At 41.5% G+C, this 144,179-nt stretch overlaps 1 protein-coding gene across 5 annotated transcripts; it reads left to right on the top strand.

Moving 5' to 3' along the window:
• Nucleotides 1–52,112: 52,112 nt before the first annotated feature.
• NR3C1 (nuclear receptor subfamily 3 group C member 1) lies at nt 52,113–143,860 on the top strand. 5 transcript variants are annotated; one of them, XM_072146121.1, is made up of 9 exons: nt 52,113–52,374; nt 54,422–55,600; nt 110,973–111,136; nt 114,191–114,307; nt 123,269–123,547; nt 125,722–125,866; nt 137,133–137,263; nt 140,845–141,002; nt 141,738–143,860. In XM_072146121.1, exons 2-9 carry the CDS (start codon nt 54,435–54,437, stop codon nt 141,888–141,890), a joined length of 2,313 nt encoding a protein of 770 aa, XP_072002222.1. In that variant the 5' UTR covers nt 52,113–52,374; nt 54,422–54,434; the 3' UTR covers nt 141,891–143,860. The 5 variants fall into 5 exon arrangements, with proteins under 5 accessions (XP_072002222.1, XP_072002223.1, XP_072002221.1 ...); XM_072146122.1 differs by lacking the exon at nt 52,113–52,374 and adding an exon at nt 52,384–52,522; XM_072146120.1 differs by lacking the exon at nt 52,113–52,374 and adding an exon at nt 52,401–52,603.
• Nucleotides 143,861–144,179: the final 319 nt, after the last annotated feature.

Genomic DNA, 144,179 nt, shown 5'->3' with positions numbered 1-144,179 from the left:
CAAAGGGATGCAACATTTTAAATAACAGCTGATTACGTATTACCTCATAGTTTAATGACCCATTTGAATTTGAATTATGCTAATTCTTGAATTATCACTTTGAACTACAGCAAATTTATCATCCTGCATCATAAATTTTAATAAATATCTGTTCTCTCCCTGTATTCATACAGTACTGTATACTTTTAGAAGTTAAAACAGCCAAATACTCAGTGTTAAGCTCATTACATACCCAATAATTCATCATAAAGCATTTGGGTCATGAGTAAGCTAAGAAAATTCCAGCGACACTGTATAAACAGCCTGATTTTCTTCCTTGGGTAATCACTAAAGAATATTTTTTGTAGCTGTCATGAATATTGTCATTCTCAGAAACAAAGGGAATTTATCACATTAATGACTTGCTGGAGACATACTTTCACCGTATCTGTCTGGTATGAGGCTCGTAACGCTGTGACACAATACTGGAGCCTGAATAAGTTGTGTTCATAGAAATGACAGTGAAAAGGGTCCTTCAGCTTCTTCCCAGTGCAAATCCTGACATTTAGTGTGTGTGGACATATTTATCATTGTCATCAAGTGCAGACATACCATTGGATGGGCAGCTGCGCAGTGGATGAGTAGGTAGGGGAACAATCTTCACTTAGATATTAAGCAATTACATTTTCAGATATTTTTAAATAGATTTTATTACCCAATTTGATCTGTTTGGAAGAAACAATCACAGGTTTCCAAAATTTGTATTGGGTCCATGCATAATACTTTCAGCAATTTCTCCCAACAATCAGGTGTAGGAAACCTCTTTGGCCACTCTGGTATTATTCTGCATTAAGGACTAGTGACAAGCAGACCCAAACTTCAATGTTCGGTTCCGCAGAACACAAACTGAGACTTCAGTCAGAAGTCTGGGTTCGGTTCAGCCCCCCACCAACAGAAACACACAGAATCGTTACTGTTGTTAACCTTTAAATGGCAAGAGGAAAGCCACCCAAAGCATGTAATTGCCAACTGCACCATTTTGGCAGAGATCTTGATGCCCCCATTGACATCACAGGGACCGACGATCACAACCAACCACGATTGCTGCCAAAGTGGCAGCGCCGGCAATTACACGCTGTGGGGGGCCATGTAAAGTATAACAACCTGTGTTACCATGGGTGAAGGCACCCATTTAAAGGGGTTGGGTTTTCAGAAATGGGTGTAGTGGATGCAGTCCCTGAATTATATAGAAATATAATGCAAGGACGTCCCATCTGCCAGTGGAAAAGCAATACCGGAACGGTAATAGTTAAAGGGGTTGTCTGGGTGTTATAAAAATTTAGGAGCTGGGCTGGGGAAGGGTTTTTTTTAGGGAAGCATGGTGGCGCAGTGGCTAGCACTACAGCCTTGCAGCGCTGGGTCCTGCAAGTCCCATCCAGGTAAACATCTGCAAGGAGTTTGTATGTTCTCTCCGTGTTTGCGTGGGTTTCTTACGGGTCCCCTGGGTCCTCCAGCTTCCTCCCAAAACATACTGGTAGGTCGACTAGGTTGTGAGCCCCATTGGGGACAGGGAATGATGTGGCAAGTTCTGTGTAACTCTGTGTAGAATCTGTGTGCACTGTATAAATAAAGGAATTATTATTATTAAAAAAAAAACTGTACTCACCTCGCTCCCGATGTCCCATGCCACGGCCTGGGACTTGTATGTTTACTGGGGCACAAAAATCTCTGCTCGGACAACTGATACAGTAAGGGAACAGGGGATGGGTGGGCATGCTAGAATGCCCGGATTTTGTTGGGGAGGAGCTTTTCATGATTCAGATGGACCACGGATGGCTCTAGACTATGAGAGCGACCAGGGATGTCCCCAGCCCAGCTCCTATATTTTTATAACACTCGGGCAACCCTTTAATATAGTTCAGACTGGCCTGTTATATTTTTATATAATGCAGGGACCTCTGTCTACTGCACTATGTGCGATTCCGTGGAACAAGCCACCATTCGGCCCATTTTCATGGGCTGCACACGTACGTGGGCCCTCAGAATGTTGCATATCTGGCATTAAAAGCAACCTATTGGCAGAAATTGACCTAATAAAACACTACCAGTATGTCATCAAGCACCTTCTAGATCATGTCTATTTCATGACCCAGCAGGGCCATTGTCCGGAAAGTTTTCCTTCTTCACTGTAATTGATCGTCCTACATCCAGACACATCACTAACCAGATCTCCTTCATTTTCAGGTGAGGAGAGCTGGATGTCAATGCTGAGCTCTCCGCCTCCATGACTTTATACAACCAATTTACAAATCACTTTAAAGTTGATTTTATGAATGATGCCACTACACTGAGCAATGAAACATGATCTGAAAGGTGTTAACCTGCTTCACAACATACTGGCAATGGTTAATTACATCAATTTCTGATGACAGGTGCCCTTTAAGCACCCCAGCATTTAGTTCAGTTATTCATTTGAATTGAATTGAGCTGCATAAGGCCTTTTGATGAGTGTAACATCTCGAACATGGAAAGTGGAAGTAGTGCTCCTCAGAACAGTGTTGTTGCTTTGTGCTATTGCTGATGTGCTTTGTTCAGCTGACAGGCCAATTTGCATAAGCATTGTCATACGCACCTTTTTATATAATCTAAAATTAATAAAAATTTCCTACAACCCTTATAATTCTGCATATTTCATCCACATATGTTGTATACATGTTATTTTTGAATTTAAAGACGAATAAGTAATTTAGGGAACATTTCATGATGATTTACACCGACAAGCTGTCACCAACCTGTTATGCAGGACTATGACAGAATCACAATGACTATATTCCGACAAAATACAGAAAAAGCATTGCATACAAATGGACTAATGGGACATGGGTAGAGATGGGCGAATCAAAGTTTACGGTGATTCGTGGGATATAATTATTTTTTTCCCTCTTTATTAGCAAATGGCTGCCAGCACAATGTGTTACATGGGGCAGAGAACTCTGGGAAGAAAAAAGGAACACCCTCAATCACATGTGCAGACATGTAAGCCAATCAGCGACCGGCAGGCTTATGTGATGTCAAAGCCATATAAAAACAGACAGCCATTTGCAATTCAGTCATTTCACACTGAATGTGCTGTCTCTAGCATCTAGCTGGTTGTACTCAGTAGCTGATGGAGTGATTTTTGGTCAAAGTCCAGGGTGTCCATTTTGGGGGATCTGTATACCGCAAATTTCAATAGTTTTTTTGTTGCTAAAGTTGATAGAAATCAAGAAATCAGTGTCAAATCTACATAGTTGATTAACCAATATGTCATATAGAAAGGTGGCAAATGGAGCAGGCAGAAGTCGCAGCACAGAAAGGGGACATCGCAGCAGGGGTGACTCTGTGAGGCCAGAACTGCCAGTGTCATCTAGCAGCAGATCAACAACCCAAAGGTTCTCGATTGGTTGACCAGGTCATCCACTTCCTCCCAAATTACATCTGACAACCCCAAACTAGAGTCCGTTCATCAGATACAACCCTTAGTTGGCATGTCCCAGGAGCAGGTTAGCGGCCCTCACCTGTCCTCAACCAGCCCTTGTCCTGTTCATTTCCCTCAGCCAGAGATCTACTAGGTGGTCTGGGTTCAGCACCATTATACAGGGAGGACGAACAGTCAGCAGCTGCTTGGCAGTGAAGAGGTGGGGCAGATATCCGCTGCTTCGTGCAGTAGGCAGGAAAGAAGAGATGGGGAGAGTGGAACGGGAGTTTATGTTGCACTTGCAAGTAGTCAGGCTGTGCATATTGAGACTGTTGAGGAGAATAGCAATGACAGGGAAACACAAATCAATGATGATGTAGCCGATTGCACTTGGGAGCTTCATCATCATTGTCGGGAGAAGAGGGTGTCAGCTTGCGCTTCAGGCAGCAAAGCAGGCAGCAAGTCGCTACTGTGGCCGTGAGTCAGCAGGGTGGCAGCAGTTTGAGGACGGGAGCCAAACGGGCGCAGGGTACAAAACCCGCTTCACAGATCCAAGTAAGCAATGGAACAGGGGCTCAGCGAGTGTTGGCGGTAAAATCATCACCTCGGCGTTTTGGGTTTTTTTTTTCTGTTAAGACACCAGAGGAGCACAGCATATATGTATATGTAGAATCTGCGGGCAGAAAGTGAAGCGTGGCCATAGAGCTAAAGTTGGCACCATGGGCCTGCGTCAACACATGCAGTGTCACCATCTAATGGCCTGGGAGAAACGTGTCTCAGATGTGGTGGTCCAACCTGCCGCCGCAGCAACAACAGCAGCACCTAGTGGCACACATGCCATTTCAGCCAGTCAAGGCTCCAGCATCTTTGTCGAAGGGAGCTGTTTGTCTTTGACATCATCTCCTGGTCCAGATGCTCCTGCTCCTGGCTATGCATGGCGCCAGCATTCGTTGAACGAGGCGATTACAAAGAGACAAATGAATGCGTCCAGCCATCTTAAGGTGAAGAAGCTGACCGTGCTTCTGTACAAATTGTTGGTACTGCAGTCCCTCCCTTTCCAATTCATGGACTCTGCACCCTTCAGAGAACTAGTAGCTTGTGCCGAACCCAGGTGGAGAGTTCCAAGCCGAAATTTCTTTTCCAAAAAGGCAGTACCAGCCCTTCACAATTATGTAGATCAGAAAGTGGGCCAGTCCTTGAGCTTATTGGTTTGTAACATGTCCTTTACGGTCCGCTGGGTGAATGTGCTTCCCGCCAATGTCTGCCTCCTCCTCCTTCTCCACCACCACCTGCCTCCACAAGTCTGCTGCTTCATCATACCACATGTGCAGGGCACAGCGGTATTACGCAGTTCTACACCTGGTTTGTTTGGGCAAAAAAAGTCACACAGGGGAGGAACTGCTCTGCGTCATGCAAGAAGAAATCAATCTGTGGCTTTCTCTGGGGCAACTGCAAATCGGAACCACAGTGACAGACAATGGGAGGAACATGGTGTCCGCGCTGCACCAAGGAGGGATGGTCCATGCGCCCTGCATGGCGCACGTGTTCAATCTGGAAGTCAACAAGTTCCTGAAGTCTTCCACCCATCTGCAAGACATTCTAAAAATGGCAGGCCACATGGGTGATTTCTACATGTATCTGCTTTTAACAGAACAAGTTCTGTCGTCATCTATGGAATCATCTGATGTCAGTGTAAATAGAGAGAACTCTTTGATGTTATAGTGGGATCTTGGCCCTCAGCTCAGTCCTTTCAAGCTGGCACAGACGTTACCTTGTCAGGCTGCATTTCCGCTTCCCTTATTTGGTCAAGTTGGCCCCTGTAAGTGACCATGTAATTGAAGAGTGAAGCGATTCTAAGAGCGGCGGCTTTCATGTGCGTGTCATACTAAAACACAGCATTGTTTTAAGACCAAACCAAGCTCAGTAAGCATATTTGAGCATGACACAACGTTCTACAACACCCTACAGGCTCTCTGCAGCCAGGAAATACCTGTTTTTTAACGTGATTCGTCATGATTCGATTTGAGTTTTGCCAGAAAATTTGGTGAATCGACTTTTTGAAAAATTCTTTAATCATGGGCAGTAGAGTAGAGTCAAGCTAAAATACCCTCCTGTCTTGAATAAATGCAGCCTAGGACCACCACATTAACATAAGTAGCAATCAACAGACTTGTGATGATGTACCTAGACTATGGCTCATCAATTGAGGCAGGGAGGGACAGGAAGCAAGACCCTTCCTTGGACATTTGACTAGAGCTTTCAAATATTAATTTGTGTGTAAAGATAAATCTTCCAGAAGATGGACATCATAGTTTGTGGTTCTAAATCTTCAGTACAGGTAATTCATTTACAATAATAATAATAACAAATAAAAAGGTATACTTCCATCTATTTTAACATATGGCTTTAAGCTTCCGATTAGTACTATTTACTGACAGTACTTCTATTCAATCGTGATCTAATGTGTAAGATAGTCCCCTACTGTATAAGCTATAGAGCTTACAGGGGATATAATAACCCATGATCCCACACAAGATAAGCCACTGCCAATGGTGCCTGGCAGGAGATGGTCTCAATTTCCCTACTGAAATAAAAATGCATTCTCAGCCCAAGCCTGGTGTGCATGTTTATAGAAAAGTTGCGCGAGACAGCTGTCATCTGAAAGGTCAGCCGCATCTCTGATCACATCTCCTTACATGAAAATGTTCAGGATTTTTGCCATTGCTTTCCTGGCATTTATGTTGTTGTACCATACCAAAAAACTCCAGACCTAACTTATAGGGTCACTAGGATATAAATATATTAATATGCTGACCAATTTAGAGTTTAGTAGCCTTAAGAGAATAAACTGTGTCTTCATTTCAGCATGTTTTATCAGTCATGTGACAGGTGAAGAGAAAATCATTTTTATAAAACATATTTTTGCAGCCTTAGCTGTTTTTGAGGTCAAATAGTCTCTATGAACCATTGAATAGAACTCAAATCTCTAAATCAGCTGTTTATGATCTCTAAGTAAAATTCATTCATTACAAAAGAGGAAAACCGCAGTTGACCGAGAGCCTGTACAGATATTTACAGTAGCTGGACATGGAAACACTAGCTTTCTTTGTTACCATTGACTCGACAACATTGGCTTTTTCAGAGCACATGGAACATTGCCCTGAGGGTGATCAACCTGGTTTATGTTTTCATTTCACTATGAAATATGTTAAATGGACAGAAAACTGCTCAACAATTGCAGAGCTTCACCAAACAGGGGCTCATTTATACAATACACATACACTATGGCCGGCTTCACAAGACTTTTTGAGAAGGCCCACAAAAACAGGTCACAGTCATCAACCATTTGGTCCAACTAGAACTTCATTAAAGAAAATCTATCATTAAAATCCATCATTATAAACCAGGGAATCTTAATCATAGATCCAGCCACTGTGACTATGGTGATCTTCTTATATTTGTTATCCATGGCCTCCTTCCTTCTAAAAATCAACTTTTTTAACAGTGTGAACCAGAAGGGCTATTTGGGGGGGGTGGGCATTACCTGTTACACTGTGAAAGAGCACGTCTCCCCTCCTTGTGTGCTTCCATGACACTTTCCCCTCCTTCTGCCTGCTGTAGTCTCATACAGTTGGAGGGGAGGAGTGCTCCTGCACAGTGTAACAGCATGTGAAGCTACAGCACAGAGGTTCAGTTATCACCTGCGTTCAGGATTTCCATTACGCTCTCTGTTTTAGGAGAGTGTAATGGAAACTAAAAAGTCTTCCATTTACCTTTGGTTAACCATTGACTTCCATGTACAGATGGTAACCTTCCATTATGCGTACGTTATTAATAGCTAGAAAAGAAGACGCTGGCTGCTGAACTATTTCTGCAGCAGGAATGGAACCTGCTGAGTGCAGGTGTGAACTGGCCCTTAGGAGCAGGAGTACTGAATCTGCTGCAAATTTTCTTAGGCTCTGTTCAGGTATACATCTCAATGTCAGATGGCACTGGGTTCTGAAGTTGTAGTCCCAAATTGTAATATCAATATAGATTTATGCAAAATGTCATTGATGACTTTGGTCCCACTAGCATCTAAGTTACAACCCCTTTCAAGTGCACAGAAGGATAGAACTTCCTTGTTTTATCCATGTATGAGCCTGTAATAGGGTCTGTGGCCCTGATATGTGTAATAGCATTTTGAATAGCATATCATTAGAGCTGGAATCCCTATTCCAGTGTGTGCACACGAGGAGATTATGAAACATGTAATCCTCATTTTATTATAGGTCTCCTTTCTGTGGTGTCTTTGTCTGCAAGCATGTGTAACATCCCCCACTGGGGCCTAGCCTTTTCTTGGGGCCTGGAGGCAGCCGGGGCCCAGAATTCCAGAGTGGCTAGCGGTTGTGGCCTAGGCACGCTGTGGTCACGGTGCTTAGTAAGGGGACCAGAGTCCCTGGGTAATGGATGGGGGAGCCCGTGATGGTACAGCCGTATTCAGGGACCAGATGGAGGCAATGTTGTGCAAAAGTTACTCACGGTTCTTTATTGGAACAACTACAGGCAACGGGCCAAACAATTTCAGAACAATTACTGGAGGGATTCCGGATTACTGGAGTGGTCATGGCAGAAAGAAGGATGATAAGAGTCAAAGTAAGGAAGCACTGTCTTGTGAGACTACATCCAAACTTTTGAATGTGATCTCTCCTCCACCACACACACATTATTTCTGTTTATCTGAAAACATGGGTGCCCTGTATAAGTAGTAGTCTCAGAAATGACTGTACATGTAGTGTATGTCAAATAAAGAAACAATCATATCATATTTGCCATTCATAATCTCCCATATTGTAGTAGTCTAAAGCATTGCACGCACATTTCATCAGTTTATCTATCAGTTATTGTGGTATACCGGACATTGAGACGACACATCAGTTTTAATTGAAAAACATGTACCTATTCTGTGTGTATTTGACCTCATTTTGCATATCTGATATAAAAAAAATGATGAACTAATAGTTATTGGTTAGTTTACTGAAGGTACCAAGAACATATGTTAAAATTCAAGGAAAGATTCCAGGTGAAATGGATTGACGCAACCCTATAAAAGGAAGCTGAAAGTTTTTTTTCCGTCATTGGAAAGAATCTATAGCTATCCTCCCACTTAGTATTAGAAAATAACAACACTCTTGTTTTCCATACACCACATGGTGCCTGGAGAGGAAAACTGACCTGGACTAAGCAGTTTGTCACAGCCATTATATAAGGGGATTTGGGGATACCGTTATGATGGTAGGAGGAAAACGTGCATTCTCTATCCCTATCTTTCTCTGCAACCCCCTTTTCACCCCCTTCTGTGCTTAGTTCTTTGTAGCATACCTGCCTTCCTGGGATCTATGATGCACAAAGACTGGAGGACTGCTGTCTGCATTATATGCCCCCTATCATTTATCCCACTACCCGCGCACCTTTAATGTGAAATTACCCCTTCCCTCCACTACCCGCCCACTCCTTTTCATATCCTTCTCCCATACTTTAATGTTATTTGTTGTATACTCCTATTGGAAAAATATTGCAAATCATGTTATAACAAGAAAATAGGAAGGATGTCAACACTTGGAGCTAAGTATTTTCAGTGTTAAAGTATAAAATATAGCCATAACTTGTTGTTTCAAGTCCTCTTCTTCTGATAACTACATTTAGAACCTGACTAGAGACAGATGTCTGAGACCCAACGTGGCCAGGATGACTGCACAGCAAGGGAAATCCAGGGGCTTTATGTGCTAAATTGTGAGGCTCTCTACCGTAGGGGCTCTCTTTGACATGATATGAGAGTGAGGGTTTGTTGCATTCCTTTAAATAACTGATACTATTTTTTTGATATTCACAACACTAAAACAGAACACTGGCCCACATTTATCAAAAATAGTGCAAACTGCACTAAGTGCAGTTTGTCTGTGTAATGTGCAGAGGGCGCCAGATTCTTGAATTGTGGTGAACATTCTTCATGAATCTGGCGCCCCCTGAATTCCCCCGACGGAGTGCACCAACTTTTTTTGGTGCACCTGTGACTTGGAGTATGCATGATTAATGTGGCACACGGTTCGACTGTGCACTGGAACGCCCTTTCAGTGCAGAATTTTGTGTTGGGTATAATGTCACAGACACTATATAAATACATGAGCAATCAGTTTGCACTGAAAAGAATGTGCAAAGTCAGACCAAATAGTCAGACCAATAGTTTGCGGGAGAAGAGGCAATGCTAGGTAATTCTCATTTGTTCATATACTTTCTCACATGAGTGAGTTCTTGCCTGTCAGTGGAATAGGATCTAGTTTCATGTTAAGAAGAGGAACAATTAGAGGGGGCAATGGCAGGATATTCTAGGACTGCTTTCCACCTCCTTATATAATTAAAGAATGTAGACTCCTTTTAGTCTTCATTCCATGAATTTTCATCACATTCTTTAAATATGCCCCTTGGGTGCTTTATCCTCGACTGGAGTGCTGGAAAAGGAAAATTCTTTCAATCTTATTGTGATTTTCTTTTCCTGGAAACAAGTCAAAGCATAGACTTCAGATTTCCCTTCCAGAGCATTTATTTTCTTCATGGCTGTAAAAGTTGCCAGCCTTATGGGTTCCCCCTAGTCTAAAATAACAAGGAACTTCTTTAAAAATAAACATATTTTTTATTTAGAACACTGAAAATCTTTAGGCTTCAAGTACTTTTGCTATACTATGGCACAAATCTGCAGCACAACCATAAATTGGCACAGCTCATAAGGAAGTGTATAGTGTGACTCAAAGAAGATCCCAAAACCTTAAAAACACAAAGTAGGACTGCTTCCAAACAAACGTGTGCAGCCTATGAAAACAGGCCCATATGTTGGCCCAATGCCACGGACTGCACAAAGCAGGAGCAAAAGAGCATGGCTGGCACTGTAACAGTTAATACATTGCCGCCGCTGCAGTCCTCCAGACAGACAAAATTGCACGTCCAATGACATTTGTATGGAGCAAACCAACATTGTTGTAATAGCCTTTTTCCCCACTGTATTTTTATAACAAAATACTTTTCTTTAAAGTCAATACAAACAATGGTAGTAAAACGTAGCATTTAAATGGCAAGTTTACAAAATAAAAGAAGAAATTAAAGGTCATCCTCTCACAAATTAAAGGGGTTAATTTGATTGTTATCCTATATTGAGATTAGGGGAATCTGATGTGTGGAGGTTTGGCTGCAGGGAATAGGGTCCTGTTTTCACTCATCAAAGGGGTTGTCCGAGTCTTAAAAAAAAAAAAAATATGTGGCCGGGAGTGGGCTGCCTAAAATAATAAAGATGTACTTACCTTCCGGTGCCCTCCGGTATCCAGCGCTGCTGTCGCTCCGGGCGCCATGTAAACAAACATGTTTGTTTACATGGCGCCCAGACCGGAGCAACAGCAACGCTGGATACGTGAGGGCACCGGAAGGTAAGTACAGCTTTATTGTTTTAGGCAGCCCGCTCCCGTCACATATATTTTTTTTTCAAAACTCGGACAACCCCTTTAATGGAGCAGCAGGTTGAGTGTGCATCCTTCCTCTCCATTCAATACTGAGGGGTGGGTGGTTATTGCCAACACTCCCTTTCACTGTCTATGAGAGAGTTACTGTAATATTAAATGGAGCTTATAAGACGCATGCTTTGTAAAGCTTCGTACATCACCTTTAACTCCCTAATGACCACTTTATCGGGTTTCTACAGTGGCCATTAAAGGGGTTAAAATCTAAATCAATATTGAACCCTCACAATGAACGTTATAAAAAAAGAACAAAAAAAATGTCCCCTAATATTTAATTTTTCATCAAATACCCTCACAAAAAATATCCTAAAATGCGATAAAAAAAAGTTACGCGCCCTAAAATGATACGTTCGAAAAGAACTAAACAAAAACACAACTAACAAACAGGACAATGTGTCACGGGAAAACAAAATTACTTGGATATGTTGAAGCGTTTAGAAGTTATAACCAATTATCGCGACACATGTCCGATTCTAAAAAATTGAGTCTGGTCCTTAAGTTGAAAACAAACGTCGTTGTTATGGGATTAAGCCTGCAGGAACTATCCAAAAATTTGATTGCTTATTAACAATCCCAAATAACTTGGGATCCCACAATGTGATTTAATATGTGTGCCACACATCGCATACTGTATAGAATTACAAATTTTTGTGTGTGTATGACGGTAAGAACTGTCTATTTGTAACTCATACACGCTAAGAGGTCTGATTGGATGATGATAGCCTTTGGTGAAGACATTTGTGCATGTCTTTTTTGTTTTGTCCAGGTTTTGGACTTATTTGATTTATCTGAGAGGATGATATATTAGGCAGCTAAATCTGTGGGTTTCTTGTGTTTTTTTTTTTTTTTTAAAGTCGCTTAAAAGTTGCAAACTCTTCTGCAACCCCCTTTAAACCTTTGCCTATGCAGACTCAGGACTAGACTTTGAGACTTTCTTCTGTTATTTGCGCCAAAATTGCAACTTTTACTGTTATCTGTGCCAAAGTTGCGAATTTTTCATACATCCACATCAGGATTTTAACCCCTTAGTGACCGCCTATACAGATTTCTCCATTGGTCATTAAGGGGCCTTAGTTATCAAATGTGTCTGTAATGAAGCTTTATTGTTAATCCTGGTTCTTATGACAATCCAACATTTTTAAAATCCAATTGTCACAGAGACCAAAAATATTTGTCTGGGTTTACAATTATAAAATATACAATTCCGACTTACATACAAATTTATCTTAAGAACAAACCTACAGAATCTTGTACGTAACCCGGGGACTCCTAAGTATGATAAAGTTATGTGAGTCAGAATATGGCTAAAGTAATAATTTTATAACATATAACATACTGCCACTAGGAAGTACAATTTGTTACACAGAAAATAAGCCTTCATACAGCTCTGTACAGGGAAAATTAAAAGTTATTGATTTTTAAGCGATAAACAGAAAATAAAATGGTAAAAGCTCATCAGTGGCAAGAAAGTTCAAAAATTCTCTGGCATAAGGGTTTGTGGTACCTGAGGCCACATTTACATATGGTATTTTGGTTGTGTTTGGAAATGCAATCGAAAAGCTCCACTCGTGATCACATATTTTGGTAACATTGGGGCAAATTTACTTACCCGGTCCATTCGCGTTCCAGCGGCGGCTTCTCCGCTCTGGATTCGGGTCCGGCCGGGATTTAATAAGGTAGTTCTTCCGCCGTCCACCAGGTGGCGCTGCTGCGCTGAAAGTAAACTCATCGCGCCGGAATGCACCGAGCTGGACCAGGTGAAGGTAAGCGGTCCTTATGCGACACATTTTCGGTTTTTAAATGCGGCGGTTTTTCCGAATACGTCGGGTTTTCGTTCGGCCACGCCCCCCGATTTCCGTCGCGCGCATGCCAGCGCCGATGCGCCACAATCCGATCGCGTGCGCCAAAATCCCGGGGCAATTTAAGTACAAGCGGCGCAAAACGGAAATATTCGGGTAACACGTCGGGAAAACGCGAATCGGGCCCTTAATAAATGACCCCCATTGTGTTTCCAACACGTTAACTGAAAGCGAAGGGAAAGCAAACTTATCTCAACATGCAACAACATCAACATGCAACATTTCAAAATGCAACCAAAATGCCACTATGAACGTGGCCCCAGGGGCGATACAAACACGTCATGGCACCTGAAAACTATTCTGCCCTACAAAAGCTCAATGGCTCCTTCCCTTCCGTGCCGCCATGTGCCCTGACAGTGGGTGACATCCACATATGGGATATCCGCTTACTCGGAAAAAACTGCACAATATATTCCTAGGTGCATTTTCCACTTTTATTCAGTTAATGTGGGTAAATTTTGCAGCCAAATTAATGTATTAATGATAATTATTAGTAAATTCCAAATCAAACCTTCATTTTGTTTGAATTTCTGTAAAACACATATAGGGTTAATAAGCTTTCTACCTGCTGTTTTGAATAGTTTGAGGGGTGAAGTTAATGGAACGGGGTGATATGTTCTCTTAACAGAACTTCCAAAATCCCTATAGAAATGAAATGGCCCATAAAAATAATTGATTCTAAAATATTAAAAATTTTAGAGAAAACTGTTTGATTTTGGGATCTTTCTAGTGTTGTAATAAAACAAAAAGGACACTTATAAAATGATGCCAACACAAAGCTGAGACATGGTAAATGTTAGTTAGTAACTAATTTGGGTAGTAAGACTATCAGTTTGAAAAACAGAACATTTTTAAGTTTGAAAACAGCTATTTATTTCAAAATCTTTACCAAATTCACCTTTTTCATTAATAATTTCAAAAAATATATTAACCAAAATTTCCCACTACCTTGAATTACAAAATGTCACAGAAAAACAAACTCAAAAACACTTGGGTAAGTTAAAGCCTTCTAAAGTTATAACTGGAGAGAGTAACACATGCTGATTTGGAAATATAGGCTTTGGTCATCAAGGCGCAAATGAGCTTGGTCACTAAAGGGTTAAATATATATGAGGAACAACACTGAAAAATTCTGGCACAGCTAACTTTGCCAGGCTAGTGGAAAACTCAAATATGCAAATGCACAAATATAAGAGGAAAATAAAAGAAAAGCCTGAGATAAATGAGCCCCTTTGTCTCCAAAATATAGGACCACATCCTCATCAGTATATGCAGTAGCATCTTCTGTTCATTCTTACATGGGGAACATTGAAAGACAAAATAATGGGTCAAAAGGAAAATCAAGCTAAAAAAACATTTTGCTTTATACTATTTATGAACTGTATATCAGATTTATTTCATCACTTTTATTTATATCCTTTGGTGGTATCATACATATATTCTATAGCACATCACGACACATCATGGTATAGGACACTATTATATTGAAACTGGTTGGTATTCAATAAACAATTCCAGATGTTGGATGGATTCCAGAACACTCAATCTCATAATTTATTGATTTCATCAATTTATTCCTGTTATTGGATCTGAGATGCTATTCAAGTATTAAAATATAGTATTATACACAGTATTTTATGTAACATTATTAGAAGCTTATTTAAATAAAATGGTATTTATGCAGACACAATTTACATAACCAAATATAATCTGCATATTATTTAAACCTGCCCTTTTGGCCCCCCATTGTTTTGTATACATAGCATACTGTTAATTCAAAAAAGAAAGTGCACCTTTATAAAGACAGTATGAGGATAGTGTGTGAGATCAGCATGTGTGTGAGATGTGTTCACCTCATGTCCAGGGGTTTATTTCCCTATACTGCATGCCATGCAACTACATAAGACCGAAACAGTGGTGGGGTGCAAGCAGGGGTGTAACTTGAGGGGATGAGAAGGTGTGGTCGCAGCCTGGCCCAAGAAGCTTAGGGGCCTCATAAGATGTCACTTGCCAATATGAGAAGACTACTACTACAAACCAGTCGGGGGCCTGGCATAGACTTTGCACTGGCCCCATCAGCTTCAAGTTCCGACACTGGATGCAAGTTTACCGGACTGAAGAACCATTGAGGAGTGGTATGAAAAACTGCATCCTCCCTTTTCAATTGTTGCGGATGTCAGTAATAAATGTGGTACAAACTCCAACTAGGCGCTACCACAACTCTTCCATTTTTCTGTCTTGTTGGACATCCGTGACACAAAACTGGCGCAGACACTTTATAAATACATGTGCAATCAGTTTGCTTGTTCTTTTCGGTGCAAAGTCAGGCCGAAACTTTAATAGATGTGCCATTATATGAATAAATAAAATCTTAAACATGTTCAGCAACCCTTGGGCAAGTAGAAAAAGGAAACACAACAATGAAAAAGGGTTGTGGTATTTAGGAGTTAGCACCGTTAGAACCAGATTGTTTTTTATTATGTACTGATATATAAAACCATAGAATTCATTTTCTTGTGACTGTATTTATGACCTTCGTTGACTCTACAGCAGACATAAGCTATGAATAATACTTGCGTATATGATGTTGTTACATGAGAAAGTGTATAGAGCTGTAGCTATATATGTAGACGTTTACATTTCATTGTGTAGAATCTTGTGCTTCTCAAGTTTTGTTCCTTTCCAATTGACATTATAAAATATGATGCAAGAATGCGGGAACTTCCCAATGATTAAAGCGTGTAATTTGAAATTCTCCTGGGGCAATTATGGGAAATTCTAAATTCTCCACAGCGATGCCTGTTACTACCAGAACAATCCAATACCACACCACTGTTCAGGCAATAACCTGAAATTAGGCAACTACTGTTTAAGTCAATCCTATTCCTTTAAGTAACTATGGCATATAGCTATTCTGTATAGTGAAATTTGTCCACAAAATCTACCCCTCACCAATGATAGAGAATCCCTGGCTCTGTGCACATTACTGATTTAATACTTATCTGGATTCCATCATTTAAATCACGACTATTATCCAAGATTAGAACAGGACTGGGAAATATCTTTCATTTCTGTTTCTGTTAAATCTAAGTTGAGACTGATCGCTGTGACCAAATGTTATATTTACACATTTCTTTTAGCAATGAGTATTTGGGATGTTCTAGTTGTCATGTCACACATACATCTCCTCCCCCTATGACTCCTATTTATGATGTGGCACTTTTCCATTGGCAATGAGTATTTGGGATGCTCTAGTTGTCATGAGACACATTGATCTCCTCCCCCTATGACTCCTATTTATGATGTGGCACTTTTCCATTGGCAATGAGTATTTGGGATGCTCTAGTTGTCATGTCACACATACATCTTCTCCCCCTATGACTCCTATTTATGATGTGGCACTTTCTATTAACAATAAGTATTTTGGATGTTCTAGTTGTCATGAGACACATTGATCTCCTCCCCCTATGACTCATATTTATGATGTGGAACTTTTCCATTGGCAATGAGTATTTGGGATGCTCTAGTTCTCATGTCACACATACATCTCCTCCCCCTATGACTCCTATTTATGATGTGGCACTTTTCCATTGGCAATGAGTATCTGGGATGTTCTAGTTGTCATGTCACACATACATCTCCTCCCCCTATGACACCTATTTATGATGTGGCACGTTTCTATTAACAATGAGTATTTTGGATGTTCTAGTTGTCATGAGACACATTGATCTCCTCCCCCTATGACTCATATTTATGATGTGGCACTTTTCCATTGGCAATGAGTATTTGGGATATAATAGTAGTGCCCAATCTGTCAACTTCACTTTAACTATTCCCCTTTTATTAAGGATAAGGGCATAAATACAGGACCATGGCCACTTACCCAGTCCCTTGATGACGCCGGTTCCCCTGTAAAAATTGAGGGGAACTGGATTTGAGTGTTGGAAGTGTTGGAAGGAAGGAGGCTATGGATGTTAAATGTAAGATGATTACCACAGTCATGGTGCCTAGATACACGAGTAAGTGCCCCTGGCTTATCATGCTAGATTTCTATGGTAGATTTCCCGTAAAAGCTTTGTGTTACCAATATTTGTTTTGACCAAATAACGAAATATATATTTTTTAATTTTGTTTTTATTTATTTATTTTTTTTCATCCCATCCATGATTATCTTGTAATAGAATTTAGTGATACTACAGAGCAGCATCATGGATATAGGCAGCAATGGAGAGCTTAATAGGCTTGGTCTGTCCACGTAGAAAATGTGGTATCAGGTATTGTCAGTAGTGGGTGTAATGATGGTGTATTGTATTGAAGTGTTATATTCTCTAGTAATGCTTTCTGTCTTGTTTGTAATGTAAATGATGTGACTGTACAGAAATCCACAGCAGAATTGGAAATTCTTAGTCTATTATTAAGCCTGAGAATTGTAGGATATAGTACTCTTTATCTGTCTGCTGTGTACAGATTGCTTACTGATACTGTTTTCTGATACATAGAAGAAAAAGGGAGGGGATAATAGGCCATCTATGCATATTCGGCCTAGTTTCTCTGGCAAACTCTGGGTCTCTTGGCTGTTTTTGCGGGCCGAGTGTCAACAATATTCTTCTGAGTACTAAGGCTGAAAAAATGTGCCGTATGTCTTATGTCACCCATATTTCCACATCCACAAATAAAACTGGAGGCTGGCAAATAATGTCACTCGCTTGTCCCAAACCCAAGGAAAGTCACACAGTTTTGCTACCTAGCAACTATTCTGCACATACATACCATTAATATATTACCACCGTGTTTCAACTTTGTTTTCTGCAGATTCACTGACTTCTATGGAACTAATGGACCCACAAACACAGCCAAAAATAGGACACGCTCTGAGGTTTCCCTCAGTGGCTCTAGTCTCAGATATTGTGCTGAGGAATTCTCAGCTCTGTGCATGAGCCCATAGCAATATATGGAGCCGTGAGAAAGCCACAAAATAACGGACATATCACCTAAGGAAAATCAGGAACTGATCTTCTTTTAGCTTCTTACACCCTGGTTTTAATTAAAAAAAAAAGTATTTAAAAATATTTACAAATGAGCCTGAGGGGCACCCAGCTCCATAGGAGTTAATGGACCCTGGAGCCCCTCGGGCTCATTTGCATAATTGTTAAACACCTTTTTTCTTAAAAACAAAGGCATAAGAAGCTAAAAGAACAGCAGATCCTGCCAGAGGGGGCACACACCAGTATGTCAGTGTGCTTAGCTTACAATCCTTCATCTGGTGATATATGTCCTTTAAAATGCTCACTACAGGCAGTCCCTGGGTTATGTACAAGATAGGTTCTTTAGGTTTGTTCTTAAATTGAATTTGTATGTAAGCTGTATATTTTATACTTGTAAGTCCCTGTGACAATTGGATTTTGAAAATTTTGTGCAGTCATGGGAACAAGGATTATGAATAAAACTTCATTACAGACACCTTACACCTGATCATTGCAGCCTGGGGCTAAAGTAAAATACCCAGAGAGCTTCACCAGATGTCACAGTGGCCTGAGAGGTCCGTCTGTAATTAGGGGGTCATCTGTGTCCTGTGTCTTTAAGTCAAGGGGTATACAACCTATATCATTAGAGACCCCCCAGAACAGACACTAATATAAGAGACTCATCAGTGCAGGCTCTAATAAATGAGACCCCTTCAGAATGGCCACTAATACTGGAGAACCCCCAGAGCAGGAACTAATACTGGAGATCCCCAGAGCAGGCACTTTTACAGGAGACCCCACAGAGCAGGCACTGATGCTGGAGACCCCCCAGAGCAGGAACTAATAATGGAGAGCCCCCCAGAACAGGCACTAATACACGAGATCCCCCCAGAGCAGGGACTAATACAGGGAGACCCCCAGAGCAGGCACTTATACAGGAGACTCCTCAGAGCAGGCACTGATACTGGAGAGCCCCCATAGCAGGCACTAATACTGGAGATCCCCCCAGAGCAGGCGCTAATACAAAGACCCCCCCCCCCCCCCCAGGGCAGCCACTAACACTGGAGACCCCCCAGAGCATGCACTAATACTGGAGACCCCCCCCCCCCCAGGGCAGGCATTAATACTGGAGAAAAAAATCCTAACCTCTCCAGGTCCCTCTTCTCCTTCCTGCTTCTGATTCTGGTTATATGTGTCGGCATTAGGGCCAAGGGAAGTGTAGCGTCCAGAGCAGGGAAGGAGCCGAGAGGTGAGAACACATGTCCTCACTGCTTAGGTCCCCTCTCACCTCTTAACACTGGCACCTACAGCCAGCATCAGGAGCAGAGCAGAGCAGGAGGTAATGTGAGGGGTTAGCACTTGTCTTACATGCTCATCGCTGCCCAGTCTCCTGCGGCAGCGCTCATTGGTATCTGTGGTAAGCAGTGTTCGGGCTGCCCCCTGAGGCTCTGCGGGCCATATGTTGTGCAACCCTGCTTTAAAGGTTACATTACGCCTAAATCATACAGTGGGTTGGAGTATGTGTTCCAGATTTCAGGCAAATCTATTTGATGTTTTCTCTTTAAGAGGCTGTTTTATGTGAAAAAAATGGCAATGCTTAGTAAGTACTTTGTGGTTGAACCACTTCAAACCCTCACAGCCTTTCAAGCATTGTTTGTGTGGGCAAGAACTTTTCCCTAAGAAGTACCTCATAGGAAAACTATTTGTTTATCACCAATAGTATCTACTCAGTTGTATAGCAACCGCTAGTGGATATCTGACACACTAGAAATCTCAAATATCTACAAATCTTTAGCATACCCGTATCACGTACTAAACTGTTTTCAAGCATGAAGTTGTCATTGCATTTGAAGCAAAACTATTCATGTTGATTAGATCAGACGGATTAAAATTATAGTGATATCAGGATCAGAAAATTTATAGGATATCCTTTGTATGGGCCATCAATAATCAATCCTGCGGTTATGATTCTCTGTGAATCCACTATAAGAAGAAACTGCAGTGCCATTTAATTAGGCTAGGAAAAGTCCCAAACTATACGCTGAGTGTACACATAGATTTGGAGGCAGAGGTATCCGTTTTGCCTCTGTCTGCACAGTATACGTTGTCGTTGTATCCCTCCCCAAGCCTCCGCTGAGGAAGGCCCCCAGTGATGTCACTGACCATATAAGGACCTGGACATCGGCAGTAGCCAGTGGCCTAACTTGAATCTGCAGGGCCCCAGTGCCCCAGGCCTACTGACTACAATGTATGTTTTATAGTACTAGTCTTCTCATATGGGAAATTGACACCTCACGGGCCCCTAAGCCTCCTGGGCCCAGTTGCGATCGCACCCTCTGCACCCCCTCAAGTTACGCCATAACATGCTTCTACCAATGTTCTCTCCTTCCACCTCAAGAGGGATGGGTAGTAAATGGACAACTTATCCTACTTTATGTGCATACAGTGAAATATGTCTTTGCCCTCTGATAATGGGACACATTGGGAATCTGCCCGACGTATCCTTACAAGGAAGGACAGAAAACCAATGTAAAGGTTTGATCCGGTCACACATCCGCATGAATGAGCCCTTCCTCTGTGTCTCCTATAAACGGCCTATAAGACTCATTTTTATTATCATAATCATAATCAGAGATGATAATGCATCATCAGATTGGCAGTTACAGAAGCAGCCATGCTACTAACCATTAATATCCTAGATATGCCATTGATATCTAATCTTTGAATATCGTTTTAATTGTCTTTATAAATAAGAAAGTATAAGATATCTGTCATGAAATGCATGTTCTAGGTGCACTGATGTGAAGATTTCCTGTAGCCTGCACATCAGTTAGGCACATACTATAGATTGTCAGCCATTAAGTAGGTTCTATACCATTAGACTCTGGCTCTGATTTCATCCTCACTTTACCTTCCAGCATCCTGCTGTAATGAGAGAAGAAAGCCTGCTAAAGAGAACATCCACAATAACCTGAATCCCTCCTATTCCCTTCCGCTCAAAGGAAAATAAAGAACACCTGCTACAAGTGCATTTGCTAAGTGAATAGATAGTGGTACTTTTCTTTTAACCTCCATTCTCCTCTAGAATAGCACTTTATTACACATTTTCTTAAAATGAGGAGGATGTGATTGTTGATAGAAAATGGCAGCTAATGGCTGTCAGTGTTTCAAAGGTTAGTAGTTGTATAGGATTAGAAGAAACTGGATGTGTTTCTTTCAAAAACAGCACAACCATTGTTTATAGGTAATGGGGGTTATTTATCAGTAGCATTCCTGGGCTTTGTTGGCACAAAAATGTAGTCACATTGAGGTTTTTGGATACTTTCCAATGCTAAAAAATGAATATGGCCTAAACATAATTAATAATTATTTAATAATTCTTTTTATTTACGCAGTGCTGCACAGAGCTTGCCAAATCAGTCGCTGTCCCCAATGGGGCTCACAATCTAATCAACCTAACAGTATGTTTTGGAGTGTGGGAGGAAACCGGAGGACCTGGAGGAAACCCATGTAGAACTATTGCTAGTGCAACACTGTGAAAAGCCAGATTCATGACTTGAGACTTTTGCAAAAAGTCTCATAAAAAATCTCACTCCAGTCCCCTGCTAGTCTATGTGCTGACACTTTTTATGCATTTTGAAACTTTTTGGGGACTTTTCTAAAAAATAATCCCAGACAGAAAATAGAACATAAAAACATTTATGAAAGGGCTAAAGTCACTTTTAGAGCGGAGCTCCAAAAATAGACATGGAACTGTCCCATGGAGCTGGTCAAATGATAGCAGACAGCACTAAAGTAAGTAGTAGAAATGCTGAATCACTTGATGAACATTAAGGGTTTATTATTAAGATAGTAAAGGCACATGGGTAACTTATGTAAAAGAAAGGCCAACCCCTTTAAAAGAATGGATGGTCATAGAATGCTTCTTATAATGACTGGTGAAAAATTGGCGGGTGTGAGGGTGATATTAAATGTCATATAAAACAAATGATGAACACAGTAAAGTATGCTCTCATTCACCAAAACTGCTGATGGCAAAATCGTAGGCAAATTTCTCAATGGCCTTTAGATTAACCTAAATGCAGATATGAGTTGCTAAACATCTATATTTTTATGTGTCATTACTGGATGAATAGGGTGTGTAGTAATTACAGTTGCTTAATTGATACTGTGGGCGTTGACTGAGAAGGAGAATGAGACACTCACAGTATGAATTTTGTAGATATATAGAGATAGTTTACTGTACCATGATGTAATTGGAATGGAATTACATGGAATTAATAGTGTCACAAAACAGGAAACCTTCCGCACATTGCGGATTGAACACTTAACTGAGATTTTACCCATTTCTTCCTTGGATTAATTAGTGTTAATGCAGTTGTGTACTAATCTTAGGAAATCCTGCCACTTAGAGCAGCTTCAGAATATGGTGTAAGGATGGGGGGGGGCAGCAAGTAACAACACAGGTTTATCTCTGCAAGTGGCTGCAAGAACAGGCCTGCTTAATTTTTGGGGAACTACACTTCAGCAACTGATGACATGGTCAAGTCTGCAATCTTTGTTACTGCTCCCTTTTAGCACTTCTGTTTTGTTTCAACTCTCAGCCGCCAGACTTCATTCTCCATTCCCTGTATTCCACCCTTATATTGATTTTCGATTTTTTGGCAAAATAATTTAGCAAGAAATACGTGTTTCTAGTTGTACCTGTTTTCATTTCTCTAAAATGTTGCTGAATTTTTTGCTTCTACTCCACACCTTTGCCACTTTTAAATTTTCCTACCATACAACTTATTTATCACTAGAATGCAGATCAGCAAGTCTGATTATGACCACTGGCATGGGAAATACTTAGGAATCGGTTGCGCAAAGAGAATTGGAACTTTTTTAGCAGTTCCTACCACTTTATAAGACAGATTTAACAAGCAGTCCAAGTCACTATTATAAAGGTGACGTGCAAAAGAACTCTCCCGAATAGTGCATACAAAACACAAGATAAAATCCCTAATTTAGAATTTTGGAAAACTGTCTAGCATGGTAGGTAGGTCATACCATTTAAAACCTGCACATGCCGTTTAATGGCTACATGCACTAGACTAAAATAGATTTTTTTAAAACAGGGTTTATCCAGACACCTCACTATTTGTTACAGTGGCACTTTTGACCAAATTAGGCTCATGGCAATTGAACAAACTCCAGATGGGTCACTCAAATTTAAAGCTTTGCAATCTTCGTTAGCTCTATAGAGATGAACAAGGAAGCACAGACATTTGCGGTCCAGCTGCTCCGCTCATCTCGGGGAGTGACAAGGGGTCCGACAGGTACAATGGACCCCATCAAACCCCCAGTTCTCGTGATGTGGGCTTTCATCACTGAGACCCCCAACAATCAGCAAGTTAAGCCCTATTCTGTTGTGGAGAAGGTCTAACTTGTTTGGTGGGAAAACCCAAGGGATTCCTCCTGTAATTTTAAATTGCAGAGAGTGGCACTGGATGGCCGTTAAATCAGTATAGATTCCAACACTATGCAAGTGGCAACATAATGCCATGTGTCTACGAACTATTCAACTATTAACTTTGTAGTTATTAATTATGCAGCTACTCGTAATAAGACCATGTTTTGCATTTATTTATAATTTTCTAATTTTTTTAATCTATTTAATTATGGATTATTCATTTGACACACATGAATCTATTTACATGCTCCCTGATACTTGACAGGATAGTTTGCCTTTCCTTTTTTATTTGTTCCAGGCTTCCATAGCCAGTAGTCTTTTCTTCCTTTAAAGCTGATCATATGACCATTCATATGACTCTGAACAGGTGATCTCTTATCTAGCTCTATCACAGTGGTTCTCAACCTTTCTAATGCTGTGACCCCGCAATACAGTTCCTCATGCTGTGGTGACCCCAAACCATGCAACTCGCAGTAAAAACACAGTAAAATTGCGGCTCCGATGGCTTTAGGCGACCCCCGGCTTTGGTCGTTCGACCCCTGCTGGGGTCCCGACCCACAGGTTGAGAACCACTGCTCTATCATATGACTCTGATCACATTTTTAGATCACCGGCACCATTATGTGACTTCAGTCATCAGTCAGATGAGCAGACTGCCAGCTCTATTTTTCAGTAAATAGAGCATAAAAAAACCCACCATAAAGCAGTTTTTTTGCCATACCAAAGCAGCACCTGCTGGATTTATACAGGCTGGTCTTTCCAAGTGCCTTCCCTTCTAGAATGTTGTGAAACATCATTTATACCTTAGTTAATCTGCTCAATTAACTAAACCTGCCAATTTAATAACTAAATTTTAACATTCAAAAGTTTACACTTAATTCTATTTCTTTAAGCCCCTTTTGCAATGCGTGGTCCCGAGACACTTTTACACATCTTTAACCACATTGATCAATGCAAAAAACGTTTCAGAATTCAACTGTTACCAGGAACGTTTTAGCACCTAGGGGTCCTTTTCCTATATTGGTTACTGTGGGAGCTCCACTACTATATTGGCTGTTGTGGGGGCATAATAGTGCTCTCTAGTAAAGCAGGAGAGCAAGCAAGGAACCTTTGGGAACATATTGGGGCTCATTTACTAAGGGTCCGCGGACCGCATTTTCATCGGGTTTCCCCGCGATTTCCATTTTTGCGCTGCATTTAACAGGGGATTTTGGCACACGCGATCGGATTTTGGTGCATCGGTGCCGGCTTGCATGCGACACAAATGGGGGGGGAGCGGTCCGTCGGACAACCCGACGGATTCGGACTACGCGCAGGATTTACCATTTCAAATTGTGTCGCAAGACACGCACTTACAAGCACCGGGAAGAAGAAGGTTAACTCTGGCAGACCTCAGCAGGGAAGCGACAGATGCAGGAACTCAGGCGCACGAGCTTCGAGAATCGCGCCGGACTTCATCTTTGCCAGACCACCCAGATCGAGGATCGCGACTGGACTGGGTAAGTAAATATTCCCCATTATTTTGCTAAATCTGCAGAGATGATTTGTGGCTGGAAAAAGCTGACATGGCAGCCAAGTAGATGAAGAAGGTTAAAGAGACCCCTCCAATTAAAGATGACATCTGTGTGTCACCAAATTTACGGTAAGTGCTTGTATTTCATTTAATCTATAGAGCTACAGTGGCTGTACACAGATATGTATGGAGTTCCATGGAATACCGTGGACCACTGCTCTCACTCAATTAGTAAGACGAATCAGTGACAGAACAAAACTTCCCTGTGTAGCCAATTTCTAATTGTTAAACACAGTTACCATTCTCTCCTTGTCCAAAGTATGTGTCCCCCACACTGTCAAAATGTTTATTGAGCCCAGACCTGAGACAGGAGAAATGGTAACACACAGTTGGCAAATTATTCAAACATACAAAGAGAAAAAATTGAAGACAAACCAGATTTTGCAGAAAAGGGTGATTTATAGTTGTTACTTCATAGAGTAAACAAGTATTAGATATGTCAGAATTGATGCCATCTATATCTATATTCTTACTCTCATCAGGAATGCATCGTCTGCAGGGTTATAATACTCTGTGCCGCAGTGTAGACCTATCACCTGATTACTTTATAGTCACTGCTCTCGTTAGATTTCTTTTCTTAGGTCCATCACTCATTTTAACAGGTTAATGGAAACACCAACCCCATGTGCCGTGCGTAGGGCATGCATACAATGATGTCACCTGTGTTGTTCTGACTAAGCTTGTTTCTTACAATGTATTTATGTTTTATACTCTTTTTTTTATAGAGCTTTGTTCACTAACTTACAAAGTCTATGATTATTAAACTTCATTGTGTTTAGTATATGTATAGTATGCCATGTCATATGCATGCATGCAGTTAGGAGTAGTATTACTCCTTCTAATTACGTGAATGGTGGGCCCAAGGAACTCCAGTCTGCCACTAGAATCCAGTAAGCCAAAGTGTTACATGTTAGAACTGCTAGGAGGTCATTACTAGTAGTATCATGAGGAAGAGAAAAGCAGGTACTTTCTGCAGTGAAAAACAATCCACATTGTACATAAGTCAAATAAAACAAAATTGAATCAACCTTGAACTGGAAATTTCCATGAACTGGAAATGTGATTCCTCGGTTAAAAGTGTGCTTTCGTCTTAATGCTCATGCACTTTGGAATATTACTCTACTTGCCTCCATTCAGTTTTCCTCAACACTGACCAGTTTCCCTGTCCAAGCTCCAGAAAAATACCACCACAGCATGATGCTGCCACCACTATACTTCATTGTGCGACTGATAGTAGGCAAATGAGGAGCCGTACATGGTTTCTTCCAATTGAAAGCATTCCTTAGTCCAGAGAACCTTATTTGTTACAGTCTGAGCAGCCTTTAGATGCTCTTTTGCAAACTCTTGTTTTCTACTGATGATAGACTTATTTCTGGTCAATCTACCATAAAGTCTAGATTGGTAGAGTACTAGAGAGATGATGGAACTTCTGGAAGTTCTGCACACAGAATTTTGAGAGCTTAGCCAGAGTGATCATTGAGTCACAGCTATATGAAGAGTCCAAACTTCTTCCATTTAAGAATTATTTAGGCCTGTGCTCTTTCAGTATTTCAGAATGTTTGTACCTTTCTTGAATGAATATATGCCTCATGTTGAACCAAGTGAATTTATCAGAGATAGAATTTGATTGTTGGTTTTATTTTTCTTTTAGCAAAAGTCACAACATAAGAAAATGTGAAAAAGTGAAAGTCTTAAGACTTTCTGAAAAACATTGTAAGAAGAACAAGAATGGAATACAGTTGGAGAGAATAAAAGCAGCTAGACCTACATCTGTTAAATCAAGTCTGATGGGTCACAAGTAGTCTGCTACTGCTATGTTTGACCATAATCTGTATTTAGTCAAGGCAGTTTGACACAGCGTGATCATTCTTAAAATCACAGGCCTCTTTTGAGTCCAGATTTTCCACTCCTTATTTATTTTGGGTGTAAGTTAATAACCATTTAAACATCTGCTAAACCAAAAAATGAAAGCATTCATACACGCAGTAGAGAAGCCTTTGACCACTAACCTTTTGTGTGATGGCAAGAAGTAATTCAGCAATACACTTCACTTCAGTTTTGATTTGCATGAATAATAATTCTCTGCATCATTTTCCGGCCAGGAAAGTTGCAGCAATGTAGTAATGACAGGACCAGCTGTTTAGTATTGTACATTTTTAGTAATGCTTTTCTGGAATCAGCAAAAATAAGAAATAGATGAGATTATTTTGTGAATCGCCTCCCAGGTCACAAAAAATCTAGCACACTGAATATATTTAGAAAATTGTATCAGGACTTTTTTATACTAGCATTCCTGGACGGATCTTCTCCTAGGATCTCCTATGGTTTCCATACCAGGTTCCCTAAGCCGTTCCTGAGGAAGAGAAAGCCATCCTGCGTTCCTACGCTTCCTATGTGTCTCCAGTGTTCCCATAAGCTCCTGGTGTCTCCCTCGTCCCCAGCGTTCCCATACGCTCCTGGTGTCTCCTGTGTGTTACCAGTGTTCCTCCTTGTCCTGGCTTCCAAAGGCTCCTCCGTGTCCACAGTGTACCTCCGTGTTGTTGAGTTTCCTGTGGTGTTCCTGTGGGATCCATGTGGTGCTTCTGAGGTCCTGCCATCCTTAGGTCCCGCCATTCTGTGTCCTGTGTTCCTGTGTCCAGCTCCTGTGGTCCTGCCTCCTGTAGTCTGTTCCTGCGTTCCTGTCATTGTGTGTCTCTTCGTGCCTGTACTCCAGCCCGTGCCTGCATTCCTGTTCTGTGTCCCAGCTTCAAAGTTCCAAGGTTGCTTCCAGCGCAGTATTCCTGTTGTTTCCCCAGGTTGACTGTTCATACATTGCTACCTTGGCTGCCACCGTGGGCCTAGTCACGCCTGTGGAACGACCTGGTGGCAACCCACCGCAACAAGACCATCCTGCTTTGCGGCGGGCTCTGGAGAAGACCAGGTGCCCCTTAGACTCCGGTCCCAGGTTGTGGCTAGCTCCTTCTCCTCCCGCAGTGGTCCAGAGGGTCCACAGACTCTTTCCACAGAGACTTTTCCCTTACACACTTGTCACTACATGTGGGTTCTGTGACAATGCCATTTACATACCAGCCTGCTTACCATCTTATTGCTTGTATAGAGTGACAATATGAATGTGTGATCACTGATACATTCACTTCATTCAAAAGGTACTGCTGAAATGTTGACCTACAGCTACATATACAGTATGTGAATGAATTTCTAGTAATGCACATACACTGCTACTCCTTTCACAAACGGTGCTTAAAGCGCAACTGTCATCAGGAATTTCATTTTTAACTAGTGACAGGTTCCAATGGCCTATGCTATGCTGATTTTAAAAATTCCTTTGTCGGCATTCTGAATAATTTCAGTAGTTTATAATAGTCTCCCTGCCAGCAGCATGTGGTGAGTCACTGAAGATGGGGCAGTGGCAGCCTTTGTGTTCCTGTATATCCTCTGGCATTCTCCCTCTACTACACATCATGTCCCTCCCTCCCCTACCTGCTCAATGTACATGACAGGAAGAGTGAAAGTGGAGGGAGCTGTATGAGTGTGGAGGAGAGGAGACTGGCACAGGCACACACATGCTGCAGTTACCCCTTCCTTCCCCCAGAAGGGAGGGGGATAGTATGCCAGAGGAGAATGACAGAGGAGATACAGGAACATACATGCTGCCACTGCCCCCTACTCAAGGACTCACCACATGCTGCTGGCAGGGAGCCATGTAACGGAATTAAACTTATACAAAGGCATTTTTAAAATTGGTATAGGCTTTTGGAACCTGTCACCAGCTCAAATTACATTCCTGGTAACAGGTTCACTTTAAGGACTTTAGTTCTTAAACAATAAGGGTTTCCAGTGGTCAGGCCTATAGCAATAAAAACACAGTTGTAGCCTACTAAAAAATAAGGACTTTCATCAGAGATAAATGCAATCCCTGGAACTGGGGTCTTTGGAGTGGTGGTTATGTTTGCATAACACTCATAGCTACTCATCCCTCTCCACCTACCTACACTGTGGAATGGCTCGGGGTGCATGATTGGCCAGGGGCACCTCCTGGCCAATCATAGCCATGGCTAGCAGCAAGGGGCGTCAATTTGCCAGATTGGCCGTTTGACCATCAATCTGGCAATACGTCCAGTTGAATGGCCGAACCTGAGCTAAAACTATGGTTCCACTGATCTCTAATTCTAGTCCCCCCATTTTCTTAAAAAACTTGGTTGCTCTCCTCTGCACCTGTTCCAGTTATATTATGTCCTTTCTACACACTGGTGCCCAAAACTGTACACAATATTTCATGTGTGGCCTGTCTAGTGATTTCTATAATGGCAAAACTATGTCCTTATCAGAAGAATCTGTTCTATACCTGGCTCTGGTCACTAAAATTAAGTTTACTATACACCTATATCTCAAGTACAGTATATACTCGAGTATAAGCCGACCCGGATATAAGCCGAGACCCCTAATTTTACCATCAAAAACTGGGAAAACCTATTGACTCGAGTATAAGCCGAGGGAGGGAAATGCATTAATCACAGACCCCCACAGTATGTATACAGCCTGCCCCCAGTAATATACAGCAGCCCCCAGTAGTATACAGCTTGCCCCCAGTAGTATACAGCCAGTCCCCAGTAGTATACAGCACTGCCCCCAGTAGTATACAGCACTGTCCCCAGTAGTATACAGCCTGCCCCCAGTAGTATACAGCTTGCCCCCAGTAGTATACAGCTTGCCCCCAGTAGTATACAGCTTGCCCCCAGTAGCATACAGCCAGTCCCCAGTAGTATACAGCCAGTCCCCAGTAGTATACAGCCTGCCCCCAGTAGTATACAGCACTGCCCCCAGTAGTATACAGCCTGCCCCCAGTAGTATACAGCCTGCCCCCAGTAGTATACAGCCTGCCCCCAGTAGTATACAGCCTGCCCCCAGTGGTATACAGCTTGCCCCCAGTGGTATACAGCTTGCCCCCAGTAGCATACAGCCAGTCCCCAGTAGTATACAGCCAGTCCCCAGTAGTATACAGCCTGCCCCCAGTAGTATACAGCACTGCCCCCAGTAGTATACAGCCTGCCCCCAGTAGTATACAGCACTGCCCCCAGTAGTATACAGCACTGCCCCCAGTAGTATACAGCACTGCCCCCAGTAGTATACAGCCTGCCCCCAGTAGTATACAGCACTGCCCCCAGTAGTATACAGCACTGCCCCCAGTAATATACAGCCAGCCCAGCATTAAAAGAAAATAATAAACTTATATACTCACCCTCCGGTGCCCCGACCTGCAATGCTGCTCCCCCGATGTCCGCGCGGGTCCTCTTCTGGCTTCAGCTCCCGTCTTCTCTCTTCACTAACTTTGTGCCGGGCGCCCCCATTGTTCTCCCCCGGACGGTGCCTAGTATGACGCCGCTGCTGACGTCATACTAGGCGCCGCCTGGAGGAAAAACATGGTGGCGCCCAGCACAAAGTTAGTGAAGACAGAAGACGGGCGCCGAAGCCAGAAGAGGACCCGCGCGGACATCAGGGGAGCAGCGCTGCAGGTCGGGGCCACCGGAGGGTGAGTATATAAGTTTATTATTTTTTAAAGATTTTTTATGACTGTATGACTCGTGTATAAGCCGAGGGGACGTTTTTCATTTTTTGTGCTGAAAAACTCGGCTTATACATGAGTATATACAGTATTTTTCTGCTGCAATATTATTAAGGAATTTAGAATGTATTTATAATTTTTGTTTTCAACAACCCAACCAAGTGCATTTATCTACATCAGCCATTTCTCTAACCATTCCTCCTGCTCCCACAAATCTCTCTGTAACATTATACTATCAGCCTTGGTATTAATTACTTTACAGAGCTTAATGTTATCTGCAAATATTGAAACTCTACTGTGCAAACCACAAATGACATCATGACATCATTCATTAAAATATTAAAAAAATACTGACCCTGTGGCACCCACTGGCACAAACCAATCTGAGAATATGCCATTGATGCCATTTATGTTATCATTAAGCCAATTTGTAACCCAAAGATACAGTTCCTAAATGCCTCCTTAGTAAACATGACTAGGAAGATTTATCAGAAGTGTTAAAACTGCTGTAGAAACCAATCAGATCCAAGCTTTATTTTTTATAAACAGCAGTGGGAACATAGAAAACTTGGCTATGATTGGTTACCATGGGCAAATAGGACAGTTCTGCTTCAACGGTTCACCTTTTCTCACTCTCCTGAAGCAGCATGACAAGTTGTCTTCTTTGCTTCAGAGTGTACCAGCTGTATACTCCGGCTCTGAACCCGGAGTATCATGTGGTGGTTTTTTACAGCCGTTGCGAGCAGCTGACGCAAAGGAGACAAATGCTGATGTCGCTTCATGGGAACGAGGATAGGTGAGTAAATATTTGTTTTTTTTCCAACAATGGGACAGGGGCGGGTGATGGGCAACTGGTGGAATGCTGGTGGAGGCATTGTGGGGGCACTGCTGTGGGTTCACTATGGCTGCCGGGGGCACTGTGGCTGCTGGGGAGGCATTTTGGCTGCTATGGAGACACTGTGGCTGATGGAGGGGCACTGTGGCTGATGGGGGGAGCACTGCTGCTGATGGGGGGGCACTGCGGCTGATGGGGTAGGGCACTTTGACTATTGGTTACTGTGGAGGCATATACAGGCCATGGTGGTGTCTCAGATTATTGTTATTTAAATACATTCAGCTTTGTGGTTGCCCTAAAATGGCTGATTGTAACACTGTATAAAAGTATCTACTAAACCGTTTGAGTAAATACATTTATACAGGAATAAAATGACATTTGGCCCCCCATGAAAATGAGTTTGACACCCCTTTATACTAAAGCAAGGAAGTAGGAATTTAAAACTCTGTACTTGCAGATTATGTAGTTACAACAGAAACTGTTGGTACAGAGTTTGAGATTCCTACTTCCATGCTTTTGAAGAAATCTTGATACATCTACACACAGAGCATTCTCCCTTTATATAATAATGTAATATCTTTAATTAGAAAGAGATCACAGTTGTTCTAGTGAAGCAGATCCTGGGGTGGCCTTGGGTGGCAGTCAGCAGGCAGCGGGCAGGAACCCCCACACAAAGAGCATGCACAACCCGCAGGCTGATTAAGCCGGGGGGGTTGCAGGACTGGCCGTGCTCTATAGCTTTGGAGCACGTCCCGCCCCGCAATCCCTCCCACCCCGTAGTATTTGGGGCCAGCGCTTTGGGGTGCAGGTCCGGGATATTTATTCCCAGGCGCAGAGCATCCCGTCCTCTTTCAGGACGGCTCTGCGCCAGGAAAGATCCCGCCCTCCCCAATTTTGTATTTTTTGTAATTGTTTCAGGTTTATAATTATGATAGGAACACTTGGACTTTTGTGGCCCCAATTCCCAAAATTAATCTATGTTATTCAAAAAGAAAAAGAGGGGAATTGTATGTGGTAGGCTATATAAACCAATACAAGGTTATTGAGTATCAAAAAATATATAAATATTGCTTTATTTGTAATCTCACATTAAACAAACATTTAAAAACATTTAAAACCGCACAACAAACATGTGCAATATTCCAAGCATGAACTATTTGTGTGTGTCTCTATAGTTCATGCGGTGCCCTTACTATCCCTGTGTGTATCTATTGGAAGTGGTGACCTATATATGCTGTTATATAGCATATATAGGTCACCACTTCCAATAGATACACACAGGGATAGTAAGGGCACCGCATGAACTATAGAGACACACACAAATAGTTCATGCTTGGAATATTGCACATGTTTGTTGTGCGGTTTTAAATGTTTTTAAATGTTTGTTTAATGTGAGATTACAAATAAAGCAATATTTATATATTTTTTGATACTCAATAACCTTGTATTGGTTTATATAGCCTACCACATACAATTCCCCTCTTTTTCTTTTTGAATAACATAGGTTTATAATTATGTTCAAATATGGTTATTACATTTCATTGTTAGTATAATTGTTGGAAGTCACAGCTTGGGCCTATGGCGGAATCCTTAACCCTCTCTGGAGTACAAGATCACCTGATGAATCAACGAGGCGAGGCCTGGCATGCTAGGTGATAGTAGGAGGGTCTCGGGTTCCCCATTAGACTGCCGGTTATTTTGTTTAAAGATTAAAGTTGTTGCCGACCCCCCACATTTTTATCCCAACATAAGAGTCTGTGTTTTATTCTAGCCGGGTGGGAAAGCTGGGTACTCTGACGTTAGTACGGCCAGTCGTGGCAATGGAGGGGTCAATGGAGAGACTGTTGCACACAGAGACCTCCAAATGGTAGGTCCCTCAAGCAGAAATGTTGCTACTTAACCCCTTCCTGTTAGTCCTGTTGTTGTTTTTTGGGTTTGCAATGTACAAATGCAGCAAAATTGAATTAAAACCACATGTAAGCCATATTTTTATAGGCTCAGTTTTTACAACATTCACTGAGCACTCCAAATGTCACATCCTCTTTATTCTTTGGATCAGTGTGATCTAAAAGATGCCAAATTTTTATAGGTTTAATTATGTATTAATAGAATTTTAAAAATTTGAAATTATTTGTACAAAGGAAGGAAAAGGGGCGATTTAAAGTTCTTTTAACTTCCACTTGCACTGCATTTTGAAGGTCAAGGGTTCAAATACCATATACAGTACTGCAAGGCACAACCAATCTATATAAACCAGGCTTGTATAATATAACCATACAGTGATAGCAGTGTAAGCAAAGTCCCTAAGAAAATGGTGAAACTATGTTGTTTTGACATTTCCAAAACATTTTGGCTTCCCAGTTTATATCACAGAATACAAAAAAGTCTTGCAGAAAACAGGCCCTTGTATGTCTCTGTAAATTGAAAAATCTAAAAGATTTTACCCTATAGCATAAATGTGAATTCATTGTAGTAACATTACTGGTCTTATCTATATCCTTTTGTCTTTCAAAAGTCATACATAAAGCTTTCATAACATAGTGTTTATACATGATAACATTATCAGTATGGTGTAAGTAATTGGGTAAAGGGATACACACCCACCACATCTCATAAAAATAGATATGCTACTTGTTTGTTCTATAGAATAAGCATGAACTGTATGTTGTATATATAATCCTTTATCCATATTCTTGTGGATGTTCATATTCCCCAGGCAGCTGCAGGACATGTGATGTGGACATGTGACCAGCAGCCATCTTCTGTCCTGTGTCTCCTCCACAGGACAACAAAATCAATGGACAGATTAATGGGCCAGTAGCATTTTCATTTTTTATTATAGTGTATGTCCACAACATTTTTCTGCTAAGGTGAGCAAAATTTTAAATAAAAACGAATTAAATACTAGATGATATATTAATGACCCATTTGAATATGAATTATGCTTATTCCTGGAATACCCCTTTAAGCAAGGTGGAAAATGAAAAACAGAAAAATAAAAACTGAAGTTGATGGGGCCTTGAAATAGTTAATAACCACGTTTTTTTTATGGCAATGCCCTTTTATTTGAAAGATTGTTTTTTTTTAAACACTTTTTTTTTACATTTAAACATTATACAAGAATTTTGTCCGTCTTCAGGACACTGACATGTTATCACTTGAATTATACACTGCGCTATAAGTAACGCAGTGTCCTATCCTGTCAGAAACTGACAGGCATTCTTTTAGGTCATGCCACTTTCAGCCCTGGGGTCCTGCAATAGACTCCCGGCTGCTGTCATCATCACCTTGTGATCGCTGCTACGGGGTATTCATAGGAATGGAGGGAGCTCAATGCCTCAAGTCCGCTCAACGACCATCATAGTGACCAAATACTGTAGTTAAGGTATTAATACATAGAACTGAAACATTTCATATTAGGTGGAGTCTACAAGCTCCTAAATCTCCCCACAAGTAAATACAGCATTCCAAGCCTTCCATACATACAGTTCATGTTTCACAACCATCCATCAAGTTAGTGAAATTATTTCTAATTTGTTAAAGTTAAAAAATACCTCCTGGAAAACAGAAGAGGTATGTCTGGATAGCTAATATAGCTCTATGCAATGCTGGATTTACTTGTCAGGTGATTTGGGAGGCTCCTTTTAAAGGGATCATGCCAGCAGAATTAAACCACAATCAGCTTGTTGAGAAGCAGCTTACATTTTCAATATCAGGTTTCTTTTATGGACCTGCATTGTGGTATCATCCATAAAATTGACTTTGAGGTATGTAAACTGGTTGAATTACATAAAGGAGACAAAGAGGAAAGCTCTCCCTGCCTCAAAAAGCAGTTGTCATTGTAATTAATGGCCCTGAATTCATGGACATCAGTAACCAACTCTACTGAAATCTGGCATTCACAGCGGTTGGGTGTGCTGAGGTGGAGAGAGCTTGACTTTAGCGCTAAACTAAGTGCCTGCTTGATGTTATGCAATTGATATCTTACTTCAGAGTATGTTGGTCCATGAAAGAAGCATTGCCTGGAATATGTTAATTTGTTTAACAATATAGTGATAAGGCTCCCTTTAAGGGTAGACACAATTTTATATATATATATATATACACAATATATACACAATTATATAAATATATTCTTAATGACAAGTTGGGTGGAGTTCCCCCCTTAAAACCCTCCAAGATTTAAAAATACCACTGTTCCCTGGTTGACCCTGCATGAAGAAGGATGTTAGCAATCATCACAATTATTTTCTACCACCTTAATGTTTACAAGCTGAGAAAGAAACTTCCTTTTAGACAATAGAGTGCTTTCAGACCTATTTTGAGCCTTTATGTACAGCTGTATGTCATAATACTTGGCAAAAAGTTGTTAATACCTACACAATGATGTAAACCTGCTGTTACTTAATGTTAGCAGCACCCTAAATTTTCAAGAGATTAAAGGAAATTTTCAAATTTCAATCCTAGGGATGTTAACACAATAACGATCATTTTAAACCCTTACTTTACAATGTTACTCAGTTTTATTGCTGTTTTAGCTCCTATCACTCAGAGATGGTTAGTGTAAGATTCCAGACAGCAGGAGATGACTCTCTAAGCAGGCACTTCATGATCCTTTTAGTGCTGTGAGATGCTGTGTGCTGTCAATGTGCTTAGATTATCAGGGTTCAGGTTTGTATACACTTTAATTTAGCTTCTGAACATTCACTAGTTTCTGACACATAGAAAAAGAGAAATAAGACAGATCAGAGTGTATAACACACAATGACATTCTCAGTTCTGCTATCTCAGCCATAGCCATATCACATACACTGTCATCTCTGCTGGGCCTAATCGGAGGCAGCTGGGCCCCTTGTGTTAGCCTACTGCATAGCGACACTAAGTGGGGGAGAAGCAGGTCTTTTTATAGTATATGATGGGAATTCCATCGGGGCCTGGGGCTTTGCCTAAGGGACAGATTTCACCACCCGCTGTTGTTCCTCTGTAGCACATGGTGCTTACAATAGGTTTTATCCTCCTCTGAGAGTGTCGGGAGCCCATGTCTTCATATAGCCGGTGTGCCTAGAGAGGAGCAGAGGTTACATAGGCCTTCATAGAACAACGTAAAAGTATCTGTCTGCATTAAGTGGGATGGACCAGGGTGAATATAGAGTAGGAGGGGGATGTGAATATTTTAGGACACAGCGCTTCAGGCTCATTTACATATTTTTATAAACCAAATTTCTCCAGAATAAAGATTGCCTGGAATTATTGAAAAACGCTGCCATCCACCCCTAGAGGTAACAAGCACACTCTAATCCACTGAGACCAAACATTGCATCTAAAAGGGTTTCAGTTGTTTCGCAGCCCAAAGGGAATTTCCAGAATATTTGGTACATGGTTTCACTGTTATGATTGAATGAACAGATCAATAGAGAGTTTGAGGAAGTGAGCTTGAAGTTATTTTACATATGATTCTTTTTATTTTCACTTGATATAACTATAGAAATCCCGTGTTAGCATTCTAATATTGTGACTTTCAAGTGCAACTTTCACTCCAGCCAATTTATACTGCTTTACAATCCAGCCTCCATGTTGCCTGCCAGCAACAACTTCAGGCTAGAAAGCAGCTGATCAAGCCTGAAAGCATTGTCCTAGTGTCACATCTGTGTCGTGCTAGTAGGTCTGGCAGTCTGAACTGGGCACTAGTGGGCACTTTCTGCCTTTTTCTCTAGCAAGGGTAAGCTCTGTGTGTCTGTGACTGTCTGCTCTGTTCACCTGGGCAGGGCCTATCCTCTCCATATGTATCCACTGTTTCTTCTGGTACCTGACCTTTGACTTGTACTTCTTACTACCCGTTTGATCTCGATTTTGCCTTTGAATGCTCCCACAGTTGCTGACCCTGTTTGTCCACTCCACCATATTGTGTTCTTTGTTTGTTTGTCTTGTTCAGTGTGTGCATAGAGACCTAAGGAGGGATTGTCTTCTAGTTTTCCCGGGTCATTAGGACTTGATGAGGTAATAGGCAGGTGACAGTTATGCGGGATTAGCTCAGGGCTCACTGTCCTGTCCCAGCCTCCCTTATACCCAGCAGCTTATCCCGATCCATTGCTATATTTGTCTAACTGAAATTGCAGGGAAAACTTTATAAAAACCAACCTGATCAGAAAACGCTGACAACAATAATAACAATTGATAACATCCCAACACAGCGTCACCGGCTCACTGACACTACATGTGCTGATATGCTGTCTCACACAGTAGTAGGTAAGTCAGCGATACAGACATTACAGGTAGTGGATATCCATACGATTTATCCAGGCCATGTTTATCACTATTGAATTCACAACCAAATGTCTTCTACTCCACGGAGAACATCTCCATACTGCGCCCCTAAAAATACTCCAGTCACTTACAGTACAATGAACTGTACATAACTAAACACAGCATTCCCCACATAAAACCTCCTATATATAGTCCCACAAATAAATTATAGTATATACCACACCCCCTGAACCGATTACATACAGAACCTTATAATTAAATCCCCCCCTAAGGCTCGGTACACATAATGCATTCTGTTTTGAAACCCACTTCAAGTGCATCAGGCAAAACTCATGACCAAATGCATGCGTAAAAGTATTATACATAACAACATGTGCTTTGCACCTTAAAATGAGTTATACTTAAAGAAAATCTATCACCAGGATCAAGGATTACAAACCAAGCGCAATGCAAACCTGTGCCCCCTGTGAGACACTGAAGGGGTTAACTGTGGATGGGCGGTATGTTTCCCCTAGGTTTTGCTATTATGCAAGGCCTTAGTGCTGAGGTTGGGTGTCCAGCACCTTGGACACAGGTGATGGGAGCAGCCCAATCAGTCTTTTTTTTAAACCGCTCAGCAGAGCTGGAAGTGTTGTCTCTCTCTGGAAGGAGGCTGGAGAGCACACAGCCCTGACCTCTGTGCCTGGAGCAGCCAAGTGATTTTGTATAGTGGTGAGTTAGTGAACACCTGTATAGTTAGCACCCTGACGGGTAGGATTTTTGTTTATTTAATGCCTGAATGTAAAGGCTGTTTTATTTTGCTGCTACAATAAACGCAGGCGAGACCTGTTTTGGACTAAACCTTGGTGTCACTGTCTTGAACTGCATCACAGCACCCCGCTACCACGGTCTCTACTGGGCCAAATTTCCCACATATGGTGCTTCGGATTGCGGGCAGTTCAAAAGACACACACCTGAAAGGCTCGCTACATCCTGCAACATTGCATGGCCTGGGTGAAAGCAGCAGGCAAATTGCAGGATAAAGCCAAGATGGAGGACTTTATTAAATACCTGCAAGAGGAGGCCAGAGCTAATCGGCAGCAGCAGCAGGCCATGCTCCAGCAGCAGGAGTAGAGGTCCCGCCAGCAGCAGGAAGAATCCCAGGCTAATCGACAGCTGCAGCAAGCCATGCTCCAGCAGCAGGAGGAGAGGTTCCGCCAGCAGCAGGAAGAGTCCCAGGCTAATCGACAGCTGCAGCAAGCCATGCTCCAGCAGCAGGAGGAGAGGTCCCGCCAGCAGCAGGAGGAGAGGTCCCGTCAGCAGCAAGCCATGTTCCAGCAGCAGGAGGAGAGGTCCCGCCAGCAGCAAGCCATGCTCCAACAATAGCAGGAAGAGTTCCGAGCCATGTTCCAGCTGATGATGGAAAAGTTTTCTGGCGTTATGGCAGCACCGCAAGCGACGACTACTCAGGGGTCCCATACTGGTTTGCAAGGGTACCCGGTTGTCCGGCATTCCGCACGGGCTGCAGTGCAGAAGGCTTTACAAAAGATGCCGGCGACCGACGACGTGGAGGCGTATCTCACTGTGTTCGAGCGAGTAGCTGAGAGAGAGGAGTTACCGGCTGAGCAGTGGGCAGATGTCCTGGCGCCGTTCCTGACAGGCGAATCGCAGAAGGCCTACTACGACCTGAGTGAAACGGAGGCCCGTGAGTACCCCCCAGCTAAAGGCGGAGATTCTGGCTCGTCTTGGGGTCACCGTTCAAGTTCGTTCCAGCCGGGTCCACCAGTGGGCATACTCTGGAAAACTACCCCCGCGCTCCCAAATGCATGACCTGATCCATCTTGTCCGGAAGTGGCTACAACTCGAGGACTGCACCCCAGCACAGATGGTCGAGAGAGTGGTTCTTGACAAGTTCACCCGTTCTCTGCCCTCTCGGCTCCAGCGGTGGGTTGGACAGGCCGGTCCCACAAATGCTGAGGAACTCGTGTCCCTAGTAGAGAGATATCGGGCTACGGAGGATCTTCTACTTATCCCTCCCACACGAAGCAGTGCCAGTGACAAGGCCATTAAACCATCTGGTAAGACTGCTACTGCAGAAAAAGGGAAACAGGTCAGGTTGGGAGGGGGTACACTGGGGGGCTTGGATACACAGAAACCCAGTGAGGCTCGTGACAGAGGTCATAGCCGTATCCAGTGCTGGCGATGCCATGAAATGGGCCATATTGCTGCCAACTGTCCCCTGTCAGTGGAGCCAATGGACTGCAACCAGACCCGGCGAATGTCACTGTTTGCCCGGCCGGTTCTGGCAGCCGAGTCAGTCACGGATGCAGAACCCCAAGTGTGTATGGTCACAATCGGTGGTCACACGGTGGAAGCCTTGCTAGACTCAGGGAGTCTGGTTACCCTGGTGCGGGGAACTTTGGTTGATCCTGGACTGTACAGTGGGCGTAAAGTGGGAGTGTTATGTATACATGGGGACACTCGCGAATATCCCACTGTTGTCATCAACCTACATACCCCTTGTGGTACTATGACCCATGAAGTGGGGGTGGTGGGGACCCTGTTTCATGAGGCTATTATCGGCAGAGACTTACCGGTGTTTTGGGACCTCTGGAGACGAAGACCCACCTCAGGTGCTGTTGCAGATAATGGACGTCAGGTATGTCCGGCCTTGGCCCCTGAACCCTTTGAGGCCGATGTACCCACACCAGCAGTAGGGGTGACCCCATGTGATGAATTCTCTCCCCTAGAGGTCCTAGCTGGTGAGGTCGGGGGCCACGAGGAGGTGGCCGACATGCCGGACCTTGAGTTTTCCCGTGAGAATTTTGGGGCTGCACAGCTACAGGACCCTACCTTGTTTAAAGCACGGGAGAATGTTAAGGTGATAAATGGGGTACTCCAAATACCAGGGGCTGACAAAATATACCCCCGAATGGTGATTGTTGGGGAGCTGTTGTACAGGGTCGACCAGATACGGGGTGAGGAGGTTGAGCAACTTGTAGTACCCCAATCTCACCGTAGGCTGGTGCTAGAGTTGGCACACAAACATGTGCTGGGAGGGCACTTAGGTGCTGAGAAGACCCGGGAGAGGATCCTGCAGAGATTTTTCTGGCCCGGGGTGTGGGAGGAGGTAAACCGGTATTGTAGCTCCTGCCCTGAATGTCAACTTACTGCCCCGGTGTCCCACTTCAGGAGTCCTTTGGTCCCGCTACCAATCATAGAGGTGCCATTTGAACGGATTGCAATGGATCTGGTTGGCCCCATAGTCAAATCCTCAAGGGGGCACCAATACATCCTGGTTATCCTGGACTACGCTACGCAGTATCCCGAGGCGATTCCATTAAGGAACACCTCCTCCAAAAATATTGCTAGGGAGCTGTTCCAGGTATTCTCACGCACAGGCCTCCCCAAAGAAATCTTGACTGACCAGGGTACCCCATTCATGTCTAGGGTAATGAAGGAGATGTGTAAGTTACTGCAGGTTAAACAGCTCCGCACCTCTGTGTATCATCCTCAGACAGATGGCCTAGTCGAGAGGTTTAACAAGACCTTGAAGGGGATGCTAAAGAGGGTGGTCAGCAAGGATGGGAAGGACTGGGATTGTTTGTTGCCCTATTTGATGTTTGCCATACGTGAAGTTCCCCAGTCCTCCACGGGTTTCTCACCCTTTGAGCTGTTATATGGCCGTTCCCCACGTGGGCTTTTGGATATAGCCAAGGAGACCTGGGAACAGGAGAGGACCCCCCACCGTAGTGTGATAGAGCACGTCTCCCTTATGCAGGACCGCATAGCGGCGGTAATGCCCCTTGTAAAGGAGCACATGACAAGGGCACAAGAGGCCCAGTCTAGGGTCTACAATAGGTCAGCCAGACTCAGGACCTTTAACCCAGGCGACAGAGTGCTAGTTCTGGTGCCCACCGTTGAGAGCAAGTTCTTGGCAAAATGGCAAGGACCATATGAGAAAGTGGGGGAGGTAACCTACAAGGTATCTCAGCCGGGGAGGAGGAAACCCGAACAGATATACCACGTGAACCTCCTAAAGCCATGGAGGGAAAGAGAGTCCCTGATGGCCGTGGGAGTAGAAAAATCGTCTGTCTCCAAGAAGGGGACACCGGAGGTAGGTGTACCCGATGCCAAGGTGCCTGAAGTACGGATCTCGGAGTCCCTCTCCAGGGCCCAGATTCAGGAAGCGAAGGAGTTTGTGCTCCGAAATGTGGATGTGTTCTCTAAGTTACCGGGACGTACTTCAGTCATCAAGCATGATATCATAACCGAACCCCACATCCGGGTACACCAAAAACCCTACCGGGTCCCTGAAGCGCGCCGGCTTGCCATATCCGAAGAAGTCAGGCAGATGTTAGACCTGGGGGTTATCGAGGAGTCTAAAAGTGACTGGTCGAGTCCTATTGTGTTGATTCCCAAACCTGATGGTTCCCTACGGTTCTGCAATGACTTTAGGAAGTTGAACGAGGTGTCCAAATTTGATTCTTATCCCATGCCCAGGGTTGACGAGTTGATAGAACGACTTGGACAGGCTAGATCAGCGGTGGCGAACCTATGGCACGCGTGCCAGAGAGGGCACGCAGGGCCCTCACTTCTGGCACGCGGGTCCTTTGAATTTAACTCAGCTTTAAGCAGTATCGGAGCCACGCTCCGATACTCCTAAAAGCCATGACAGAGCAGGGCGCTGACACTGCCTGCTCTGTCTGATCACTGCAGTGCACAGGACGGTAAGCGTCCCAGCGCTGGCAGTGTAATGATGTCATTACGCTGCCAGCGCTGGGCAGCTTACTCTGTGTGCAGAACAGAAGAAGCCGGAGGAACGCGGAGTCTGAGGTAAGTTTATTTTTTTTATTCAGGGCATAATATACCAGCAGGAGGGATGATTTCCTGCTCGCTCCCGCACCTCCCCTAAAACTCCGCCCGCAAGCCGCCGAATCTACCAGCACAAACTGCGCCCGCAACCACAAGCCCTTCCCCCCCGCCCGGACCCCAGCCCACTATCGCAAACCCACCATGGCGAACCACCCTGCCCGCTACCACAAACCCCACCTCGGCCCAAACCTCCCCCGCTACCGCAACCGACCCCGAGCGCTACCAAACGGCCCGGTCTCCGCCCGGATTCCGCCCGCAAGACACACACCCCCCAGCCTGGACTCCGCCCACTATTGTAATTCGCCCGCCCGAACTCCGCCCGCTCTCGCTACCCCCCCTACCCACTCCAACTCCGGTCACTGCACCCCCCCCCATCACCCCCTCCCCTGGAACTCATGCCTCGTAAACCCACTGCCCAGATCTCCAGATGCTGGATTAACACCCCCCCCCCCGCAGCCCTAACTCTGGCCACCCACCCTCTGCCCATCTACCCTACCGAACCCCCCCCCCCCCCTCCAGAACACCAGACACCTGAACTTTTGCCTGCCACGGCTGCCGCCTTGGACAACCAAAGAGCAAGTAATATATGTATTTATGTACATACATATTATATATTTATATGTGCATTTATATATAGCTGTGTGAGGGCTTATTTTTTCGTTATTTATTATTCCATGTTGTGTACTAGGAAGCTGGAAAAAAAAAAGGGTGAAAATGGCGGAAAAAAGCATTTGCATCGCTGTCTTGTGGGATTAGATTTTAATATTTTATTTTATTTATTCTTTGGTTTGGTAAAATCACAGTGATACCAGATTTGTAGGTTTTATTGTGTTTTAATACTTTTTCAATAATTAAAACAGTGTACGAAAATAGTTTCGCCATCTTGTGACGCTAATAACTTTAGTGCACTGAGCTGGGGAGGTGTGATTTTTTTGCTTAATGAGCCGTTGTTTTCATTGCTACCATTTTGAGGTCTGCGTGACCTTTTGATAACTTTTTATTACTCTTTTATGTGATGTAAAATGGTGTAAAAGGGGCGTTTCAGTGTGTATAGGACTGCTGGAATCAGAGCTCAGACAGTCCTGTGTAAATTGATTCTAAACTAAACCGTCAGTTTTCTGGTTAATTTGCCGTACTGGCACTTTGCGATAAGTAATTAGGTTTTGGTTTGCAGTTTGGGCACTCGGTCTCTAAAAGGTTCGCCATCACTGGGCTAGATTCTTCTCCACCCTTGACCTGACGAAAGGGTATTGGCAGGTACCCCTTACTGACAGGGCCAAAGAGAAGACCGCTTTTGTTACTCCTGATGGGCTTTTTCAGTACGTGGTACTCCCCTTTGGGCTACATGGGGCTCCCGCCACATTCCAGAGGTTAATGGATCTCGTCCTAAAACCTCACCGGAGTTATGCCTCGGCCTACCTGGATGACATCATAGTTTATAGTACCGATTGGGAGAGTCACCTGGCCAAGGTGCAAGCAGTGGTAGACTCCCTGAGGGCAGCAGAGTTAACAGCGAACCCCCAAAAATGTGCACTGGGTCTGGAAGAGGCCCGTTACCTGGGGTACCGTATTGGGCGAGGGGTCATCAAACCCCAAGTAAATAAAGTGGAGGCGATCCAGCAGTGGCCACGACCTATGAGCAAGAAGCAAGTGAGGGCTTTCCTAGGCATAGTGGGCTATTATCGCCGATTTATCCCCGATTTTGCTACCATAGCGGCACCCCTGACTGACCTGACCAAGGGTAGCAGGGCGGTGATGGTAAAGTGGAGTGAAGAGGCTGAGGGGGCGTTTCAGCGACTTAAGACGGTTTTGTGCGAGGGACCGGTACTGATCACCCCTGACTTCACCAAGACCTTTATTGTGCAGACTGACGCTTCTGACGTGGGCTTAGGGGCTGTCCTGTCCCAAGTAGTGGAGGGTGAGGAACATCCCGTGACATTCCTGAGCCGCAAGCTCACACCTCCTGAGAAGAACTATAGTATAGTTGAGAGGGAGTGCTTGGCGATAAAATGGGCTCTGGAATCCCTGAGGTATTACTTGATAGGGCGACAGTTTATACTAGTGACCGATCACTCTCCCCTCACCTGGATGAGTCAGGCCAAAGAGAGGAACGCCAGGGTCACAAGGTGGTTCCTAATGTTGCAGAATTTCAAATTCACGGTAGAACATCGAGCAGGAAAGCTGCATTGGAATGCTGATGCCCTGTCTCGTACCCACTGTCTGATGGCCAAAAGTGTTCGCCCCCACAGGGTCAAACAGAGGGGGAGGGTATGTGAGACACTGAAGGGGTTAACTGTGGATGGGCGGTATGTTTCCCCTAGGTTTTGCTATTATGCAAGGCCTTAGTGCTGAGGTTGGGTGTCCAGCACCTTGGACACAGGTGATGGGAGCAGCCCAATCAGTCTTTTTTTTAAACCGCTCAGCAGAGCTGGAAGTGTTGTCTCTCTCTGGAAGGAGGCTGGAGAGCACACAGCCCTGACCTCTGTGCCTGGAGCAGCCAAGTGATTTTGTATAGTGGTGAGTTAGTGGAATACCTGTATAGTTAGCACCCTGACGGGTAGGATTTTGTTTGTTTAATGCCTGAATGTAAAGGCTGTTTTATTTTGCTGCTACAATAAACGCAGGCGAGACCTGTTTTGGACTAAACCTTGGTGTCACTGTCTTGAACTGCATCACAGCACCCCGCTACCACGGTCTCTACTGGGCCAAATTTCCCACACCCCTCTAGCAGGATCTGCTCTTTCTTTAGGTTTTTATGCCCTTTTTTACAAAACCAAATCTTTAAAAATTATGCAAATGAGCCCGAGGGGCTCACAGTCATGGAGCCTGTGGACCCTCAGGCTCATTTTCATAATTTTTCAAGAGAATTTGTTTTGTAAACACAAGGGCATAAGAGGGGGCACACACCTACATGTGAGTGTCCATGGTTTACAATCCTTCATCCTGGTGGTAGATTTCCTCGCAAAACACATATCACTACTTTTGTGTTTTGACTGATTTGTTTGCAGTGTGTTTCAACAACTCTGTTAGTAATTTACGTACGGCACCCTGCTAATTTACATTCACATCCCTTTTTTATATATACAGGCAGTCCCCGGGTTACATACAAGATAGGGTCTGTAGGTTTGTTCTTAAGTTGAATTTGTATGTAAGTCAGAACTGTATATTCTATCATTGCAATCCCAGCCAGAACATTTTTGGTCTCTGTGACAATTGGATTTTAAAAATGTTGGGTTGTCATAAGAACCAGGATTACCAATAAAGCTTCATTACAGACACCTATGATAACTGTTACAGCTGATTATTGTAGCATAGGACTAAAGTACAATAAATTACCAATATCCAGGGCTCCGTTTGTAACTAGGGGTCGTATGTAAGTCGAGTGTTCTTACGTAGGGGACCGCCTTATATATATATATATATATATATATATATATATATATAACCCCCTCTAATTTATTTAACGCCTCAACATTCAGCCCCCATATACACACTCCCAAATTAAATTATATACAGTACTTCATGTACAGCCCCTGAGTTTGATTAAAATACAGACCCTATAAAGAGACCCCTATTAATTTAATTATATCTAGCCCCCTCATTGATCATATATACAGCCATAAAACCCTCCATAGATACTATATACAGCCAGAGCAGTTTTCTTTTGACAATAGTGTACCCCCATGTTTTCCTCCCCACTGGGCTGTTTTAGCCTATATTTATCCCAACAGTATTACATGAGGCGCCTTTCTCTTGTGTGTTCTTATTTTTTTTTCTCTTTGGCAAATATCATGCAATGTATTCTGATGAAGTTGCACACAATTACTGTAACTTGTAACAGCTGCTCAGTCACAGCTCAAATGCTCTGGCGCAACCATCAGATATGGAACGCTAAATTGAGTCTGCCATTTATCAGTGTTTGTAGTATTGTTAGTATGTATTCTGAACTGCACTTTATGAAAAAGGTTTTTCTGCACTTTATGTTTCTTTCGCTCTGGATTTCTATTCACTTATTTTCCACATGAGCCAGAAAATAAGGTTATATAGTCACGTGTGTATACATCCACAGGCTGTCTGACCACAGAGTGGGCTGGGAGGGGTGCATAATGATGAAGCAGTGGGCACGCATAAATTAGTTATCGGAGGAGCCAGAAGGTGCTCGGTTGACGCGACCTTGAAGGGAACTTTTTAGGATAAATTGACCTAATAAACCACTACCAGTATGTTGTCAAGCAGCTAAACACCTTCCAGATCATGTTTCTTTCATGGCCCAGTGTGGAGGCATCATCCAGAAAATCTACTTTGAATCAAAAAGTAAACTGGTTGTATAAAGTCAAGTAGGTGGGGATATTAACACTGAAGTCAAGCTCTCTCTTCCTCAGAAAGTCCTTTTCACTGTAATTGATGGTTCTGCATCTAGAGACATCACTAAATAGGTCTCCTCAAGTCCAGTGCATGATGCCAACCCCAGACTTGGAGGCATCCAGAGCTCCCCATCTTAACTTCAGTTTTAAATTCTCCACCCCCTTGACTTTATACATTCAATTTACACTTCTGATTTTCAGGTTGATACCATCATACAGGACCATGAAAAAAAAACCTAGAAGGTATTAAGCTGTTTGACAATATAATGGTAGTGGTTTATTAGGGCAATTACTGACAACCGGTTCCCTTTTAATATGGTTATATTGTAAGAAATATGCTACATAAATAAGCCATTTAATTGGCATGTTGGAAACTGTGTTACTAAAAGGTGGTAAATGACATGGGTTATATACACTGTAGATCTAAATGAGAGAACAACAAACTATTTCTTAATTGTCAAGGTCATTGTGATGTCCTATGTGAATATATCCCAACATGAGTAAAATAGCATTTGACGTACTATTACTGCATGGCGGGAGGTGCGTTCCCGCAAAATGCAGTAATAGTACGTCAAGCTTCTGGCGCCGGCTCCTGAACGGAGCCGGCGCCAGAAGCTGCGGGTGTCGGCTATACATTATAGCCGACACCTGCCTCTAACACCCGCGATCGGAGATTTCTCCGATCGCAGGTGTTAACCCCTAACACGCCGCAGTCGCGCTGACCGCGGCGTGTCAGGGGCATTTAGCTGGAATCCTTCTGGCAGGACCCGGCTGTGACACACTGAGCATGCGCAGCATGCTCAGTGTGTCACATAATACAGTGTAATACATCTGTATTACACTGTACTAGGTGAAGAATAGCTTGAACAAGTGATCAATGGATCACTTGTTCAAGCTAACCTGTAAAAGTAAAGAAAAAAGGTAAAAAAACACTAATAACACACTTTTGAATAAGAATAATTAACTAAAGTTAAAGTCCCCCTAAACACAAACATTCCCTATACACATCTAATAAAGTGAAAAAAACCTGAAAATTTCCAAAATACCCCACATATTTGGTATCGTCGCGTCCGTAACAATCTGTACAATAAGTCAGAAACATTATTGGACCCGTACGGTGAACGCCGTAATAACAAAACGCGAAAAACTCGCCAAAAATTTAAATTTTCATAAAATCCCTTCACAAAAATGTTCCAAAAAGTGATAAAAAAAAAGTTATGTGCACCAAAATGGTACCACTGAAAAGGACAACTCAGCACGTAAAAAATAAGCCCTAAACTAGCTCTGTCAACAAAAAAATATTAAAGTTATATCCTGGAAAGATGGCGATGCAAAAACTGAGATTTTCTTTATATTTGTTTTTTTCCTGTAAAATATATAAAAAAAACTATATAAATGAGGTATCACCGTAATCGTAGTGATCTAGAGAATAAAAATATTATAGTATTTTTAGTGTATGGTGTACGACCCCCAAAATATACAAAAAAAAAGAACCCAAAATTGACAATTTTCTTTTCCTCCATATATTAAAGAGTTAATAAAATCTTATCAAAAAGCTACAGACCCACTAAAATGAAGTATTTGTAAAGTTCATCTCATGTCGCAAAAAATAAGCCCTTATATGTCCAAATTGCCAAAAAAATAAAGATTGTATAGCCAATAAAAAGTGACAATACATAATCTGCTCTGAATGGCGCAGCTCCCCTTCGATGCCCTGGCATGTGCCCATACAGCAGGTTACCACCACATATGGGGTATGGTTATACACGGGAGGGATTGGGTATCAAATTTTGTGGAGCGTTTTGGTATTTTATCCACTGAGAATTTGTACATTTTATGAAAAACACATTAATTTAGTAAAAAAAAAAAATTTCAAAATTGCATCCGATTTTGTTTTAACCCCTGTAAACCAATTAAAGGGTTAACAAACTTCATAAAAGTTGTTTTACGTACGTTGAGGGGTGTAGTTTCTATAATGGGGTAATTTATGGGGTTTTACTTTTATTTAGGCCTCTCAAAGTGACTTCAAACCTGAGAGGGTCCCTCAATAGCAGGATTTAGCTTTTTTTATGAAAATGTGAAAAATCGCACCTAACGTTCAAAGGCCCATAACATCCTACAAAAATAAGAGGATGCATAAAAAACCACTGAGGTATAAAGTAGACATTTGGTGAATGTTAGTTATTATGTTTTCTGGTGTTATGACTCATGTGTGGAAAAAGTAGAACATTTTGAATTTCGAAAATTGAGAATTTTTCCAGATTTTCACCAAATATCTGATTTTCTCATAAACCAAAATTTTGTAACTAACATGAAGTACAATGTGTCACGAGAAAACAATTTCAAAATCACTTGGATATGTTAAAGCGTTTCGAAGTTATAACCACTTATAGTGACACAGGGCAGATTTGAAAAAATGGGCCGTGTCAGGAAGATGAAAAGTGGCTTCAGCGTTAAGGGGTTAAAGGGGTATTCCGGGAATATGAACTTCTGACACAAAAACCCATGATGATATAAATAAATGAGTACAACAATACTCAATATCCTTAGTTACAAAATGGAGCTCAAATAGTTTGATTTTATGATTTACAAAATTTTATGGCCTCTCTAAAGTATCACCAAGATGGCTGCCACTGGAAACTATAAGTCCCATGATCCTTTCCTTCTCAGTAACTCCTCCTCCCTCTTATGGTCTATGCCCAGTGGTGATGTAACAGACTGTCCTGCTCTGATACCATAGTAATGATGTGTAACTGCCATCCCTGCACATCACCACAACACTGGCCCTACTGGATGCACTGGAACCAACCGACTACCGTAGTGGTGATCACATGACCTCCCCAGGCAGGTGCAGGACATGTGATGTGGACATGTGACCAGCAGCCATCTTCTGTCCTGTGTCTGCTCCGCATCGGACCGGGTGAAGGAGATTAACGGACTGATTAAAGGGCCAGTAGAATTTTAATTCTTCATTACAGTCTATGTCACCAGCATTGTCTGCTAAGGGAAACAAAATTTTAAATAACAACTAATTTTACACATTAGCTTATATTTTAAGGAACCATTTGTATATAAATTATGCTTATTCCTGGAATACCCCTTTAAGCTTACTTTATAAATTGTATATATTCTAAAGCACAGGATAAAAATTAGAAGAAAATTGTTTAAAAAGAACACTGAGCTAACTGAGAGAATACTTTCAGATACCTGCAAGGTATTGGTGTCAGTCTGGCACCTGGTGCTAATTTATTGACAAACCTAACGGTCCAGTTTGCAAAAATGGTTCCAAGTAGGTCCGATTCCGATTAGGTCGTTTAATAGCACTTATTGTGGCATTGTTTGTAATGAACACATCATTATTGTGAGATGTGGCCAAAAGACATCCACGTCTATGCCTTTGTTGCAGCCTCTGTTGCCTAAATATATGAAAACTGTTGCAATCTGCTTTAGTGTAACTTCTGAAACTCCAAGTTTGTTGCCACTTTTGCCAAAACATTCTGCTTGACAGCTAATTGTCCAAAAGGTAAAGAAACAACAAACAATTGGACACGTGCATTCAGCAGATTAGAGGAGGACACATTGGAGATTTATCAATCTTTCTACACAAGAATGGTGGAATATTTTGCACTTGAAATGCGTTGCACTACATTTGTGAGGGTTTTAAGAGAATTTTCAGGCAGTTTTCCGACTTGTACAAAAAGGTGCGTAGCCTCACGAACCAGAGGCGTGACCTAGTCCCTACACCCGAAAATCCACCTGGAAACTAGACCAACTAATAGCTGATCATATACTCCTCCAGATCAATCATCCAGCATTAATAAACTTGCTTTCATCACTAAAAAGAACTGTGGACCACTTCTCCACTGGTCACACTACATGCTCCTCAGCTGAGAGGTTTGGTCATTGTAGGGATCTTGTGGATCTTCAGTCCAAATGCTCTTCAATGTGTCACTATGATGAGATTCCAGCTGTGTAAAACTATTACCCATGGAGATTCTCTGCCTAAGAGTGATCTCACTTGTGTATTGCATGTCCGTTGCGTTGTGTCTCAGTTTTGCTTCCGTTTTGCAAAGGTTTGAAAACATCACACCTGATTTCCCAGCCTCATCAGTGAAAAAAATTGACATGTAATCAGTTACATAGACTATTATTGCCTTCCGTGATTCCCATTAGAAAACAACAGACTGGTTTAAAAATTTTATGAATGGACCACAGATTAGTGAAAAAAAAATATTTGAAACCCCCCTTAAAAAATCAATGGCTCAGTGTGTTATCTGTGAAAATCACTGAACCACGGATTTGAAAAACAACGCCAGTGTGAAAGTGCCCTTATCCTGTCCTCTCTGGCATTCGTCTATCAAGGGCGACCAGCCTTCTTGGGGGATTTGAATGAGTGTGTAATGTGGTAAAGATGCGATATTCGAGAAATTACAGACACATAACAATCTATGGCTTGCTATGGCTGAGAGGGTCACTATGGCTGGCGTTCATCTGGACAATCTGCTGCTGGAGGGTTTCAGTCACTTTAGCCAGTTAAATAGGGTTTGTCAGAAAATTAAAGGGTGTTCCCATTTCAACAAGTAATTAATATTGTTGAATAATGAAAAGTTACACAAATTTCCAATGTACTTTCTGAATCATTTCCTCACAGTTTTCTAGATCTCTGCTTGTTGTGATTCCATAGGAAGCTCCTATGTTTACTTCCAGTGGACAGAAATCTGACCATGGTCACACAGCTCTGATTACACTCTGTATTATAACGCGCATGCGATTGATAAGCCGATAGCATGCATATCTCTGGAAACGCATGTGTGTTCGGGCCAAGGAACGCCCCCTGTGCGCTAGCAGCGCGTTATGAACGGACACCTAGCGGAACGTGTGACTGCTGCCTAAGGCTGGTGCCACACGTATCGCTTTGTCTGCGTTTGCAAGCACAGACAAAGCGCTACGTGTGGCACCAGCCTAAGTCTTTGAGACTGTGCAGCAGAAGGTCTTGTGAGGATGGGTGATTCCCTGTGGGACATTACTGATGGAGGGGTCAGGTTTTATAAGTTATGGCTGGTATTTTAAATTGAATTCATTGCAATGGGAAACCACTGGAGATGGAGAGAGATGGATTATAGCCGGATATATCCATCAGCATCCCTGCTGCATGCTCTAATCAGTGGGGGGTACAATGGACCCCGTTCTCAACCTCCCTGGGGTCCCATCACTGAGACCCTCCATGGATAAGGGCTAACTTGTTGTCACCGGACCACCCGGATTGTTCATATAGCCACGATGGTGTGATGTAGCTGCCGTCCCAGCTGAGGGATGTATTACAATATGTGTATCTGCGGCTGTAGATGACGCGGTGTGCGGTTAACCCCTCGGCTGCCGGCGCCGCGCTGTGTCGGGGCAGGAGCGGGGCTGTAGTTGCCGGCAGCAGCCAACAGGTTGCAGCGTTCCCCGCTCGCAGCGTCTCTTCCTCCCTCCGCGCAGGGAGCCCCCTCCGCCGGGCGGCCGCCCTCTGCCTCTCTCCTCCCTACATGTCCGGGATAGGCGGCTCCCAACCCCGAGGGCGCCTCTGCCGTCTGCACCGCGCACTGGGGCCGCTGTGAGCCGCGCACGGAGGGGGCACCGTCCACCCACACGAGAGACATGCCCGGAGTGTGAGGCCGGGAGGAGTAAGTGTCAGCAGTGCGGGGCGGGCGTGCACAGGGGGAGGAGGGAGCAGCTGTGCGGCGCGGACACTCCGGGACTACTGTGTACAGGGTGACGCCGGTGTCGGGACGATGTTCCTGGGGCGCCCGGGGAGCTGCTCCGCACTCTCGTGTACGTATGAGGCGCTGCCGGGGAACTTGTGTGTTGTCCAGGGCACAGCGCCGAGCCGGAGCCGCTGACGTTACCGCACATGTAAGTAGCCACGAATGGCGGCTGAAGGGCAAACGCTGCCCCCGGCCCCTCCATGTAGTTATGCGGAGGAGCCCGCCACAAGTGACGCGGCAGCTCCTCTTACTGCCTCCGCCTGCAACTTTCGGCGGCTCCGGTAACGCACTCCGGCTCTGTCATCCGTGTGCACTGGGCCCAAGAGCTGACTCTTGTCCCGCCGGCGTCTATTTGGCTACATGGAACTTTTCTCAGCGCGGGGGGAATACCTGTTATTAATAATACAGCCTCCCCCCGCAATGTTCCGTGGGCCGCTCCAGCTGTTGTGAAACTCACTACTCCCAGCATGCCCCGGGAGCCCGCCGCTGGGAGTAGTAGTATCAGCGGTGGTCACAGGTAGCCGGGCCATGACGTGCACCGAGCGGAGGGCTGCACCGCGCTCCCCCGTCACTGGCGACCTGTTTATTTCCTCTCTGCTGACAGCGGCGCGGGCTGCGGGGGCGGGGCCGGGCGTGACGTCACGCTCCCACTAGTATTAATAGCCGTGTGTACAGTCAGCCTTGTTGTTATGTACGGGTGGGTGTGTCGTGCAACAGGTCGGGGAGCCAAGGAGGGGGCGATCGCCGGGATCTAACGGCTGAGCCGACCAGGTCTGTGTGTGGGAGGAGCCTACGGATCCCCCCCTCACTGACAGCCTGTGATCAAGTACTGCTACACACTGGAAACTTTGTTACAGTACTGTGATCATGGGATACTATAGGAGTTCTCATAGTAGACAGTCATCTGTGGTATAGGCTGAATAATTGGGCCTATGGATTCTTTCCTTACCATATTTGTCATAATATCCTCTCTGTTACAGTATAATAAGGCTGTAGGGAGGGAGCGCTCTATATGACGCGCCCATTCATTTCGCCATACCTATGCAATAAATCTGCTGTAAAATCCCCAGCTTTGCTGCAGATTTCAATTGTACATTGTAAAAGAAGGAAATCCACATAACAAGTGACCTGCTGTGTGTCATAATCTGCACCACGGGTCTATGTACGCACAGAAAATGTATACAAAATGTGTGCATTCACCCTAAAGAACATGATGCACAGGCTGTGTGGTTATATACTGTAGATATCGTTGTATGTAGATAAATATATCAATTTATTTGTTTGTAGCATCAACATTCCCATATGTCTTATCCTACGCACATTATAGGGGGCACAGTGACCTCTCTGTATGTATTTGAAGGGAGAATTGGAGAACTCAAAGAAAACGCTAAAGAAACAGAAAATATCTCTTAATATTTTCTATCTTGAGCTCACAATGGCATCCGGCAGCTGGCTCTTCAGACTTCTTATAGCGACAATCTGCATTCGCCTTAGTGGTCTGCTGTACTATTCTCTATAGTCTGAATGTGAGGCACAATATGGAAGATTAGGAAGTTGTGATTTGCATTGCTAATGGGACATTAGTGACACAGTGCAATGTATATTTGCTTCTCCGCGTTGCGTTCATGTATATTCTGGTCAATAAGGGCTCCTTTGTTTGAGTCATGAGATGAGACACGAGAGAGACTGTATATAATTAATGTATCTCCATAAGGGAGTAATAATACAGCGCTGAGCATGGCATTGCCTGCCGCATCTGGCTAACAGTGATGATCGTTCTGGCTTGTGGTGAGAATAACGCAGGGTTAATATTTCTACCTCTCCAGCTTTACTGTATTGTTTTATTCTTGTGGCAATATTATTAGTAATAATAGTTTGATAAGATCATGGGCAGAACACTGTCAGTTGTTTTTTGTTGTTTGTTTGCTTTTGGTTTTACTCTATTTTGTTTCCTGTTACCCTTCAGGCATCGGTACTCGATGGATCCCAAAGACCTGTTAAAGCCACCCAATGGATCTCAGGCTGTGAAGAGCGCACATTACAGTGACAAGACAGGGAACGTGATTGATTTATTTACAAACTACAGAGGTGGAGCCTGTGTGAACATTTCTACATCTTGTGCAACACCACCTGCAGCACTGCCAGACACCAGACAGCAGCAGCAGCAACAAGTGGCCAGAACTGTGGAACCAGCCAATGGTTTGGGCAATGTCCCTCAGCCCGACCTGTCCAAGGCAGTCTCACTCTCAATGGGACTCTATATGGGGGAGCCAGACACAAAAGTAATGGGCAACGAACTTGGTTACACTCAGCAAGCTCCACTTGGAGTCCCTACAGCAGATAACGATTTCAGGCTTTTGGAAGAGAGCATCGCCAGTCTTCAGGCAAAGCCACCCATCTCGGAGAAAGCGGCAGACGGCCTTGAGGACAAAGGCGACATCAAATGTGACATGTCTGCCCAAGCAAGTCCTTCTGTACAGGGTCAGGGGGGCAGCATTGGGAGCAGCGTTGCCAAGTTGTATTCCAAAGACCAAAGCACCTTTGACCTTTTAAAGGATCTAGACCTGCCCCCTGATTCACCTAGGGATAACAAGGGCAGTCCATGGGAATTGGACCCTATCTTTGAAGATGACGCAGTTGGCTTGCTTTCTCCTTTGACCACTGATGATGATTTTCTTTTGAGGTCTGGTGCAGTAACTGAGGACTGCAAACCTCTCATCCTGCAGGATTGTACACCCAAAGCAGGGGACATGCTGCTGCCCAACACAGAAATACAGTTGTCTCAAGTGAAGACTGAAAAAGAGGACTTTATAGAACTGTGTACCCCAGGGGTGGTAAAACAGGAAAAGTTTAGTCCAGTTTGTTATGGTGGCCATTTTGGATCTGGAGCTGGCCTGTTTGGTAATAAAACATCAGCAATTTCTGTGCATGGTGTCAGCACTTCAGGGGGGCAAATGTACCACTATGATTTGAACACTTCCCCCATTTCGCAGAAACAGCCAGATCAGAAGCCAATTTTTACTTTGGGCACACATCTGTCCACTATTTCAGAAACTTGGAATAGGTGCCATGGGACTGGGGAAGACAATACCCCGGGGAATGTAAATTATCCGGGCAGGCCTCTCTTTTCAAATGGCTACTCAAGGTAAGTTTGATGTATATGCTGGATTATTAAGGTTAGATAAAGCAATAAACAATGTAGCTGCTCCTTACTCAGTGGACTTTACGCTGTCGTCTGCGGTCTCCCGAGCACTCATTGGGTTAAAGTTCTCATGTCGGGTTGTTACCTGGTAAACTTCCAGTGTTATGTTCGGAAGAACAAATTGATGTTGTCGCTTGGTTTAATTTCAAAATTGGTTAATATTCCACAGGGGAGAGTGCATATAAAATGCGCAGCCACTTGTTTGTTTTCCCCGGCTGCTGCTTTTATGAGTGTTTGGCAGAATAAATTTTGTACGTTGACACTGCATTTTGCAAAGGATCAACCTTTGTAATACTTATCAAGCCAGGGCTACGTTTTCAGGTTTTGCACTCCTTACATTACAGTGAATTTGTATTTATGGTTGTTTAGATGGAACTGGGAAGGTGTAACCGTTATTTTTATGTCCCTAACATTCTACATTAGTAGAATGTAGCTAGAAAGATTTTGTTGGCTTAAGGGAAGTCTAAATTGGCTTTTCGGTTTGTGAGCCTACTTTAAGCAAAAGCTCAATAGGCACCAATGTAAAGGATACTTTTTTTTCATTGTAAAAAGTTAGGAACTTGGAATGAAAGGGTCAACAGGATGTCTATAGAAGTATCTACACACTGTAGTGCCAGGAAACCCTTTACCCACAGGAGGTGCTGAGCCATGAATTTACTTTTTACAGGTTCTTCTGTGGGTGATCTTTGCTGATAGCGATGGTTCAGTAATATCATTATTTTAAATAAAAAAATTTGGTTAAAAAAAATTCAGAAAATCTTATCCTATGTGGACTTGTATGTTTGTATGGTAAATAGCTACCAAAAAATCCTTGAATGGTCAGATGGTGCAGTCATTCTTATGTAGCAGGTAATAATGTGACTGGAGTCACCCTGACAGGTTTATATTTTTTTTAGTGCGGTCATGCTGTTACAGCAACCTGTGACTGGCAACGTGACCCCATTTAATAATTACATGCCATCCACACATGCCATTTATGTCCACACAACGTGAGTCACAGCAGTCAGACACTGGCTGTAAATCTACTCAGAGTTTAGTTATAATGTGGGTGGTTCTGTTAGTGATTGAGGGTTATCCACACTGAGGCATTTAGGACCACCTACTGGACTCCTAAACACAGGATGAGTTATTCTGAATATTTTACTACTTGGCTAATATTAATCTGCGCAGCTCCTCCTGCTTCATAACATGCTGCTGATAGATCACTCCTCAGACCCCTGCTGCTCTATAACATGCTACCTGCAGATTACTCTGCACTTTAAGTGAGACAAGTTCCCTTATAGCTTCACATAAGTCTAAGGATATCAATGCAGTGCAATGCAGAAAGGGAAGACTGAACTACTATGGCTTCTTTGGATCACAAGGCTGCAGACCAGGCAGAAAAATTGGATGTATACGGAATAAGTTGATGGTTATAGCACGAAACTTGGCCAACAAATATTTACTTCCACAGTATGTGCAAAGTGCATCTTTCATATATGCAGCGTGAGTCATGAATCAGCACTCAGCTCATAGATATGTGATCTCTTAACTCGTCATTTTAATCGGTTTGACCCAATAACCATCCATTAATTCTTGATGCCGAAGTCTTTATGGATTTAAAGATGATGACCTCGCCTGCTTCTGAGGATGAGGTGTTTTTATCCAGTTTGGCTAATACCGTATTATCCGGGGGAGAAATGGACACTGATCATTGGTTTCATAGACTGGGTAATTTACACTCACAAGCTCGTGGGAGTTCTGATAAATATATTACATTTTTAGATATAATGGTCACTCTAGAAAAATTGGATTTTGGATACTTTTTAGCGCTGCCCCTACCCCCCAGTTTGGGAGAAGTTGTCATAGACAGTCCTGGGTAATAAGTTTAAGTAGGTGTTATAACGTTTTTCCCAATGTAGCGATTTCCACCATAAATTCTACATGATGGTTCAGCACCTAGAGGACACTGGGATTTCCTGTCTTGTATATGTGAAAATAAAGTACAAGTTGTTCTGTAGTTACTGATGCATTTCCTAGTAACTGTAATGCAGGAAATTTACAGAGAAATACTTTCTGTTGCTTGTATGACGTAGCAGGAATATGGCGAAGGCCACGGATGTTACTGACTACATAGAGCACATGCAGCCTCCTCTCTGCTTATTGTCACACTATTCCTGCCACTTCCCCATGTCTGCCGCTGAATCTCCATTTTTCGGCTGAGTTTTTGGTGGGTGGGGCGAGCAGTAAATATACAAGTGCCGGAGGCACGTACTCTGGACTGGCATTGCCTCAGATGGCTTTTTTGCTTTTTTTTTTTTTGGACTGTTGTGAGACTTTTGTAGGAGTGTCTGTAAACAGCATTGCTTACTAAAGTGATCCCATAACCGTAGGCATTCAGGGTCACAATGTAAGAGTCTTACTTTAAAATCAGATGAACAGTGTACATTTTTAGTGGGCTATGTCACCCTGCTTTCCCAGGGTCCTGAATGGTAAATGTGCCTCATTGCGTCTTTTTTTTTTTCCCACCCCATTGCTCTCTCAGAGCTTACTAAATCATCCTATGTTCAGTTAGTAATGTGTCCACATTGTTTAATCTGTGATGTACTATATTATTGATCGGAACAATTCCCTACATGCCCCTATGATATATTGTAAGAACAGGCGGTCCCCTACTTAAGAACACCTGACTTACATACGACCCCTAGTTACAAATGGACCTCTGGATTTTGGTAATTTACTGTTCTTTAGCCCTAGGCTACAATAAACAGCTGTAACAGTTATTACAAGTGTCTGCAATGAAGCTTTATTGCTGGTTCTTATGACAATCTATTTTTAAAATCCAATTAAATTTGGCTGGAGTTACAATGATAAAATATACAGTTCCAACTTGCATACAAATTCAACTTAAGAACAAACCTACAGAAGCCATCTTGTACGTAACCGGGGGACTGCCTGTATCTACCTTTGTATGTGCCTCTGGGTCCTGCTAATTGACTTGGAGATGACCTGAATAATGGGGAGTTCAGTTTAGAAAACCTTTATATATTTTATTTATTGTTTTTATTGGTAGCTTATTCTATGTTTTTTTTTTTTTTGTTTTTTTATCAAATGCATTTTTATTCAATGTTTTACAGTTTTAACAATGTCAGACAAGTACTGTACTTGTTTAGTGTATGCTCTTAAGGGGTATAAGCAATCCATATCAGATCCTGCTCTTCCATTGAATCCACATATACCACAAGCCTGGCAGATGATCACTGTGTCATCTAGATCCCGACAATTTAGACATTGTGAGTTCTCATCATTAGAATATAGCTTGCTTTTAAAGTTTTTTTTTTTTAAATCTTTGAATACCCCTTTAAAACCAGACCCTACTATAGTTGCTAAAAAATCATTCATCCATAACTACCTACATGTAGCTCAGTCCCAACCAAGTGTTCTAATATTGATCACATACAACAAAAATCCTTCAATAACCCTTTCTGGTATTTATTTTGTTCATTCAGTATCAGAAAGGTAAGAAATTGTGTCACCAAAAGGAAGTTCGAATGGAGGGTGTCTGCATGACCATGTGGTTCACCAAATAATGAAACTAGATATTCAGATCTTCTTTACTCACAGCAGTTGTGTAATAACCTGTTTTGTGGGAAGCGGTATCATATCTTCGTCAAAAGAATTCTATTTTTAGGGAAATGGAAAGCTTCTTACAGAGGGGTTTTGACATTCTGTTTACATAGCATAATGTGGGTGCACACACTGGGTAGCGGAGGGACCTCTATAGGGTTTATATTTGCCGGAATTTTACCTAAGGCACTAGAAGTGAGTTTTGCAGGATGTCGATGTGTGTCTTTCAAGCATAAAATGTATATAAATTTCCATTTTTCAAGGAAAGTGTTGCAATGTCTTTTGTGTTAAGAAGTTTGCTATACTTTTGTATGTGTCATTCTTGCTTCCGACTCGACCTTATGAAATCTGGAAGTTGTAAGAAAAAAAAAAAAACGTAATTTACTAATTTCGAAAATCCTCTTTTGAGAATCTGATAATTCTATAGCCACTGAACATGTTGTTTTCCATTCCTTCAAATATACAAAAAAGCCGCTATTTATGTGTCTGATGGTTGCCAAATTATCTGAACTGGGACTCGGGTAGTGCTGTGTACACGTGAAAAGTAGTTGCTTAGACCTTCCCTGTCTTGCTCTCCGGGTTCAGCTCTGGGTCCTAATGCTAGTTGCATATGTCGGCTAATTCTTGCTGCTGGCATCTGGACCCAGAATTTAGTGGCAAAGGGATCTGAAGAGGGGTGGCTTTTTTTTTTTTGGTTTATTTATTATCAATTGTTCTGGGTTCTGCATTGTTATTTGTCATGTGGTCTGTATTATTAATCATTTCCTAGGTGCTATATATTTAATGCTGCTGGGGTGGCGTTTGTAGTTTTCTGTTACATAGTCTTATTTGATGCTTCAAAGTTTGTGGTTACAAGTCTGACTCCTTGGAGTGTTGAAGTATGCCAGTGCTGCCCTCAGACAAACATATGTTACACTCCTAATCTTAAAGCTCTTTAGATGACACCTCCATGTCTTAAAAGTAGTTTACTTTCATGGTATGATGGTGTATAGTGCTGCATTTGATCCTGTTTTTGTTGCTGTCATAGTTTGCCATTGATGGGACAACCAATATGAGAAACCTCTGTTAATATTGTTATATAGATTTGGCATTACTCTCCGACTGCTATGATGTTCAGATTCTCACTGACTCTGCATAATATACTGCAGCATGTGAAATGTGATCTTTCTAGATGCAGGGAGGAAGAAGGAATAGCCAAAGAGCAGTGGACATGACATGTCATGAAGATAAAAGGAGGGGGGCACCATTGTTCAGTGTACAGGAGATCACAGAGGCAGGACTAGCCTGCAGGGACATCTCCACTACATGGGCTACATCATTAGGCGACTCATCTTACAGCAAGTCATTTTCTTGAGTTACAGCTACTATGTTTTTGCCACCGAAGACCATTTCCACCCCCTTTAACTCCCTGCAAGGTGTATATAGTCCTGAAGCTACTTCGTGCCTTGCACAGCTCTAGCAATAGTTACCAGTGCTCGTCACACAACGGAGCAAAACCCCTTCACATTTTACTCCACTTCCCCAACTTCAGGGGCTTCTGTTTTGACCACTGAATCCAAAGTAAAATGTGGGTGTCTCCTTTTAATAGATAAAATACCTATTAGAATAATATCCCATCATGGCAGTAGCTTGTGTTATTACAACACAATCCCTTGCTAAATATGTTGTTGCATAAATAATGGCAAAACATTAATTATAAAATGTGGAGGGACCGGTTACCCTGCTTTTGGGTGTTCAGCTAAAAAAAAAAAAAAATCTATGTATGTTCCGTGTTGCTTTTTACTTCCCCCTCCTCCCCCATTAAACCAACGTTGCACTTTGAGTCCACTGTGAGAAAAGCGCCTTATGTATGTTTGTATGTTGTTGTACAACATTGTAGTGTAAGAAGCTATCTACATGGTGTACAGCCTGTTTACTTTCCAGCCAGGCCCTGAAAGTAACTAAATTTAGCATATTTTTAATCAGTTTGGAGCAGACGGTGATACTACATGGTCCCTCCTAGTTGGATAAGAGGCTAAAGAGTGTATGTGTGTAATGCCTCTGACATCATTGTAATCCTGCTTATAGTACTCTGCAACTAAATATAAAAGAAAGGAAGCTTAGTGTCATGTACTGTGCAAGTAAACAGTGTCAATTGGATCACTTTCAGGACTGATAAGTTTGGGGCTTCTATAAGACGAGATGAAAAACTTTTGTATTGTTCTGTTTCAGCCAATTCCTCGGGGGAGAGGTTTAAGTTTTTAGATTGAGATCAAAACTAAATGATCCGACTTCAAAATGTCATTGTTGTATGAGGTACATACTGCTCCCATATGCGCAGGGATTCTGAAGTCCATTCTGTTGGATCTTGTAATACCATAGTCAGGGGATCACCATTCCTGAAATGGATTTACCTACCCAAACTAATTACATGGGGATATGCCCACACATGCCACTCAGCAGCTGGAAATTTTACTTTAGAAATTTGCAAATGAGGCTGAAGTGCTTTGCAGAGCACCTCAGGCCCCCCCCCCCTCTAAGTCTTGCTGGATCCAGGAGTGACAGAGCTGTAAGGAGAAGGATGAAAGGAGGCAATGGAAGTCTAGCTTTTGGTATAGTACATAAGTACAGTATAGTATATGAGTACAAGCCAGAAAATAAACGCATATGTCTGGGTTGCCTGTGTGGGTATCGCCCTATGTAACATTGCAGATTACCTTTTTAAAGGGGTTGTCCGAGAGTAAGAAAAAGTAGCGAGGTGGCCGGGGAGGAGCTGCATACAAAAAAATGAACTTATACTTGCCTCTTCCGGTGCTCCTGGGGTTTCGTGCCATGGTCCCTACATGTTGTGCCCCTGTTTATTTAGAGGGGCATGAAAGCTTAGCTAGGGTGGCTTCTGGGTGGTCGGCAGTGACGGTGGTCGGCAGTGACGGTGGTCGGCAGTGACGGTGGTCGGCAGTGACGGTGCACAAGAGCTGAGAAATAGTGATGGGGGGGGGGGGGGGGGTAGAAAGTGATGGAGGCTTTGAGGACGTGCTGTGTATGACTGATGACACATTGTTACGGCACATAAATGGAGAGCTGCTTGTAGCCCTCCCTGGGCTCTCACTTGTCTTTAGTTAACAAGACCCATGGATGATGCCTCGGGTTGTCTTTCTTTTCACAATCTGATTGTCTGACATCAAACTAATGCCCGAAGTGTTCACCTGGTGATACGTTTTTTTTTTTTTTTTTGTTGAACAAGAATGCTTTCCTATAAAAAGGATTACAACTCTCCACTAGTTGTGTGTTTACAGTAAAATAATCCCGGCTCCCTGTACGCTTGTTCCCAAATATATATCAGCCTAATGATTTATTACTGCAGACACATGAACAAATTAGTCACGGCACAAGCTCTCGCACTTCATGGAAAACCCACTGCTGATTGAGCGTTGGTGGTGACCTTGCCAATTGTTTTTGTTGTGTGTGTTAGACAGGAGTACAAGGCAACAGCATCATTGTAAGCCCCCAAGTGGTAGGGCAGAATTGTTCATGTTGAATAATTTTTGCTGTATTGTTGGCTACATTTATTGAATGCACTGGTTTCTGTATATCCAAATACATATATACTGCCATGTAGACTAGTTTATGTGGTTTGACATATTTATGACTCCTAAATGACCCAGTTATTATAGTACAAGTCATTGTCAAGTTTCATTTTTTCCTGGAGGCACCACAGGGACTGTGAATGTGGCCTTACCTTTGGAAATGTCCCTTATTCATGATGCATTTGAACTTCTATGCTGCTGTAGTTGCTCAACAAGTTTGTAAGTTGTATGTCCAAGTATATTTATGGTTACCCAGCAGAGGCCAATCAACCTTTGACCTTTCTTTTTTATAGTTTCTTTTCAGTATAAAAAATTGCCATCCATAGTTGAGGGAAAGTTATGTTTGTTCTGTTATTGCGAATTATATTATACTTATTATTTCTGACATCTAGCAGTGCTGTCACTTTTTCCCAAATCCTCCAATGGGTCCATAAATGGAGTAAATCGGAGGATTAAAGGACATCTACCACCAGGATGAAGGATCGTAAACCAAGCCCACTATCATACTGGTGTGTGCCCCCTCTGTTAGGATCTGTTCTTCTTTTAGCTCTTAATGCCCTTGTTTTTACAAAAAAAAAATGCTTTAAGAATTATGCAAATGAGCATACAGGGCTCCGGCACCATAGCTGTTAATTGAGCCTGGAGCCTCTCTGGCTCATTTGCATAATTTTTGAAGCCCTTTTTTTTGTAAACACAAGAGCATGAAGTGCTAAAATAAGAGCAGATCCTCACAGAGGGAGCACACACCAACATGAAAGTGTGCATGGTTTATACTCGTTGATCCTAGTGGTAGATTTCCTTTAAGTTCTACTTGATGTGTGTCTGGTGGAAATTTTATGGCATCTGAATAGAAAGGGTATGTTCACATTTTCTTGTGGCACCAAAAAAACATACTTCTTTTACATTTGGGATAACGAGTAACCCGTCCAAATGACTTATGCCCACTTTTGGCAATATGTTTACACACATTTACTTTTTTGACCACAGCATGCATCCAGGCACTGCGGCTGTGGTAATCTTCTTATATTTTTTTATCTATGGCTTCCTTCCTTCCAAAATCAAAGTTTAAAATTATGCTAATGAGCAAAAAGTGCTCTAGGTGGACTTTCCCCCTCCCACTCTGCTGTTTACATCAGGCAGAGGGTGGGGGGTTCCTGAGCAGGAGGGTTAGGCAGTATGACAGCCGATGAAGCTAGAGCACGAAGGGGATCTGGTAACATCCTCCAGAGCCCTTATTGCTCCTTAACATAATTGTTGATTTTGGAAGGTAGGAGACCATGGATAACAAATAAGATTATTACCACAGTCACAGTGCCTGGGTCTGAGTAAGTGTCCCTGGTTGATCATGCTTGATTTTGATGGTAGATTTCCTTTAAATGTTAACATTTAAAAAAAGTTTTTTAAAAACCTGACAGAATTTTGATCTATTTTTGGTGTGGCAAGGGTTTTTAGTATTATAAAGGGAACATGTTTTCTGGTTTTTACACTTTAACTTGATGACAAGTTTCCTGAACTTCTAAATTATTGACAGGTTTTTAATTTTTTTTTTTAAATTAAAAAAAAAAAAACATCCCTTACTGTTAACCTAAACATAAAGCTGCAGAATCGATTGAGCATCTCTACAGAGAAGTCCCTGGACTCCTCTTGGCGTCTCCTTCAGGCCACATAGTTGTGTCGTTCTCAACACATAGTTGTCCTCTCCAATGAAATTCTGAAGAGTCTTTTCTTCGCTGTAGACATGGATAGTGAGTACTAAAGCCGAGCAAGAGTGGTAACCTAATGGCCGCTGCCCTTTTAAGTATGCAAATGCATCATAATAAAAGTTTCTTCTATTTTTAGTGCACTGACATATCCCCCCACCGGATTCGGTGGGACAGTCCGGGAATTTTGGGTCCATTTCATGGTGCTCATCTTTTGCCCCTCATTCGCACGCAGTGGAGAAAGTTGCTGGTTTTGCACTGAAGTGAAATGAATCCCTTCCTGACCAATTGGATATACAGACAGTCCCCGGGTTACGTACAAGATGGGTTCCGTAGGTTTGTTCTTAAATAGAATTTGTATGTACGTCGAAACTGTATATGTTATAATTGTACTTCTAGACAAAAACAAATTTTGTCCCATTGACAATTGGAGTTTCAACATTTTTTGCTGTAATGGGACCAAAGGATCGTCAATATAACTTCCTGCAGCCTGTGAGTAAAGTATCCAGAGAGCTTCACCAGAGGTCTCCGTGGGTAGAGAGGCCCGTCTGTAAGTCAGATGTCCTCAAGTATGGGACCACCTGCAATAAGAATAAGACTTTATTACGGTAGTGGTTTTGATGCAGAAACTTTCCAAAATCAAATCATGGGAACATCGCCTAAACAGTGTGTGAGGCTCATTTATGAGAAGAGATTTGTGTTTTTTTCATTGCTTTTAATGAGGTGAATATGCGGAGAGAATGAGGCTTTTACAAGCCTTGTGTAACCCGCCCACTGCTTATAAGACTCTCCACGGGCAAGGAATGTATCTCTACATCCCATGTCCTTAAATGCTCCAAGGCTGCAGTACAATTACCTTCTCAAGTCCTCCTGGGGTTGAGAGATGCTCAGCCCGTTTTTATCACTTTCACCCTCTTTGGAGCCACTCGCACATGCCAGCGAAGCAGCAAATGAAATATCCTTGTGTGCACATTACAATATTCCCCTCAGGATTAAGAGGCCAGAAGTGTTTGTCCAGACATTAGAAAACATTGACATCTTAACCGGATCACAGCAGACATGAAACCGCAGCCTAGATTACTGTTATGTGCTGCAAATGAGCTAGAACATTCCCGCTTACTTGGTGTCTTCCTCCTGACATTGTGCTGCTCTCTACAGCTTCATTCACTTGTGTAATTGTAGTATTGTATGTGATTATCGCAGAACACGTTGCCCAAATTCATTTTCTCTAGTCATGCAATTTGGGGGAATCTGCTTCTGTGCACTTAAAGCTTGGAACGTAAATTGTGACCACAGAAGATGTGTGTCTGATTTTGGACAATCCTTGTAAGCCTTAAAATATTCGCCACAGTGATGGAAGTTTTATAAATTGAGGTCATTGTAATAAGTCAGACACACACTCACTTTTTCTCTCTCTTCTCGCTCTTTCTTTTTCTCACTTTCTTTCTTTCTCTTCTTTCTTTCTTGTTCTTTCTCTTTCTTTTGTTCGTTCTTTCTTTTGTTCGTTCTTTCTTGTTCTTTCTCTTTCTTTTGTTCGTTCTTTCTTGTTCTTTCTCTTTCTTTTGTTCGTTCTTTCTTGTTCTTTCTTTCTTTTGTTCGTTCTCTTTCTTTTGTTCGTTCTTTCTCATTCTTTCTCTTTCTTTTGTTCGTTCTTTCTCTTTCTTTTGTTCGTTCTTTCTCGTTCTTTCTCTTTCTTTTGTTCGTTCTTTCTTGTTCTTTCTCTTTCTTTTGTTCGTTCTTTCTTGTTCTTTCTCTTTCTTTTGTTCGTTCTTTCTTGTTCTTTCTCTTTCTTTTGTTCGTTCTTTCTCTCTTTCTTTTGTTCATTCGTTCTTTCTCTCTTTCGTTCCTGCTTTCTCTCTCTTTTTTTTCTTAAGGCTTTAGGCCTAGCCTCCACGAGAGACATTTTTAAAGTGACCTCCTATTAGCCATTGTGTAAGAAAAATGTTGCAATTTTACTTATTTTTGTCCCATGAACAAGGTGCAAAATCTTAGACCCTATTTTTTCCTCAATCTTAATAATGGATGTATAATGCAAGGTCCATTTAAGTCTACAGAGAAAGGAATAATTTCCATCGCGTTTTTAGTTTCGGAAGGCCCAGACGCAGCTGTGAACTGGACCTATGAAGAATGGCACTTGGTCTTTGAAACCTCAGACTGTAAGCTCTTGTGAGCCAGGGCCCTGCTATATAAATAGGGATTATTATTATTAGTGCTAGAGAGGAGGCTCTGGAGTGTATGTCCGCTGTAACCACCACCAATGGTGCACTGATTACATCAGCTAAAATTAAGATTGCATTGAATCACCGGTTTCCTCTAATGATGCAGAACACTTCTTCTACAAGCCTATATGTTTAGTTTACGTGACCTGAGAGGTTCCCTTTAAAGGCAACTGTCTCATTACCCCCCTTACCGGCCCCTTAGAAGTCTGGATACAGATGAAATCCTCCAGGACCCCATTTCTGTGTACTTATGTTCTCATTTATACTGTTATGCTACGTGGCTGTGGTCTTCAAGCAGTGGCCATTGAGCATCCACAGGCTGGAGACCACAGATACAGTATGTGGTATTGAAGCATAAGGCGTAGGTGGAGGTTGGGAGCAGCAGAACAGATAAGGGCACATCTTATTTGTTTTGGTTACTGCCGGTCTAAACCAGGATTAAAGACTTCCTTCTTCTTAAGCTGTTTTCCGGACATTAGGGTTCAGATTACATTACTTTTATTTCCCTATTATGGATGTTGGCTGCATCCCCATGGATAGTTTGTGCAGATTACATAACTATTTCCTTAACAATATGTGTCTCCTCTTTGTACCCTTTAAACGTGTGTGTGTGGGAAGGGGGGGGGGGGCGTACATAGTTAAAGGAAATCTACCACCAGGATAAAGAATTGTAAACCAAGCACACTGACATACTGGTGAGTGCACCCTCTGGCAGGTTCTGCTTTGCTTTTAGCTTCTTAGGACCTTATTTTTTACAAGAAAAAGGTTTGACAAATTATGCAAATGAGCCGCCGGGGCTCCAGACTCTATAGATGTCAACGGAGCTTGGAGCCCCGAAGGCTCATCTGCATAATTTTTAAAACCCTTTTTTCTTAAAAACAAAGGCATATGAAGCTACAAGAAGGGAAGATCCTGCCAGAGGTGGCGCATACCAGTATGTCAGTGTGCTTGGTTTACAATCCTTCATCCCGGTGGTAGATTTCCTTTAAATGGATGAATATACCTTTCGTCTGAATATTCCCTTTCAATAGCTGCAGGCTATCCCTATGCATAATAAGCTATCATACCAATACCAAACCCCCTGTACACATGAACACAGGTCAGCCAAGCGTTTGTATGATCTGAATGTGGAGAGGGGAAGTAGGTCCTCCTAGGCACAGCTTATCTCCCTCACATATACTTCTCACCCCCAACATCTGCCTTTCTGGTACAAAGAGCACCCACAGACATTACATGTTTATGCCTCAGGCAGACATTTACAAATATTTTATGTGGAGAATTGGTGATCTGTCTAGTCATGTATATGCGTTAAGGGATTAACAGATTAAATTACTTGCATGTTTGGTTGTTTCTTTTTGTGGGGGGAAGACTTCTATGAATCCAAGATTAATTTTTGTTAATAACTGTTGTCATCAACATCATTGCTGAAGAACGTGTGTGCCCTTGACCTACTGTAAGAACCAGCCGCATGCTAATAACGGGTGCGGTCCCTGCACGTGTATCTGAAGGAAATGGCGAGCTTGCACGCCACCGTGTTAATGATGTGGAGACATTAAAACTGGTTTTACAATGCTCCGTGCCAACATCTTCCCTCCTCAGAAACAGAGAATGTATTATTTTGATGTCTTCATTTGTATTTACCATAATTGGTAGATTTGGACCCATATACACGATTGGTTTTTTTTTTTCGTGGATCCATTTGGAGGTTGTTGAAAACAGATCCTTGTTTGCAGTTCAGGCCTTCCCTTAGAAGTCTATAGGAAGACAAAGGATGGCACTTGATATATACGAATTACAGGCGGTCCCCTACTTAAGAACACTCGACTTACATACGACCCCTAGTTACAAACGGACCTCTGGATATTGGTAATTTATTGTGCTTTAGTCCTAGGCTACAATGATCAGCTATAACAGTTATCACATGTGTCTGTAATGAAGCTTTAGTATTAATATTGATTCTTATGACAATCCAACATTTTTAAAATCCAATTGTCACAGAGACCAAAAAAATTCTAGCTGGGGATACAATTATAAAATATACAGTTTCTACTTACATACAAATTCAACTTAAGAACAAACCTACAGACCCTATCTTGTATGTAACCCGGGGACTGCCTGTATAGGCTATGTATCAGAATCATGTCACCCTTCAAGAGGTTTGGCAAGCTAAGGATCTGCTGTTTGTGGCCAGAGAAAAACACACATTCGTGTTCAGGTAGCCTAAGGCTGCATTCACATGACCGTATGAAAATGTCCGTAAGCTACCCGTACTGTACCGCTTTTTTTTACGGGTTACATAGGGCCACATTCATTTGAATGGACAATATGTCTAACCATTTACATTGCCGTTGTTAACACTGTGCCGTATTGAATACTGAGCGTATAAAAATATGAAGCATGTCCTATTTTCTCCCGTATTCTGGTGCCGTATGCCCTAGAGGTCTATGGGGACGTATAAAATATGGGTTACATACAAGCTGCATACTGATGAAAAAGTCCCATACATACGGGCTCATGCGGCACAGGAATACGGGACATTTGTGTGAATTTAGCCTTCGTCTGTGAGTGGCCAGTCTCAGCAAAAAGTTAATACATTAAGAATTAAAAAAGTGGCCCTGAGTGACCATGCTTGCTTACATCAGTTGCGGAGTATAATGATAATACAGCGCCATCGAATTCCATAGAGCTTTACAGATTATGGGGAACATATACAAATAAAATAAGACCTTACAGAATAATAACATAGTGATACGAAACAATAGGAATGAGGGCCCTGCTGAGGATGAAGGGGGTGATGAGAGGTATAAGAGTTTGATTCCAGAATATTGCCATTGTTTGTTCTTTGCTCTCAGAGGGGCCTGTGACCCTGGTACATAGGTAGACATGCACAATTCAGATTCCTGAGGAAGAAATGGATTAAGATAGCCATCCAGCGATTACCATAGAAACGGCATATAAAGAACGTAGCAGAGAATGGGGCTTATGTAAGACTTGCCAGCTTTTCTTGCATGTTGAATTTGTCATGCATTTCCCATGCTGATATAGATTTATCTTTCATCTCTTACAGACTTTGCGGTGGTTTATCGCTGCCCAGCATGAATCAGCCCTTTTTAATTATACATGTGGTATTAGACATAGGTAAACTACTTCTTTTTGTCTCATTCCAAATAAATGTGGGAGATAACCACTGATTTCCACTCAGAAGGCTCTGAATGTCTACCATTACAGGGGTGTATGTAACTTTAGCCTTTTATTGGCCATTGCATTGGAATTGCATTAGAAAATGTAGTCTGACTAGGCAGTCAGAAAAAGTTGTGCCGTGATGTAGCAACCCCATTGAGACGGGAATAGGGGAATCTTTTGCTGCCCCAAACATAGGGCTCTGACAGAGAGGTTTAGGCTCCTGCCTCAGCTCAGTTTCCTGAAGCTTATTTGCGGAGAGCCATAGGATTGGTATGAATTAATAGAAAATGAGCAGACAATTTAAAAGGAGACATCCACCACCAGGATGAAGAATTGTAAACCAAGCACACTGACATACTGGTGAGTGCTCCCTCTGACAGGGGCTGCTCTTTTAAAAGCCTTTAAAAAAAACTAGGGCATAAGAAGCTAAGAAAATTATGCAAATGAGCCAGAGGGGCTCCACAGGTTTTAATGGAGACTGGAGCCCCTCTGGCTCATTTGCATATTTTTTAAAGCCCTTTTTTCTTAAAAACAAGGGCATAGGAAGCTAATAGAAGAGCAGATCCTGCCACTGGGGACACACATCAGTATGTCAGTGTGCTTGGTTTACAGTCTTTGATCTTGGTGGTAGCTGTACTTTAAGTGAAGTATTTTGCAAAGAACTGTACATTTTTAGAATCCACTTGCGGGGAATCTATTGAATACCATGACATGACATCAGCAGCGTAGTGATGTCCTGAATGTATCTGGGGAACCATCATGTTATCCCTCTTGGGTATGCTTGCTTTACAATGATGCTTCCCTGTACTCCTCGCTCTAATCCCCATGGGCACTATAGAATTTTCCAGCATGCATATAGGATAGCAGTCCATTGCAGTAAATTCCTATTCATGACTGCTGGATTTACAATGACTGTGTCATGAGCCAAGGTGGCAATTATCAGTCAGTAATAAAACACTCTTCTGCTTGGCCCCTTGTCAGAATCATTTTCTACCTCCCGATCTAGATGACCTTGGAAAGGATAATTATGGTGGTGCTCCGGAGGCCAAAATAAGAGTAATGAGGAGCAGAAGCACAGGGCCGACATAAGTCATGTCAAGGTTGTAGGGTTATGTAAGATAATGTCTGCTCTTCCATCAGTCAATATCTGTTTATAGCATCTAAACAATCTCTCAACACACACATCTCATAAAGTGCAGAGAGAGAAAAGTCATTTGTGATTATTAATATCTTCAAATTCATCATATTTTATGGCTGTAAAGACAGAGGAAGCCGTGTAGCTGGGGCAGAGCCAGAGGTGGTTTTTCTTCAGTGGCTTGTGAGTGAGGGTGCAGCAACATTTCCTAGAGAAGTGGTTTTAACAATATAATGTAATTGTTCTCTTCCGGTATAATACACCCCCTTACGAGGGCGCATAGGCCCGACTATTCCATTTGCACAACCTTCTATGTTGCTGCTTCTAGAGAAAAATACTTAGGAAAAGATACTTCTGCGCTCCTTAATTTTTCCAGCCAAAGCTGAAGTGCATCCAGCAGGAAGGATGAAAAACTTGGAATTTTCCCTTTTGGAAAACTCTAGAATGTGAAACTACATCTCTTCAAGGCACATTTTCTTTATTCACTTGTGTTTTAAAACTGCAAGATGTTTATATATTTTTTTTTTTATTATTATTTGTAGGTTTCTCTAAATGGTTTGTCCCTTCTGAAACTTCTGAATACCCTAAGTTGGTTCTTTTTATAGTTTTACTCTTCTATTTTAATCTGTTTAAAGGGGTATTCCCATTTCAGCAAATAAATTGTTTGAATAATGAAAAGTTATACAATTTTCCAATATACTTTCTGTATCAATCCTTATTTTCTAGATATCTGCTTGCTGTTATTATATAGAAAGCTTCTTTGTTTCCTTCCAATGGATAGAATTCTGACCATGGTCACACAGGGTCAGTGCTGTGCGATAAAACGAGCCTGTGTGACCATGGTCAGATTTCTATCCACTGGAAATAAACCATGAAGCTTTTCAAAGGACAGCAAGCAGAGATCCAGAAAACCATGAGGATTTCATACAGAAAGTATATTGGAAATTTGTATCATTTTTCATCATACAAACAATAACATTTTTCTGAAATGGGAACACCCCTTTAACAATTGGTAACTGAAACAGATTGATTTCTAAATGTTCTCAAATATTTGTATTTAGAACTTCTGCTCAAGTATTGACCTACTGAAGTTATTCGATTTATCTACTTAAAATGTGATTAAGTAAATAGCTTTCCTTGGTGCTATGTTTAGATAGATGGCTCTATCCTTCGGATCCCTCTTGATGTGTTGATGGCTATTTAACTTAAAGAAGGATCTGTCGTGTCTCCTTGACTCCGTGGCTTCTATTCTTCAGGAAACACTGGACCTGTAGCCTCTTTTCCCTTAATACTGTAAAGTGCTACTCCTCTTTAAAATTAATGAATAAATTGATTTAAACAAATTTCCTCCAAATTTACCCTTTTCCCGTTCAAACATTACATAAAGCAATTGAAAACAATACTCATTCAATATTGCTCTATTTGTACAGACCTAAACTTTGAATCTACCTCATTGTTCTACTTGCCTTGGGTGTGCCATAAAAATACTAAAGCTAAAAACAGTATGAAGAACTATATTCTTCGTAACCATACAGTAGTAATTGTAATAAAGTACAGTGTATTATAAAAAAAAAAACCAAACCCGGTGTTCTAAATTTGACCAGCGCTTTGGCCAACAACTAGTCTTCTAATGGATGGGGCTTGTTGTGCTCCAACATGGCAGACCTTTTTTCCCCCTCGACATGGACAAGACTAAGATCGGAAAATGTTGCAGCATTGACTTCTGAGAAAACAGGGCTTAAAACCCAGCAAAAGCTTCACTGTATCAGCAAAACCTAATAGTCAACTGAGGTTTGATAAAACTGGTTTCTCAAGCAACTTTACATGCCATGAAGAGGAAAAACTGGAAGAATAATGTGACCATGACCACACCAGTGCCCGGCTTTACAAACTGCAAAGCATGTGCGTTCTCAGAAATATGAGAAAATCTAGGCACCTTGGTAACAAATATTTTATTTCCTCATCACGATGCAAATTGCAGGTGGTGTGCCTCTGACCGTCCTCAGTTAATCAGGTTTTCTTGGAAGCGGCTCCCTTTCTATAAGAGCCTGAGCACTGCATTAACAAAAGAGCACAGGGCTCTGCACTAATTGCTGACATGATGGCGGTTCGAGGGATTCTATGCCAGTGTGTGGGTGCAATCTGTAGTCAAATAGTACAAATGTTTGACATTCAATCAGATTTTTTTTTATTTTTATTTTTTTAATCGAACTGGTGTAATATTGCTTTGTGACTGCATCAAATGGTTAATCTTTTTACTATGGACTCCGCTGTGTACATGTGGTATAGTGGCTGCAATGATCATGAGCCTCTGTCTATAACAGGGTAGTTTTCTTACAACCTTAATATACATTCGATAAGTCGTCTGCGTTAGGCCAAGTGGCTAATGTGTAGAGGGTCTCCTGGTTGTTCTCTAGTAGCAGGAGAGATAAACATGAACATTTGGCTGAGGTTTTTGTGTATGACAAAGCTTGGAGGATTATCTGTTGGACAAATTGTGGTAATGGGGCCATAAACATGTCCATGTGGATTTTGGATCTATATGTGGCACGCTGGCCGAAGACTGACAACTCTTCCATTATTATGAATTACTGATGCATTTATGTGAAAAAGCTTCCATATGCGGTTATCTATAAGGATCCTGAGGATGAGTATATACAAGTATACCCATAAATGGTGACATGTTTCGACTTTGTTTTATCTAGTATGTATGTTTAGACTTTACTTTTATGATCCATAAAAAAAAATGAATGGAACACTATTCTTAGCCCAAGTCTCAAAAAACCTATGGGATCTATCGAAAATTATTTAGTTTTTACTACTGGGTTCAGTGGGTTCAGACCTATGTTTCTTCATCACAATTACAACGGAAGTTGGACAGACATTTAATAGCTTCCATTAGTTTCAGTTTGTAACATTTTCGTAATTTGAGACAGAATAAAGTGTTGCAGCTTTATAACTTTCCATATAACGGAAGTAATAACGAAAATGGTACAGAAGGACACACTTAAAGTCGATACAATGATGGAGGTCGAAGGGAGATGTGAACTGGACCTTATCTGGTTTATTAAAACGGTAGCGCTGATAAATAATTGTTCCGGGGCTTCATGATAAATAACAAATGTCCTGAGGTCGCATCTGATTTGTATGATCAAACTTTAATAGTCACGTATTCTTATAACATCATATGATGGGGCTGTATGGTAAGATGTTTCCTGTTGATTACCTGTTGTGAAGTCAAATTTTTATCATTTTCAGAAAATTAATTGCTGCAGACTTTTGTTGGAATTCCACCTCATTCTCTATTTCTTTCCAGAAGATTTTGAAATCAGAAAATGTGTTACCAATTTAATACAGCCCTTACATACCATAAACTATATTTGGAGTGGTTTTTAGAGTTGATCTGCAGCACAAAAACCACCCTCCGATCAATGATGTTGTCATCTGCCTCACTATTTGCCTACAAAACAACAACCTTAGAAAATTTGGCAGTCCTCTGTCACTGAAATATCATGTGCAGCTTGCTTATATTACAAATGCTTGGTAAGATTGTGAAAGTGAACCCCAGGCAGACCCCAGTGGTAGGAGCTCAGCTTAACGGGGATGTTGTAAATCAAAATAAATGTTCTTGCTATCATGGCTGACTTGGCACACTTCATGGTTGGTGGGTAATGTTGGAATCAACAAGTTTGGCCAGCTTTGCTCTTGTGAGGCTCTTTCTTTAATCTCGTTGTCCGCTCCTGGTCCAAATCTTTCTATGAGATGTTTACATAGCTTATGAACGGAGGAGGTTGTCTAAGGGATAGACTTTGGGGGATTGCGGAGGCGTCATCTTTGTGAATGGAATAGTAGTACACCAGTATAACCACCTCCGTAGCCACTTCTATGAGACTGACAGGGAACATGCCTATCAGTCACCATTTCTGCATTGATGTAACCATTCTTCCTTTTGACTGCTTGGCCTATCTGGAAGTGTCAGGAAAGCACATTTGGAACTGGTACTTTTTTGGCCAGTGTTTTTCCAGGTTGATTGGAAAACCTATTTAAAGAAAATCTACCATCAAAATCAATCATGATAAACCAGGGACACTTACTCATAGGTCCAGGTCTGTGACTATGGTAATATCCCTATATTCATTATCCATGGCCTCCTTTCTTCTGAAGCCAACTTTTACATTTGTGCTAACTCGTCTCAGTGTTAGTGTGTAAGGCTCGTTTTTGTCCCCCCTCAGCAGCGAGCACTTCCTGCTGTGTTCACAGTGCTGAGGGAGCAGGGGGAAGGGTGAGACAGTGTAATAGCCTGGCACTGCCTACAGAGTGCTCAGAGAGCCATTGATGTAATGCTCTGTAGGCATAATAAATTATACTACGGCGGACCCTGGAGGTGCTCTGCAGAGCACCTCGGGCTTATTTGAATATTTTATAAACATATTTTTTTGAAAATCCGGGCGTTCAAAGTTGTGAGAAAAGAAGATTGATGTAAACCGGGTTGGTTTGCGGATATGAGTAATAATCATCTACAATATTTTGATGGGCCTCGACTGATCACTCGCACACATCATGCCTTCAGTACTTCCAGACTGAAGAATCCAAATTCTTGAGGAAGGTTTCACATAAAGTGCAATCTGGGTCCATCCAAACAGTATATAAGGGCCAGTGTGGTATTCCTACCTATCCTTTTATAGCACATTACTCCATCCACATCAGGTCTTCATTACAAAAACAGCAATGAAGTGGCTTCAAGGGCATCTCAGGTCCTTCTGCCACACTAAAGGTAACATTATAAAGTCCTCATTCTTAGATTTCACTGTTTGTTTAGACTGAAGTTTAAGGGAAAACTAATAAGACATTGGCATGAGTCTCTTATTATGTTAGACAATACGTATAATCTCTTCGTCATTGCCCCATGCTTTCAGCTTGAAATCTGAATCCTGTATATCATTTATCTCTGCATATTCGTGCCAGACCGTCCACACGCTTCATCTTCAGAAACCCTGCTTTTCTAGTCTTAGACGCTGTGGTCACTGAAGTTCATACACTGCTTCTAAGTCGTAAATCCCTGCACCAAATTCCACGTATCCTTACACTTCACATCAAAGCTTACAGCTGTGTGGTCATCCTAAAGCGTCCAGTCATACACATGTTTCAGACCTCCTGTCATATACAGTAGTGAGAGGATTCTCAACTTCTTGCTTTTTATGATTCATAACCAATTCGAGAAATGATATAATTGCCCCCACCCCCTCAGGGTCCCACAACACCGCCTTGTAAATCCGAAAGAACAGTCACCGCTCTCCGCCAAGTTTCAGTTGTTTAGACCAAGTCAGACCTGGTTTAAATTTCTAGAGAAGTCCCCAACGCTCACACGATTTGCTTAAATTCCATTCAATATCCTGCTACTATATTAGGGCTCAATCACGCAAACTTAATGGATCTCGATAAGCTGCGGCATCATTCGGTTCCCAGCGACGTCTATAGCGCCCGGTCACTGTGTGGTGGGCACATGTTGTCTCACTGCACCATGACCATGCACGACGAAATATAGGACATGTCCTCACATTCGTGTGAATGTACCCTAATATATCAGATTTTCCACATAGAAAGTCCACTATTAATATTACTTATGCATCTTTACGACATAGTTAGCGATGCCTCGTTCATTACCTTTCCTCTTGGATGACGTGTCCAGCAATGTCTGTCGCAAGATTAATAGCTTTTTAAAACACTGTTGTTTTTTGTTGTGGCCACCCAGTGGTTGCATTGTGCTTTACAAGCTTCCAGGGTTTTGCTAACATGCCTGGTTTCATGAAGAGTCTTTAACCCCTTCAGGACTGCCATGTGCCTATATACGTCTTATTTGCACATGCCCAATGCGGAAAGGACGTTTATAAACGTCATGACAGTGGCCAACTTCAAACTGCTATATCTCCTGAACCCTGGCACCTAGGAACACAATTCATATGGTGCCATATTAAACAGGAGTTATCTCCCTTTTAATATGATATCTGAATTGTATATGGATGCTTCACAGAAGCTGAGATATCCACTCTTAAAGTTGTAGTAAAAAAAAATTTGATTTTTAAATACAGCTTTTTATTCCCAAGATTTCCGATTGTAACTTTGAGAGTTGATATCTCTGGTGCTATGAAGCTTCACTACAAAATCCTTATATCATATTAAAGATTCCCCTGTTTAATGGTGTTACTAGGTACCATGGCTCAGGAGATACAGCCGTTTGGAATGTGTCCCCTCCATCCTGTCAGCTGAAGGCAGAATATAAAAGGAGCTACAAGACTTAGCTTACAGGTTGCAGAATCGCATAAGTATGCTCTGCATCTGTAGCTGAACTTGGGGAAAGAGTGATGGAATGATGCTGTACATATTTATAACTTATATTGGCAAAAGTTTATTCAGTTTTACTATAAACTAAAATAATAATTTTTTTCATAGTAATTTGTTGGGCAATTTGCTAAATTAAAAAAATATGTAATTCATAAAACTTTCCTATCAAGTTAGTCTCACGTCATGGAAAAAAAGAAAGGAAAAATTCTTTTGATATGTAAAGCGGAACTGCCACAATTGACCTGGACATCAATGACCCTCGAAGGGGTTAATCAACTTACAGCTCAGTCATGGGGAACACATGAAGATATAGGAGGCACTAGAAGTGGTTGCGGTCTTGGAGGTCCATATGTTTGTACAGCGAGCTCTTACCTAATGTTTTGGTGCTCTGGGATTTTGTTCTGTTTCTTTTGTTGAGAAGCTGTTGCTGTTAGTCCTGGTAATAACAGTTTCCTCATCTGCTATGTGCGGTATTATAGGCATTTTCTGGGTTAGGACAAAACCTCCTTTGTTCCTTCCCGAGGAGATGGAAATGCCTTGCACTTGGCTTTGGTGGTGTGATGGAATATACTGTATAAGGATGAGTCTGCAGACCACACATATAATTGTTGGAGCAGAATTTTGGGCGCTATGTAATCACACAGGGAGATATGATCAGCTTTATATACATAATATTTTATTCGTAGCGATGGAAGGGTCCAATCAGTGACTGACAACCTTCCCTATCTGCACAGTTACATGGGGCCAATAAGTTGAAGGTATAAAAAAAAAAAAGTATACCGTAATTACAAATCATAATGAGTCATTACTATCAAAAATATATATTATTTGGCTCCCCCTGCTATGCACAATCTACTGTGTTTCTTCTGCTCTATAGCATGTTGCCTGCAGATAGGACACTTTGTATAAGCGACTCATCTCCTCCTGCTCTGTAACATGCTGCCTGCACAGAGAACCATATGTACAATCTGCTGAGCTGCTCCTGCTCTATAACATTCTGCCTGCAGATAGGACACTATGTATAATATGCTGGGCTCCCCCTGCTTTATAACATTCTGCCTGCAGATAGGACACTATGTATAATATGCTGGGCTCCCCCTGCTTTATAACATTCTGCCTGCAGATAGGACACTATGTATAATATGCTGGGCTCCCCCTGCTTTATAACATTCTGCCTGCAGATAGGACACTATGTATAATATGCTGGGCTCCCCCTGCTTTATAACATTCTGCCTGCAGATAGGACACTGGGCTCCCCCTGCTTTATAACATTCTGCCTACAGATAGCTCACTATGTATAATATGCTGAGCTCCTTCCGCTCTATAATATGCTGCCTGCCGATAATGAATAATCTGCAAGAGATGGGAGATTGTTATAGTAACTTTACATAAAGGTGAAATAAATCTAGGGAATCCACGTCAGCATCATGAAGAGGTCTAGGAGTACATGTCACTATGACATTGTGCTGCTTTCAGTACAGAAATATTACATTGGGATGCAATTAACAGACATTTATTCTTGTTCATGGCATTTCTGTGTGAAAGATAACTTCTAATAGATGTTTCTAAACCATGAGGGAATGTTCACACAATGGTATTTGACCCAGATTTTTGTGAAACTGGGAGCTGGAGTGGGCAGAGTAATTTTTGGGGGTTAGCCTAGGCCACAGGGGGTTGTCCAGGATTTTTGAATGCTTGGGGACAATCATTCATGTGAGCACTCCTATGTTCATGTAACAGGGCTTTAGAGGGAACCATAACTACTTGTCCAGTCAGGTAGAGTATGAGATGCCCTTTCTAAATTCCTTCCTTTATGTGAAATCTCATGTTTACCTATAAACAAACAATCTCGCCCTAATATTTCTATGATTTACTGAGATGAATCAAGTTTAGTGGATGCAGGTGTAGTGTCACTTCAGAAGCCATCTGTTTTCTTCTGTAGCACCTACATTCTGTGTCATTTTAAAGATACAGATCTCATCTTTCAGATCCAAAGCTTTGATTTCTTTGAGCTACAGAACAGGACATAAAGACGGTTAGAAATTAAAGAAACATAAAGACCGTTGAATAACACTCGACACATTGCATTTCTTACTGCAGGTTACGTACAAGAATAGGATCCATAGGTTTGTTCTTATGTTGAATTTGTATGTAAGACGAAAATTGTAGTTCCAGACAAAAAAATTTTTTGTCCCAGTGACAATTGAAAGTTCACAATTTCTTGCTGTAATGGGACCAAGGATTATCAATAAAACTTCATTACATACACCTTACAGCTGATCATTGCAGTCTGGGAGTAAAGTAAAGTATTCATAGAGCTTCACCAAAGGTCACAGTGAGCAGAGGGGTCTGTCTGTAACTAGGGGTCATCTGTAAGTCGGGTGTCCTTAAGTAGGAGACTGCCTGTATGTTTTTTGCTGTCTTTATCTCTGGTTCTGTGTACCTGATTTTGAGGGGAGATTTTTATAGGTAAACAGGTGACATTTTACATAAAATGGGGAATACTAGAAATATCATTTCATACCCTATGTGAAGGGACTAGTAGTTTAGTGAAACCTAGTGACAAGTTCTCTTAAAAGCTGGTCATACTGGTGAGGCGCACATTATTGGGTAGGTTGCACCATTCTTTCCCTGGTTGCAGTATTGCATACTTAGCAGAATTATTTTGGATGTTATTTGACTGGTGGTAGCACTGGTTCACATGACTGGCTTAACCCATTAACTCCTTTAGTTATCATAGAAAATGAGTGGTTAGTCTTCTTAACCAGTGCTACATCTGTAATTCTAGGTACCACTCAATCAAAGGGGATATTCTTCTTTCTGACGCTATCTTATAGCTGACTACTATGAACATGTATGTCTTCTGGATAGAGATGAGCGGACCAAAACTTTAAGTTTGGGTCTAGGTTTTGGGTGCGTCCCACGCAAATTGCCAAATAGACAGCTGTTCATCCAATCAGGCAAATTAACACCCCTGGCCAGTCACAGCTATGGCTAGATGTTAGGGGCGTTAAAGGGGTTGCCTGAGAGTTCCAAAAAATAAACTAGGAGCCTGGCTGGGGCAGTCCGGCAATATGTCAGAGTCGCACGGGAAGTACCCAAATCCCAGACACAAACTTGAAAAAGCAATCCCTCTCATCTCCACTTCTGGATAGCAGCTTACATACTATATAAGTTTTAAAACACTGATCCAACTCCAACCTCCCATCCTATAGTGTTGATCCAGTGAAGGCAATGGCTAATTTGTGGTGATCATAATTCTTGCTTTTCTGGAGGAAAAAAAAATTGCATCCAATGGAATCAACCTCGACTCGTAGCCAAAAGAAAATATGTGATAGTACTGAAGGCCTGCAGTCATCCTTGTAGATTATCTGTAAACTACTCCAGCTGAAATTCCTGAATGATGTGAATAAGTATTATCAGTCCGCTTGTATTTAGGAAAAGTGTAGGTTAAGCTTCAGGTTCAAGGTAATAGGTTTTCTGCATTAGCAATACACAAGTGGTATTTTTCCCTTTCCTGGGCTGTTAGCATTTTAGCAATTTAAGAAGATTAAAGGGGTTGTACCAAATTTGCAAGTTCCGATTAATAAGATAAGCTGGGACCGCCACCGTTCACTGGAAGGAGATCCCCTCTAATTTAGAGAATGTAGCACCCGTTCTCACTAACAGGTTGAGCATTGGGTCAAGCAAGTGTCTTGCCGCAACATTCACCAGTATGGAAGCACAGCGCTTGCCTATCTCCAAAAATAACATAGATAATGTGAATCTCGGAGACGGGTGAGTGCTATGCTTGGCGATTTCTGCCACACTAGCTATTGAATGGAGTGGTAGGATGTATGTGTGTCCATCACAGGGTCAGTGAGGGTCTGGAGCAGTCAGACACTCATCGTTCAGCTTATTATCCACTACCGACCCATTTAATTATATGGCTAAAGGATCACATAAAATATTAGGCTGCACCCCCTCTAGCTGTCCACTGCTCAAAATGTAACTTCTCATCAGTTCAGATCTAACCCTGTGTCTTCTGCGTTGCATTTATAATTCTTCTACAAGACTGTCCATATTTCTTCTTGAACTTGACACAAACATTAAGGGCCGATATATTTCTTGTTTAGTATTAGCATTGTTTATGCTGTTTATAGTTCCTACAGCCAAGCTCTTCAGGGGGAAGGGGACCCTACCAACTCCGAGATTATTCAAAAAGTAAAAACCACTTTGTGTAGGACAATATATAAGCTACCTTTTATATTTCCCAGTAATCTTTAAATTCTACATTTTCTCTTGTATGACAAGAAGTGCCAGACTGGCCCACCAGAGTACCAGAGGATCCTCCGGTGGGCCCAGACTCTAGCCTTACACTGGAATCCAGAGATATAGCAGTATACAACCTGATTTGTAGGCTAGCAGGGGCTATATCCTAGAGTATGATGAAGGTGAGCCATAAGATTCATTTTATCTGATGGGCCATAAGATTTATTTTATCTGGTGGGCCTAACGAACCCAGGCCAACATTGATGAGAGGTCACTGAGAAACGGTAAAGCGTATAAAGTGACCTACACTATACTTTTGAGGTGACTTGGAAGCTGGTAGACTCCATTATATGGTCATTGAATAGTATTTCAGCTTTAGAAATGACTTTCTTGTTCTGAATCTTCCCGTATAGTATGAGCGCTTATTCTGTGATATCAACCTAGTAATTTACTCCGATCCTGCCATGGAGCTGTCATATATCAAGGTGAACTTGACCTTAGCCTAACATCTATGAAGCTTCTATGTTCGCGACATACATTTTGAGGACAGTATGTCAACTCTAAGACTGAAGATGTTCCATGTGATCTTATCTCTGCTGCTCTTGTGTAAAACGGATGAATCTATTCGATCATGTCCCTGCCGCAGTTTACTGTAATTTGTCTCGCCATATAGATTGTTGTATGTCATACATATTATACATTGTCCACTTGACCTCCTGTCACAGCCATGTCTTTCTATCTATGAATAATACGTGCTAGACTGGTGGCTAAGCATTGACTTGCAGTGTTCTTCCAGTGGAAATTTCCATGGTTTTCTTCCCCAGCATTGGAATATTTTGTCCATGTTGCATAGTCCGGTTTAGTTTTTTAGACCCCAGCCAGTAGCAGTAAAAGAAAACACAGACTTTTCATGGCTGACGAAGGTCTTCATCTTGCGTGGTATTCGTAGTAAATGGGGGAGAACTATGGAAAATTGGCGGCTAATTCATTTTATTCAGACATTGTAAATGAAAGGCAAGGATAGACAGAGCCGCCTTGTTTCGTTTAGTGAAGAAGATGCCTGTGGCTTCAAATTTTCCCTTCCTCCATGTCAGAATAAGAATCCTGCTTAGAGAACTCACATATTTTCCTTTTGCAGATATCTTTGGTGAGGCGTAAACAAGTTACTGTAAATGGGAGCAGCGCCAATTGGCATCAAGCAGGAGCGAGCCTTGTGACACTCCTCAGCACTCGGGGTTAGAAAAATGGCTTTACTTCATTTCCTCTCTTTAAGTGAACACAAAATAAGCTCTGTCCTGCTCTTCTTTTTAACCATTGCTGTTCAGGAGCAGCTGAGTGTGCTGGCACGCTGTATACATACGGACAAGAGTCCACGACACACTGGAATTTTCCACAGTGTCTTCAAATCAAGATCTGGGGAGACGCCTATAAAAGGAGGCCCTGTCCCAATTGTAGGATGCTTTATACTGTATTATTCATGGAAAGAAGAAATATTCCCCGTCTTGCACTCTTATGGCACATTAAAGCATTCTTTATTATGTAGCATTTTTTTAATGGAAGCCACCCGCCCCTTTACCCCAATAACAGAGGCCATTTGATGCCATTGATATGCTACAGCGGCGGCAGCATCACGGAAACTGAAGACTTCACCGGAACCAAGGGTTTGGGTTTACTGGGTCATTGTGTTCTAGCAGTTTGTATTTTTTGTTTTGCCTATGAATTGGTTATACCCTTTAGGCTATCTGCACAGACAGCGAAATTGGTTGATTTCTCGTACTGTAATTTTTCAAAATTGGTGTGTAATGCTCACAACATGCAGGCGGACATAATTATGATTTTCTAGTACACCATTTTCCTTCTCTACAAGTTATTTTTCTAGTTTTACTCCCTCTTAAAGGGGTGTTCCAGAATTCCTTAGGAACTGAAAAAGTGTACCTTGCTCTTGCTCCTGATTACTGTGTTTCTCCGGTACTTGCAGTCCATAAGACCTTCGCCCAGCTGAAAGTTTTGGTGGATCATGGGACAAACTTCAGCCAATCTGTGGTATCCTCAGACTGTCGGGATGTCGCTTCTACTGATGTCACAATAGATGTACCATGGTCTTTGGAGGCCACGGATTACCCAAAGTGTGTCTTTTGTTCTCCTTGGCACAGGAGCCAAAGATTGGAGGTACTGTTGTGGTGCAGTGCTGGTGCAGAGTAGTTTCTGTTTGGCACCCCTGCCCCAGAAATTCTTTAAAACCTCCCTAAAGGAAATCTACCATAGGGATGCAATGCCTGTAAACCAAACACACTTCATGCTTCCGTGAACAGCTTAGTTTTTTCTAAGAGAAACTTATTATAACATTATGGCAGTTAGCCTCAGAGGCTCCTGGTTATGTCACAGAAGTCTTCCACCCTCCCCTCCCCAGCCAGGGAGACAGTGACATATGGCGAGTCTTGCCAATTCCAGAGCCCCTGAGGCTAATGTGCATACTTTTAAAAGACCTTTTTCACAAGAACTAAGCTAACAGAAGCAAAAAGAAGAATAGATCCTGCTTCAGGAGAGACATAACGCCATGTAAATGTGCTTGGTTTACAATCCATGTGGTAGATTTTCTTCAAAGGAAACCTACCATTTGATTTGATGCAATATAAAGCAAACATACCTTGAGAATGCTGTAGCTACACTGATGCAGGATCATATCTTGGTTAATCCCTGTGCTGATGGTTTTGCTGATAAAACAGATATAACATTATGGTAATGAAGCTCTGACCCTTCTATGGCTGCTCCAGCGCTTGCTTCAGCACTTCTCGTAGCAGGAGAGTTTTTCTCTGCAAGAGATGATGATGCAATCACTCTTCTACCTTCCAGACAGAATAATTAATTGCTGCACCATCCCCCCAGCTGCTGTGCATGAATGATCCAGCTCAGGTTTATTAGTCCTGCTTGAATAACCTCCATTTGTAATTCCAAGCTCCCGTGTGTAATGGGTTGATCGAGGCAGCCATACTCAGCTTTCCCAAGGTCCTGAATGTTATAATTAGTTTTTTTCAGCAAAACCACTCAGGCATTAACCAAGATAGGACCTTGCATCAGTGTAGCTACATCATTACCAAGGTATGTTTGCTTCATAATGCATGAAATCAAATGGTAGGTTTCTTTTAAGGGGTAAAAATGAACAGCGTTGACTCCTTAATAAAATAAATAAAGTCTACACTGCAGATCCAGAGCAGAAAATCCTCATGTCACTTGTTAGGCTGTGTGGTATTAATAGTGCTAGTGTTGTTTGAAGCGGTTAAGAAATTGGTAGCTGGCAGTAGAGTGGTGCTGTTTTTAGGATGGCAAAAGAAGCGCTCCACATTTACTAGTGTTTTGCTGGGGAGACTTCTAGGATGGTGTAAGGCTGGTGATACAGGTGCGTTGTACACTATGATATCCATAAGCTGTCTAGTGCCATTTCACACAAAAATGGAAGGTGCCGTTTTACAATACAACTGCAGTCAGTATGATAGGAAACCAGAAAGCTGGCATAAGTACAACTCTTCATCAGCGGCCCTCCCCCAGTCCGAGATGTGAGCAGAGGACTCGTATGCGTGTACACTCCACTGACTCTCTGTATAAGTGATGGACATCTGTTGTTAGGACAGGAAAGATTGCAGAATATTAAGTCTAGAGATGTTGCAGGGATTATACTGGTGTAAAATTGGGCCACGTCTCCACCAAAGACGTGGAATTAGTTAAGGTACTGGGAATTGTAGATCAACAAGAAGTAAACCGGGTATTTTACATATGCAATATATGTTTATTGTGAGCTGGAGGGAACCTGTCAGCAGAAATTGACCTAATAAAACACTACCAGTATGTTGTCAAACATGGTGATACCTTCCAGGTCATGTTTCTTTCATGCCCCTGAGTGGTAGCATCATTGAGATGCAGTTAATGTAATTTTGGTATATAAAGTCACTAGCACTAGCACTGAAGAGAAGCTCTCCCTGCCTCAGAACGCCCTCTCTGCTGTGATTTGATGACCTTATATCCAGGAATATTTGTAATGGTTTCTCCTGTATTCTGGTGTATGATTTCAAGTACAGCAGAAAAGCTACTCTGAGTAGGGGAGAGCTTGACTTCAGTGTAAAACTCTCCACCGACATGACTTGATACAGGCATTTTACATCTCATTTTAAAGTTGATTTTGTGAATGATGACACCACATTGAGTCATGAAAAAAAAATTAATCTGCATGGAGTTAAGATTCTTGACAACAAACTCTTAGTGGTTTATTAGGCCAATTTCTGCTGTCAGGTTCCCTTCAAGTATAGATAATATTGACTTTTCCAAATATAAGGGTAGAATTGGGATTCTTAGGATTAGTAACACTTAATATCTATTGCAGTGAAATGAGCAGTCATATACTGTAAAGCATCCCTATCCAGACAGAACTAATCTATACGGCTAAGAGAAGATGGATTTGCAGCCATCAGTTAGTCGTTTCTTAGAAAGTTATCCAGATAGCACAATCTTTTTAGAGGAGCAGTTTTGTGAAGACAACATGGTCCCTCTCTGTGCACCGGAAGACTTGGCTGGACTCTTGGCCAGCCATTCATGTTGAATGACCCCTGCCATAATGAACAGCTCGCTGGTGGGAAGGGGGGTTGCTACCTAATGGATTTCTGGTAAAGTTTTGTAGAAGTAACGCTTGAGGTTTCTGAACAGAGAAGAAGCGCCCCTCTTCTCCACTGTATCCTGTTTCTGTCTGTATTTTTCCAGTTCAGTTTTGTTTTTGATGTTTTCACTCACATGACTATGTTCCTTGTAGTCTCTATTTTATTTTTATATTTTATGGGGAGGCTGCAATAATAAATATGAGCTAACGTGATAATAGAGAGTAGTTGACAACCACTGGAACATTCTCTTAATGCATCTGTGTCGATCACCGAAGTCTTTCCACAATCATTTTCTTTACTTTTAGATGCATTTGCTCTAATTATCCCGGATTAAATCAGATGATTTTCTCCTCTTTGTTATGTTTCCCGCCTGCACTTCAGGATAGCACAGATCTGCTTTTCTCACCAACCGCTGAGGTCTTTCTGGCAGTTGCGTTACCTGAAGCCATTCACTAGGACAATTGCAAATGTCTAAATCGTGTTAGGCTTAATGGCTCCTTAAATTGGGCTAATTTTCTAGACTATTGAATTGGATTTCTTGTATTGCGTATCTGGCTGTCAACTGCTCCGTCTCTTAATCCAAGGCTTGTTTATGCTTTCTAAGGGCTGGCCATACACTTTAGGCCTCATGCACACAAATGCATACTACGCCTGGCCCGAGCCCCGAGTGTAGCCTATGTTGGGCTGGAGAAGGCGAGGGGGGAAACTCACTCCTACCCTCTCCATAGGGAAATGTGCAGCCGCACCATATTTCCAGCGAAAGTTAGAGCATGCTTTATTTACTTTCCAGTCATGGTACAGCTTGACGTACTGTGCACCATGCACAATTCATTCTAGTGCCAGTGATCGGCTGACATTTCCTGATGATAGATTATCAGTACAACAAATTTCCAGCCCAAAATCCTCTTTGTACAAGCCTGGCTTTATAGGTGCCATCAGGGGTGGAACTAAACTTTCTGCTGCCCAAGGTGAGTTATACAATGGTGCCCTCCTTATCCCCATCCAGGGGTAACGTATCAGGTTAGTTTTTCTATTAAGGGGGCTCTCCATGATGTGTCTCCCATCCATCCATAACATTAGATGGTAAGGGGACACTGCTTTGAAGTGTCAAGCCCTGCTTTGTAGCAGGAGACTGTGCCCCTGATGCTGCCCCAGTCAAGCTATGTGTGGTGGTGCCTGAGAGTGCCATACAAAACCATTAGGTTAGTAAACTAATATTTATAGACTCTTCTGTGTTATCTGCTACACTTTGGAGTTGTGTTGTCACTTTAAAGTCTAATCTTTGGTTTCTGGTCGATTACTGCTACACAAAAAAACTCATGTTGTTGACCATAGTAACTGTGTGGTAATTCATGAGCTGTACCATTCCTCAATAGCCTAAGACCTGAGATGAACCCAATCCTGTACAGATGCCTCCCATCCTGTACAGATGCCTCTCACAGAAAGATGTAGCTTCCATTTCTAGCTGCTAATAGTGGCACACGCATGGGCACCTGCTTTACTGTACATACAGACAATTCTCATATTAAGCAGCAAGTTGTATAAATCTATTGGCCATGGCACAGATACCTACAGAATATACAGAGATGTCCTATTGATCTAATGTGTAAGCTGTAGACCTCTAAAATGGCTGCCGCAAAGGAATTTGATCCTCTGAACTTTAGATACATTTCATAAGTTGTACATACATGCCTGGGATCAAGGCCAAGCGTCTAGTCAACCATTATTGAGTGACTGAACTAGTGACTGAAGAGAGCAGGGGAACGTGTATGTGGAGGGTTATTTTATGTTACAAAAATTTTGATGTTCATTTTTACATTTATTTTTCAAGTAGCTATAGGTAAAGATTGTGAATGTGTGTTGTGTTCTGCTAGTGGAGGAATAAATGCAGGAGCTTTCCATATTACTTGTGTACACAATAGGAAGATATTCCTTATTATTATAATAAATTGAAACCCCGCCTTTCGATGCAATGCATGTACTATCCTCCATACATAAGGTAACACGGCAGATGTGTAGCGCTGGCGCTGTTGTGGGTATAGTAGCATTGATAGGTGTATATGTACACCTTCTGTGTATCCAGCGCATTATCCACTTTCCTGCCGTTTCCTGCTTATTGCAGCGGGCCTCTAATCCTAGAAACCTCTTAATCAGGAATGACATTCTCCAGATTGCATTTCATATACTTGGCACAACTACTGGCCGCAGCTCCCAAGAAACAAAGTCAGAGGTGAATGTATAAATACACAATGAGCAGTTTTTAGCCACAAAAACGGATCTACTCAAAGTCAGGACCTGCCCTCTTCAATTAAATGCATTTGTAGAGAGATTTCATGTATGTTTGTAGTCTGGATATTTTGACAATGTGGAGCTTTTCCAAATATGTGACAGGCGAATTTGTGTGGACACCTCCATCTTTTTCCTATTGATACCTTGCGAGTAAAATTTACTTCTGTGAATGGGTGTTTTGCACGAGGAACAGTTATTAATAGTCCTGCAAGATGCATGTATTATCCAAGGGCAAATTGTGTCATATGGGGTGAACTATGGGGGGTAGAACAGGGGGAATGTTGTGTTTTATTATGGGTATCATATAGAATGGATAGACAGAAAGAGGACCTTTTATAGTGTTCTACTGGCCCATGTGTAGTAGTTATCCCTATTATATCAATGTATTAGTGGTTGTGGAGACAGACTCGGTGGTTCTTCACATATTACCGATTTTTTACTGTTTGTTCTGTGGACAATACAGACCTAATATATTTAATTTCCCAGAATCCTTTAAAAAATTTTCAGAATCCTAAGTGGGACATCAATGGCTGTAAGTTTCCACATCCTGGCAAAGTCTCCATGAGGAGTCTTCTTACAGTCAATTCAGAATTTTTCGTTTTTTAATTGGCCGTATGTCGGGGGGGGGGGGGGTTGACCTAGTATATCCATGCAAGTCAGTGGGTCAAACAGATGGCGTGCAGAATCCATCCACATCCATGTTACATGGATTGTTGCTGCAAGACACTTGGATAATTGCATTTGTAAAGCTATGGAAATGAAAATTGGATGGAAGAATATGGCTAGAGAACCGATGAAAAATCATCACGGAACTTACAAGTTCTTTGGTGATCCATGTTTGGACCACCACCATCATACACACATTACGACACTTCCCTGCCCATATGTCCGATCATCAGATTGGTCTCCACCTCCTTATGATAACAAAGAGTCACTCTGTATAAGTGGCGGCTCCCATTCTGACAGACTTGTCTTCCAAATGGCCACTGCAAAATATTCCATTATCCATGAAGTTTTTGTCAACAAAATCATCAGTTTCCCTGTACGATCATCTGAAATCCCTGGCTTTTAAGCAGGGCTGGTGGTAGAGGACATTTCGGCCATCGGCTTAGTCATTTGTTAATGGCAGAAGATGCACTTTTGCTCTTCTTGGTTACAGAGTAACGTTTTTATGATGGTATAATATGTGCTCTTTAAACGTCCATTGGCCATTAAGACTATTGCTTGAGGGTGAGAAGCAGCTTTCCATCTTTTATTGGACGAGTTCTCCATTACTGTAAGCCATAGACGCTGAATAAAGTTGCTGGGCAGATGGTTACAGGCATGGATTTGGTTTCTATACAGGTGTCTTGCCAGGTTGATTTTCATTATGATGGAGAACTATCCTGCTGCACGCCTGGCATCTATCCAGAGCAAACGCAAATAGTTTTTATGCCAAGGATTCCTATTGATGGTTTTCTTCCTCCATCTCCAGTACTTTGCCGGTAATGGGAGGGTGCATGTTTACAGAGTTTTCCCTCTGTGCTGTTCTCTTAGTGCTGTGGAGATGGAGTGGACTACGCACAGGGATAATATGGCTTCCTAGTATAGCAGAGATTTTCTGAACAGCTTGTGTAGGCTTATATGGATTCCTACCAGCTCTTTCACTCCAGAAACCCCATGCCTTTTGTCACCGTGGTGTTTTGAACTAGGTTTCTTAGTAGCAAATGAATGGGTATATTTTACTTTCCTGCCACACACTCCTGTCCCTCGCAATGCTGAGTACCTGCCATGACTGATAAAATGTTTCTTATACTGCCTGCATAGTGACCCAGCAGAATCATCTGCATCTCTCCTGGGATTGCTGTATACGTGTAGATACTATATGGATTAGGCGGAAGCAGGTATTCTAGTATAGGTCAGGCTTGAGTGGATATGCTAGGAGGATTGAAGTGGTGTCTGTCCTCCATAGTCTCTACAGTTTTAGAGACTGTATTCGGTAATCTTGGTTCTGTTATGACATCTGTGCAGTAACTTTGCCTGTGCTACCATATCTATGCAGTTACCTGGCTGCTGGTATTGTACTTATGCAGTAACTTCTGGTTCTGGTACCATTTATATGCAGTAACCTTCATTTTAATGTTGTACATAGGCAGTAACTTTGCGTCTGGTATCATATATATGTAGTAACCTGGATTTTAGTATTGTTTCTACGTAGTAACTTTTGTTCTGGTACCATTTATATGCAGTGACCTGAATTCTAATATTGTATATAGGCAGCAACTTTGGGTTCGATATCATATATATGTAGTGACCTGGATTCTAGTATTGTTTCTATGTGGTAACTTTGGTTCTGGTCCCATTTTATATGCAGTAACCTGGATTCTAATTATATATTGTATAAAGGCAGTAACTTTGGGTCTGACACCATATATATGTAGTGACCTGGATTCTAGTATCGCTTCTATGTGGTAACTTTCATTCTGTTACTGTATATAGTATATGCCGTAACCTTGGAGCTGGAGGGAGACCCGTCATAGCCTTCACCCCACAAAGACAAAAAGTTATATACTGGTATAATATAAAATTGTATGGTTCCTAATACTGTAAGTGAATTGAACCTCTAACAGAAAAAGTAAGACACACACAGACTGATTTCTAATAAAGATGTTGTAAAATGCTGTCAGTGTAACATTTTCAACTTTTTTTTTTTTATCAGATTCATGTGATATTCCACGAAGTTTATAATGGGTCTTTTATATTGTGAGGCCTAAGGATAACTGTAGATAATAGTGTATAGGTCAGTCATTCCTTGTGAGTATATCTTTCCATTAAAAACCAGAAAAAATTTAAAGCGAATGCCAGAGATCATAAGACCTTTCCTAGAGTTCTATCACTAGGGATTGTGGCAGTAATGTTATTTGTTTGGCCATGTTTCTGCCCATTTATAATACAGAATTGCTGATCATGCATGTCACATTATCACACACATCAGTACATGAGCAGCCAGCCGTATGGATTGTGGAAATGTATATAAGTTACGTCCTGCATGTGATCCTAGGGATGTTATCTGCCCAAGGGTCATCTTTCAAGTACAAAGCCAGAGAACTATTTAGCTAAAGTGATGGAAAATATAGAAATAAATAAGAAAGGAGGCACTTTCGGAAAGTGGTGAGACAAGTTAGGGAGGAATAAAGAAAATTCTGAGTAATTTGGGCACAGCTCACATCTCCGTTAGGTCTTCATGCGTTTACTTCAGTTATTATGAGCCAAAACCTGGAGTGGTTGAGCACACAGAACAGGTCAAGTTTTTCAATTAGACTTCACCTACTTTACTGTATTGTTGCTGGACAGACTTGCACCTGTACTGTGTGTTTCACCTTCTGAATTGGGCTCGAAATAACTGAAGGAAATAAAAGAAATCACTTCTGTTTTATCCACGTTTATTTAGTTTTTAAATAAGAAAGAAATACCCAATGGAAATGGAGACCATTGCATATCCATTATTATCCATACATTCTTCATAGACTTTAAAAGGAAAGACTTCCTTTCATTATACTTGCATTGTAACAAAAAACAAATTGCATTTGCTTTCATTAATGTGTCATTCAGAGTTTACAGATCTAATTATGGTAAATGGTAAAAACCAGGTGAAAACGTTTAATAATGGCTCTCCATAGAACAGGAAGAATCAGCCTATAGGCAAGAGTGAGAATGGCAAGATTTCATTATTTCTTATTTGTTATCCACAGATTCCTTCTTTCTAAAAGAAGGGTTGTTTCCAGAGCCCCTCAGCAATGTCTTTTCACAGGCTGTTATAATAAGCAGAGTAGGTCAAGTTCTGCTCATTGTAACAACCTGTGAATATATAGCACTGAGGGGCTCTGGTAACACCCCAGAACCCTTCAGGCTTGATAGCGTAATTTTAAAAGTTGTTTTAGGAAGGAAGGAGTCCATGGATAACAAAATATAAGAAGATAACCAGTCACTGTTCCCTGGATCCATGAGTAAGTGTTCCTGGTTTATCATGATGGATTTTGATGGTAGATTTTCTTTACAGTTTTGGCGGCTTACGTTTCGCATCTGCCACTTATTTTAGTAGGGAATAATCCTTACCAAGTTACTCCAGTTTCCTCTCCTGCAGCTCTGTTACAGAAATACTGCTGTGTAATATCTCACGAGTTACAGAGGCCAAGTAAATAGCTTCAGAGTTTACAGTCACTGGACAGTGGTGTGACACAAAGATGAGGCCAAACTGTGTGAGTACTGCCCTCTATAATAAAAGGTGCATAGCCACCGCTGCCCTATAGTTTATACTTCTGCACCATAGTATGTGTGTGTTGGCCTCTATGCTATATACAGAAAAAGTTAACACAAGTGATCTGACATAAGAATGACTTGGCCCGCTCATTGCCCTTACTGTCCCAATGTAAATTGCAGATGGATGATAACAGAGACAGCTGACAAATTGCTTGTCCCTTAACTGATTTTCTACATCCACAGGAAAAATCGCTGCATAATTTCCCTAGTGAATAGCGGAGACGAACAGCTTTGTTGACGTAGATGAAATAGTTGATGTTTCACTGATAGAACAATGTATAGCGGACAGTACTTTATGTGCGCTGGTTCTGCTAGTAGATTGTAAGATTGGTTTAAAAAAATCTAACTTTTTTTAAAGCAAACTTTTTAAAAAAAAAAAGTTGAAAAAAGAAGAGGTGTGGTATCTCGGGTGTGTCCTGCTGGAGAACCTTGAATCCTGACATTCTTTCGGATGTGACCTAGCTAAACACCTGGCGTACAACCCTTGTGGCCGTGGTATTATCTTGCAGAACGATATGTTACTCTGTCGCACTGATGAAAATGTTCAGGAATGGTTTGGGAAACTTTAAGAAGATTACAGGACACCTTCACAGAGTTATACCTCAGTTGGGCCAAACTGTTTTGAAATAACGAGTGAGACCTAGCCAATATTGGTTCTAATGCAATGGCTGGTCGTGTATTGATGAGCCACAAATATTATTTCATCCCAGATGTGCCTTCATAGAAAGAAAATTAAACTTTTTAACATCAATGCATCCATCTGGATACAAAAAAACGGCACTTTCACTGTGCAAATAAGTGTGCATTGTACTTTGTACTTTGATGCTTTTTAGATTTGCTAAACTCTCCTCCTGTGATGTATTATTCACAGTGACAAGCTCCAAGCGCATATGAAGCGGACATGAAATCCCCTCCTTACAGCCCGTACACTGCATCGCTTGTCGCTGCAGGCCAGGGCTCGCATCGCCTGGAGCTTCTCCACCATCTTTAAAGACTACGTGACTTCCACCTTTGACCTTTTCTATTAGGAGAATTCCAAACTATCTTCAAGAAATTGTACAAAGTCCCCCACAAATGGAGCATTAGCACATTCCTTGCAGACATTGATGGTGCAGCCAAAAGCGTAGCTGTCCACCTCCAAGGCACATCTTTACACCAGAAACAAGTGATATGTTTTACTGAATATTTCATGCAGCCTGCTGGCTTTCAAAGAGCTCCATATAATCTAAAAGAGAATAAGTAATGGAAGTGATTTTGGGACAGAGGATGGTGCCCGTGACTGAACTGTCCATATACAACTGCAGAGGGAATGTAATCTTCTCTAATCGCATCCAGAGCCCCCCTGGGAAGCTTGGGTGTTCAAGGAGCACCCAAATACAATGGTTGAGCTGTATACTTTGTAATCAGTCTTTGGATATACTGTATAAAATAGGAGTCCTCACGCTTTATGTTTAGGCATACATTGTACATGTCTGGTGGCTGCTCCACTAGGCAAAACTGTGCCAGGTTTGACCTGGTGTTGTTTTGAGAAAAGCATTTGCAGGTTTTTAGAAAGTAGGCAGAAAGTACTCATTTATAGGACATTCTTAGAGAAGACCAAAAGGGGGGCTACAACAATGATGTAATATGTTTCTGCAGCAACATGGTATTTTTTCTTGACTATGACAGGCAGTCCCCGGGTTATGTACAAAATAGCTGTACATAAGAGACATACAAGTCAGAGCAGGGTTACTTAGTAAGTGTAACTTAAGGCAAATTATTTTTAGTTCCCTGTGACGATTGGATTGCACAAATTGTGTGTTGAAAAGGGAACAAGGGTGTACAATAAAGCTTAATTTCAGAGACCCCACAGTTGATCATTACAACCTGCGGCTAAAGTTCAGTAAATTACCAGCATCCAGAGAGCTTCCCCAGAGGTCACAGTGGGCGGAGAAGTCTGTCTGCTACTCTGGTGTCCTTAAAGAGAACCCATCAGGCAAAATAACCTCCCAAACTAAATATATTTTCATAAACTGCCATTAGAGAGCATTGCCTCTATCCCGTCATTGTCCCCTTACATGCCTGTAAACCTAAGCAATGAGGTCCTAAAGCTGTATGCAAATGACCCGTGAGATATCCAATGAGTCATTATCATATTCAAGCTGTCCAGCTTATTCATGAGTGGAAGGCACAGCCACACCCCCAGTGCTTGACTGACAGCCTGTATAATGATGTGAGGCTATATAATGATGTGCTTCCTGTGCAGCCTGTGTGTGTGTGTGTGTGTATAGAAGAGATACAATTACTCCAGGCAGCCATGTTTATAGCAGAACATGTCAGGTGCTTGTGTAGCTGATGTCTGTGTCTCACACATGTGTATAGCAGAACACAGCAGGTCAGCAGGTAAAGCACAGACACTAGCAATGCTTTACTATACATTACACACAGACATGAGCAGGGGGAGGAGAGGGGAGGGGTGACAGGGGTGACATCACTGCCTCTGACCATGTGACCAGCCTCATTAACATAATAAAGAAAAGATGCTTTTTTTAATGATTAATGTATGAATTGACTAGATTAAGGCTGTGATGGATCCTTGTGGGCTACTCCAACAGGTAGAGGTGACAGGACTAGGGACAGAGACCTGATGACAGGTGTCCTTTAAGTCTGGGACTACTTGTATATATAAAAGGTAAATATTGTGCAATTTGATATAATATATCAATCTAATATGCCCTAAATCAGTGGTGGCGAACCTATGGCACTGGTGCCAGAGGCGGCACTCAGAGCCCTTTTTGTAGGCATCCGGGCCATCACCCCAGCACACCAGACAGGACTCAAAGAATCTTCCTGCAGTTCTGAGCAAATTAAAATGCTGCTTTCAGTCATATATTAAAGTAATACTTACTTCGCTTCTAGGGAATGTAGGAAGAGGGAGAAGGGCCGAATTATGTTTGGAGGACCTCCTGCTGGCCCCACGATTCTCTGTGTACAGAGGGACACTGGAAAGACGCTAAAATGATGCAAATTTTCCAGCTTGTCCTCAGGAGGCCAATATGATTGAACTTTGTTGAGGAACAGTAAGCAATAAGTTACTGTTTTCATTTTTGGTTGGCACCTCACCATAAATAAGGGGGGTTTTGGCTTGCAGTTTGGGCACTCGGCCGCTAAATGGTTCCCCATTACGGCCCTAAATTGATATTTTTTTACCTTAAGGCACATGTTACATGTCTTGCCCAGAGGTGTTTTTTTTTTTTAGGCTCAACTTCTTTAAAGGAAACCTTCCACCAAGATGAAGGATTGTAAGCCAAGTGCACTTACACGTTGGTGTGTGCCCTCTGTCAGGATCTGCTCTTCTTTTAGCACCTTATGCACCTGTTTTGTTTTTTGTTAAGGCTTTAAAATTATGCAAATGAACCTGAGGAGCGTAGGGATCAATTGACAGCTATAGAGTACGGAACCCTTTAATTGCATTTGCATAATTTTGAAAGTCTTTTTTTTCCTCAAAGTTGAGGGCATAAGGAGCTAAAAGAAGAGTGGACCCTGCATGTGAGTGTGCTTGGTTTACCGTCCTTGATGCTGGTTGCAGATTTCCTTTAAGAACACTTCTAGCTTTCTGTGGACGGAATCTCTTGATGACAGAAGTGTTCAAGACTTGGTTTCTTCTCCTTGTTTGTGACCACATAAATTTACACAAACCAATAGAACAGCTTGTTGATGATCATCTCATATCTGATGATTTCTTCTGCATATAAAGACCTGGGGTGACAAAAGTTCAGCAAGATGTGTTAATATGGGAGGTTTCTTTTATCTTTGTTAACCTCTTCCAGTGTTCTCATATGTTTTAGTAAAACGTTTTACCAGCAGAGGTTCTCCACCACAATTTACATTTACAAAAGAGCATAATGTGGAAGGGATAGAGACATTCTGGCAAACTTCATTGTCTGCTCTTTACCTTGATATCAATGAGCATTCTGCATTGATACACTCATTTAAAAGACTGCACAGTCATGGTCAAAAGTTTTGAGAATGACACAAATATTATATTTTCACATGATATGTTGCCCTCTGGTTTTTATGTGTTTGTCAGATGTTTTTATCACATATAGAAATACAAGTGCAATCATATTATGAGTAACAAAAGCTTTTATTGACAGTTAGAATGAGTTAATGCAGCAAGTGTTGACCCTGCAGTGCAGTGTTGACCCTTCTTCTTCAGGACCTCTGCAATTCTCCCTGGCAGCTCTCAATCAACTTCTGGACCAAATCCTGACTGATAGCAGTCCATTCTTGCAAAATCCATGCTTGCATTTTGTCACAATTTGTTGGTTTTTGTTTGTCCGCCCGTCTCTTGATTGGCCACAAGTTCTCAATGGGATTAAGATCTGGGAAGTTTCCAGGCCATGGACCCAAAATCTCTATGTTTTGTTCCCTGAGCCATTTAGTTATCACCTTTGCTTTATGGCAAGGTGCTCCATCATGCTGGAAAAGGCATTGTTGATCACCAAACTGCTCTTGGATGGTTGGGAACAGTTGCTCTTGCAGGACATTCGTGTACCATTCTTTATTCATGGATGACAGGTGTAGTGTTTTTAGGCAAGACTGTGAGAGAGCTGATTCCCTTGGCTGAGAAGCCGCCCCACACATGAATGGTTGCAGGATGCTTTACAGTTGCCATGAGACAGAACTGGTGGTATCGCTCACCTTGTCTTCTCCGAACAAGCTGTTTTCCAGATGTTCCAAACAATCGGGAAGGGGATTCATCAGAGAAAATGACTTTACCCCAGTCCTCAGCAGTCCACTCCCTGTACCTTTTGCAGAATATCAGTCTGTCCCTGATGTTTTTTCTGGAGAGAAGTGGCTTCTTTGCTGCCCTCCTTGACACCAGGCCTTGCTCCAAGAGTCTCCGCAGTCTCACAGTGCGTGCAGATGCCCTCACACCTGCCTGCTGCCACTGCTGGTAGCCCGATCCCGAAGCTGAAACACTTTTAAGAGACGGTCCCGATGCTTGCTGGTCCTTTTTGGGCGCTCTGGAGCCTTTTTGGCAACAATGGAACCTCTCTCCTTGAATGCCTTGATGATGCGATAGGTTGTTGACTAAGGTGCAATCTTTCTAGCTGCGATACTCTTCCCTGTTAGGCCAGTTTTGTGCAGCGCAATGATGACTGCACACGTTTCATTAGAGATAACCTTGGTTAACAGAAGAGAAACAATGATGCCAAGCACCAGCCTCCTTTTAAAGTGTCCAGTGGTGTGATTCTTACTTAATCATGACAGATTGATCTCCAGCCCTGTCCTCATCAACACCCACACCTGTGTTACTGGAGCAATCACTGAAATGTTGTTAGCTGCTCCTTTTAAGGCAGGCCTGCAATGAAGTTGAAAGTTTTGGGGGAAAAAGTTCATTTTCTAGGCAAATATTGACTTTGCAATTAATTGCTGTTAAGTTGATCTTTTTTTATAACATTCTGGATTATATGCAAATTGCCGTTATAAAACCTGATGCAGTAGACTTTGTAAAAATTAACATTTGTATCATTCTCAAAACTTATGGCCATGACTGTAGACCGTCACACATGATTAACTTGTTCACCCTAAATCAAGACTACCACTGTTCTACTGTCATCCACATCCCAGACATCAATACTAATTATATTACTATATGAAGGTGAAATAGGTGTTGGGCAAGGATTTAGCTGCGGTATAAGGGTCTGAATAACAAAGGTTGAATTCCACTACCTGAATTGGTAGCAGTAAATAACATAATGTGAATTCATAACCAGAACTACTTATCACTACATGTAGATGGGAGGCGAGGAACTAGGAGAGGCAGGGCACTGTAGCAGCCTTTAAAATGGGGCTCCTGTAAAATTGTACATATTACACTCAATTATATACACACACATTTATATACCTATATACATAAACATACAGTTCTTCACTCTTGCACAAATTTTTACACCCACACAAATATACGCACACATATAGAGCATATACAGACATACACATAATATATACACACGTACAGTATATACACACCATATACAAGTACAGCATATACGCATCTCAGATACATAAACAGCATGTATACATCACATGTTATATACGTATTATGCTGTGCAATGTAATAGTTAGATAATAGTACATATTCTCCATTCTTTACTGTCAGGTCAGATAACGGGGGGCCATAGCGGTGGTTATTGCTGCTACCACTATAGTTGCACCCCGGTGGATGGCGTCCTGTGTGAATAACATCCGCTGCTATGGTAAATCACTGCGGGATAGCCACAAACACTTCGGCAATGAACCTATTGTTACTCTATCTATATTGCACTTTTCTTATGTGCACAGGGTTTATAGAATACAATGAGTAAGCAGTGGGGGCATTATTATTATTTTACAGGAAGTATCCCGATTCATGTTTGCAAGAATAGAAATGGCTTACCATCTATTCATGATCTGAGCTGTTAAACTATCTCATCCAGATTCAGCATTGCGCCTGATCTAATATTGTAGCAGAGAGATACAAGGTATTCATTCCCTCCCATGATACTCAGGTCTACTGTGGTAAATGGAAGCTGCAGGGAATTTCTATCTGGCTTCCCTGCTGAATGCTTGGATCACTTTCTCTGTTGGGCTCTCATCTACTAAGGAAATCCACAGCAGAATATAGAATTTGAGATTTCACAGCAAGTCCTAAAATTCATTCAGTCTGGTGGATACGATTTATAAACTGCATTCTGTTAAAGTTTTTTTGTTTTGTAATTAAACATTTTTTAAAAGCAAAAAAAAAAAACAGGTGGATTTCCATTAAAGGTTTTATCCTGGAATAAAAGAAAATTTATATATGGCTGGGGGCCATATAAAAATAATAAACCTCTTATACTTCTGTCTGCCCGGTGCCACCCTTTACTGCTGGGTCTATTTTCTGTTTGCGCACCTGTAACAACAGTAGTTTCACAAAGTGCCAACATGGCCATTTTAAAGAAAATTTATCAAAATACATCATGAGCACTTACTCATAGATCAAGGTACTGTGACTGTGGTAATCTTCTTATATATGTTATCCATGCCCTCCTTCTTTCCAAAATCAACTTTTACAATTATGTTAATGAGCCTGAAAGGCTCCTGGGGGTGTTACCAGAGCCCCTCTGTGCTATAGCTTGACAGGCTATTGCACTGAGGTCCTGGGTGGCCTGGGACTGCCGGAGGAGGCTATCTGTCTGGTGAACTCTGTGCTGAGGTGATGTCCTAGGTTCCCACAGAGAGGACCCAGAGGGCCACATCTTGCAGCTGCGCCCTAGGTTCCCCACCACCACTTTATGCCGTGACTAGGGGACAAGTGTCATTGGTATGAACAATCAGGTCTTTGTACCTCTATAGAAAGCATCCTTTTACAAGGAGCCAAGCCTTATTCATTGTAGGTGCTGTATGTGTTATAGTCTTAACAACTTGCCCTGCAAGAAGGCCTCCCCTTTGAAGTCTCATCTCTGACAGACCGGAGAAAAATGTGTATTTTTGCCTAAGGCTTTGTCTCTGAGTTATTGTTTGAGTAAGAAAATGTGAATATTGATTTATGTATTTTGAACAGGGTCCAGGGGAATACAGAATGTGTTTTTCAATGAAAGAAGTTAAAGAAATTTTCACAGAAAGAAAAGCAGGATATTATTAAAACAATGGGAAGCCTGAAAGGTTTTTGTTGTGTTTTTCGTTTCGGGCCAGTCCAAACTAATTTTCCTTAAAATTAGTGATGTTGAAGACTTGCCCATGGGATAGGTTATCAGTATCAGACCCCCACCATTTAGCTTCCAATGCTCGATTCAACACATTTTGGCCACCACTCAGTGTATATTCTGGTGCCAGATACAGCTATATTCAGCCAAATGTTGGGCCTCTATGATCTCCTATTGATCACATATCAGAATTGCATTAAAGATTACTCTTGAGAGGTGACTGCAACTACATGAGCAAATCTATACGAATCTGACGATTTTCAGCCATGGACTCGAATCAGAATCTTTTCTGGTTTGCTTTGAAAGACTACTATGGTACCAGGGGCTGTATAAATAGAAGGTGGATGATAACACTTGCCACATGTCAGCCCACGCTTGAATCGTCATGGCTTTGTGGCACACAGTGGTAGTGACTAGGTGATGAAGGAAAAAAGAAGGGAGGGAAGGACAGCAATCCAAATCTTGCACGATAGTTCATGTAGTTTGGTGCTCGCAGCAGAAGATCCTGGTACATGAATCTTTTACTTCAGAACGATGAAGTGATGAAGGAAGCGTGCCTTCTCTGCTCATACACCCATCTGAAGGACATGAGCTGTAATTGTATTAATATCCTCACTGTTACACTCACTTCAGGAGCACATTTTCTGTCCGCACTTCAAAGCGCCTCTAAATTTCCTTTTCACTTATTTTTCTGTACACGGCCGAGAAATGAAAGAAACTGCTGTTCCTTTGGAATGTGCTTTGTTTTTATTGTAAATGGAAAGAAATTTGTAAGATCAGTAGGGTAGAAAGCACAAGCGCTGGCTTAATACTTGTCCTTTCTTCTGCCGTAGCTGAAGGCGAGAGGTCTTTATTGTCAGGGTGGGGTTTTGGTTCTCTGGATTACACTATTACAGTATTTTTTATATTTTTTTTTTTTTACCACCAAAGCTTCTGAATTTTTTCTATATTTTTGAGCAATCTTGCATACGGTATATTCAAGTTGTCATTGTAGAAGTGCAGGGTTAGGAATTTAAATCAATATTTCTTTGGGTCCGCTTGTTTACAAAGCTAACTATTTAGTACGAGGACATGAGGCCACTTTTCTCGCTCCTGATATTAATTTTCAGTGGGAAGACTTGTGGCATTCCATTTAGTTATGTGTGTTGAAGTTGGAATCCCTCGGTTTCAGCTCGGTCATTAAAATGACCATCTTTTTTTCCAAAGTACATGGGAAAATCTGCTTCTACGTGAAATGACTCTTTAGACAGTGAAGTTATTGGAAAAAGTTACAAAAAGGAAACTATTAATAAATGAGTCCAAAATGGGTCATGCCAGCTCATCGTATAACTGTGTCTCCCTCCAGTCATGCCAATGTATTGGCTTTATATTCAGTCAGTGTTGTTATATCCAATAACTGGAGCAAGAAAAACAAATTGGCTCTACCTTTCACTCCCAATAGACTTCCACACTCTGCACCCGTGTATGAAGGGGCTGGAATCGCTATGTGAGTGCCAATCTTTAATGCCACAGAACTGTATTACAATGTACAGGTATAACAACCATAGTGAAAGAGTGCGACGTTCACATGTTTCGATCCAGACATCATTGCAAGCTTTGAGAAAGCACTACAAGCATTCTTGAAATTAGCCCCATCGAAGGGCAGAAAGGTCACACTTTCACTTGGGTGAATAAACACCTAACTTATGCTTCTCTACTATTCATTTGGAATCTAAATACCTGTCTGAGACTCTGGTTCTTTCAGACTTATACCCTACACTAGGGTATTAACCCTTTATACCGCTGTGGAACTCTGTATCCTTCTATATTGCATCCTCACATGAACATGGATGAGCTGTTGACAATAGTAAAACTGTGTGTGAATGAACAATCATACTAACAACTGCTGGGTCATACAGCCACCATGGTGATCCATGAAGGGGAATCTAGCAAGCAAGAATTCCCACCTGTCACTCACTACAAAAAGTTTACCTCAATAAAAAAAAAAAAGAGAGAGCACATTGATCCCATCTATATCTATGCATAAGCCATCATGGAGGAAAAATTAGGGGAAAATCTGTTTTTCTTGAAGGTGAGCAGAAATTTACAGAGGAGAAAGATTTTATATAGATCATGTATAGATCTATGGTCCTTATCCTGCATGGTTTGGTACCAGTGTGGTAAAGTCCATCACACCGAAAGAACTCATGGCTTTGATCAGAGACACACAGATCTCTACAGACCTAACATATATACCTTCATAACATGCTTTCTATATATATATATATATATATAACAGATTTTGTGTAGAGAGTTTCTTTACTGAGGATTTTGTGCAGTCTATACCCAAATCTCCATTAAACGCTGACACTGATTCTTTAATTTAGATTTGCCTATGATGTATGAAGTCTTTCACTATCATATACACTCTATAAAAAAATGTAAGCTAAAACAAAAGGTTGCACTTCACTGTTAATATCTGATGTTTTCACCCCTTAGACATGTGTCCTTCAGAGATCAAAAAAAGTTTCATAGTTTCGGAATGTTATATTCTTGGAATTACATTGGACTGCAATGTTCATAGAATAACTGGGATTGGAAATCCCCTTCCAAAACTTTAGCATAGGCCCTGGTTTCTACTTTGTCTCCTTTTTTTTTTTTTTTTTTCTTTTTAATTAATTCATGGCATAAATGTTGTTGGTGGATTGGCGTGCAAGCTTAGTATTCCAAGAATTCCTGCTTGAGAGAAAACTTGGATTGCAGCTTCCTGGATTTAGTTTCGCTTCTAATAGCACTTCTTGTTTCCCCAAGCCATTTAGAAGAATGTCTGATATCTTCACCTGTCATAAATGATAAATATCTCTTGGCCCAAAAAGCAAGCGTTCCCCTCTATTTCTTGTTTGATCACTTTTCAGTACATGCGTGTAACCCTCTACCTATTGGAGAGGTACAACATCAGAGATATTCTCTGCAAATAATTCCAGTAGGCCATTATACATACCTTGGTGGGTCTTCTAGAAATCCATCCAGGGGTGGGGGAATGTCTGCTCATCTGTTTTTTAAGCTTTTTCACTACCCAAAACCTGTAGGTTCCTCACCTATAATTTGGAAAACAAATTTATAAAAAGTCAACCGTTTTATTGCAGGAATTTATCACGATTGGTCCGCCAGATATATCAAGAGACTTCCGCACCAATTTAGTTTTTGGTTTGTGTTTTTTTTTTTCTATTTTGATCATCTAATTAGCTATAACTGTAACTGACAGCTCTTACTACTTACCATATATAGTAGTTGAATTGTCTTGATTCTGCTCTTCTGGTAGCACTTTAAAGATGGAATTGTGTTAGTCTACTGAGCCTGTAATGTTCTCAGTGCTTTGCACTGTTGCTCCCCCCGGTAAGCCGCAGAGCCTCTGCTGGAGCTGGGACAGTGTACTTTGGTTGTCCACTGCAATAACTACTTGTGTTGCATTATTTTTACCCTTGGCAAGCTGTCCACAGACAGTATTGAATCTGGCAGCGTCCCACATGGCCCAGTAAATATTGTCATTTATCTGATGTCGGCTAGATAGATTGCCTGCTGAACATGCCAAAACCGAAATTAGATTCGGTTCCCCGGGATACTGTGGTATTTAATACATTATTTTTAGATGTGGGTGTTTGTGTATAATATGATATATATAGATGTAGAGGTACATATATGAGAGAGAGAGAAAGTGACAAATACATTTAGTCAAGAAGTTTAACCCCTTCCCGACATTTGACGTACTATTACTGCATGGCTGGAGGTGCAGTAATACTACGTCATGCTTCTGGCACCGGCACCAGCGCCAGTAGCTGCGGGTGTCGGCTATATGTTATAGCCGACACCCGCCTCTAACACCCACGATGCAGTGGCTCCAATGCAGGGCTTCCGGGGAGCGTATCATGGGCAGTGTGTCACATAATACAGTTTAATACATCTGACGTTCAAAGCCCCATAACATCTTACTCTCATTTTTGTATGTATAAAAAACCACGGAGGCATAAAGTAGACCAGGGGTAGGGAACCTATGGCTCGGGAGCCAGATATGGCTCTTTTGTTGGCTGCATATGGCTCTCAGACAGCTGTGGCTACCTATCTACTTGGGGGCATGTGCTGTGGCTACCTATCTGGTAGCTGCCAGTCTTTATAGGAACTCGGGAAGTGGGCAGTGCCAATCAGTAGGGCACTGCCCCTTTAAATCTGCAAGTGTCGGCGCGCGCGCTGGCCAACCGGGACGGGAGCCAGAAAGTGGTGGGTTGAGTGAGCTCAGAAAGGAGCACCGCCACGGAGAGGGGCACGGGTGTGTCTGCGATCCGAGACCTAGATCCCAGGGGCATTCGTGACACTGGGAGTACCAATCTACTGGGAGGCATGTGCATATGGTACGGCTCTTACGGAATAACATTTTAAAATATGTTGCGTTCATGGCTCTCTCAGCCAAAAAGGTTCCTGACCCCTGAAGTAGACATTCGGTGAATGTTAGTTATTACGTTTTTTGGCGTTATGACTCATGTGTGTAAAAAGTAGAACATTTTGAATGAACTAGCATGAAGTACAATGTGTCATGAGAAAACAATTTCAAAATCACTTGGATATGTTAAAGCGTTCCAAAGTTATAACCACTTTTAGTGACACAGGGCAGATTTGAAAAAATGGGCCGTGTCAGGAAGGTGAAAGGTGACTTCGGCGTTAAGGGGTTAATATATAGTGACCAGCAGGTGCTTCCAAGCCTTGTTGGGACCTTGCCACAATTCTTCAGTAGAGTCTGTCGCTTGCTTCTTAGGCAGGTAATCCTAGACAGCCAAGATGAGGTTATGATCAAGTTCTTTGAAGTTCATGACATCTGAATCGCTAAAGATATTACGTTATGGCTTTGGCTATGTGCTTATCATAATGCAGAATAAAGATGAAACCTGGGAAATTCCTTTCCGGAAGGACATGGTGATACATGAGTATCTGCCTATAATTCTCGTCATTGATGCTTCACTATTGGCAGGGCAGCAAAGCCCCATTTATATCTAACAAGAAAGCCCATTAGTTTAACCAAATCTGAAAAATTTCCCTTTTATATGTGCGGATGTTAGCACTAACTGTATGAAAGGCTTCTCCAGGAAACTGGGGTACAGTTTATCCTACGGCAGACCACATGTAGGATAACGGTTTCTTTTCCATCTGGGATTAAATGTATGCAAATGTGCCATTTTCTAGGTAACAAGCGGGCATCTAGCACCACCTGTTGAAAAGTGACAATTCTGTATGGTAATTTATTTTAAACAGGTCTTGAAATATAAATCGGATGCAGTCTAGGTTTTATTTTATTTTTTTGTAAGAGCTTTTATTCTTCATAATATGACCTGAAACATAGCATTTTATAGGTTTACGGGCATCAAGAGATGCCATATAAACATGACACAGGCTCCATATATACCATTATTACATTCATGTGCAGGAGGCTCTACATGGTTTTACACAATGTAGCTACTGTAATAAAACTCCAACAAATTGATCCTTGTAGCGATGGTGGTGAGTGCAGCTGAGAAGTCCTCACTGCTCCCGTGTCCTCTCCTGCCGCTTCACTCTGTGTCCTCACTTCTCCCCTGTCCTCTCCGGCCAGTCCACTCTGTGTCCTCACTTCTCCCGTGTCCTCTCCTGCTGCTCCGCTCTGTGTCCTCACTGCTCTCGTGTCCTCTCCTGTTGCTCCACTGTGTGTCCTCACTGCTCCCGTGTCCTCTCCTGCTGCTCCACTGTGTGTCCTCACTGCTCCCGTGTCCTCTCCTGCTGCTCCACTGTGTGTCCTCACTGCTCCCGTGTCCTCTCCTGCTGCTCCACTGTGTGTCCTCACTGCTCCCGTGTCCTCTCCTGCTGCTCCACTGTGTGTCCTCACTGCTCCCGTGTCCTCTCCTGCTGCTTCGCTCTGGGTCCTCACTGCTCCCGTGTCCACGCCTGCTGCTCCACTATGTGTCCTCACTGCTCCGTGTCCTCTCCGGCCACTCCACACTGTGTCCTGACTGCTGGTGTTTGAATTCGCCAGTGGCAGGAACCAAAGCTGAGTTGGCGCCAGGTGCAGGTGAGGACCCATGAGTGGTAAGTACTTTTCAGCTGTACTGTACTGCTCCTGGCACAGCCCTGCTCCAGGTTCTGATGCTGCAACACAGAACATGCAGCAGAGCCTAACATGGAGGAGAGAAGAAGCTGCAGTGTGGTGCAGGGAGGAAAAAAAAGCCAGAAGAGGAGCGGATTTATTCATTTTTTTTTGTATGCTCTGTGGTATTTAAGTATTATTTGTTTGCTCTTGGGTCTTCATTATTATTATTACTATCTCTTCCGGGTCCGCTATGAATGCAGTATTTTGTTTCTGGAGTAATATTTAGTGCTGGGGTGGCATTTTGTCCTGTATTGTGGTTATTGGTTTGACCTCTTTGAGCAGTATGACATTGGGGCCTCTGGACCAATAAATGCTGTTCCGTCCTAGAGGAATAGAACACTCGTTTAAAAGGAAATTTCTTATTTTTTATAATTTTATTCTATATTTGTCAGTCTATTTTATTACGACTCTGACTGCAGAAGCCATGTCCACACATGCCACACATACATTAGTAGAGCGCCACGGGGCTCTGGCTAGACATCTCGCTAAATCCAGGAGTGACGTTGCAGAAGAGGGAAGGTCCTGGGAGCGAAACCTGAGGAGCTCTGCTAAAGCCCTTCCAAAGCACCTACTCCTCATTTATTCCTAAAGTAAAGTTTTGGAACAGAAGTAACAGCTGGGAAAGAAAAGTTATGGCATGTGTGGGCATAGTCCTACGTAACCTAGTTCATAGTTAGTTCAGGTAGATACATTAGAGGTGAAGGATTCCCTTTAAAAATTAGGACATACTTGGTTTGTGGTCTTAACTATCTATTATTCGTAGTCTCAAATGTCTCATTTACCTACTCCCCATACATAAAAATAACCCTGCGCTAGGTAAAACTCAGCTTGGAATTGTAGTCATTGTTATTAAAGCTTTGCTTATATATTCTTTTTTTTATCAATTAGAATTTGAGAACAATATTACGGTATTAGATATTGTAGACATATTGTGCACCGTGTCTGGTTTCTGTCTCTTTTTCCATCAGCTGTTGGTTCTGCAGATGTTACCATATTGGAATAATAAGTTGCAGACTATGACTTTTCAAGCTTTTTCATCCGTAACAGAAGGAGCAAAATAGGAGACATTGTGCCTTGGGCAGTGCAGATCTGACTACCCAGACTGCTAAATTGTATATTAGAATTTCACATATTATATGCTGAATATTTTTTATATTTTACATTTATTGATAACGATATACTTATTTGAAAATAGCGATGTGCGTTTCCATTGTTAGGAACGGCTTCAGGAATTGGAAATTTCCATTGTTGCCCATCCTCCACTAACTTCCAGCAACGTTTTGCAGCTGTTTTAGGATCGGTTAATGGGATTCAGATGATTGCTGTAAAATCTACACTTTCTAAGAGCGTAGACAGCCAAGGAAATAGTTGTCTTGCTGCATCTCGTGTACTTGTAGGGTTAAGGAGCTGTGCAATGGAACAGGGATTGTTGTCCCTGGTTTCATATTGCAGATCTTCTCACAAATCTGGGCCAGGAGCTCTTTAGCACATTATCAGTACAGATGAAGTAGACAAGATTTGAAGCACAGGTCGATGGCTGCAGCATGTGGAGTGACACGGAGACAGGAACGCCCGATGCCCTGCCGTCGGTGGCTTGTGGCTAGTTAGTTTCAGGCGCCTAAAGCAGAATAAGGCCATACTTGCAAGAATGACCTGCCGGAGAGGAGGCTGTGCACACAGGGAAAGATAGGACATGTCCTATCTTTTCCCAGTGTACGGAGTCGTATGGCACCATATCGCCCCGTGCAGTCTATTGGGGGGGGGGGCATATGTACATACATCCCTTATACGTTTATGTGAATTCTGGCTAAGATATGGTGGTGATAATGGAGAGAACTTTTGAATGTCAGCAGTATTGTCATTGCAGCCATTGTCATGGTCAGTCTCTTGCTGTGCTATATGGAGGAGGTCCTGCTGTATCCTGTAGGATTTAGTTGGTACATAGGGGGATGTAGTGCTCTACTTATTTTTGGTACAATGTAGAAGCTGTAAGGAGTTTTCTCAGTTTGGTGATCAGAAAAATTAATGAAATATTACCTCAGTAATACTGTTCTGATGACCTTACAATCATGTTGCACCCACGCCTGGGGTGTGGTTGGTTAATTTCTCATTGCTTGCTATTTTGAAGAGGCTTTATACAGTTGTCATTATAATATATCTCAAGGGCCTTGGTTATGAATAAAATATTAGATCTGAAGAGAAGGATTTATTGGAGTAGTAAGTAATTTCCTTCTCCGATAACAAAGCTTTGGTTTACATGCGAGGCATTGGGCTGTTGCGGGCTTAAACTAGCAATAAAGCTAATTCCTGTCTATTTCTGATACCTCCTCTTCAAAATTTTGCGGAGATGACTGAATTACCTTTATTTATTTAATATTGGTAATGTACACCTGCATGTTTGTAGCAAATAAAATGCTTATAACGGTTACTGGGAGGCAGGGTCGGCGCCAGCCCTGGGCATACCCAAGCAAGTGCTGGGGCCCAGAGCTGCTGGGGGGGGGCCCACAATGCATGGGGTTTTTGGGGGACTTTATCTAATGAATACATAGTATGAGAGGGGGCCTTATATAAAATACCCATGAGGGGGCTGTATACTAAAAAGCCACAAGGGGGTGTTTGGTATGATAACCTAGGGACTATTTTGGGGAACAAGAGACCGTTTTGGTCTGTTGTCCAGGGACCTACTGACACCTGGAGGTGGAATTTATAGGTTGGAATTTATAGGTTGGAAACAGCTGGACATGTGTTTTTCGCAGTCCTGCTGCTAATAACGACACATCTGCAGGACTACTGCCTAAGGCCGCATTCACGCAACTCTATGGGGGTCGTATGTATGGCCACAAGCTTGTGGCTGTACATATGTCCCCCGTAGATGTCAATGGCCACATATATGTACCATGCCGGTCTGCACACGGGGAAAAGATGTCCTCTTTCCACGTGGGCATGGCAACACAAATCCCACTTGTAAAAATAAACATAATAATTCCGCAATAAATAAAGACACCATAAACCATGTTGGATTAAAAATTGGCCGCAATCTTTTATTATTGGGTTACCAAAATAAATAATACAATTAATAATTTTATTAAATAAACAGAATAATTGAAAACTACAGATTTAACAACATAACAATATTATATAACTTGGTCTCCCCAGCATGAGCTGTGAGACAAAACCCCCACTAATGAACACTGCGACGGTCTGGAGAAATAATACATTAGGGCGGGCTGGGTGGAGCGTTGTACCCGGATTCTTCTTCAGACTGGCCCAGACGCCCTGCTGCCAGCTCAATTTATGGGTAAGTTACTGTAGCCAGCTGCCAATCAGCTGGCTGCCTCCAATATTGTGCCTGGTTACAATGCTGCCATAGATCCAGCTGCTTACCAATCACAGCTGACCTTCAGCGAATCAGCAGGCAGTATCTGTGGAACAAACATCTGACAGAAAAGTGCACCAAAGTACCTCATGAAAAAGGCGGGAAACACAGAACATTAAAATGACCTCAGAATAACATTAACCCTTTCAATGCCAACATATAATCCTCCTTGTTAATGAACCCTTGAGAACCATTTTAGGGGATTGTGTTACCATGTTCCCCCTTCAATAAAATTATCAGGGGCCCTTGTATGCCGTGCATCTCTATGGAAAGTGGAGTGATCACCTCTCCTCCTCTACATCATGTCGGATGTATACATTTGTGTAAATTCAGCCTTACACTGTCTGCATATTTGTATTATCAAAACCTCTGGTATACTTCCTTTAATTATATGTAATGTAATAGATATGTTAGATTGAACATAAATCAAAAAAATTTTGACCTCAGACTCTGCGTTCACATGTGGTGTTTTTTGAAATGCAAAACAACAGCTGAGGAGAGATTTGTCTAATGACATTGTTGTTAACATTTGCTTTTACAAATTGTTAACACAATACATTGACTGTACATTAAATGTATATTAACAAAACGCAGATGTCAATATGATGTTAACGCTTGCATCAAATGTTAACAGCAATGTAATTGGCTAAATCTCCTCTCCTCAGTTGTTGTATCACATTTCAAAACGCGATATAACCGCCATGTGTGAATGCAAATTTAACCAGTATGCTTTTTTTTTTTTTTGTTAGCATTCTATAGAATGAGCCCTTGTGTATTGGATTTCTCTCACTTTCCATGCTGCATCCATTCTAAGACTTGGCTTTTTTTTTCCTTCCTCTCCAGCCCTGGAATGAGATCTGATGTGAGCCCTTCTCCGTCCACTTCATCTACTAGCACCGGGCCGCCTCCAAAACTCTGTTTGGTGTGTTCAGATGAAGCGTCTGGGTGTCATTATGGAGTATTGACCTGTGGCAGCTGCAAAGTATTTTTTAAAAGAGCAGTAGAAGGTATGTTTATTTTTTTAATTATTATTTATTATTATTAGCCTGAAGTGAACAGATGATGCTTTATATTGAATGATTCCAAGCAGAGATTCTCAAAATCTTATAGATCTGACACAGAACATATACCAGAAATCTCCATTACTGTAGTAGTCAATGTGATGACCGGTCACGGGAGGTTGGCCATGCGCATTAGATAGCTTTTTGTCCATCAGGCAGCCCTTACTGATAACCCTGGCACATGGTTAATGGGAGGATTATCAGGCCTGTTAAAACCCATGGGAAAATTAACATGCCTGCATATAAACTGGATGGTCAGTAGGTGTTCCCAAAATCAGAGCATTAAGTCAACTTTAGTCTATGTATGCCTAGTTTATGGGCTTGTCTGGAATTGTAAAAATAGCAACAACCTATACTTGCCTCTCTACCAGTGTGCCGTTGGATGTCACTGGTAGGCTCTGTATAATAATCAATAATTCTTTTGCAGATGTTGACCTAGATGGGACTTGAACCCAGGACCCCTGCTCTGCAAGGCTGTAGTGCTAACCACTGAGCCATTGTGCTGCCTCTGTATGTATACAGAGGTTCAACTTGCAGGTTCACCCTGTATAAGGCCTTAGTGGGTGCTACGCTGGAACATGGTACATCTTAGCCAAGCTCCCAATCTGCTTCATGGAAAATAATAAGTGTTTTTACCTGCAAATTTAACTTTTATTCTGCAAAATAAGTAAAAGCAACATGTTTTAAATACAAAGAAGGTATCATTGGCGAATATAGGTAACTTGTTATTTAGGCTATATAGTGCAGCAAAAAAAATGTTAAAAATTACAGAATTTGTTTTTTTGTATATGGTGACTAGAATTCTACTAAATTCTAAATACTATCGCTCAAAATGCATATCATCCCGCAAAGAGCCCTCAGAAAATGGAAAAACAAAACAGAAAACCTGCACACAGTGTGGTCTGGAAAACGTATTAAAAAATTTTTTTTTAAAAACTTTCTCTATGACACCTTAGGGGACTTATAAAGTAATAAAACACAGACATAAAATATGTTCTATGTAAAATAGATTTTTTAACTAGCCCTATTTTTTTTTTTTTTTAAAAAAGCAACACACATTTTTAAGCAAGCACTTAAACCACGATTGTCTGCATGTTTGCTTTTCATTGGAAAAAAACTGAAGTGTGAAAAAGCCCATTGAGAGGAATGGTTCAGTATGTGAAAAAACCACTAGTGTGAAACCAGCCTAATGCTCAGAGATTCAGATGGAGGTCTTCACTAGAGTTCATAGACAGCAAGTAAAAGAACAAGTGCTCTCTGCATGTTATCAGCAGCTAATGACTATTGTATTACACAACACATCAGCAGTGACCAGTACTAGAGGGCATCGTGTGGGAAGGTGACCTCTTATACATGCGGCACAGGAGGTATAACAATCATTACCTGTAAACAGAATTGTGGATTTTATATAGAAAGTGAATACAACATCTGACAGATGCAATGAGATCATTTAGTTGGTGAGAGGTAGACGACTTCATCTAATTCATCAAGTGTTTCCCAGGTTGTCAGATTTCTGAGAAATATGCAGGATACATCTGCTGGGGTAAAATAAGGTAAAAAGGAAAAATTAAGCCATGTTCTTTGAGATGCGGCTGTATGAATGTAGTTCTAGGTATAGTTTTATTTCAATACAAATATAAGTGCAGATTCTATTAGTTTGACCACAAAATCATAGTCGCCTAGTTAAGAAAATTGTAAGGGAAGCAGTTTGACGGGTTGAATAAAAGATGGGTTTTTCACATTTCCATATACACTAAAATGTAAAGGTGTTATGTGGGTGAGGAAAGCTGAAATCTTCTGTAGAATCTGGCAAATATTCAAGTAGCCCTATACCATCAGCAGAGCAAATAGCAAGCATTATATAGTGACCAGGGTGTAACTAGGGGAGGTAGGGCCACATAGCAGCAAATATTTGCAACGTATATGCGCGAGTATACTATCACACACATTAAACACCAATATATTCACACATTTATATACACTGCTATACGTACACATACAGCATATACTCACATACAGCATAAATGTAAAACAGTATATACACATCACATATACATACACATATACACCAATTACACACACACACACACAATACCATATATAGACATACATAATAAACTATCCCTACACACATCCAATACCCCGGATGCAAGACATTGTGGGCCCCATAGAGTCTGCTATGGCTGCTAAGCCTGTAGTTACAACCCTGATAGTGGTCACTGCTAGATTAACATCTTACATGGTATCACCCTCCTCCTCTAGAAAAATGACCACTCAGAACAGACTCCCTATTTTACTCTCCTGGAGAATGTTATTGGGTGACTGGACATGGTTTGTAGGCAACTTTAGGTGAATAGTGAAGTAGCTTATGTTTGTAATACAATTCACATTGGATTTCTTTCCTTTAAAAAATGGACATCTAACGCAAATGTTGTACTACAACTTATCAATAATTTAGACAAATGATTTTTGCAAAGTTTCCACTGCTATTATTGTAGCAATTTTTCTGATTAGTTTTTTTTTCTGTTTTAGCAGCTTAAAGGAAAACTACTACTTAGGTAGCCGTGAATTAAAATAAATAGACATGCAGTTGGGGCTTTTCTTCTTTATAACTTGACATGTCTCAGTTGTTCTTTAAGGTTGGTTTGAAAGCTCCACATCTCAAATCACCGCTAAGCCTTTTATCTGCCTAAATGAGAATAAGGGAATAGCCCACAGCTGCCCATGAAACCGCCTTTGGGTCAATTTATCAATTACTTTTGGAGCCTTTTAAAAACACATGGGTGGCACATGTTAAGGAGCTGAAATTCCTCAACCCTTCATCCATTTTTAATGTGGATATCCTCAAATGAAAGTCTACAATTTATGTCCATTATTTAACTTCTTTCAGTAAACGGGTTAAAAAAAAAACCAAACATTTGTGGTAGTGTCCAGATATCTATACCTAACTGTACATATAATTTATATCCCTTTCTTTCTTTTCTTTTTTTATTTATTTAGGTCAGCACAATTACCTTTGCGCTGGAAGAAATGATTGTATCATTGACAAAATACGGAGGAAAAACTGCCCAGCCTGCCGTTATCGGAAGTGTCTCCAAGCTGGAATGAATTTAGAAGGTAGAAAAGCTTTTCTTGTACAATTTCTATCAATTATTTTAATTGACTACTTTGAATGCACAGTGCATAGTATTTTTAATACTATTTTAATAATTTAGAAGACCACATGGTTCCATACTGCCAATTTTGCATATACTAAGCCGCGCATAGCAGGAAACCCCATCATCCCACTCACTACAGACCAGAAGTTATAAGAACACCCACACTGGTATCTATTTTCCAGTGCTTTGTAGTTTTTTGTTTTTGCAGTTCTGAATTGCAATGGCGCCGCACACGTTCCTCCTGGAATCTCATGGTGTCGGTGCCACACTCGATGACTAACAGTGATGCACTTGGTGACGTGGTTGATTAAATCTGGGTCTACTTTGTCCTGTTATCTTTTTTTTTTTAATATAGAAAGTTGCCAGAACTCGCAGCCTTAGGCAATTTTGTCTCCAAGTCCTATAGACTTCAATAGCAATGTCTAAGTAATTGCTTACCTAAGTTATTCTACAAAGTAGATTATACCATAGTAACTTGGCAACAACATCGCAGAAGGAAGAAAAGTTATGCCACCTTCAGTAGTCGGTAATATCTAGTTCAGGCAGAAACTTTCCCCATCACAAGAACAGGGATCCCTTATCCCACAGATTGAATTGAATGACTGGTCATTCATTTTGGTTTTTGTTAGTAGGTACTAAATGAAGTTGCTGGATGTTATTTTGTACATTTATGTCTGTATGTGTAATATACAAAAACAGGCATTCCCCATGTTACGTACAAGATAGGTTCTTAAGTTAAATGTATATGTAATTTGGAGGATGTATATATAGTAGGTATAACTCCAGACACTGTGGGACACATTTACTAAAAACAGTGCTAACTCCATTATGTGTAGTTTGTCTGTGTAGTGTGCAGGGGGCGCCAGATTCAGGATTTCTGGCAGTCCCTGCACTGCTCCGATAGAGTGCACCACCTTTTTTTGTGCACCTTTAACATGGGCTGTGCGACACACTTCTGTCAGACTTTGAATGATAAATGTGGAGCACGGTCCAACTGAGCACCGGAACTCCCCTTTCAGTGCAGAAACTTGTGTTGCATGAAGCCGCACCACACAAAAGGGTCGCATGCGAAACATGTGGAGCAGACACTTCATAAATACATGTGCAAGCAGTTTGCACTAGAAAGAACATGTAAAGTCTGAAAGAAACCTGGAGCAAGGAGCTTGGTAAATGTGCCAAGCTATATTTTTTTTGTTCTGTGTGTCAATTAGATTTTAGGTTGACAAGGGAACAAGGGTTAACAATAAGGCAATAGTAAGTACATAAACACACTGGACTTGTTTTCTCTTAAAGGTGTATTCTTAAATAAACTCAGGATAACAAAATAACAAACATACAGCATTCAGAGATACAATTCCAACCTGTCTCTATCGGGTGTCTATGAATGGCTATGATCAGATTCTTCTCGTGAATAGCTTCTCCTGTCTGCACACTGCAGTGCATTCTGTCTCCTGCCCCTCCACCCTGCATTACAAGACCATCTCAGACACAGGCAAGCAGACTTACTCTACAAGCTACAGACAGATAAGATCTTCATTGAAGGGGAGGCATATATCAATGAAGTTAGAGCCGAGTGTGTCATTGGGGGTCATTTATGTTTATTTTTCTTCCCTTTTTTCTGTCTTTTTTTAAGACTTTTTTTGGTGCATTGCAATTTTTGTCAGTTTTTAGGGACTATTCGAAATCTGCACTGAAGTCCACCAAACATTTGTTAATCATAAGTAAAGCCCATTTTTCTTCTAATCCAGATGTTCTAAATGTCACAAATTAATTTTATCTTTTCAAATTGTCTAAAATTTGCAACATTTTTTTGCGCAAAAATCTCCAGACGAAACCATGCTTAAGAATAACTTAGAAAATGGAAAGAAGTGAGTTGAGGCATTTGGGCAGCATTTTTGAGACAAATGTAGCAAAAAGAGATCTGAAAAAAACCCTGTTTAAGACCAGGAAAAAGTGAGATTAATAAATTACCAAAGTAGCAGACGGGGGAAAAAACAAGCCAAACTAAAGAGATATGAAAATGACCCCTATTGTGCTTTAATTCAATCTCATGGATCTCATCATCTCTCATCTCCGATCTGTCTCATCTCTCTTTTTCTATGTGTACTAGTAGAATGTTCAGAAGCTAAATGAAAGTGTAGATAAACCTTGTACCCTCATAATCTGAGCACATTGTCAGCACACAGCACTAGAGGGATCATGAAGTTTCATGCAGTAGGGAGCAGTTCAGCTGTGTATGAAACACTTAGCTGAGCTACAAAGCTAAACTATAATCTTTAACAACAACATCCATAGCATGTCTCATCTCTCAAGAGAGGCTGAACAGTGACACTGAATTGAGAGGCTGAACAGTGACACTGAATTGAGAGGCTGAACAGTGACACTGAATTGAGAGGCTGAACAGTGACACTGAATTGAGAGGCTGAACAGTGACACTGAATTGAGAGGCTGAACAGTGACACTGAATTGAGAGGCTGAACAGTGACACTGAATTGAGAGGCTGAACAGTTAAGGAATTATTTGGGCGGAAGAAATGAACCTCCTAATAAATGTGGAAGGCTCTTCTCTTTAGTTTAGTGGCAATGATCAGTGATTTCTTAATATGTTAACTGAAATAATCGTGCCCATTTAAATAAGACCTGAGAATGTCCATAGATGGGATAAAAAAAATTAATACCTAATGGCCCACAGCACTGTGTATTGTGCAGAGGGCGACAGATTCAGGATTTGTGGCACCCATTCAGCAAGAATCTGGTGTCCTCGGCACTACGCTAGAAAGAGTCCTCCACTATTTTTGGTGCACCTTTAACATGGGGCAAGGGAAACACTTCTGTATGCCTGATTAGTGTGTTGCACTGCCCAACTGTGCACTAGAAAGCCCCTTAAAGTGCAGAAATTTATGTCAAGTCTGGCATAGTGCAACATATATCTGGTGCAGAGACTTCTTAAATACCTGTGCAAGCAGTTTGCATGAGAAAGAAGGTGCAAAGTCCGACCGAAAACTGGGGCAAGGGCATGAGTAAAAGTGCCACAATATCCATAGATGAGATAAAAAATATTTAGGGCCTTCTTGTTGCTCTTGAGGAGCTCGTTGCGAGCCCTCAAACCATGGGTGTGTGTAAACCAGTTGGTATACGCTGTGTTTTCCGAGAGATTTTCTTTAATGAAAATTCTCGTGGGATTATGGTCACCTTCAGATATCTAAGAAAATAGGCAAATAAAATGAACTTAAGTTACAGATTTAAGCCAGAATATCCACTGATTGTTACACTTTGTCATCTTTACCTCTTACCTCGGCACCTCTCATGTTCGTTCCAGCAGTCCTTTAACACTATAAAAGGGATAAAGCAGCCTGTAGTGCATTTAATAGAAGAGGCAGCATTTAAAGAAATTATCCTGATGGGTAAATGGAAGGGGCTGCTGCTATTTGTAGAGTCATTAATGCGCTGTCATGCTCACTGCAGAGGAGCGGGTTAGAGAGCAGTCTTTCACTTTGCCTTCTCTCATCTTTCCAATGGCCGCTTTCCTGTTCACAGATTGTTTCTTATTATGTACAGAAAACTAAGTGGCCTGATTTGCAATGAGCAGCATGTACCACTTTGTACAGGAAGAATATGTTTTTGCATATGAATGAGCATTAACCATAATGCATTTTAATGATTGACGTAGAACAGATTCCACTGAGGAATTGAGTTTCGGTGTCCAAGCCAGTGGCCAGACCCTAAGAAGTTGATGCAGGTTTATGACAAAGGGGAGAAAAAAACACAAGATGAAAGAACATCATTTACCGTCTCACCGCAGTATTTATAGACATATTTTACATAGTACAAAGACTGGCTGTGCGCGCCTATGTCCTTAGATTCCCTTTATCACTTCATAGGGAATTTTCTCCTTCCTTTTTCCAGTCTATATATGTGTGCAGTGTAAAAAACGTTTTCTTCAGTAAAGACTCTTAAACACTAAAGAGCCCTTCATATTAGATCCATATGTTTCCCCCATGATTACAAAATCACACTGGGAGGAGGTTAAGGATAGACCCATAATCACTTACATACATTGTTTATGTCACCAGTTCTGTGCTGGATAAGACTTTCATCTATTATCATCAAACAATAGGAATATCACCATTATTTACAAACCCTTTAAGCCCAATTGGTCCAACAAACCTATGTGATTCAGGGTATTACCGGACCAATCCTAGAATCATTGATCTGAGCGCAGCCTATTCATTGAGACCAGTGATTCTAGGTTCTGACCAGAAAATTCCACCAGGACATGGACATTTATTATATATGTTTACCATTTTAAGTTTTAGGAGTATAATAAAGTTGTTCTTAGTATGAATCTTAGTGCAGACCATCCAAATGTACAATCTTCCTTACCCTACCTGCACATTAATGTGTGCAATCAGAGGCCACAAGCGGCGGTCCCTAGGATCCCGTGTGTCATCGGCTCATGGGATCGGATCACGCACCAATGACTTGTTGAGCTGCAAACACAGTCAGGTACAGGCCCTGCTAGAAGTTTTTTGGCTCGGGCAGTCGGCTCATACATGGGGCATGGTGGCTGCAAATAGAAAACTTTTGAGCATATTTTCTTTCGAGGTAGCAGTGTAATTCTGCATCTAGTGGCAAAAAACTCATTGTTTGGAAATATATCCATTATTATTGTCATCCATTATAGGCATCAGATCTTCCGGCTCCATTAATCTCTATGGGACTGACGGAAATTGTCGAGCTCCGTGCTCGAACATAATTGATTAGGTCAGATAAGCTATTGTGAAGGACATAGACTTAAAGGAAATCTGCAGTCAAATTCTATCAAGATAAACCAGGGACACAATAGATCCAGACACTGAGACTGTAGAAATCTTCTTATATTTGTTATCCATGGCCTCCTTCCTTCTAAAATCAACTTTTATAATTATGCTAATAAGCTCCTCCATCGGCACGCCCCCCTCTTCTGCCTGCTATAATCTCATGGCAGCAGAGGAAATTTCAGCATACAGTTGGAGGGGGAAGCGCTTGTGCACAGTGTACCAGCCTGTGAAGCTACAGCACTGTTAAGCTCTGTTAACACACACAAACCTCCCACCCCCGCTCTCCTGCCCAAGAAACTTTCCGGCTCATTAGAATAATTGGCCACAAATAACTCAAATTACCAGAGTCACAGTGCCTGGATCGATGGGTACTGGGTTTATGATGCTGGATTTTGATGATAGATTTTCTTTAACAGTTTAAAAATCACAGTTTAAAAAACAGTTTAAACATAACTTTCCCAACATGCACCTGGCTGTATCTGACACTGTACATCGTTTTTCCTCTGCATTAATATTGCAGACACATGTCCAGATTTCCTTCTAAATGGAGCTATTCCGCATTATATCACTGAACTGTCACGGTTATAAAATGATCTGCTCTAAATGAATAATAAATAATCCATCGGCAAGCATGTTTATCTGCTCCGAGCTTCATGATTTTGATAATGTCGAGACATAAGACTGCTGACAGGAAATAGTAGAGTAACCCTCAGCGTGCCTCTTACTGGGGTGTAAGGCTCCAGCACGGGGATGCTCTTCTCTAACTCTGCTTTGGGTTATCTATCCTTGCCAAGTTATGGAAGGCGAGAGAGGGAGAGAAAATAGAATTTATGGAACGGGATTACATAATTTTTTTTTCCCCTTGAAAATGTGTTGGATTGGCCTTAAATTGGCATAAACAAGGTCCCCACACCGGCATATGTGCTCTCTCTGCTATGAGTAAAAGCCTCTGCATGGAAACTGCTTCTTCTCTTCCCTTCCAAAGTAAATATCAATGTTACTGTATCATCCCCCTCTGGCTCCAATGAAAAGCATTACTGTTTTCCAAATTAAATATGTACAGTATTTCCAGTTCCCGGAGGTAGAGAATCATACTGTATGCTCTGGCAGCTCTTCCTATGCATTGCGCTTATGGAACATGATCAGCAAGAAAGATGAAATCAGATCATCTGCTTCCATCCACTATGTGCAGAACAATACAGATTCTTCAAGACATTTGGCTTTGATTAGGTTTTCTTTTTCCAATTGGAAAACAACGATGAGGTCCTGCTCCCCCTCAGTCCTAAGTATATTTAACCACAAAGAGGAACTGAATCTACTACCTAATGGTTGAAAGTCCACATCAAACGACAGTACATTGTAAGTGACAAGTTGTACACACTGCACGTGCTTGCTGCACTTTCTTGGATACTAGGGTTCCTCACAATGTGCAGAATGAGGTGTATTTCATGCAGGTTGAGGTAACTGTTGTAATGTGGTTTTATAATGTATAATAAATGGGGTAACCAACCGAATGGCCACCAGCTCGATCTTTTGTGTAAAATCCACCCTAGATTGTAAAGAAGACAGTTCTCTGCCGGAGACCTCAGGGCTAAGTCAAGAATAGGGTTTAATGGTGTTATGTTCAGGAAGTGCAGCAGCTATGTTGGATTCTTCAGGATCTGCAGATGATTATAGATTATTAACTGGGAAGGGCTTGGCCTACAGATACTGCAGCCACAAGAAGTGACCTAGAAACCTCCTTCTGACATCAGCTGTATGCATTAAGAGACCCTTCATCATTCACAATACATCCTAAGGCCTCATGCACATGATGTATTCTACGCCCAGGCCAGGACCTGGGTACGATTGGCTGGACGCGTGCAGCCGTCTAAGTACAAGAGAAGATCGATCATGCTTTTTCCTGTTGACGTTACGGTGACATCTGTGCTCACTGTACCATGGCCGCAATATGTGCAGATATTTGTATGTGTGCATGCAGCCTTAGAGAAGTTTGGTATTTGTTACTGAAAATTTGTAACTGGAAAATTTCATTTTAGACAAATTTTTCCTACGACCTTTGTCCATGGTACTGGGTGACATTGGTTCTCCTCAGCTTACTAATCCTCAATTCTGACATTGACTACTTTTATATTTTGACAGATCAGGACTTTTGTGGCATGAACCCTTTTTGCGCTCTCAAAACAAAGTGCAACATTCTTCTATAGCCGTAGCATTGGATGTTTTCCAAAAAAAATACACCACAAAGGGAGCAGGTTACAAATCTTGTGTATCCTAGCAGTGGACTCTCCGAGAGGGATTTTAGGAAGGCTTCTGATTACCATGTAGTTATGCCACAATCACAGCGCCAGCCTAGTTGTTGACAGATCTTGATTTGGGTGGTGGGATTTCTAGCTAGCTACATCACAGACCTATCACAGCCATATGTTCACACATTCACGGCTATAGCATGCTTTGGGTATATCACCGCACTGCTGGGCGTCTGCACTTCTCGTCTTAAGAAGTTAGCACTTCCATATTTACATATTTTGCTGTTTTAAAAATACAGCAGGGACTTATTGCCTTATCTACTGAAATGAGCCGATGGCTCTAATGAAATTGTCATTCCTATTTGGTAAGGCTAAAAACTTAATTTATATGTGCTTTTTTAAAAAACTCAAGTTTAAATCAACCCCCTTTCACTAGTGCGAATATAAAAAAAGTGAACAATACAAATTATAAACATGTCGGGTGTCACCGTTTCCTGATCTATCAATAATCACTTTAATGTCGGCAGTGAACCCCATAATGGAAAAAGGCCGTACAATTCCACAGCTCTGACTTCAAACTATAAAAATAAAGTTATTTGAGTCTTAATATGGCAGAATGAAGAATTTTATTTGGGAAGTAAAAGCTTTTTATTTGTAAAGGGCTACAGAATTTAATGGCGCTATATAAATAAAGATTATTATTAATTTTTTCATTTGTAGTTCACAATGAAAGCCATAAAAACAGTCCCCTGCATTTGGAATTTTTTTTCCCACTCCCCTGTACGCGGCACGGAAATCTATATACCACCACTACACAGTATCATTTGAAAACAATTAACAAGCCCCTATAAAGGTACAGAAGACAAGCCCCTATAAAGGTAGATCCAGTGGCAGGTTCCTTAACAGGCTACTGGGGCGTGGAGTAGCCGTGCCATGGAGAGAGAGCTATGACTACTCCTTGCCCCAGTGACCTCTATAAATCCTTCTTACCCTCCTGTATTCAGCCCGCAGTTTGCTGTAGCTGTGCGCAATCGTCTGCAAAGCTGGTCTATGCAGAGGGCAGGGTTACGGCTGCGCGGTCTCAGCTCTGAAGCCGGTGCTACTGTGCATGCACAAAACTGGCTTTTGCAGGAGTGTGTACATCTCACTGAAGACTAGAGGGTAGGGGGGATTTAAAATTGCCACTGGGGCGTGGAGTACCCATAGCTCCCGATCCTTGGAGTTGCCTCTATATTGCAGCTGGCGAGACTGCAGTGTATCCTTGAAATTCCTCTCATCTGGTTGGTGGCTGAATTAATTTTTCCAGCCCAGGTCCCTTCATTCATATATCAGATTTTTTAGCTTCCATTTTGAGTACAAAAGGTACCGCTTCTATGTAGCACAATGTAAAATGACTGGTTTAACTAGCTGCTCCATTTTCTGTCTAATATAGTCACAGATTGCTAAAAGCAACCTATTGCTCCCACAGGCGATTCCTTCTAAAAAGTGTATGTTATTATACTTTAATTTTGAAGGAAGATTCTCAGATACTTACAAGTAAAATAAATGAATGGAATATTGACTGCTTGTAAATGTAGAAGTATTGATCTTCTGAATACCCGCCGTCCCTTACAAGCATCCGGCAGCAGAATGTTACTCCATGATTTACAGAAATATGTGAAGACTTTTTATTAGATTTTTCTGAATACCAGTCCCAGGAATAACAGTATGGAGCTAGACATGTGGTCATTCCTATAGGATTTTGTATAGAGGCTTTTTTTCTCAGTGCAAGAAGAGGTATTGTTGCACCTATAAAAAAAATACTCTGAAAATGGTCAATAAAATGTAATAATATTAATATTTTGTTTCTTAGCACGGAAAACAAAGAAGAAAATAAAAGGAATCCAGCAGTCTAATGCAACGGCAGTACGGGAACTTCCTGAAAGTTCAATGAACAAGACCATTGTCCCTGCTTCTGTAGCACAACTTACCCCCACCCTCATCTCCTTATTGGAGGCGATTGAGCCTGAGGTTCTGTATTCAGGATATGATAGTTCCTTACCCGAGACAGCATGGAGACTCATGTCCTCACTGAATATGCTCGGTGGCCGCCAAGTGGTATCTGTTGTAAAATGGGCTAAGGCAATACCAGGTAATGTGCAGAATTATGTTAATTATTTGCATGTGTTTTATAAAATACAACAAAACACTACAGCACATAGGGTGGGGGGGTATTTAGACGGCTACCAATTGTGCAAGTCCCACTTAAAAAGATGAGAGAGTCCTTTAATTGACATTATAGGTAGAGCCTCAACTATGAGAGACAGAATGAGAAAACTTAGCCAGAAAATCACATTGCCTGATTATTTAAAATAATTATTAGTAAATTATGGTGGAAAATAACCATTTGGTCAATAACAAAAGTTCATCTCAATGTTTTCTGTAATTCTGTAGGTCTTCACAAGGTTGGCACACACTGTTGCTGGTATGTTGGCCCATGCCTACATGCAGATCTCCACTAAAGCAGTGAAGTTTTGGGGCCATCACCGGGCAACACAGACTTTCAACTACCTCCAAAGGTTTTCTATAAGGTTGAGATCTGGAGACTGGCTAGGCCACTCCAGAACCTTGAAATGCTTCTTATGAAGCCACTCCTTTGTTGCTGTGGCGGTGTGCTAGAAATCATCGTCGAGCTGAAAGGCCCGTCCACATTGCATCTTTAATGGCCTTGCTGATGGAAGGAGGCTTGCACTCAAATTTTCACAATGCATAGTCCCATTCATTCTTTCATGTACACGGATCACTTATCCTGGTCCCTTTGCAGAGAAACAGCCTTTCGTTATGATATTGCTACCCCACGCTTCACAATAGGTATAGTGTTCTTTGGATGCAACTGAGCAATCACTCTCCTGCAAACAAGACAAGTTGTGTTTCCATCAAAGAGTTCTACTTTGGTTTCACCTGACCATATGACATTCTCCAAATACTCTTCTGGAACATCCAAATGCTCTCTAGCAGATTTCAGACTGGTTCGAATATGTACTGGCTTAATCAGGGGGACACGTCTGGCATTGTAGGATCTGAGTTCCCTGGTGGCATAGTGTGTTTCTGACGGTAGCCTTTGTTATGTTGGTCCCGGTTTTCCGCAGGTCCCCCCATGTGGTTCTAGGATATTAGCTCTCTGTTCTTTTGATCATTTTGACCCCACAGGGTGAGATCTTGTGTGGAGCCCCTGATCGAGGGAGATTATCAGTAGTCTTATAGGTCTTCCATTTTGTAACTATTGCTGCCACAGCTGATTCCTTCACACCAAGCTTCTTGCCTATTGCAGATTCAGTCTTCCCAGCCGGGTGCAGGTCCACAATTTTGTTTCTGGTGTTCTTCCATCATAGTGGAGTCTGGAGTGTGACTGTCTATGCTTGTGGACAGGTATCCTTTATACTGTAAAAAATTTGAAACAGGAGCCAGGTAAAGAAGAGGTTACATGTCTGTGAGAGCTAGAGATTTTGCTTGTTTGTAGGTGATCAAATACTTATTTTTCACCCTAATTTGCAAATAAATTCTTTAAAGGGGTTTTCCACTGGAAGGGTCTATCTTGCTGATCGGTGGTGGTCTTAGTGATGGATAGAGATGAATGGGGCAGCCCACCTATGCACGGCCTATCCTGTTTAATGGGAAAACCCCTTTAAAAATCAGACTGTGTGATTTTGTGAATATGTTTTCACAATTCTCTCAATAGTTGAGGTATACCTATGATGTCAGTTACAGGCCTCTCGTCTTTATATGAGGTAGAATTTGCACTAAATACTTTTCTCCACACTGCATAAAGTTCACATAAGCAGGAATGAACTGTGAAAGCTGGTTTGACCAGAATGCACTGGCAAATACACTAGGGAAACCATTGTCTTTGATGCCAAAACAGCTGCCGATTAAAAGCAGAACTTTTCCAACCATATATCAACTGTACAGGCGATAATAGCTCGGGGCAGTGGTGCACTTATAGTGGGTACATTGATAGCAGTAACAAATGTGCCCTTATTACTGCAGGACCTATCCATTCCTGATTCCATAGAAGAAAACCGCAGCACTGCTGGGTAGCAGCAATCTGGCTTCTAATTCTGCTACACACAGCTATCTCATATAACAAAGTCCTATAATATAGGGTACATACAGAAAAAACACAGATAAAGTATTTGCTCCAGAATCTAAAGTCCATAATCTTATAATGACAAAATACTCGTTTGTATACATGGCTGATAGGATTGAGAAGTATGCGGGTGGCTGGATATCCACTGATCCATTCACTTATTGCTGTTGTATTCTCAGGTTTCCGAAATCTGCACCTGGATGACCAAATGACCCTTCTTCAGTACTCCTGGATGTTTCTTGTGGTTTTTGCCCTTGGATGGAGGTCTTACAAACAAGCCAACGGAAGTGTGCTATATTTTGCACCAGATCTGGTCATTGATGAGTGAGTAGATTGTAATGTACAATACACAAGTAATTGAAAAAAGCAGCAACATAAAAAGTCTGTATTTATAAACTCGTTATAGTTACATCAATGGGATCATTCAGTGTTATGTCTTTTATTCTGAAGGCAGTCATTTCACTGATTCTGTTTGGAACAGAACTGTAAACTATATCACAGACATCATTGTGGTATTACAGCGACTGCTAAAAAAATTATTTATTTCCTTTCGGGTGATTGGCAAAAATATGCTCCATGGCATATCTGTAGGATATGAATATCCCTACAGCTTGAGGAAGAGGTCTGTGTTACATTCCCTGCATTTGGTGTTTGCAAGAGCTTTATTTGTACAGTATGAAATATGTTGTATAATATTTAGAAAGCACAGAAATATACTAATTTATGAATCACAAAAGGTAAAGCACAAAATAACAACCAATTTATAGCAGCTGGATCTTTTCTGTGGGTCCATAGAGATCTCTCTGTAATATAACCTATTGTAATCCTTTGAGGTGGGCTGCATAACGAATTTCTGAGCCTATTCTATTTACTTTTAATTTGCATTATTTCAGAAAACATTTATAAACGTTATTTCACAACGCTATCTATATCCCTTTTGGCACTTTGTAACTTATGAGAGCAAGTGTCAAAATGGCTGACCCCACAGAAGGACTTATACTTGGTCTGTCCACACAGACACAATAGCTGTGTGTTGTAAGCCAGGCTCTCTTTATACATGGAAGTAGGAAAAATTCTGTCTTATTTGAAGGAAACATATCTCTGCATGCAGTATAATGTATTTATGTCAAAAGACTGACAATTACAGTAATAGGCCTCATATACACGGGCCACAAACAACGGCTGTGTAGTTTGTTGTTTGCATCCTTTGTGTCATCGCTCACACACTGATGATTGTAGAAGGGACTGGAATAACAAACTTGCCAGGAATAGGACCATTTGTATGAGCACATAGAAATACATGGGAATATGTTCTAACAGTGGCTGGCACACAGCTCTAAACAAGGCTCCTGTGCTTGAGGCCTAAGTCAGTGAGGGGCCTGTGTTGCCATAAAACCAAACTTAATCAACGCTTCTAGAATAATGAAAGGTTGTACAAAACCGCATTTTCTACATTCTTCCACCCATATTTAATCCACCCGGTAATGGTCTGGTGCCTATACTTCAATTTACAACCTTATAGGTCAGAAATTGAAGTAAAAATTACAGAACGCAACCCGCTTATTGAGGTCTGGGGTTATGAATCATGTACAGTGATGTTGGATTGGAGATTACATACCTGAAGGAGTATGTGCTTTGTATTTTATTCTTCTGTGGTATAAATCTGTGCAGAACTAGAGACTAATGACACATAAGCATCCAGACCCTGCATGTTATAATGGAAAGACTTGTCTGGAGTCATTGCTTGGCAAATCCCTGTACAGTAATAGGAATCTGATACTCCCCTGTCTAAGGTCAGTGTCTCAAGGTTAGAGCAGTCATTACCTAATAGACATTATTTTATTTTTTTCTGATTTATTCTACAACAATGGCATTAAATTTGAAGACTGTACTGAAAATACAATTTTCTTTCTTTTATATCGATTACCGTATATACTCGAGTATAAGCCGACCCGAGTATAAACCGAGACCCCTAATTTTACCACCAAAACTGGAAAAACCTATTGACTCGAGTATAAGCCGAGGGTGTAGTATACAGCCAGCCTGCCCCCTGTAGTGTACAGCCAGCCTGCCCCCTGTAGTATACAGCCAGCCTGCCCCCTGTAGTATACAGCCAGGCTGCCCCCTGTAGTATACAGCCAGCCTGCCCCCTGTAGTATACAGCCAGCCTGCCCCCTGTAGTTTACAGCCAGCCTGCCCCCTGTAGTATACAGCCAGCCTGCCCCCTGTAGTATACAGCCAGCCTTCCCCCTGTAGTATACAGCCAGCCTTCCCCCTGTAGTATACAGCCAGCCTGCCCCCATAGTAGTATACAGCCAGCCTGCCCCCATAGTAGTATACAGCCAGCCTGCCCCCATAGTAGTATACAGCCAGCCTGCCCCCATAGTAGTATACAGCCAGCCTGCCCCCATAGTAGTATACAGCCAGCCTGCCCCCATAGTAGTATACAGCCAGCCTGCCCCCATAGTAGTATACAGCCAGCCTGCCCCCATAGTAGTATACAGCCAGCCTGCCCCCATAGTAGTATACAGCCAGCCTGCCCCCATAGTAGTATACAGCCAGCCTGCCCCCATAGTAGTATACAGCCAGCCTGCCCCAATAGTAGTATACAGCCAGCCTGCCCCAATAGTAGTATACAGCCAGCCTGCCCCAATAGTAGTATACAGCCTGCCCCCAATAGTAGTATACAGCCTGCCCCCAGTATGCCAAGTGAATTAAAAAAAAAAAACTTAATACTCACCGTCCGACGATACTCACCTTTGATGCTCGGCACGGCTCCCGGTCCTCGGCGGTGGCTCCCGGTCCTGGCGGCGGCTTCCGAACCTCGGTGGCAGCTCCTCTCTTCTTTCTTCACTGGCGGCTCCCGGGCTCTTTGCTTACTCTGCTAGCCGGCAGTCGCGTCCATGCGATCTGCGGGCAGGCGCACACTATGATGCGGCAGTGTCGCCGCCGATGACGTCATCAGCGGCGACAGCGCCGCATCTTAGTGTGCGCCCGTTGGCAGATCGCATGGACGCGACTGCCGGCTAGCGAAGTAAGCAAAGAGCCCGGGAGCCGCCAGTGAAGAAAGAAGAGAGGAGCGGAGCCACTGCCGAGAATCGGGAGCTGCCGCCGAGGATCCGGACACCGGAGGGTGAGTATTATTATTATTTTTTTTACTCGTTTTTTTTTTTTTTTTAGTTGACTCGTGTATAAGCCGAGGTGAGGTTTTTCAGAACATTTTTTGTGCTGAAAATCTCGGCTTATACACGAGTATATACGGTAATTGATGCTTAGAGGGTGCAACTTGTGGCACTCTCCTGATCGATTGGAGGAACTTTTTAATTCTGGGGAGTTGTTTCCCATACACTTTGCACAGCCCTTTTAAGTTAGAGCCCCACTTATTTAATATTGATTGGTTACTATATATTTTGTTATGTTCTAGAGCAACCCACTCTAGGGAACAATTCATGGGACAAATGTCAAGCTATGTAACTAATGGCTACCAAAAGTTTTAATGTGTATTTAATGTGTCTACAAATCTTAGACAGGAGTTTACTGTAGCCCAGAATTTACTTTGGGCCAAATGCTTTATCCACACTGTGACCATTGCCAGCTGCTTACCACACTGGCACTCTCTGCTCAGAATAAGCATTGGATTCTTGGAAGAACTAAAATAACAACCCATCATTTTACAAAAAGGACCCAGTATATTCAGCCTGGTGTATGACTGGTAGTCAGTTCACATGGCTGCCAAATTTCCAATGCCCCCAATCTATCATGGAGTTGTTTTCACTTAGGATACTGTAGCCATCTTTGTGAAAGTGATGAAACCTACCTTTATATCTGTCTAGTATGGCAACTTGGTGGGCATATTCCTGCCCAGATATTTCCAGTGCAGAACATTTCATTATGGATCTGGTGCATCTAGCCACAATAGGTTAAATAACTTTGCCTATAGTGATTGCCATCTCAAGATGTAAACATTGTTGGTGTGGGCCCATTGGACAATTGCAAAGCAAAGTGTGGGACCCCCCATCCATGTGTATTCTGCTGTTTTGTAACAATTGCCGAGACCATAAATATAATTCGGCCTCAATTGTATAGGCACTGTATCAAGCGGCAGACCTGGTAGACACTATATGTGTTCATCTATCTATTTCTGTACTGAGGAAACATAAAAAGCTCCCGATAGCATCCATCTTAACACACAAAGGAGGGGAAGAATGTAATTTTATTCCAACAACATATTGTCTGATGGACTACAAGCCTGCTTTATATCATCAATAACAAAAAAAAATGGTGCGTTCCACAGAAGAAAGCCATCCACGAAGTACGTGTCCACTCCATCCTGTCCAATCAAGTACTGTAAATACACGAGTCTGACATGTAAAATGGTAAAGTGTATCATCTGTGATGTCAAAAAGTCCATTATAACTAAAGGATCAATACTGTTACTAACCCTTCACACGCTATTTGTGTAGAATTGTGTACAAAGGTTTGTAGAATGGAGATCACAGTGCTTTTCATGTAAAATCAATCAAAATGTGTCCCTGTTAAGGCTAAATGATGTTGTGTTTATCAGGTCCTAAATCCTCCAATGTTTACGTGTTGGGGACAGAATGGATTTGAGATTACCTTTTGTGACTGTATTATCTAGACACAGCAGGGCATCCCATTTAAAATGATTTTTCCAATTTCCCATAGAGTTGCTTATTAATGGTAAGAGGACGCATATTACGTCAAAGAAGAAGAACAAGGAAGAGCCTTTCATGTTTAACTGCACAACTAAGAGTTTGCAAATTCTTATTTATAATATTTTTGTATTCTTTTGTATTAAAACACAACAGAAACGCAAAAGCTTTTGTATGCCTTTCAATCTGGGAACCAGGCGCTGGTATACGTATTGAAGTCAATTTCAACCTACAACAGGACAATGACCCATAGCACACCCCCAAATTATGCATGAACTATTTAGAGAAGAAGTAGACAGCTGGTATTCTATCTGTAATGGAGTGACCAGCACTGTCACCAGATCTCAACCCCATTGAGCTGTTGTGGGCAAAAAACAGCCCATCAAGCTAATCTTTCAGGCTTCTGAAAGCATGGGGCGAAATTTCACCAGATTACCTCAGCAAATTAATAGCTAGTAGGAGAAAGGTCTGCAATGCTGGAATTGTAGCAAAGGGAGCTTTCTTTGATTTCATATGATCAGATACATACATGGGGTAGGCATTGCAAATGAAAGTGGGTAAAAGGACCTTTGGTGACAACAACCTGGTCACATGGCATTAAGTGCTGAATGCTAAGAAGAGACATGGAACATGGATTAGTAGATGGGAAGGTCCGGCTGATCAGGACACGCCCACTCTGATGGAAGGTGATATAACATAATGTTAATTTATGGGGATGTAAGGTAAACCACTTCTTCCTATGGCCTTTGAGTCATGGTGTTATCCAGGAATCGCCGGATTTGAAGACCGCGCAGGACAGTTATTATAGGGGGGGGGGGGGGGCGGTAAGTGTGCAGAGAATTTCCTGGATGACTCTGAGGATTCATCCAGACGACCACATAGGTTTTTTAAACTGTGCTTTGAGGGAAAGTGGAATTGTTTCAATATCAAAATGACTACAGTAATCTATCATAAAGTTAAAATGTGCAAATCTAATAACAGCCTCCCTTTAAAGAAGTTGGGTAACTAGCAGGCCCAAGATGTCCAAGTAAGGCTGCATTCACACTACCGCAAGGGGGACGTATATACGGCTGATATACGTCCCCCATAGACGGCAATGGACGCGCGGCACCGTACCGCTCCGTATCCCGTGAAAAAATAGGACATGTCCTATTTTTTCAGGGCATACGGCGCCGTGCGCCATGTTTCTCTATGGAGAGGGGCAGGGGTGAGCAGCGCTCTCCCCCTCCTCCTCTCCCTGCGCGCTGCCGTGTGCCCCCAGCCTAAGTTGCTTTTATTGTTTTCTTGTTTGTTTGTGTAAACAAATAGAGACACACATATGTAATGCCCCGTGACACACAATAATGATGGTATAAACGCTGAGTCACGTGGATGGTATCTCTTCACCACACATTCTTGCGTGCTTGCTTCCTGACTCCACCAGACTCTGTGGATGGATATAAAACCTTTTTGTGTGTCACGGCTTGGAAATATTGGAGACTTGTGTGATGTAAATCTCCTTGTGAGCCTGCAGCTGCAGAGCCGCGCGTCTGCTAACACGTACTCCGTGCCCTGGAATCAAACATTCCTTCCTCCAACTGTATCCCTTTTATGGCCGCCTTCTCTGCGCTTGTGTTGCATAACACTGGCTCATTGCTGTAAACTGTAAAATATACACTTCTGTGTGACCATAATAATATATACAATTATTCTGAACATACCAGAAAATTGATATTTCAATGCTACTTCATTCACAATATGGATCGTAAAAGGCTGGGGACTTCAAGTTCTGGGACATATTAGACTTGATACATTGAAAATTGTAGACTGAGTTCTTCTATATGGTAAGCAAGGTGTTTCTGGTTTATACAAATATTTCCAAACAACAGTGTGCCCCCGTGCTGCCTGTAGCACCCTTATTATGGCTTTATACAGTGTTCATAGCTGCACAATGAGTCACACAGAAGTGACATTCAGTCACCTTCCTCAGTTCAATATGTCATTTCCATTTCCAGTCACACTATACGGCAGGCTTAGCATTTCTATAGAAAAATCCTAGTCTTCTGCTAGCAGCACATATACAGTAACTGTCCGGTATTATCCAGTCACTCAGATATCTTGGAATGGGAGAGAGTGAATATTAAGGGTTCCAAATTTGAGCAAGCCAAATTAATTTGTTTCTTTTGTTCCCCCTCCAACATGTGCAGGGGATTTTGCAGGGATACCCCCTCTATCCTGTCAATTGTACTAATGTACATGAAAAGTATGTGGAGAAAGAGGCACCATTTTCAGATAAACTATAAAACAGAGTTTCTTATGTTACTTGTACATGATGATTTCTGAGTAATCATTTTAGGGCCCCATGAGCATGACCATATGGGAGGTGGTCTTTCCAACTGTCTATGGCAGGTCTTATACTTTTCCCACAATGCGGTGGACGTGACTTTGCTCTCTATGGAGAGGAGAGGGGTGAGGCGCACTAACCCCTCCTCTCTCCCCCTACCGTCCTCGGTCCTGTGCATGAGCCCTTAGACATATTAGTATTTTAGAACACCAGTTTAGCATTTCTAGCTATGGACTGTCAAACATTAGATATGGACAACTACCATGTTTTGTTTCCATAACACGTGATATTTTAGCTCTCCAGAAAAGCATGCAGGCACCTCTTGACGTACCATCATAACAACCTCCTGTGGTAACGAGTTCCATAGTCTCGCTGCTCATACAGTAAAAAATCCCTGTCTATGGTGATGGTAGAACGGCCTCTCTTCTTGACCTGGAGAATGCCCCTTCCCTATAGCAATGGTGGAACATCTTGTACTCTAGATGTAGGATGCCCCCTTGGCTGAGTCACAGGCCTAGATATAAAAAGTTAATGCGCTGCCCATTCAGAGATTTTTTGTATTTACAAATTTATGAGTCTATCAATGAATATAGTTCAAGTTCCTTGTTGTCTTGGACATCAAACAGCTTGTGGTTACACTGCATTAAACAAAAAATAATGCAATTCATTCTACGACTTTTAGATACTGCCTGAAACCTGTTCCTAGTTTAAAGGAAACCTTTCATGTAATCCGCCCCCAAAGTAAAATGTCTTTTAGGTCATTTTATCAATAATCCAATAAATATTAGAAACAGGAACTTAACTCATGGACACACTGTACATTCATTAACAGGTCAATTAAAATTGTACACAGATGTATATGGGGGCAATATGTTTGTGGTTTCCCTGATGACTCTGACCTGTGCCAGTTCCCGTGCCTGTGCAATGTGCACCTAAATGAACCAACTTTGCTGCTTGTCCCCCATGAAACCTCTGGACTGCAGACCCCAGGGACTGGATGAGGAGGAGCCAAGTGAAAGCTGGCATTACTAAAATATGGCTGGGGGTGTAGATAATGCACTAGAGCCTTAATCCAGAGGGGTTCTGATAAAGCCCCCCACAAAACAACTCAAGCGAAATGTGTTTATTTATTTAAAAAAAAACATTTCACGGGGATCCAAAAAGGAAGATTTATGACAAAGGCATGACTGGATTATTGATAATTTGATACAAAAGATGCTGTTTGGGTTCAGGGTAGAGCTGCATGAAACATTCCCTTTAAGGCTTTTGTGATTTGATTGTAAATGATACTGTAGCCTTCACTAGGTCTCGTTCAAGTACAACTTCAGTCCTTTACAGCTTTGCCCTTAAACAGCTCGCGAGTGATATCTTACACATATGACTTGTGTGTGATTTCCCACCTCTGGCAGAGTGGGTATTCTTCCTTCTATCTGTGAATTATTCCTCTCCTGCAGACTCTGCTGTGTGTGCCTTTCTTTTTGCACCTCCTGGGATCCCTTAACAATGGGTTACTGTAAGAGGAGGGAGGGGGAGCAGAGAGAGTCAGCATTCAGGAGCAAAGTGTTATGGGATATTTGTCAGAAGCAGCAATGTCGCTATCTAAAGATCAAGAACGGCAACATTTCTGGATATTTTCAGTTAAAATTAATTTAAATATTACATAATTTTGCGTTAATGTGGCAGAAAACAAAAATGAAATTAATGGAAAAGTCCACAGTCTTAATGGTAGAATGCAGTCATGGATTGTTTTATCCTCAAAAGAACAATTTTGTTGTTACCGTAATATATCTACAGGATGTTACATCCTCTTCCCTGATACAGTGTTTGTTACAGTCTCAATGAGGCCAAGTCATAAATTTAAATCCTGATTTATTTTATTGTAAACAAATTTTGACTATTTTAGTTTTGTTTTCCTTATTTTATGTAAATATACCTTAATCCTACTTGAATCATGGGTAGAACAATTTCTTTCCCAGGAAGAATATCTTAGGATCATGGAGAGCAAGAGTGGCCTGGCAGTGCAGCCTGCTTATTACATACTACTCCTCTCCTTTCCAAGTCTTTAGGACGGAAGACTATAACATAGGTGCTGTTCACACCTGCATGTCAGATTCTGTTACCTCTTCAGTTTGGAAAAAATAATGCAGTAGTCTGCTTCTTTTTTCCCCCATTATAATGGAATATGTAACATGAAAGTCAATGAGCTGTAAGGGTATGTGTTTCTGCTCATACATTCAAATATGGCTCCATTCTTGTGATCGGTGTCGGCCCAAGCTTGGATAAGTCTTAGAACAACACCTAGCATCCATATGACTACACTTCACAAGTTATAAAAATATATATCCTATCTGTTTAGAGATGAATTCCTCTATACTTCAATGAAAAACTGGACCGCCTGCTGGACAAGTAGTAAAAGCTGACCCTCTGCGTAACAGTCTGTGAAGCTGCACCCGATTCTACTGTAGTCATACCATTTTATACTATGAAGTTAAAGGGGTATTCTCGTCTGTGTATTCACATTCAGTTTCATTAATATTCCACATCTAATTGAAGAAATGTTTATATGTTATTAAAAAAATGTACCTGCATGAAGATAATTTCTCATAAATGTAGCCATGTGGTCCCTTAGTAACAAGACTGTGTCCCTGGATATGGCCACCTCTACTGGAGGGATTGCACAAAGACACAAAAGGTGTTTATATATGAAATGTCGGGAGTTCCTGCAGGTCTCACAGCCGTCCTGTGGTAATGAACACTGAACCCAAGTGGTCAGGCAGGAGTCTATAGCGCATGTCTGGCCACCGCTGCCAGAGTGCAGGTGGTCATATCCGAGGAAGCTATATTGTTTCTAAGGAACAACATGACTACATTTATGAGAAATTATCTTTACACAGGAACATTTTTTTTAATAACATCCAATTGAAGAAATGTTTACATGTGGCAAATGAATTCAATTAAATGTAAATGCCCTGATGGGAATACCCCTTTAATGTTATCATTTGCACTTGTCAGATGAACCATAAGAGGACACTAATATCTGAGAAGAATGCAGGACTGCTTTCCAATGAACAAAATCACGGGCCGTAATAATTCTTTTAACCTCTTGTCTATTTTTCATCATGGTCAGCCAGGTCTAAAAGCTGTTGGAGAAAAGATCACAGGCAGCGATTCTTTTATTTCATTGAATTCCAGCCATTGTTGAGCGATAAAGACTTCTGGCAAAAAAAATAGTTTGTAGACATTTTCTTACATTTCTGAAAGAAAATGCCAATTTCAGCCAAGATAGGAAAGTGGCAATGTCTTGTAATTGGCAGCGCTGACAAGTGTGTAAGACCCCTTATGTAACATATTCACATGGGTCATACTTAACAAGCTCCATGCAATAGTTAGAAGTGTAGGTATTATTTTTCTCTCTGACAAGCTTACTATCAGTACAAAGTTTACATCACCATTTGACACTTCTGTTAGTTTCTTCAGTAAAGAAGAAAAAGGCAAGCAAATACAGATCCTTTCCATTATGCTTCTCTTCTGTTATTTGGAGCCTTAACAGAAGAGAATAGCTGAAATCTCAAACATTGATGTGAACTTGGCCTTAGACTAGACAGTGTTCTGTTTTCCTGATATCCCTGCCATGTGGGGCCAGGCCTCGTTCTGTTAAGTCAAGTCTCTTTTCTTTAAAATACGAGTCGTAAAAGTGTGAAATTACGTAGGTGACTAGGGTCAAAAATAGAGGAGTTAAATAGATACATTGATATTACTATGGAGGTAGGTGGCTAGGGTCAAAATAGAGGAGCTTCCAAAAAATAGCCCATCAATGGGAGAAATAAAGATCCATATAACATGCTTATCCCTAGGGCTAAGGAATGACTTGCGCCTGACAAATTATATCAATCCTTCCACCTAATTTTGCTTTATTCATATTTTGTTTATGACTTTTATACAAAATGTGGGAAACTGATGTCAGATAAGTTATAAGCATAAATATAAAGCTCTAATAACCTATTAGGTTACAGGCTCTCCTCTTTTAATAGGATCTTTTATGATTTGGCGCAACACTGTATATACTGGGAATATTTTAGGATGGAAAAAGCACCTGACATGTCCCTTTTACTTCTTGGTTTCTCCTGAGTAGGATGTTTGGGACTAGTTACTATGATGTCCCCCATACACAGCACATGCATTAAGCGAAGTGTCCATTGGTTCTTGGTATTCGATAACTATACCCTGTGATATGGGCATGAACTTTGTAGAGGAAATTTAAATATATTGTGTACAGTGTGTCTTAGTGTTTTTCTGTTATTTGTTAGAATTGGGCTTTTAAAAGAGCTCACAAGACTGAACCCACAAAGCATGTGTGCTTTTTCCTTGCCATCTAAAATGTGTAGCATGCTTTTGCCAATGTCCTGACATTTTGTAGGAGCACTTGACATTTCAGTTTTTTTTTTTTTGCACTATCCAACATGCACTGTAATTGGACTCTTTCAAAAAGTAAATTAAATTGTGAAATGAAATCAATTTTTTTGTTAGAAGACACTTGACACGGTTGTGTAGCACATACAGTATATGAGTATTTACTTCCTAATTCTTCTTTCAGGGACAGGATGCACTTACCCTACATGCAAGAGCGGTTCCAAGACATGTTCAAAATCGTCAAGGAAATGACTCGCCTTCAGGTCTCTTACGATGAATATCTGTGCATGAAGACATTGCTACTCCTGTGTACTAGTAAGTATAAGTAAAGAAAAGAATTTCCTTTAACCCCTAGGCGCACCACGACGTTATACTACGTCCCCGGGGCTAGATGCTTAGCGCACCGGGACGTAGTATAACGTCCAGCTTCTGGGACCGGCTCACGAACGGAGCCGGTACCAGAAGCAGCGGCTGTCAGCTGTCTATCACAGCTGACACCGCGCTGTAACACCCGCGATCGGAGCTGGCTCCGATTGCGGGTGTTAACCTCTTACACGCCGCGGTCAAGCATGACCGCAGCGTGTAATGGTGTTCCTGCTGTGGATCGGATCCCCCGTGCCGCTTACTGGGGGATCCGATCCTCTTCCGGGCAGCTCCGAGGACTGGCATGTGCCCCGGAGCTGCCCGGTCTCCATGGCAGCCAGACCCCTTCCGGGTCTGACTGCAAACTGTCTGAGCATGCGCAAGCTTGCTCAGACAGTTTACACTGCTCTACAATAAAATAGTATTGTAGAGCAGTGTATTGGACTTAAACCAGTGATCAGAGCATCACTGGTTTAAGTTCAAGTATGTAGAAGTAAAAAAAATGCAAAAACAGTTAACACTACACATTATAATAAATAAAAAATAAATACATAAAATATAAGCCCCTAAAATGTCACTTTCCCATAAAAAACTTAATAAAGTATAAAAAACATAAAAACACAAAAAAACCCGCATATTTGGTATTGCCGCGTCCGTAACAATCTGCATAATAAAACAGAATTGTTACTGGACCCGCACGGTAAACGCCGGAGGAAAAAAACCGCAAAAAACGTTCCGAAAAAAGATAATTTTTAATTAATACCCTATAAAAAATGCTCTAAAAAGTGATTTAAAAAATTTATGCACTCTAAAATAAGCCCACTAAAAAGAACAACTGTTCTCGCAAAAAATAAGCCCCTAACAAGATTTGTCACCCAAAAAATAAAAAAGTTATGCATATAAAAAGATGGTGATGCTAAAATGAATAAGATTTTCTCCAAATTTGTTTTTATTCAGTACAATTGAATAAAATACACAAAACCCCCACATATTTGGTATCCCTGCATCCGTAACAATCTGTATAATAAAACAGAATTGTTATTAGATCCGCAAAGTGAACCCCGTAAAAAACAACCTAAAAAAACTCTCTCTGAAAAAGATGAGTTTTTATTAATGCCCTTTAAAAATGCTCTAAAAAAAGTGATTTAAAAAAGTTACGCAATCTAAAATAAGACCACTAAAAAGAGCTATCATTCTTGCAAAAAATAAGCCCTTAAACAGATTTGTAAGGTGAAAAATAAAAAAGTTATGCATATGAAAGACGGTGATGCTAAAATTAACAACAATTTTGCCAAATTACTTTTTATTCAGTAAAAATGGTAAAAAATAAAAAATATATATAAATGAAGTATTTTCATAATCGTGGTGACCCATAGAATAAAAATAATATACAATTTTTATGGTATGGTTAACGGCCAAAAAAAAAACACATAAAAATTTTCCTAAAAATTGATGATTTTCATTTCCTCCACCAACAAAGAGATAATTAAATCTCACCAATTAGCTGTAGATGCCCCAAAATTACATACCAGAAAAGTGCATCTCATGTGGCAAAAGAAATAAGCCCCTATAGGTCCACATTAAAAAAAAGAAAAAAATTATAGCCTGTACAATGTGACATAGCAAATCTGATCTGGATGGCGCCTCCTTCCCTTCTATGCCCGGCCGTGCGCCCATACAGCAGGTTACCAGCACATATGGGGTATCCGTGTACTCGGGAGAAATTGGGTATCAAACTTTGTGGAGCCTTTTTTAATTTAATCCATTTTAAATGTTTAATTTTCCACCCAAAATGAGTGTATTGTGAAAAAATATTACAATTTGCAGACTCCACCTCCGTTTTGTTTTAACCCCTATAAAACACGTAAAGGGTTAACAAACTTCTTAAAAGTAGTTTTTCATACGTTCAGGGGTGTAGTTTCCACAATGGGGTAATTTATGAGTCTCGCTATTATTTAGGCCTCTCAGTGTCAATTAGAAGTTGAGCAGGTCCATCTGTACGGGTTTTGGCGATTTTACAAAAAATGTGAAAAATGATACCCAAATTCTGAGCCTCATAACATTCTAGTAAAATATGTGGAATCTTAAAAAACCATGCCAACACAAAGCAGACATTTGGGAAATGTAAGTTATGAATTTATTTGGGTGCTTTGACTATCTGCATCAAAAGTAGAGAATTTAGAACGTTGAAAATAAAGAATTTTTCAAAATTTTTGCCAAATTTTGTTTTTTTTCATAACTAAACGCAAAAGATTTCATCCAAATTTTTAAACTAATTTGAAGTACAATGTGTCACGAGAAAACAATCTCAAAATCCCCTGGATATCTCATAGCGTTCCCACGCTATAACCACTTATAGTGACACAGGCCAGATTTGAAAAATGGGGCCGCGTCCTGTAGGCCAAAAGATACTGGGGCAGATTTATCAAGCAGTCTGAAAGTCAGAATATTTCCAGTTGCCCATGGCAACCAATCACAGCTCAGCTTTCATTTCACCAGTGCTCATGAATATTTTAAAGGGGAGCTGTGATTGGTTGCCATGGGCAACTGGAAATATTCTGATTTTCAGACTGCTTGATAAATCTGCCCCACTGAGTCCCCTAGGGGTTAAGGTATTTTGCCTATTTTGAGGGCAATTTTCGGCCAAATATGTTTATAATCGGTCTCCAGTTCTCTGGAGTATATTGACCCACTTTTCCTCCTGCCTTAAAGGTCTTGGTTTTTATTCAGACTAACAGACTATCATCTTACTGTGAAGTATAAAGGAAGACAATGAACTGTGTATTGATCTACAGATATTACCTTACCATATGTTATGTTGCTTCAGATGTGTTTACAGATAATTGTATAGTGCAGGATGCATGTCCTGTCCACAGTATCATAGTATAGAAAGTAGGACAGAGATGCATATCTATCATGTTCATTCTATAAGATTGTGATACTTTTTGTTCTCAAGAAAGACATCCAGGTACCTTTATGTACAAAGTATCCAGTCCCATAGTCTCACTGCTCTCACAGCAAAGAATTCCTTTCTATGGAAATTGTAGAACCGCCTCTCCTCTAGTTGTAGAGGGTATCCCTGTCTATGATGATAGAATTGTCTGTCCTCTAGGTGTGCAGGATCCCCCTGTCTATGATGATGGTAGAACCACCCCTCCTCTACATGTAGAGGTCGCCCCCATCAATGCCGGGGGTAGAGCCTCCTCTCCTCTAGGTGTAGAGGATGCCCCCTGTTTATGGTGATGGTACAGCCACCTTTCCTCTAGCCATAGAGTATGCCCCCTGTCTATGGCGGTGGTAGAACTAACTCTCCTCTAGGCATAAAGGATGCCTCCTTGTCCAGGTCACAGGCCTAGGTATAAAAAAATCTTTGGAGAGGTCTCCCTTTAAGTTTTTTTTCTTCTCAGTTGAATATCCCAAGTTTAGTACTTCATGTGTTTTAGCGCTATGTAAGAATGTCAACTATATAGATGTATTTAGTTAATAGTTATTCCTTTTCTTTTACAATCCTATCCTTTATATTACTTTTACAGTTCCCAAGGATGGACTTAAAAGTCATGCACTATTTGAGGAGATTCGGATGACCTATATTAAAGAACTTGGAAAAGCCATAGTGAAGAGGGAAGGAAATTCCAGCCAAAACTGGCAACGATTTTATCAACTGACAAAGCTCATGGATACTATGCATGAGGTGAGGCATCTTCCTTTTAGCACTATTCAGAAAGACACCAGAAGCCAACTTGGCTGTTGTGCATATCACCCTTTTAGGGGTAGATGTTTCAAAGTCTTCCCAGTTTTGAGTCTTCGGAAACAGTCTGCTGCTCCTTTATCCAAAAAAAAAAAGTATGGGTCGGTTGCATGTATACCATAAAACTACCTGGCTGAAAATGGTGCGCTGACGGTAAACACTGACAGTTAACACTGACTGGCTCAACTCCAAAATACATACATTTATTTAAACAATGTAATTCATGTAATATAAAACTCTTCAAAAATTAATATGAGATAAAAGCTGAAAGTTGTCCAGGCGTTTTGGCCTGGACAACCCTTTCTCTATGGTAGGACTGGCAGAGTAATGGGAGTTTTCCACTACACAAAGCTTTATTGACACTATAAATAGTGTCTATTGTGTCTAACTAGACACTAATTTTATATTATATGAATTTGTTTGTTTAAATAAATTTCTGTATTTACCCCTGATTGGTTGCCATGAGCAACTACAACAGCTTTGATCTCAGATACTTCTGATAAATCTCTGCCTCACTGCTCTATGGCGCCATGCATGTTGTGTTTTTGTAGCTAGCAAAGTGCACAACTGTTCCCCATCAATCACAACCACCATAAATATATAGTAAAATAGACTTTATAGCTGTGATTCACGTATGCACACATCTTACGTCACCATTTACTGTTCTTTCTTTTTCAGGTGGTTGAAAATCTACTAGCCTTTTGCTTCTATTCTTTCACGGACAAATCATTGAGTGTTGAATTTCCGGAGATGTTGTCCGAAATTATCAGCAATCAGATACCAAAATATTCATCTGGAAATATCAGAAAACTTTTATTTCATCAGAAGTGACTGCCTTACTAAAAATCTATATAAATCTATATAAATATATATATAATTACCTAAACATAAAAAAAGTTGCCTTAAGGAAAGAATAAGTCAGATTATAGCTTTTACTGTATTAAAAAAAGAAAAAAAAAATGATAAAAAAAAGAAATCAGACGTGGTAATTGTCCTTGCAACGGTGTACCTATTGTGATTATGCACTACAGTTCATGTGGTTTACAGAGGGCCAAGATGTGGACTATGGAAAATTCCTCATTACACCTTCTGAAATGAGAAGAAGAAGAGATCATGAAACCAGAGGCTCCATTCTGAACATTCTGGTAGTATCTTTACTTTGGAAGTTGTGCCACATTTTTATCATTGTTTCATTCTCCTGTCAGGTGTGTTTTTGTTTTTTTTTGCTTTATTTTTTTTTCTTTTCTCCCATGGGGAAAATAAGATTTTGATTTCTGCATGTAACCTGCTGAAAGTTTACAAGTGTATATCAGAAAAGGGAAGTTGTGCCTTTTTAAGCTACTGTTTGGATCTAGCAGTTTCTCCGTTTTTACAGATGAACTGACTCTTCTTTTTTCTTACATTAACTTTTTCCTATACATTCACAAATCCTGTTGTACAGATTTGGTCCTTTTTTTTTGAAGACTGGGGCAGCTCACAGCTTTCCTAACACAAGTGAAATGTAATCTTCTCACACAGGTCTGTCTTTTATAACTACTCTCACCATGTTGGTCAACTACTCGCCCAAACCAGTTATAGAGTGGTACGGCCAAACACGTTTATTTTCTGAGGTTGATGGTCTGAATCGGGTTCCATCCCTTTTTGTTTTTTTAATATCTTTTATTTGAAATATTGTACCAGGTGTTAGTATTCACCAGGAACCTCTCTGGGGTCCTGGTCCATAGTCCCTGCGTGCAGGTTAGAGTCCTGCTGCAGCAGGATAGTTCTGATATGGAGTAGTATTTGCTAGAAAAGTTTCCATCTTTCATGTGCCATAAATGCTCTGAGACGCAATTGTAGAAGCTGCTGTAGCCGTTTCAAAGCTTGCCTATGTGTACGCTTGTGTTTGTAAGAAAAAAAGCAAAATTTAAAAAAAATCAAAACAAAAGAAAATGAAGTAAATAAAAAAATGCAACATTCTTAGTAACCATTCAAATTTTTTTTTTTTTTTTTAAATCAGAGAAAACTATTTTTTACTTTATCAGGGTCACTACAAAGCCACTTTACAGCAGGGTCATAAATAAAGTTTCATGTGGTAAAAATAAAATAAATAATTGTCAATCAACATTAATGTGTATAAATTAACTAACTTTCTATTTATACTTTTTACAGCTGTATGCCATATTGGTATCATTGGATATGTAGACAGAAAATGAAAGGGCTACTGCAGCTTGAAATAACTCTGTGGTCTATCTCTAAATGCTTTATCTAATGTACAGAACCAGTAGGGAGCTCAGTTAACCAGCTATTTTACAATTCCGGATGATGGTAATGTTTAGGACATTAACTAGCTTGGTAGTGCTGATGTTTTATTGTGTGATTATTTTTTTTTTTTTTTGTTTCTCAAAAAGAAAAAAAAAACTGGATAAGCACTTAGGTGAATGGAGTCTTCTCTGCATTTCTCTTTTGTACTATAACTTTATGCTAGAATCTGCAATAGCGTACAGACCTCATTCTACCCGGGCCGGGAATTTTACACGATGAGTCTGTCTTTGCCGTCCCGTGACAGCGCTGAGTGAGGTGAAAAGTGTTTGCTTTAATGTCAGTGTAATTACGAGAACACCCCCCCCCCCTCCTTTTTTTCCGTTTTTTGCATAACAAAATCCTCACATTTTACAACTTTATACAGTTTTAATAAATGGGAAATTTTCATATTTGTTTTTAAAAACTTTTCAACTTTTTACAGGATTCAGTGACAAATTAGTCTGTAAAAAAAAAAAAGGATTATTTTTGTTGAGGAATAAAAGTACAAGCGCACTTAACTGATGCGCTATGAAGCTTTAGGAAAGCAAATCAGTGGAATTTCTCAGGATTTCTCTGGCGTAGTCCCACCACCTCCCACTGCTCTACCTCCTTAGTCTGTAATCTGTCTCGTACTGATAAAAGGAAGGCCCCAGTGATATTTTTGAATCTTGTCCATCATTGCTCGGAAGACAGTATTCAGGGCGCTTATTTTCTCCATGTTAGATTGAGGAATCCAGTAGCGAGGACACACAGCAGCCCCTCACTGTACCAGGATGCTCTGGCATGGCTTTCTTTTTCTGTAGAGGTTTTTTTTTTGTTTGGGTCTGATGCACAAAT

Source organism: Engystomops pustulosus, chromosome 4 (assembly GCF_040894005.1).
Source record: "Engystomops pustulosus chromosome 4, aEngPut4.maternal, whole genome shotgun sequence".
Lineage (NCBI taxonomy): Eukaryota > Metazoa > Chordata > Amphibia > Anura > Leptodactylidae > Engystomops > Engystomops pustulosus.
This window is presented reverse-complemented; position numbering and strand designations above follow the sequence as displayed.

Excerpts from the sequence above, each read along its gene's own strand:
- NR3C1 (XM_072146120.1), top strand. Across the intron at positions 114,308-123,268 it reads AGCTGGAATGAATTTAGAAG|CACGGAAAACAAAGAAGAAA; the intron begins GTAGAAAAGCTT and ends TTTGTTTCTTAG. Across the intron at positions 123,548-125,721 it reads ATGGGCTAAGGCAATACCAG|GTTTCCGAAATCTGCACCTG; the intron begins GTAATGTGCAGA and ends TTGTATTCTCAG.